The 144,179-nt window shown below is 42.4% G+C and overlaps 2 protein-coding genes across 19 annotated transcripts in view; one reads left to right on the top strand and one right to left on the bottom strand.

Annotated features, from left to right (window-relative positions):
• The first annotated feature begins 10,117 nt into the window (after positions 1–10,117).
• Positions 10,118–116,999, top strand: megf6 (multiple EGF like domains 6). Of its 9 annotated transcripts, XM_060943271.1 has the most exons (29): positions 10,118–10,197; positions 13,338–13,472; positions 14,702–14,811; positions 14,919–15,023; positions 38,199–38,321; positions 51,431–51,553; positions 53,092–53,217; positions 53,395–53,517; positions 54,182–54,304; positions 54,426–54,563; positions 58,210–58,332; positions 60,642–60,764; positions 61,015–61,245; positions 65,838–65,969; positions 71,400–71,528; positions 71,641–71,769; positions 74,812–74,946; positions 82,606–82,734; positions 82,813–82,944; positions 84,808–84,933; positions 88,935–89,066; positions 89,391–89,519; positions 95,825–95,953; positions 97,732–97,860; positions 98,057–98,185; positions 100,619–100,747; positions 102,510–102,638; positions 102,907–103,035; positions 115,249–116,999. In XM_060943271.1, exons 1-29 carry the CDS (start codon positions 10,118–10,120, stop codon positions 115,296–115,298), a joined length of 3,660 nt encoding a protein of 1,219 aa, XP_060799254.1. In that variant the 3' UTR covers positions 115,299–116,999. The 9 variants fall into 9 exon arrangements, with proteins under 9 accessions (XP_060799254.1, XP_060799251.1, XP_060799257.1 ...); XM_060943268.1 differs by having other exon boundaries at positions 10,137–10,197; positions 53,092–53,517; XM_060943274.1 differs by lacking the exon at positions 53,395–53,517 and having other exon boundaries at positions 10,137–10,197.
• Positions 117,000–135,732: 18,733 nt separating this feature from the next.
• The window catches only part of mecom (MDS1 and EVI1 complex locus), a 281,521-nt gene continuing 273,074 nt past the window's right edge, over positions 135,733–144,179 (bottom strand). For all 10 annotated transcript variants that reach the window (XM_060943283.1, XM_060943279.1, XM_060943277.1 and 7 more), the window contains one exon: positions 135,733–137,606. In XM_060943283.1, coding sequence (XP_060799266.1) covers positions 137,478–137,606 — 129 coding nt within the window. In that variant the 3' untranslated portion in view covers positions 135,733–137,477. The remainder of the gene's footprint in view (positions 137,607–144,179) is intronic.

The following is a 144,179-nucleotide window of genomic DNA, read 5'->3' on the forward strand; positions in this document are numbered from 1 at the left end:
AATTTTAAATGAAAAAAAAACCTCTTCAAGAAAATAAATAATGTATTACATGTTTTCTTTAAATTTTTTCTGACTTTGTCATTTTTAACTGAGGAATAAAATTTAAATTCAGCTCATGTTTATTTTCAATCACAAACGCTATAAATAATCGATGAGTGCGAGGAATAAATCATACATCAATTTAAATTAAATGCTTTTAATCTATAACTTGTGTTTTAATAAATTGCTTCAAGTCTGTCAGTTTTGATCAAGTAATAAAAATAATTCCACAAATGTGCGTTTAATTAGGATGCAGTGCTGCAGCACAGCAACTATTGTTCTTCTACGTGTTTCTTCTTCTTCTTCTTCCGTATTCTTCTTCCTCCTACGCAAATTTTGATTTCGAATAACTCAATAACCGTACATCGCACACAGACAAACAATATATCAAAACGTGCGGCTTGATCGGACTCGCTATGCTATTACTTTTCTCTACAGAATACGATTTTTTCGCGACATAGTCGCGAAAAAATCGCCAAAAAAACCCCCATTCATTTCTATGGAATTAATTGAAAAAAAAGCACTTTTTCAACGTTTTTCAATCATCCGCTGCTCTGGCATGCTTTCACCTAGAGACGTGATTCTAACTCTAAAACGTAGGAAAACTTCTCCTCTGTGGATCTGGCATTCAACTTTTCTGCTAGGTTCTACATTTTCGGATCAGTCCCGGCTCAAACGCCATGTGGGTTCCGGGAGAAAATCCGGCTTTTGAATGGGTGTGTTCAGAATTGCGGTGCCAGGTCTTAATTATTTTGACCTTTAAAAGTAGTAAACAGGCACCCTTGTCAGACATAGTGGCTCCCAACTCGTTAGTTGTCAGGGCATGTTACAACATGCCAACTTCAGACACCCTGGCGCCACTGTCCATCACACGCCAACTTCAGACACCCTGGCGCCACTGTCCATCACATTGTGCTGCGTGGACTATATAAGATGCGCACAAACATAGAAGAAAACACAGCACACATCAGACGGGGACTCCATGCAACACCTGCTTCTCATCAGTGAATATTTGGATCCGTTTCTCTCTTTCTTTCTCGGTTTCATTTCTTTCTTGCTTTCTGTCTTTCTATCGCGGACGTGTCAGGATCCAACGTCCATCAATTGTGCCATGTGAGCATTCCGTGCGTCCTTGAATTAAAACCACGGTTTACACGGTTTCTCGTGAGTGGACATCCATTAATTCCTGTTCTAACCGGACAGCCTGGGTAGCTCGCTGTATACCTGAGCCAGTGTCCCTCTTATACAGTCCTTTACCCTGTCCATCACCGGACACCCATTTTTATATGGTCCTTTGAGCCGGATACAGCGTTCTACACAGTCAGGATGTCCACTCATGATGGCAGTGCCCGTCCTCGCCGTGAGCACCACCACCCCAGGCACCTGGATGACTACGTGGTGACCCAGGCTCAGCGACAGCTGCCACAGGACGGCGCACACACCCAGGATGATTCTTCCCACGTGGGAGACAGCAGGCCCCGGGAGCCATCACACACTCCCCCTGCTGGGCAGACTCCCCTGGACACGTCAGCAGCTATCCTCCTCGCCCTTCAGCAGATACGGGAGGACAATCGGCAGCTGCAGCGGGATGTGCAGTATCTGTTGCAACAACACTATGCATCACCTCCACGCACTCCAGCGAGGGACATCCAGGTTCCAGCTGTCACGCCTGGAACCCCCCCAGCAGTCTTATCATCACCACTGCAGCATGACAGAACATACAGCCCTGCTGACTCAACCAGTGGACATCGCCGCGCCCCGGTGGCAGAGCAGTCGTCACCTCTACCTCGGCCACACATCGCAGGAGCTGAGGCAGCGACATCTACACCGCCACATGGAGGAGCTCCCCATCTGCCAACACCACTGATGGCAGAGCTGACAGAGCACCTGAGGAGCATGAATCTGCCACGGGGTCACTCATTTACGTCATCCTCACCCTTTCCTGCCACCCCACAGTACTCAGCGCCATTCAGCCCACGGCGCCCTTCGTTGGCTCAGAGACAGCAGACGTCATCACCGGTGTCGGCCGGTCAGAGGGCAGTGGCACCAGATCATCACAGGCTGTCACCTGTCCCACAGCGACTGACATCTCTTCCCCCTCAGGAGCTGACCTACCGCGGGCCCAAGATGAGAATCCCAGCGTTCACCGAGGACGACCCACGGCAGTTCAACAGGATGCAGCTGGCGCTCGACAACGTCCTACCACCCGACGCGACAGAGCGCTTCAAATATCAGATCCTGCTGGACCACCTGAAGCTAGAGGATGCTGTCCTGGTAGCGGATGCTTACTGCCACAGCAGCCATCCCTACAGTGATACGATGGCAGCCCTCACGAAGCTCTTTGGGCAGCCCCGCAAACTGGCACTCAGGCAGATCAACCAGGTCCTGGCTGAGCCCCCTGTCAGGAGCGGTGACCAGAGAGGCTTCAGGAACTTCGCCCTGAAGGTGCAGTCCTTGGTGGGGATGCTGGATAAGATGGGGACCCAGGAACAGCTTGAGCTACGGTGTGGTTCGCATGTGTCTCGGTTGCTGCCCAAGCTGCCTCACGAGCTGCGTACTGCCTTCAGGCGGTACATCGACCCAGACCGTGTGCCTGTCCCCACACTCCTGGACTTCGCCGCATGGTTACAGCACGAGGTTGGTGTGCAGCTGGACGAGACCAACGACCCGCCAAAGGCAACAGCGAGCCAGGCAGAGCGGCAGCGGAGCACCAGAGGCAAGCAGCCAGCAGCCACACGCTCCACCACGGTCCTGCTGGTAGATCCCCCAGCCAAGTCAGCTCAGCAGCCATCAAAGTCAGCTCCACGCACACCCGCCAAGGTGGAGCCTCCAAAGAAGTACTGCCCCTTCTGCAACAGCACGGAGCACTACTTCAACCAGTGCACTGCGTTCAAGAGTATGTCACTGGAACCGAGGCTCCAGTGGATCAAGACCGGGAAGAAGTGCTGGAGGTGTGGACGCGACCATCAAGCAGCTCAGTGCTACCTCAAGGCACGGTGCCCGAAGTGCAATCGCCTGCACCTCGAGGTACTGCATGAGGTGAATGCACAAAGCAGGCCGGAGACTGCGACACTGTCTTCACCCAGCCAGCCATCCACCTACTACCTCGACCCAGCACGGAGAGGTAGTTGTGTGCTGCTGAAGATGGTGAAGGTGCTCCTTCATTACGGGGGCAAGAAGATGGAGACCTACGCCATCCTCGATGACGGGTCAGAGCGCACCATGCTCCTCCCCCAAGCAGCGCAGCAGCTTGGCCTCAAAGGACAGAGTGAGAATCTGGCCCTCCGCACCATCCGTCATGACATCAGAACGGTGCCGGGGAGGTCAGTGTCCTTCTCTGTGTCATCACTCAGTCAACCGCAGCAGCGGTACAAAATACAGCGGGCCTTCACCTCACCCGAACTGGGACTGTCCCCTCATTCACACCCAGTTGAGGCTCTCCAAAGGACCTACCGCCACCTCAGAGGGCTGCCTCTTCACTCCGTTACTCAGGCCCGTCCGCTGCTCCTCATTGGATCTGACTACCCAGACCTCCTCATCCCCATCGAGCCTGTGCACATAGGCCCACCAGGTGGACCCATTGCCCTGAAGACACGCCTTGGGTGGACACTTCAAGGCCCCGCCAAGGCTGTCAAGCATCGGTCTTCCACCTCAGCGTGCCTGTTCATCAGTGCACCGTCACCATCAGTGGAGTTGCTGCAGAACGTCACCAGGCTGTGGCAGATGGATGTGGTGCCGTACCAAAACGAGAAGATCATCACCCGGTCCAAGCAGGATGCTGCAGCTGTCAAGTTGCTGGAGGAGAAGACCGTCAGAGTGACAGTTGACGGTGTTCAGCGATATGCCACTCCTCTGCTGTGGAAAGCAGGGAGCCCACAGCTCAACGCACCGCTTGAGGCTGTACTGGGCCATCTACGCGGCACAGAGAAGCGGCTGTCACAAGACCCCCTCAAGGCCAAGTCGTACAGCCGTGAGGTGAAGAAGCTGGTGGACGCCGGCTATGTGAGCAGAATCACTCCTGAGGTGGTCCAGGCGGGAGACAGTGCGTGGTACATCCCTCACCACATGGTCACGCACAACGAGAAGGACCGCATCGTGTTCAACTGCTCTTACACATACCAGGGTGGCAACCTGAATGAGCAGCTCCATCCTGGGCCCACACTCGGATCCTCTCTGCTGGGTGTGCTACTCCGCTTCAGGCAACACCCGGTAGCAGTGTCAAGTGACATAAAGGGGATGTTCCACCAAGTCCGTCTCCTACCTGAGGACAAGCCCTTCCTCCGCTTCATCTGGAGAGACCTGGACCGTAGCAGTGCCCCGACTGTCTACGAATGGCAAGTGCTGCCGTTCGGCACAACATGCAGTCCCTGCTGCGCCACGTTCGCCCTCCAGAAACACGTCCTGGATCACAGCAGCACAGAAGACATCCGATACTCCATCGAGCACTGCTTCTATGTGGACAATCTGCTGCAAAGTTTCCCCTCCACATTAGAAGCCAGGCAGCTGATCAGTAACTTGCAGCATCTTCTCCCCTCTGGCGGGTTCGAGCTACGCCAGTGGGCCACCAACGTGCCACCACTCATTCGGCACATGCCACCTGACATGCGGTCCGAGAGCTGTGAACTCTGGCTCTCCCATGACACAGCTGACCCCCAGGAACGGGCTCTTGGCCTGTTGTGGCACTGCATGTCAGACAGTCTCAGCTACCGTCTTCGCTCCACAGACCATGCTGAGCCCACCATGCGGAGCATCTACCGGGTCCTTGCACGTCAGTATGACCCTCTAGGATTGCTCATCCCATACACCACTCGGGCCAAGATTCTTGTCCAGCGCCTGTGGGACAAGAAGAGGGACTGGGATGATCCACAGCTTCCAGAGGATGTTCTACGGTCCTGGCGTGCCTGGGAGAGTGAACTCCAGCACCTCCCCTTCATCACCCTGCCACGATGCTACACCAGACCAGGGACACGGCCCACAACACAGACCATTCACGTGTTCTCAGACGCATCAGAGAGCGCGTATGGATCTGTGGCCTACCTGCGAACAGTGGACGAGTCTGGCGACATCCAAGTGGCCTTCTTGGCAGCCAGATCCCGGGTGGCCCCTGTCAGACAGCAGTCCATCCCCCGACTGGAACTCTGCGCCGCTCATACAGGTGCCCAGTTGGGCTCTGTCCTGCAAAGGGAACTGTCCCTGCCCATCACCAGCATCATCTACTGGACTGATTCATCCACAGTCCTAGATTGGCTTCAGTCCCAGTCCTGCCGCTACAAGGTGTTCGTCGGGACCAGGATCGCGGACATCCAGGAGCTGACGGAGGACAGCACTTGGCGATACGTCCACTCATCAGACAACCCAGCTGATGATATCACCAGGGGGCTGACTCTGTCACAGCTCATCCAGGAGCATCGCTGGAGTCGCGGACCTCCCTTCCTGTGGCAGGACGAGACAGCATGGCCGACTGGTCCAGGCCCCTCACCCACTATCGCTGCTGACGCCACCGAGCTGCGGAAGTCCCAGTTCTGTGGCCACATCACCGTGACCTCTGACCCTGCGTTGCCTGATGCAGGGAACTTCAGTCAATATCCAGAGCTGCTGGAGGCCACAGTCAGAGCGCGTCACGGGGCGGCCACATCCGCCATCACAGCTGAGGACTACAGGCAAGCGGAGATGGCACTCCTCAGGAAGGCACAGAGTGACTCCTTCCCCGAAGACCTCACCCTGCTCTCAGCGGGGAAGCCAGTCTCCACTGACAGCAGGATCCTCACATTGTCCCCGGAGTACGATGCTGAGACACAGCTGATCCGGGTCGGAGGTCGTCTGCGCAGGTGTGACACGGTTGAGGAGGAGACTCTACACCCCATCCTGCTTGACCCTCAGCACCCCATCACACAGCTCATCATCCGAGACTTCGACAGCCACCTGGCGCACCCAGGACCAGAGCGAGTGTTTGCTGAGCTGCGCCGGCGGTACTGGATCGTGCGTGGGAGAGCGGCTGTCAAGAAACATCAGCACAGCTGTCCAGAGTGTCAGAAGTGGCGAGGCACACCAGTGATCCCCAGAATGGCTGACTTGCCACCATCAAGTCTGTGCTTGCACAAGCCAGCCTTCTATTCCACTGGAATGGATTGTTTCGGGCCGTACCTCATCAAAATCGGCCGACGCACTGAGAAACGGTGGGCCATCGTTTTCAAGTGCCTGACAATCCATGCAGTGCATCTAGACCTCCTCACCAGCATGGACACTGATGCTTTCTTGATGGCCCTGCGGCGCTTTATCGCACGCCGAGGGAAGCCACATGAGCTGCTCTCCGACCAAGGCACCAATTTCAGAGGGGGTCAGTCTGAACTGCAGGAGACGTTCAAAGCCCTCAGCCCAGAGCTACAGTCCCACTTAGCCAGTCAACAGATTGACTTCAAGTTCAATCCTCCACATGCCCCGCACTTCGGTGGTTCCTGGGAACGGGAGATCCGTTCCATCAAAGCTGCCCTACACACTACACTCGATGCACAGACAGTCACTGAGGAGGTGTTGAGGACAGTGCTGATCGAGGTGGAAGGCATCATCAACTCCAAGCCCTTGGGTTACACCTCGTCAGACATCGCAGATCCAGATCTCATCACTCCAAACATGCTGCTGATGGGGCGGCACGACCCCTCCATACCACAAGTGGTCTACACCGACTCCGACATCCTGAGCAGGCGCAGGTGGAGACAGTGCCAGGCCCTTGCGGACCAATTCTGGGCTAAGTTCATCAGGAACTACCTGCCCTCTCTTCAAACCCGCTCCAAGTGGCAACGAGACCGGGAGGACCTCATCGTTGACAGCATCGTGATGATTGTCGACCCTCAGCTCCCACGTGCCCTGTGGCCTGTGGGCAAGGTCACTGCTGTCATCCCTGGAGCAGATGGCAGGGTACGTACTGCACAGGTGCAGGTCAAGGACCGGACCTACACACGCCCAGTCTCACGCCTGGTGAGACTCCCTTCACTCCCTCAGGGCCCCTCTGCCTGACATCATGGACACAACTTTGTTCCACAAAGTTGGGGGCGGCTGTTCAGAATTGCGGTGCCAGGTCTTAATTATTTTGACCTTTAAAAGTAGTAAACAGGCACCCTTGTCAGACATAGTGGCTCCCAACTCGTTAGTTGTCAGGGCATGTTACAACATGCCAACTTCAGACACCCTGGCGCCACTGTCCATCACACTGTGCTGCGTGGACTATATAAGATGCGCACAAACATAGAAGAAAACACAGCACACATCAGACGGGGACTCCATGCAACACCTGCTTCTCATCAGTGAATATTTGGATCCGTTTCTCTCTTTCTTTCTCGGTTTCATTTCTTTCTTGCTTTCTGTCTTTCTATCGCGGACGTGTCAGGATCCAACGTCCATCAATTGTGCCATGTGAGCATTCCGTGCGTCCTTGAATTAAAACCACGGTTTACACGGTTTCTCGTGAGTGGACATCCATTAATTCCTGTTCTAACCGGACAGCCTGGGTAGCTCGCTGTATACCTGAGCCAGTGTCCCTCTTATACAGTCCTTTACCCTGTCCATCACCGGACACCCATTTTTATAGGTGTCTATTGCGTTACACACCAGTGGACCTCGTTAAGTCAGAGTGGAGAGAGGTTGAAAAAAAAAGGTCAAACTTTCTCGCTTAAACTGTGTTTTCAGCCACAAATTTCACTCTACAGACATGATTTTCTCAAAAGTAGTAGTAAAACTTGTCCTGATTCACACAATGTGTCTACCTAAACAATAGGATTTACAGTTTTTGAATGAGAAGCCTCAAACTGAGAAGAGGGCAGCCGAATGGCCTCATTGACACCCATTATAAACGTGACAGAAAACTCACTCATTTTTAACTCGGTCTACTGTCGTCATTTTTAACACTACAGACAAAAAATTACATCAGTTTATTCAGGAGACCCTTCTAGCGCTCACTGTGAAAGAATTTTGTGAATAGCTGCTTTCGGTGTCGAGTTATTTGTCATTGTTCGAAGCCTGGTCCGTAGTAAAACACAGCACAAAATTCAAGACCTTGTGTGTCTTAGCTCATTGACACCCATTATAAACGGGACAGAAAAGTCAGTCATTTTTAACACTACAGACAAAAAATTACATCATTTTATTCAGGAGACCCTTCTAGCGCTCACTGTGAAAGAATTTTGTGAATTTCTTTTTTTTGTGAAAAAAAAAACAGCCTCGGTCGGCATGACACTTCACCTTAGCTGCCCACTTTTTTAGGAACACTTCTGTTCGTACATACAAACTACAAACACTCTTCTTAGAGTTTAGAGTTTATTTTATTTTTAAAAGGGACAGTGCACTAATTAAACATTATCCTTGTGGTAAGGACAGATGTCTGTCACAGGTTATAGCAGTACATGCTAATTTCCGCCTGTAGTCACTTTGTTTATACTCTTGAATAGCTCTTCTTCATGACGGCTGCTGTCTCAAGCACACACATAATCATTGCATTGAAACATCATTGCGGGTCACACATTCACGGCCAGCGAACATGCGTGACCGAATTGCTTCGCGCACTGCATCCTCTCACAATTTCCCCCGGGGAATTGTCCGGTCTAGTTATAAATCTTATCAATAAATATGATGATTTACTTTATCCATTGTGTCTTAATACAGTCATTTTCATTTTTTATGAAATCAATGATGAATTATGAAAAATTTTAGTTGTACGATTTCAATATAATACATTTTTGTTCACTTTTTTGCGTCACCTGATGGATCTATTTTTAATCATCTGATGCAAATAAACTGTTGTAGTTTTACTGTAGCTGTTATAATTTCGTACATATATTTATTTTTGTTTGTGTTAAAATATACATTTAAATTGATGTCTATTTGTTTTCATAAATGTTACAAACAAAAATCAATTTGATTTATTGGATGTTTTTGATTGTTTCTTTTTTTATTTATTTTTCAGGCTGTTTTGTGGATTTCTGTGTGCATTTGGCCAAACAACAACAACAACAACAACAACAACAACAACAACAACAACATTCGACTGTTGTTTATATCAGAACAAAAACAATATAGATGACGTCATCACCACTATCATTTTTTGTATTATTATGATTATTTATGATTATTATTATTATCATCATCATTCTTATGATAAGTAGTTGTGTTTGTTATTTTCAGGATTGTTATCACTCACAGAAATGATTCATGGCAGAGTTAGTTTTTATGCATTTACATCTATTTGATTTCATTTAAAAATGTGTATGTTTCAAATGTATGCATCAAAATTAATTATAATCTACATAATTTAATCAATTCTAAAATGTATGAAATGTAATTACTTAATACATATTAATATGGTTTAAATAATCAAAGGTATAAAACAAACATGATTCTGTTATTTAAAATTTATGTGACTGGTTGTAACTAACCTGATTATTATGCAATTCAAACAATATACTTTATGTATTTTAAATAACTACTCTCATTATTCATTTAGAGTAGTTATACTTTATTAATATTAAATACGTAAACCCGAGGATTATGCATTCAAAATATATAATCTTTATTACACTAATGAATATGAATCATGTAAGGTTTATTTGGTAGGTTTGTGTTAAAATTATCTAAAAAAAAAATGAATGGGAATTTGTCATTTAATAAAATTACATGAATCTTAAAAGTTAGGGTTAAATATTTCTGTGAGTGTATTGCTGTTGTTGTTATTATTTTTGTTGTTTCTGTGCTGGTGTGTACTGTGTGTTCCCTCCCACTCTCTGTCCTTCACCTCGACAGGATCAGAACTTCATATGAAACGGAGCCTCCAGAGGGACTGAAACACAACTCGGTGCAGCCGGACCCCACAGAAAAGGAGCAGGACACACTGCAGCGCACGCGCGGGATCAGTGTGTGTGTGTGTGTGTCCCTCTCTCACTCGGACCCTCAGCATGCAGCGGTGTGTGGTGTAATTTTCCCCTGTGAATGGAGCAGAAGTTCCCCGGAGTCGCACTGCAGCCTGCCCGGTGTCTTGTGAGGCTCCTGTTGCTGGAAGAGGAGGTGAGGAGGAGGTGAGAAGGAGGTGAGGATGTCGCTGTGTGGAGCTGCTCTGATGCTGTGTGTGTGTTTTCCGCACATCGCCTCATCGATCCAGCTGCAGCCGGACATGTGAGTAACAACTTCTCCAACCAGAACCTGAACAAAAGTTCATCACCTGTCTGGAGCTGACTGTTTTTTTCCCCTCATGTACTTATTCTGCATTAAATTTATTTATTGTCCTTACTGAATAATAATAATAATAATAATAATAATAATAATAATAATAATAGTCACATCTGGGCAGCTCTTAATGGCTGTAATGATCAGATCTGTCCACTAGATGTCGCTTCGCGTTATAATGATTCTCATTAATTCATGCTGAATAAACATCAAGTACTGAACTGTCCTGAGGAAACTCCTGAGTTTGCTCAGTTACACTTCATAGTTAATTAACATTTTCTTGCTTGTGGTTCAAATCAAACTACAGCAGTTCTTATTTCAGCTGAAACTCATTGTGTTCCTCTTCAGTGCGGTGATGTGATATCGATATCGTGATCAGTAACATCGAGCTTTTCTGAGACATTGAGTATCAGGACATATTTTTATTTATTTAAATGCAATAACAAAATGACCAGAAGCAGCTGATTTTGTACTTGTACTTCTCTTTAAATTTTTCTCCAATCCGACAGTGGTGCTTGAAAGTTTGTGAACCCTTTAGAATTTTCTATATTTCTGCATAAATGACCTAAAACATCATCAGATTTTCACACAAGTCCTAAAAGTAGGTAAAGAGAACCCAGTTAAACAAATGAAACAAAAATATTATACTTGGTCATTTATTTATTGAGGAAAATGATCCAATATGGCAGCACGGTGGTGTAGTGGTTAGCACTGTCGCCTCACAGCAAGAAGGTCCGGGTTCGAGCCCCGTGGCCGGCGAGGGCCTTTCTGTGTGGAGTTTGCATGTTCTCCCCGTGTCCGCATGGGTTTCCTCCGGGTGCTCCGGTTTCCCCCACAGTCCAAAGACATGCAGGTTAGGTTAACTGGTGACTCTAAATTGACCGTAGGAGTGAATGTGAGTGTGAATGGTTGTCTATGTGTCAGCCCTGTGATGACCTGGCGACTTGTCCAGGGTGTACCCCGCCTTTCGCCCGTAGTCAGCTGGGATAGGCTCCAGCTTGCCTGCGACCCTGTAGAACAGGATAAAGCGGCTAGGGATAATGAGATGAGATGAGATGATCCAATATTACATATCTGTGAGTGGCAAAAGTATGTGAACCTCTAGGATTAGCAGTTAATTTGAAGGTGAAATTAGAGTCAGGTGTTTTCAATCAATGGGATGACAATCAGGTGTGAGTGGGCACCCTGTTTTATTTAAAGAACAGGGATCTATCAAAGTCTGATCTTCACAACACATGTTTGTGGAAGTGTATCATGGTACGAACAAAGGAGATTTCTGAGGACCTCAGGAAAAGCGTTGTTTATGCTCATCAGGCTGGAAAAGGTTACAAAACCATCTCTAAAGAGTTTGGACTCCACCAATCCACAGTCAGACAGATTGTGTACAAATGGAGGAAATTCAAGACCATTGTTACCCTCCCCAGGAGTGGTCGACCAACAAAGATCACTCCAAGAGCAAGGCGTGTAATAGTCCGCAAGATCACAAAGGGCCCCAGGATTATGTTTGGAGAAAGGAAAACACTGCATTCCAGCATAAGAACCTTATCCCATCTGTGAAACATGGTGGTGGTAGTATCATGGTTTGGGTCTGTTTTGCTGCATCTGGGCCAGGACGGCTTGCCATCATTGATGGAACAATGAATTCTGAATTATACCAGCGAATTCTAAAGGAAAATGTCAGGACATCTGTCCATGAACTGAATCTCAAGAGAAGGTGGGTCATGCAGCAAGACAACGACCCTAAGCACACAAGTCGTTCTACCAAAGAATGGTTAAAGAAGAATAAAGTGAATGTTTTGGAATGGCCAAGTCAAAGTCCTGACCTTAATCCAGTCGAAATGTTGTGGAAGGACCTGAAGTGAGCAGTTCATGTGAGGAAACCCACCAACATCCCAGAGTTGAAGCTGTTCTGTACGGAGGAACGGGCTAAAATTCCTCCAAGCCAGTGTGCAGGACTGATCAACAGTTACCGCAAACGTTTAGTTGCAGTTATTGCTGCACAAGGGGATCACACCAGATACTGAAAGCAAAGGTTCACATACTTTTGCCACTCACAGATATGTAATATTGGATCATTTTCCTCAATAAATAAATGACCAAGTATAATATTTTTGTCTCATTTGTTTAACTGGGTTCTCTTTATCTACTTTTAGGACTTGTGTGAAAATCTGATGATGTTTTCGGTCATATTTATGCAGAAATATAGAAAATTCTAAAGGGTTCAGAAAACTTTCAAGCACCACTGTATATATGTTATAAATTGAGTTCTGAATATAAATCACTGAACATTTTTTTTTAATGTCACCCGACTGTATTATTTTGCTTGCAGGTGATTAACAAACCTCAGTCCCGTGATACATGTTGTGGATCAGAATACCTCTGAGAATCGTGATTTGATATTTTTGTCATATCGCGCACCTCCAGTTCCTATGATTATTCCTTTATTCCTTCAACTACTTACACGACTGTTTGAGTCTCAAGGAACTGATTAACTGATGAATAAAAATTGTAGTTAAACAGAAAGGAAGGGGAACGCCTGTCAGTATGTGTCCTGTTGCTCATATTGGCACGATTGCAGCCACAAACGGGATCATGATACATGACAAAAGTATGGATTGTGAATAATCAGTACACACCCATGACTAGAGTTTGATTTTGAATGTGAAGATTTATGGCAAGGTTTCTGAACATATCTGAAGTTTTCAGCAGTTGTTCGAATGCTATTCTTTGTTTTTGTGTCTTTGTGTATGTACAGAAGCTTAGAGATAATCGTAATGGGAATTCAAGGTCAACGTGTGAACATTTTATCCTGAATTTATATACATCTGAAATTACAACCTCACTTTCAGTAAGAGCTTTAACCAGGTCAGGGTCATGGGGCATGCGACGGGAATACACACTGGAGGGAATGCTACTCCATCATCGGGCACCGTGCACACACTCGTGCACACACTCGTGCTATGTTTCTGGGAGGTGGGAGGAAACCAGAGAACCCAGACAAGCTGGTTAATTGACAAAGAGTTGATGCGGCAGCTCTTTAGTCTTGTACTCTCTCTCTCTCTCTCTCTCTCTCTCTCTCTCTCTCTCAGGACGAATGTGTGTGAGGAACAGGAAGTACAGATGATGGGTGTATCGCAGCCATGTGTTCAGGCCTTCACACGTATGATGAAGGTCTGGAGACAGGGCTGTTCTCCTCAACGTTGGTGCATGGGCTATGAAAGGAGGTAAGAAACACACACACACACACACACACACACACACTAGGATGCATCAGTTGCCCTCACTTTCATAAAATCTGATGCATGTTTGTTTGGGTGTTCCTTTTCACCAATAAAGACATCCTGTAAAATTTTTTGACCATATTCAAAAGTCTAATGGTGGCACCATGAGGTTCATTTTTTGCCAAAAAAACGCTTATTTTATGTTTTCGCGTGAGGTTTGAATCCCAATGTTGGACTCCATTTATTGATTTCTTGTGCCCCAGAGATCATGTTAAGAACCTTTGCAAGGGATTGAGAAGCATTAATGTGATTCATAATACATGTGTATTGTTTAAAAGTAGCTGAACAATGATTCAATGAACAGCTAAAACTCAAACTGTGCTTGAGAATATATTTAGAATATGGACTAAAAATGTGGATCTAAGATATTTGGTATACTCTATAAGGTGCCATAACCGACTAGTGGCCTAGTGGTAGCGTGTCCGCCTCTCGATCGGGAGATCGTGAGTTCTATTCACGGTCGGGTCATACCAAAGACCATCATAAAAAAAATGGTACCTACCGCCATCTGGCAAGGCACGCTGCAATACAGATGTGCATGGGCAGTTAAACTCTCGCGGTTACCAGAGGACTAGCCCCCCACTGTAACCCTAGCTATGTAATAGGCGAGAGGCCGAGGGCTATGGAAACGGAGATCGGCACCGCCCGATGCGCCACATACAGGTTGGGCCTGGTTAGTACTTGAGTGGGAGACTGCCTAGGAATACCAGGTACTGTAAGGCGTGGGAAGGACTTTGACTTTTGATAAGGTGCCATAATGTTTCATGAAGAGTGATCGAAATTTTGTCATAAAAGTCATAAAATAGCAGCTTTTTCCATAACTTTGAGCTCCTGGTGCCACCATTAAACTTTTGAATTTTGTCAAAATATTTCACCCAGTGTGTTTTCTTACCAAAAGGAACAGAAAAACAAAAATGCATCATGATCGGAGGAACTTTTCATTTTTAGGGGGCAACTGATGCACCCTAACACACACACACACACACACACACACACACACACACACACACACACACACACACACACACACACACACTTATATATCTAGCCTGGGTTTGTCTAAGTGTTATTTGCTTGTTGTTCTCTCTCTCTCACACACACACACATATCCACATAGAGTGGTGTAAAACCTCTACTGTCCATAAACGTCCTGCTCTATTTGTCTCTCTCAGGACAGCCTACTTTACAGCCTACAGGCAGGTGTACAGCATGGAGCTGCAGACCGTTTACAAATGTTGTCCAGGTTGGACACAGAGAAGAGACGAGAACGGATGTTTACACAGTGAGTAAATCTGTCGAGAATGTGAGTGATCGGTTTGGTTTAATGAAGTACAACCTTTTTATACATGTATAATGGCTCATTTAAGCGTGTGTGCGTGCTCGTTATAGGACTGTGTTCTGCAGATACCTGCTTTAATGGAGGCAGGTGTGCACATGCAGGTGATCAGGTGTGCGAGTGTCCTGCCGGATTCCAGGGAAGCCGCTGTCAGTACGGTGAGTTTGGAAACCCGGTTCTCCTCCTCTGGACTGATTCTGTTTCACCATCTGAAAGAGCCGGGAGGTCTGAAGGTCGGTGCAGATGTACAGTAACTGTAGACTAGTATGATCTTCCAACATTTCCCTTTCAAATCTGCAGAGCAATGGCAGATGAGTTCGATATGTTCAATGTATGGGACGTAAATACTCAGTGATGTTCCAATGTAATAAAACTTCATGAGTCAGTCTTCCTCTCAAGCTGATCTGACTTTGTCCCGGTCATCCATCTTGCCCTCAATGCTGAGTAGTTTCCCAGTCCTTGCTGATGAAAAGCATCCACACAGCACAATGCTCCCACCATCATGCTTCACTTCAACTCCAAAAACATGGCCACTTGGAACAAAAAAAGGAAAAAAATTGTGTAATGTGGAGCCATTTTTTTAAACATTAAAGGAGAACTGAAGTCATTTTTAAACTTGCATTATTTCTTAATTAACGTGTTATTCAATTATGTTTTCAGTTTTAGTAGCCTTATATCGTGACTTGTATTGGCAACGAATTGCGATTAAATATTATACTTATCAGCCTATTCGGTTTTTAGCCGTGTTGAATTTAGTTCGTTTGATCCACGGCAGGCGTCGCTTATCCACGTGATCTTCGCGAGACTTGTGTAAGACTTTGAAACGTGAAGTCTCAGCCAGGTGTCAGTGCTGCCATTTTGAAAACTGCTTTCCAAACGAAGTATTGCAGAAAAACGAGTTTAAATGACGATTACTGCCTACTTTTTTCAAACTTTCCTGATTGTTATCAAAACAAACAAAACTTCCGGCTTGATTACATCAGCATTCGAAAGAGGGCGCGCGTGTCTTTTGGCAATGTTGGCAGATGTTGGTCACTTTGATTTCCGCTGTACGTTTTACTTCCGTCCTACGATGTCTCGCACAGGTCTCAACGAATCTCGTTTACGGCCGTTGCTTTGACATACGAACTGATATATTACAGAGCATATTTCAAACACTCATAACTTGCTAAAGCAGTGACAAAATAGTTGTCAGAAATGCATTCCTATATTTAATAAAATGAGAAATAGAATTTTGAGAATAAAAAATTTGCCTTAAATTCTCCTTTAAAGAAGTTTGGTTTTCAGAATATTAACGTTTAATTGGAATGGATTTCCTCAGAGATCCACATGTTCAGTTTTGGTCAACTGATGTTAGTTTAGAAGAAACCATGTCACCAGTGTCAATCTGTATTCTCACATCACTGTATCTCAGACAAGATCGGTGATAAGAGACTTGGCCTTGCTGGTCCCGGTCACCACCACCAGAACCTGCTGGCAAGTCAGCTCATCCTGTGGTGGCCATCTCAGGAGGGGTCGTTATTCAGCCACTTTCCCAGACACTTTGATGAGGGACACTGGAGCCAACAAGACCACTGAATGAGCAGCCTGTATGCAGGACGGTGATGACGGGGTGTCCAGGTGTATAGCTCAGATGATGATGATGATGATGATGAAGTTAGTTTTCCACTGAACATTGCACTTTTTCCAACATCACAATGTTTACTGAGAGTCTCCAGGTTCTTCAGAGTTACTGTGGTCACTGGCCTGCTCCTCTGACTTGTCCTCCTGACATTTGGTTGACAGCCTTCGCGAGGCAGAGTCACGCTTGTGTCATTTCCTTTCCACTTTTTAAAATAATGGATTGAATGATCTTTGAGTGAGGTTGATACCTTTTCAGAACTTTGTCCTGGACTTGTTTTATCCTGTTGCTCCGTAGTCTTCATGGTGCTGTTTGTGTCAGTATGTAACTCCTTCCATGAGCTGGAGCTGATTTTGTATAGTTCAAAAAAAAAGAAGAAGAAGTATTTTTAATTAAAGTAATCCAGATTACACAGAGTTTGTTTCTGCCCAGTGGGGCAATGATGTTGGAAATCTGTTCAGCTTTCAAATTAATGTTACAACTAGACGGCCTTTCGATTTTATAAAATCAGTGAAATTTAGTTCCTTTTGAAATGTGGTCATTGTGATATATGTTTATTTCTGTAACATCTCACAAAATATCAGGCCATTCTGTGGCTGGGAAGTTATTTAATTTGAGGGGATTGGAGCAAATAATGTGCATGAAATCGCTCGCTTTGCACAGTCAAGCAGACAGAGGAAGTCCGTGTGTGCGCATGCGCAGGTTTACCTTTGAGCGTGCACTGACGGTTCCATCATTCTGTCGCTAAACGAACAGCTGATCACACCGAGGTGCTCGCTGAGCGCCGATATTTATTAGTTTGGTCCTGTGTTTCCTTTCCTTCGTATATAACATAATGTCTTTTCTTCTGGCTTTCCGTTACTGTAGTCGGTCTTTCATGTTTCATTTGCACGCTCACGTCCTCCATTTTTCTCTCCTGTTTCAAATTTGTATCCCACAATGCCTTGCGCGAACGGGGAAAGCCCACCACGTGATGTGATGCATGATGTAGTATCTTGAATTGGGTCATGGTGAAGCAGGAAAAAATAGCGGAGAATTTAGGGCCACGTGGAGATAAATTCATTAATTGTTCTATTAAAAAATAAATAAATAAAATTGGAAGTCTGTGATTCGAATTTAGTAGCTTTCAGTCCACTCAACAAAAATAATCAGGTGTCAGGGAAAATTCTTTTTATGACCTACACTTGGAAAATCAGAAAGGCAGTCTACCTTTAAAGTTAAAACTCTGAACGTCGATGTTAAAGATATTTTCTCCCCATTACACACTTAAAAAATTTTTTTTGTCATGGGGCTGTTCACATTGTTTGAGATGTTAAAGGAAAAGGGTCAAAGGTTTTAATAAAACATTAACATAACAAATAATAATGTGCATTCCAGTTTAAGATATCAATATTTTTAAAATAGGGCGGCACGGTGGTGTAGTGGTTAGCGCTGTCGCCTCACAGCAAGAAGGTCCGGGTTCGAGCCCCGTGGCCGGCGAGGGCCTTTCTGTGCGGAGTTTGCATGTTCTCCCCGTGTCCGCGTGGGTTTCCTCCGGGTGCTCCGGTTTCCCCCACAGTCCAAAGACATGCAGGTTAGGTTAACTGGTGACTCTAAATTGACCGTAGGTGTGAATGTGAGTGTGAATGGTTGTCTGTGTCTATGTGTCAGCCCTGTGATGACCTGGCGACTTGTCCAGGGTGTACCCCGCCTTTCGCCCGTAGTCAGCTGGGATAGGCTCCAGCTTGCCTGCGACCCTGTAGAACAGGATAAAGCGGCTAGAGATAATGAGAATGAGATATTTTTAAAATATTTTCTGGTGTGTGTGTGTGTGTGTCGGAAGTGTGAAGATGAAAGGTTTTGTTTTTTGCTTGGGGCTAGTAGCTCTTCCACCATCATCACACTCATCCGTGTGTGTGTGTGTGTGTGTGTGTGTGTGTGTGTGTGTACACACTTGTGTGGGACGTAAGTGTGAACTCTGACAGGAATTTGTCACTGTTTGTTTGTGTGTTTGTTTCAGTCTATTTTTTGGGTTTACTATCAGCTGGTCATTCACTTTCACCAGAGCGGTTTTACATGACAAAGTCACTGTGTGTGTGTGTGTGTGTGTGTGTGTGTGTGTGTGTGTGTGTGTGTGTGTGTGTGAGAGAGAGAGAGATTTCCCAAGGCCAAAAAAAAAGCTTTGCTTTATAATCTCCTTCAAATATTTCTGTTCCTTTCAGTCAGTTGATCTTCCTTGTATGTCTGATGATCAAAACAGGATTATTCTCTCTCTCTCTCTGAGCACATGATCATTTCTCCATCTGGTAAACCAGAACACTTGCATGACATCCAAAACATTCTTAACTAGTCCTTGCTTGTAAACAGGCGTACTTGTGAAGATCAGGAAGAACTCGATGAGCCGAACCTTCTGAGAACCTGTGGAATACGTACTGAACAGTCAACATGAGGTGTTTTTCAGTGTGTTCTAACATGCAGTCTGATCACTTCTGAATTCTCAGCGAGCTGATTGTGAAAACAGATAAACAGTGGACTGAAGTTGGTAAAACGGCTCTTCCTTTTTGAGCTGCTACAACGATTAAGGCCAGATGACTCGCGGGAGAGCAGCACTGTGGGGCTGTGGATGGGACGCAGAATGTTTTCTCACTGTTTCTGTCCGTAGATGTTCCTCCGCGTAACACTGCTGATTAACTCTCACCGAATGACCGAGTCAGCTGCTGTGTATTCAGTAGAGTGGATTAGATTCAACTTCACCTTGCAGGACCAGGTTTATACCAGAGATATAGATCACTTTTGAAGTTTCATTTTTAGAAATGATAAATTAATTGAGCATTTGACGATGTCATGGCACCATCTTCTTGAGTGACTGACAGTGTCACTGCGTCGTCTTCCTGAGGAACTGATGATGTCACAGCTTCTTCTTCTTGAGGAACTGACAGTGTCACTGCTTTACTGTCACAGTCACAGTGTCATCTTCCTGAGGAACCGATGGTGTCATGGAGTCATCTTATTGAGGAATGACGGTGCCATGGCGTCGGCTTCCTAAGGAACTGACGGTGTCATGGCATTGCATTCATGAGGCACTGATGATGTCATGGCATTGTCTTCTTGAGGAAATAACAGTGTCATGGCACCGTATTCCTGAGGAACTGACGAGGTCATGGCATCGTCTTCTTGAGGAACCGATGGTATCATGGCACCTTTGTCTTGAGGAACTGACAGTGTCACTGCGTCATATTCCTGAGGAACCAACGGTGTCATGGAGTCATCTTTTTGAGGAACCGATGGTGTTATGGTGTCATCTTCCTGAGGAACTGATGGTGTCATGGCGTCATGTTCCTGAGCAACTAATAGTGTCATGGCACTGTCTTCTTGAGGAACTGATGCTGTCATGGCATCATCTTCTTGAGGAACCGACGGTGTTATAGTGTCGTTTTCCTGAGGAAATGACAGTATCATGGTGTCGTATTCTTGAGGCACTGACGATGTCATGGCATTGTCTTCTTGAGGAAATAACAGTGTCATGGTGTTGTCTTCCTGAGGAACTGATGGTGTCATGGCGTCATGTTCCTGAGCAACTAATGGTGTCATGGCACTGTCTTCTTGAGGAACTGATGCTGTCATAGCATCGTCTTCTTAAGGAACCGATGGTGTTATGGCATTGTCTTCCTGAGGAAATGAGGGTGTCATGGCGTCGATTCTTGAGGCACTGACAATGTCATGGCATCATCTTCTTGGTGAAATAACAGTGTCACGATGTCGTCTTCCTGAGGAGCTGACAGTGTCACTGTGTCATCTTCCTGAGGAACTGACTGTGTCATGGAGTCGTCTTCTTGAGGAACCAATAGTGTTAAGGCATCGTCTTCCTGAGGAAACGAGGGTGTCATGGCATCATGTTCTTGAGGCATTGACGATGTCATGGCATTGTCTTCTTGAGGAACCAACAGTGTTACAGCATTGTCTTCCTAAGGAAACGACAGTGTCATGGTATGGTATTCTTGAGGAACTGATGTGGCCATTGGATCATCTTCCTGAGGAACTGACAGTGTCATGGCATCGTGTTCTTGAGGAACCAACGGTGTCATGGCACTGTCGTCTTGAGGAACTGATAGTGTCACTGCATCATCTTCCCGAGGAACTGATAGTGTCATGGCATCATGTTCATGAGCAACTGATGGTGCCATGGTACTGTCTTCTTGAGGAACTGATGCGGTCATTGCGTCATCTTCCTGAGGAACTGACAGTGTCATGGCATCTTGTTCTTGAGGAACCAACAGTGTCATGGCACCGTCGTCTTGAGGAACTGACAGTGTCACTGCATCATCTTCCTGAGGAACTGATGGTGTCATGGAGTTGTCTTCTTGAGGAACCAACAGTGTTATGGTGTCGTCTTCCTAAGGAAATGACAGTGTGATGGTATGGTATTCTTGAGGCACTGACGATGTCATGGCGTCATGTCCAAGATGGCGGCACCCTGTATGGCAGTGGCTACTCCAGCTCCCGATAGCGATGTGCATTTTATGTTAAATGTGTTGTCTGTACCGTCACAGTCTTGTACGAGAATAGTCTACAACAGAAGCTTACTACTCGGACTACGAAAGTCCAACTTTTCAAATGACCTTTCCAGAGTTATGATGGCTTTGGAACCCAAAGCACTCGGCGAACTAGGCATTCTACACCGGCAAGACCCAGGGGCCTGCAAGGCAGCGGACTCTCCTCCTGCCACCGGCCGACACTGGAGGCGACGCAAGCGGTGGGAGAGACCTAGCATGCGTCGCAAGCGGTGTGCTAGACCCAGCAAGTGGGGCAGTCGAGCGGGTATCAGCGCCAGGCTAAAAGCTAAACCGTACAGACCCGCACTTCCTTCAATCCTGCTATCCGACATTCGCTCGCTGGAAAACAAAATGGACTATCTCAGACTGGATTTAATTACACAAAGAAAGGTGAGAGACTGCAGTGCCATCATCCTCACTGAGACGTGGGTTAATCACACCGTACCAGACAACGCCATTCAGGTGGACGGACTAACAACGTTCCGGGCGGACAGGAGCCACGCTCTCAGCAGTAAATCTCCGGGAGATGGTGTGTGCATTTTCATTAATAACAACTGGTGTACTAACATCAAAGTTATCTCAAGTCACTGTTCTGAGGACATAGAATTTCTAACAGTTAAATGTCGTCCAGTCTACTTGCCAAGAGAATTCTCAGCCATCAACATTACAGCTGTGTACATTCCTCCCATTGCGAATACAAAAGACGCACTGTCTACATTGTATCAGTCTGTGAGCTCAATGCAGGACTCTAACCCAGACTCTGTCTATATAATCGCTGGCGATTTCAATCAGGCCAATTTGAAGACAGTACTCCCACATTATCACAAATATGTGGACTTTGCAACTAGGGGAGAGAACACTCTTGACCAGGTCTACACAAACATTAAACAGGCATTCAGAGCTGTTCCCCACCCCCACCTGGGAAACTTGGACCATCTCTCCGTTATGCTAATTCCAGCTTACAGACCACTGCTAACCAGGAACAAGCCATCTGTGAAACAGATCAGAACATGGCCAGAGGGGGCTACCTCAGCTCTTCAAGACTGTTTTGACTGCACAGACTGGAATGTTTTTAGGGAGGCTGCCACTACCAACCAGCATGTCAACATAACGGAATACACTGAATCTGTGACAGGATACATATCCAAATGCATGGAAGGTGTGACCATCATCAAACACATCACCATAAGGACCAACGAAAACCCCTGGTTCACCAGGGAGGTACGTGAGCTACTGAGAGTATGGAATACTGCTTTCAAGTCCGGGGACAAAGTAGCTCTTAGAACTGCTAGGGCCAACTTGAACCAGGGCATGAGAGCAGCCAAGCGTGCCTATGGACAGAAAATCCAATCACACTTCACTGACACAAAAGACCCCAGATGCCTATGGCAAGGCATCCAGTCAGTAACTGATTACAGGCCAATACCTCCACCGTGTGAGGACAGCACAGACTTCCTAAACTCACTTAACACCTTCTTCAGCCAGTTTGAAGAAAACAACACCACCACACCAACAAAAACCCCTCACTGCTCGGACAATGTAATACTTCACCTGGACCCTGCTGACGTGCGGAGGACCCTTCAAAAGGTGAACCCCAGGAAAGCTGCTGGTCCTGACAATATACCTGGGTGTGTGCTTAGAGACTGTGCTGACTCACTTACAGATGTTTTCACAGATATCTTCAACACCTCTCTGAGCCAAGCCATCTTACCAGCATGCTTCAAAGCCACCACCATCATACCGCTACCCAAGAAATTCCCAGCCACAACACTGAACAACTACTGGCCCATAGCACTCACTCCCATCATAATGAAGTGCTTTGAAAGGCTGGTCAAGGCCCATATAACATCCAGCCTATCCACCACATTTGACCCATTCCAGTTTGCATACCGTCCCAAACGCTCCACTGATGACGCCATAGCAACAGCACTTCACATCAGTCTGGCTCATCTGGAAAACAAAAACAGTTACATGTGGATGCTGTTCATCGACTTCAGCTCCACCTTCAACACAGTCATCCCACAACAGCTGGTGAATAAACTCAGTGCTATAGGCATCAGCACCCCGCTATGCAACTGGCTACTGGACTTTCTCACCAACAGACCACAGACAGTAAGAGTTGGCAAAAACTCCTCAGAGACCACCATCATGAACACTGGAGTCCCCCAGGGATGTGTGCTGAGTCCTCTGCTGTTCACACTGATGACCCATGACTGTTGTGCCAGACACAACTCAAACCACATCATCAAGTTTGCGGATGACACAACAATGGTGTGCCTCATCAGCAACGATGATGACTCAGCCTACAGAGAGGAGGTACACCAACTCATCAACTAGTGTGACATCAACAATCTACACCTCAATGTCAATAAAACAAAGAAAATAACTGTGGACTTCAGGAAAAATCACATGTCACACACACCCCTCACCATCAATGGCAGTGCTGTGGAATCAGTGAAAAGCACCAAGTTCCTGGGGGTGCACATCACAGATGACCTGACATTGACAACTAACACCACCTCCCTTGTCAAGAAAGCACAGCAATGCCTCCACTTCCTATGCAGGATGAGGAGAGCCGACCTCCCCCCTTCTGCACTCACCACCTTCTACGGGGTGCCATTGAGAGCATCCTCACCAGCAGTCTCTCAGTCTGGTATGGCAGCTGCCCTGTTGCTGATCAGAAGGCCCTACAGAGGGTGGTGAGGACAGCAGAGAAGATCACCAGATCAGCCCAACCATCCATCCAGGACCTATACTCATCCCGCTGTCGCAAAAGAGCCATCAACATCATCAAAGACCCCACCCACCCTGCACACAAACTGTTTACCCTCCTACCATCTGGCAAGTGCTACAGCAGCATGTGTTGCAGAACTACCAGACTCAGCAACAGCTTTTTCCCACAGGCCATCGGACTGCTCAACTCACTCATGAAAACTCCAAGAACATAACCCCCCCCACACACAAAAGACCAGCAAACTGTCAAAACAGTATACTCAATGTCTATACAATGCTCTTTATATGCACATATGCCAATATTCTTTTTTGCACAAGAACATACAAATTTACAATACTTATTTATCTCCATGCTGCTATTCTGCACTTTACACTTTACCATACTGCACCTTGTATTATTGTACCCTTGTACTATTGCACCCCAGTAGCATATCTCAAACTTGACTACATTTCTGGACTACATTTCTGGAACTACAATTCTGGACTACATTACCTCAAACTTGACAACATTTCTGGATCACTGTGAATATTCTGGGAACTGTATGCCTGTCTCTATGTTGTGTTAATTTGCTTATCCGTTGATGTCTGTGTGCACTTTTATGTTTAGTTGTGTGTCAATTTTTTTAATACTGCACATTTGGAGTTTGGGGAAACGCAATTTCAATCCTCTGTGTAATTCTGTTACATGGTCTGATTGGCAATAAAGTTCACTTTGACTTTGTCATCTTCTTGAGGAAATAACAGTGTCATGGCATTGTATTCCCGAGGAACTGACAAAGTCATGGCATCGTATTCCTGAGGAACTGACAAGGTTGTGGCATCGTCTTCCTGAGGAACTGATTGTGTCATGGTGTCGTTCCTGAGTAACGAATGGTGTCATGGCACTGTCTTCTCGAGGAACTGATGATGTCATGGCATCATCTTCCTGAGGAACTGACGGTGTTGTGGCATCGTCTCCTTGAGGAACCGACAGTGTCATGGCACCATCTTCTTGAGGAACTGACAGTGTCACTGTGTCATCTTCCTGAGGAACCGATGATGTCCTGGCATCATATTCTTGTGGAACTGAAGATGTCATGGTGTTGTCTTCCTGAGGAACTGACAATGTCATGGTGTCATCTTCCTGAGGAACTGATGATGTCATGGCATCATCTTCTTGAGGAACCGATGATGTCACGGCGTCATCTTCCTGAAGAACTGACGATGTCACTGCATCATCTTCTTGAGAAACTGAGAGTGTCATGGCATCGTCTTCCTGAAGAACCAATGATATCATGGTATTCCTTCACAATTGGTTTATCATTTATGAAAAGATGTTGTCATAGTACTGATTAATAGCAGTCTGGAGAGGGCATTTATTGTTTGATGTAAAACATTTGTGATTAAATATCAGAATGGCCATGAGTTTGGACTAGTCTGAACCTTTTGCAGTTTTATGACCTACTTAGTTCGTGCTAAACTGCTTTATAAATTACTCTTGGATTAAAACAAACATTATATCTTTATATCATTATATCTTTATTATATCTTAATTTGAATGAACGTTCAGATTCAAACACTTAAAAATTCTGACGATCCTGTCCTGTAGACCTCTCGCTTCACATAGAACGATGTCTGACTGGATACAATCTTCTGCCCAGCACCATGTTGTTTTCACTGGTGGAGGCTGATATCCAGGATCAACGAAGCAGTGAAGAACACAAGATTAAGCCTCGGTCACAAGAGCACGTACGGCCGGTCTACGTGCAAAAAACGCAAGAAACGCACGGAGGGCGTGCATATGACGTGCTGATTTTCGAGCCGTAGACTGGCCGCAGACCGGCCGCAGAGGTTCTTTGTCATGTCAAACAAACTCTACGGGCACTTATGTTTTTTTCAGGTTGCAAGACAAACTTACAGCCAACGTGCGTCTTTCTCCATGAACAAAAAAAACCGCAGCGATTTGGGAAACGCCAAAAATCGCACGGCCAAAAAATCGTACGCCCGGTTGTGACCTAGGCTTTAGCGTATGCTATATTAGCGTGTCGAGTGTGTTGTGTCGTGGTCTTTCCTTTGCAGGGATGCCGTAGTGAAGTGGCTGTGAGTTTGCCGTCGGTTGGCAGATTTGATTAGATTCTGTGAAACCTCAAGGGAAGAGAAATAAATAATGTAGAAGACTCAGAGAGGCTGATGTTGTGATACATCGATTTATGATGTTGATTCAAGAGCTTCATATTCATCCATGTGAAATGTGTTTGGGGCAACACACACACACACACACACACACACACACACACACACGACCTCCTGTTTCCAATCTCGGATGTCATTAGGTTCAGTCTGTTCTGTGTTCATGCCCCTGTTTTGGCCCCCTATTCTGTCTGAAGCTCATTACAAAACTCCTGCTCTGAGACATTGGGAACCATTTTTCACACTGTCACTGGGTTCTCGCATCTACACCTCTCTCTCTCTCTCTCTCTCTCTCAGTGGAATATTCTCTCTGTATTGTATAATCTGAAATATAAATATGTCTGAACGTTCTGTTCACACGTCATTTATGTCACAGTGCCAAATACTATCACCAATATTGAGGGACTTATTTACATGCTTTATACACTTTAACTCTTTTCACCAAGAACAGTGTTAGGAGCTTTTTTTTTTTAAACACAGATGTCGTGTAGCAGAAGAAACACAATGTGCTGAGTCAGTGAACCTAAAACACAAGTCAGCACTTTCTGTTACGCTTCACTTACAAATAAAGACTCAAACACCAGCAGGAGGTATACAGGAAGCCCTCAGGCGCACTCTCTCTCTCTCTCTCTCTCTCTCTCTCTCACACACACACACACACACACACGTAAACATTCTGTGTACAGCTGCACAGATTACACTGACATGCACCATGCAGAGTGATTTCTATTCTCAGGAATCATAATCAGATCCTTGAGAGACTCTTGCTGCACCCCTGCTCCATCTCTGTATGATGCAAGGCGATGATTTTGCCCACTCTGAGAGCACAATATCCCCCGCTGGCAACTCGGCCATAACTCTGGTAAAATCCGACTGAATTGAACGAAATTACAATATGCGTATTACCGACATTTAACAAAGAATCTTGCCAAGTTTTGTGAAATTCCTCCAAAAATTGTGAGAGGAGTTGATTTCAGAAGGTGAGCACCCTTCCTGGGATGGACGGACGGACATCGCCACGACATAATCCTCCTTCGGGCCTTTCAGCCAGCGGGGGATAAAAATTGTGAGGGAAGTTGATTTCAGAAAGCAAGCACGCCTTGATGAAATTGCTAAAGTACAAGTTTGTTAATAATCAAGGACATAACTCTGGTACAATTTGCCCAAATTAAACAAAATTTCAATATGCGTATAACTGTCATTTAACAAAGCCTTTTGCCAAGTTTGGTGAAATTCCTCGACAAATTGTGAGAGGAGTTGATTTCAGAAGAACGTACACCCTCATGAAATTATCAAAGTACAAGTTATTTAATCAACGGTCAAAACTCTGGGAAAATTTTCACGAACGAAATTAGATCACAATATGTGTATTATTGTCATATAACAAGGCCTTTTGCCAAGCTTCGAGAAATTCATCCAAAAATTCTGAGAGGAGTCGGTGTCGGAAGGCAAACACAGCTTCATGAAATTGTGAAAGTAAGAAGTTGTTAATCAAGGGCTGTAACTCTGGTAAAATGCGACCGAATTGAACAAAATAATATGCGTACTACCGACATACAACAAGGCCTTTTACCAGGTTTGGTGAAATTCGTCCAAAAATTGTGAGAGGAGTTTATTTCAGAAGGAAAACACACTCTCGTTAAATTGCCAACGGACGGATGGACATCGCCACGACATAATCCCCCTTCGGGCCTTTCAGCCAGCAGGGGATAAAAATCATGATATTCCTGAAACATATCAGCAGTCGGTTGTGTCTTTGATGTATCAGTAACGCACCACAGTTAATGATTGTGTTATAGTTTTGGTATTAAGAGTTGTCAAAGTGAAGACAGACTGGAGATGAGACAAACTAGAAGGGCGCTCAGGAGAGTCGAGTTCATACCACCACCAAGTCACATATCATTAACATCAAAATCAAATCACTTGACCCTAGGATAATACTAAAGCTGTACACCAAATTTTATCCAAATTCGTTCTCTACTTTTTGAGTTATGTTGGGAACAGACAAAAATATCCTGGATCCGTCTACATATCTGGATCCTAGAATCACATACATATCCGGATTTGCATCAAAATCTAATCAATTGTTCCTTGACCCATGGAGCACCTTTCCACCAAATTTAATCAAAATTCGTTCACTATGTTTTGAGTTATGTTGGTAACAAACAAACAAACAGAGGTGAAAACATAATCTCCAACACAGTTGATGGAGGAAACAAGTATGATACACAAGGAATTAAAAAACAAACGTGGAGTGTATACTGTTATAGAAAAATAATCATTGGTCACAAGTAACACCTAAACTGTTACCTCCCTGGCATTGATTAGTTTCATTTTCATTTGTTTTATTCTTCTTATACCTCAGCGATATGGCAATAATGACATTCTTTAATTTTTTCATTCATTAAAAAGCAAACCGTTGCACTTTTTATTCTTTTATTCCGTCACAGCTTTATAGAATGTTGTGGAACATCTATGAAAGAAGTTCTTTTCTGTTCTCACTTACATTATTGCAGCAATATATAATCGTTCCGCATAACTCACAGATTATCCTGTTACCAAACCAGAAACCATGCAGAAAGAACAAGCTCCTCTATCCTGAAGTCTTTCCCATGGTGGAAAACCTTCTCTTATAAAGTGCTGACACTGGAGACTCCTTCCATCAAGGCCCCTGATAATGAACAGTTGCGAGAGAAATGACATAAACATATGAGAATGAGCGCATTTATTGTATATACAATAAAATATGGTGTCCATCGTGAGCAAGGATGTAATTTGGAGTGAATAATCTTCTTGGATTCATATTTGAATGATGAATGACTTCATAGGGGTATAAATACAGAATTTTTTTCCAATGTACTGAGATTCAGAGCAATATTAATTACAAGTCATGAAAAAATGTACAAAATTTTAATTTTTAGAGTCGTGCTAATCCACTGACGTAGCCCAATAATATTAACTACCAAAATGAATAATAATGCATGCGCAGATAGTGATAATGGCCTTGTCTTTCTTTCTTTCTTTCTTTCTTTCTTTCTTTCTTTCTTTCTTTCTTTCTATTGCACCACTGTGTTTGTTTCATGAGTGCACTCGGCTGGAGTGAAGACCACTTTATTCTCTTCTACAGCAGGTGTGATGAAACTCTTGGGCCATGTGCAAACATTAAGAGAAGATTCATTGCATTCTTAATGTGTATATGCTAAACAGGGAGAATGCTACACATGTGTAAAATCCAGTTGTTGAACCTGCTTACCTAATAAACAGTCCCATCACTGTCTGAAGAACGACCACATTTGCCAGTGGTTTCTGTCTGAGCCATTACGGCGTGTCTCCTGGGTTTAAGGGACAGCGGATATTCCTGAGACAGCCTTCTGTGCACTGTCATAAATGAACTTTCCATGTGAGTTTGCATGAGTATTGGAGAAAAAGGGAATCCAAATGTCAAGAAAACAAAGAGCGAGCGAACCCCGAAGGAGACAGAGTGATTTTTCCAAGAGAATACAATATCTTAACTTTAAATGACTTTAAATAAATATCCACCTACAGACCCAGAAAAGAAACCAGAGGTGATTGTTGGAATTTGTTGGAAAAGCTGTAACCACTAACCCCTCACGCTAACCTTAACTATTCCAGATATTTCATACGAGTTTGAACAGTTTCATATGTGAGGCTGTTTTTTTGTGTGTGTGGTTTGTGCCATTTTGGTATTTAAATGAGCTTGGGATTCTTTTCTTGTGTATCATTTTTACCCTTTTACAATAAGTGCTTTTACAGACAGTGCATCCTAATATACGGCGAATAATCTGTGATAATCTATGTCTCCCAAAAAATTGATTAGTGAATAATGAGCAGATTACAGTGTCTTGCAAAAGTATTCATTCCTCTTTGTGTTTGTCCTCTTTTGTTGCATTACAAGCTGGAATTAAAATGGATTTTTGGAGGGTTAGCACCATTTGATTTACACAACTTGCCTACCACTTTAAAGGTGCAAATTGTTGTTTTATTGTGACACAAACAATAATTAAGATGACCCCCCAAAATCTGGAGTGTGCATAGGTATTCATCCCCTTTCGTATGAAACCACTAAATCAGAGCTGGTCCAACCAGTTCACTTCATAAGTCACATAATTAGCTGATTAAGATCCACCTGTGTGCAATCAAAGTGTCACATGATCTGTCACATGATGTCTGCATAAATCAACCTGTTCTGGAAGGACCCTGACTCTGCAACACTGCCAAGCAAGCAACATAAAAACCAAGGAGCCTCCAAACATGTCAGAGACAAAGTTGCAGAGAAGTATAGATCAGGGTTGGGTTCTAAAAAATATCCCAAACTTTGAATATCCCACAGAGCACCATTAAATCCATTATAGCAAAATGGAAAGAATATGGCACCACTACAAACCTGACAAGAGAAGGCTGCCCACAAAAACTCACAGACCGGGCAAGGAGGGCATTAATCAGAGATGCAACAAAAACACCAAAGATAACACCAAAGGAGCTGCAGAGATCCACAGCGGAGATGGGAGTATCTGTCCATAGGACCACTTTAAGCCGTACACTCCACAGAGTGGGGCTTTATGGAAAAGCGGCCAGAAAAAAGTAATCGCTTAAGAAAACACGTTTGGAGTTTGCCCAACAGCATGTGGCAGACTCCCCAAACACATGAAAGAAGATTCTCTGGTCAAATGGGACTAAAATTGATCTTTTTGGCCATCATGGAAAATGCCATGTGTAACACAAACCCATCACCCTGAGAACACCATTCCTACAGTGAAGCATGGTGGTGGCAGCATCATGCTGTGGGGATATTTTTCATCTGCAGGGACAGGAAAGCTGGTCAGGACTGAAGGATAGATGGATGGCAGAGCATACAGGGCAATTCTGGAGGAAAACCTGTTTGAGTTGGCCAGAAGTTTGAGACTGGAATGAAGGTTCACATTCCAGCAGGACAATGACCCTAAACATACTGCTAAAGTGACACTGGAGTCGTTTAAAGGGAAACTTTTAAATGTCTTGGAATGGCCTAATCAAAGCCCAGACCTCAATCCAATTGAGAATCTGTGGCATGACTTGAAGATTGCTGTACACCAACGCAACCCATCTAACTTGAAGGAGTTGGAGCAGTTTTGCCTTGAGGAATGGGCAAAAATCCCAGTGGCTAGATGTGCTAAGCTAATAGAGACATACCCCAAGAGACTTGCAGCTGTAATTGCAGCAAAAGGTGGCTCTACAAAGTATTGACTTTGGGGGGTGAATACCTATGCACACTCCAGATTTCTGTTTTTCCATCTTAATTATTGTTTGTGTCGCAATAAAACAACAATTTGCACCTTTAAAGCTGTAGGCATGTTGTGTAAATCAAATGGTGCTAACCCTCCAAAAATCCATTTTAATGCCAGCTTGTAATGCAACAAAACAGGACAAACACAAAGGGGGATGAATACTTTTGTAAGGCACTGTCAATGATGTATGGGAAACACAAATCTGTTTTGGAGTGAATCTTTCCCACAAACCTTTGTTAAGCTACTGACCTTCCATACATTTATAATTACATCTAGTGGTCAAATTTGGTAACTACAGCAAATGCCAATTAGACACCCATTGGGGAGGAATTATGCTTCCTCATGGTCATTCATTTATAAACAGAACAGTTAATGATAATTGATACAAATTTCTTACATTATGAACACTTGAACCCTTTGAAGGAATCAAGAGAAAGAAGAATCATATCATGTATGTTTGAAAAGAAAAGCTTGAAAGGTTAATAAGTTAATGTCACCCATTAGTGGTGAGTTTAGACAAATCTTCTCAGTGGTCCTTAAGTTGTGGTTCGTCACTTCCCTGAAAATCCAGTCTCAATATGTAACACCGTTGCCGAGATATGCCCTCACTTCCTGTTTGGTGACTTTGCTATCAAATTTGTTTGCACCTTATGGAAAAACCGTCATACTGAATTTCAAAAATCAGAGAAACAAGTTTTGGTTGGGTTGGTCTCACGATGGTGTGATCCCAATTTTTTACTGATTGGACCATATTTGTTGGAGAAGAATCAATCAATCAATCAATCAATCAATCAATCAATCAATCAATCAATCAATCAGAATAGTTTAAAAAACAATATGGTGGAAATTGTCAATGGTATCCATTGAATCAAAGTTCTTTGACATTGGGTTGTGGAGTTATTATTGTAAATGAATGTCCAAGTGTGCCATACAATTGGAACAGTAATCCGTGCTTGGTCCTCTAATGCCGCTTTTCCACTACAAACGCAGCTGAGTTGGGCTGAGCCGTGCCGTGCTGAGTTGGGCTGAGTCGAGCTGAGCGGGGCTGTTGGAGTTGCATTTCGACTACAACCGCGCTGAACCATGCTGACTGGAAGTGGGTGGACACATTGGGTGGAGTTAGCAAAGGTGGGTGGACGTCACGTGATGTCGTTAAGCGGCGCAAACAGTGACATCAGTGATCTTTTAAGTGGTAGTCTCACGACCCGGATAGTAAACAATAAACATGGAGGACATGGAGTCGTTAGTGTTGCTGGTCTTGGTGCTGTGGCTTGTTGTCACTGACAACGCCAACAGATACTGGCAAGAGCGTATAGATGAGGCGAGGTGCATAAGGCTTCAGAAATTCTCGTAATTCGTAATTCTTCTTCTTCCGGGTTTACGGTGTTTACAGATCCCAGCGTGCTCGCGGGGCGTGTGTGGGCATGTGAGGACACTCCTCACCAATCAGTGCACAGGGGAGTGTCTGCTCACGCCCCCAGCCTCACTCAGCTCGGTTTGGCTCGCTTCAGCCCTACTCCAAAACCGTGCGAGTTTTGGGTGCTAAGCAGGGCTGAAGCGAGCTGAATCATGCTGCTCTGAGGTAGTCGAAACGCGAGCCGTGTCGGGCTGAAGTGAGCTGAAGCGAGCTGAAGTGAGCTGAAAAAGGGTAGTGGAAAAGGGCCATATGCTCCTGAATAATGCAAAAACACACCAGTTCCAATAGTGTTTGAACTTGTGACTGATTATAGACTAATAAAATATATGACCTGTTCCACTCAGATGGAACTCATGAATAATTTCAAACTTCTACACATCAAGCCACAGCATATACGGTAGCTCTTTAAGAATTATTCTCAGTTCTGCAATAACCTCTGGATGTGATGCAGTTTCACTTTGGAATCAAATAAATCAGGTTCTAATCTTTAGTGACTGTCCATTGTATTTTATATTGGAAGGATATGGCAGGCTTGTAATTCATACTAACTCTTCCTTTCCCAAAAGCTGACTTCTTTGAAGTCCTTAAATCCCAGATTGAGAAGCATGTTCAGGCTGTACTACAGTGGAGTCTGGAAAACAAATCAGGGCTCCTTTCTGTTTCTGGTTCATCCTGGGTAACTCATTGCTCAGATTTATTTTGAAACCCAGAATCATTGCATTGATGGAGAAAGAGCAGACTCAGTTAAAAATAAAGGAGCTATGGCCAGGACTTTAGATCTGTTCCTAAAAACATTGGCTCATATCCTTTTTATATGGTCACTTTTATAAGTCAAAGCATCTGTGAATTGTGTTTGTTGTACTACAACCAACACTTTCTTTCTTACAAGATCTTACTGTCTATCTTTTGAGTTGAAACCATTCAAGATGGGTATCAGATTATGACAGGCATATGTCTCCACCCTTGTTTGCGGAATTCATGACCAAGATATCAAGATGCAGCCAAGATTGTAGAGGTAGAGGTAACATCCCATATTATTTGCAGATGATGATGTTTTCTTGGCACCATCTGAACTGACCCTCTGAATGTGAAGCGACTCAGATGAAAAACAGCACCTTGAAGTCCAAGGCCATGGTTCTGTCCTGGAAAAGAATTGGATACTCCTTTTAGATGAAGGTAGAGACCTTGCCCTTGGTGGAGGAGTTATAATACACTATATGGCCAAAAGTATATCCATCTGTGCCCATTCCAAAACCACAGGCATTAACATGGAGTTGGCTCCTGGCTCCACTCTTCTGTGAAGGCTTTCCACTAGATTTTGGGGTGTGGCTGTGGGGATTTGTGTTCATTCAACCACAAGAGTATTCATGATGTCGGGTGTGAAGGTCTAGTACATTCTAATTCATCCCAAAGGTGTTCAGTGGGGTTGAGGTCAGGGCTCTGGGAACTTGAGTTCTTCCACACCAACCTTGGTGAACCATGTCTTCATGGAGCTCACTTTGTGCACAGGGGCATTGCCATGCTGGAACTGTTTTGGATTTTTAGTTCCAGTGAAGGGAAACTGTAATGCCATAACATACACATAAGGCACTGTAGACAATTGTGTGGCAACAGTTTGGGGAAGTAGAACAGTTTGAAACTTCAGCTTCCCTTGTTGGGTTATACTGTAATGAAATCAAGACAGAGTACATCTCCACTACTTTGGATCCAACACCCATCACTTCTCAATCTGGGAAGAAAATTAAACGAGTTGATGACTTCAAGGATCTGGGTTCTTTCAAGGATTTTAAGTTCCATGCGGCATTGGCCTGGAAGGCTTAGAATTCCCTTGACAAAATATGGTGCTTTCATCTTGATAGAAACTTGAAGATGGACCTGTTCAGATCAGTCATCAAGCCCATTCTTTTCTATGGAGCTGAGACCTGGATGTTAACAGTTAAACAACAGCAACAACTCGATGGAACTTACACTGACCTTCTACATCACGTCCAAAACATCCATTGGTCTGCTCAAGCTACTCTAGAAGAGATCTGTTGGGCTCTACAGTCTGTTTCCAGGTTGGCATGGTTGTGTAGTGGTTAGCACTGTTGCTTCACAGCAAGAAGGTTCTGGGTTTGGGCCCAGTGGCCGACAGGGGCCTTTCAGTGTGGAGTTTGCATGTTCTCCCCATGTCTGTGTGGGTTTTCACCGGGTGCTCCGGTTTCCCCCACAGTCCAAAGACATACAGGCTAGGCTCACTGGTGGCTCTAAATTGACTGTAGGTGTGAATGTGAGTGTGAATGGTTGTTTGTCTCTATATGTCAGCCCTGCGATGACCTGGTGACTTGTCCAGGGTGTACCCCACCTCTTGCCCATAGTCAACTGGGATAGGCTCCAGCTTGCCCACGATCCTGCACAGGATAAGCGGTTATGGATAATGGAATGGAAAGTCTGTTTCCCTAGGACTCAGGCAAAGAAACATGCTCTTCGCCAGGGACTGCTTTCGAGCTCAGGGGGAAGCGATATCATGCCTACTACTGTGGAGCCTGAACAACTGCCCAGTTAGGTCAAGGAAGCTCACTTACCTGGTGATTCTGTCAAAGAACACTGGGATTCATGTGCATGATCTCACCACAGCAGTGGCAGACAGAGAGGTGTGGCAAGGGGTTGTTTGAAGAATCTCAGCCGAGGACAAAGGATAATGATTGGGGAAGAACCACATACTCTATGGGTGTGATACTTTTAACCATATAGTGTATTTTGGGATTTGAAAGACAGTGTGATGTTGATGAATCGAGTCAGTGGCAACAGTGTTCATCATTATACCACTCTGTGGTAATGAAACAGGAGCTCAGGTTGTGTTGTAAGTTGCATTTAAACGTAATGTGTTTAAGAATTATGCGTCTTGATGCTGTTCTGAATCCCACAACCTGCTGCATAATGTACATTGACTGAAGCAATTTCGCTGTAACTTACAAATTAAAAACATGTATCATTGCTGTTATGGCGACCCATCCTTGGTTTCTAGGGCTCTGCAGACATGCAGCTCTAAACAGAATGCAAAACGGGTGAAAAACAGACAAAGTCACAACTCAACACAAATCAACTGCATGTTGTTGGCGTACCGGTGTGTAGATTGTGCAGATAATGTGAGGCCTGGAATGCAAAGAAGTTTAGGAGAATATAAACCAGGTGATTTGCAGCATTCTGAATGTTTCAGAATCATTTCAAAATCAGGAAACACTGATAAACCCAAGTTAAACAAAGTTCAGTGCAAAGCACAATAACCAATCAGCCACCTTGCAGTGAAACATGAAAGAAAATAAAGGAGCCAGAATCAGATACCTCTTCTGCATGATGCGAGGACAGAAAGCCAAATCTCAGAACCAACAGAAGAGAAACACCTTGCTGAGTTCTTGCTCAGAGCCAAACACAATGTGCGACATTTGAAACTTAGTTAGTTCGGTAACAAAAACATGGGCCCAAGCCACACATTGGAGCTTTTACTCGGCTAATAAATTGAGCTGAACGTTTCCAAAAAATCTGTCACTCTCAGCTGCTTGGCTGTATGCTAAGATTGTGATCATTGTAATATTTTCCGTATCATCACAATGTACTGCTTCTTTGGCTTTCCATCCTTTCACCCTTTGTGTCAGTTACAGTCACTGGAAGATTAATGGCAGAGTTGTGGAGAAAACACAGATTTGATCAGAGAGAAAGAGGGGGGGTAGGGGTGCAATGACAGCCAGGTGTTGGCTTTGAAACCAGAATGGATGCTTTTTATCTGCAATCTGGAGTATGTGAGTCTATCACTGGTGTCTCATTCTGGTGGTGGAGAGGAGCCATCAAGGAACTAGCATGAAGACTCATTAATGCATAATTAATTTCCTGTTCTTTTCATCGAAAAAAAAAGATGCGGTTTAAGATGGATGCTGTCACGAGTGGCGAGCTGAGCTGAGATGAAGTGAGGACCCAAGAGCAGACTCAGAAAACAGGCAGTGTAAAGAGAAAACTGCTTTAATGAAGTAGATGGCAGAAAGGCAAAGGTACAGTAGGGCTCAGGCAAAAATCGGTAGTCAAAAACACAGAGGAGCAGGTAGACATGATCAGGGACAAAAAACAGGGCAGAAAAATCTTCACAAAAACTGATGAGCACAGGGCCAAGGGAAATCCAGGCAGAGGTAGCAAAAGACACAATCCAAAAGAAAAGGCAGGCAAAAACAGGGACAAAAAACTGGACAGAAAAACTTGACAAAAAAACAAGGAAAATTTCAGGCAAGGGGAATCAAGAAGACACAATACCAATGAGCTGTAGCGGGCAAGGAAAGTCTACAAGAGAGACAGTCTGGCAAATGGAGTAGCTCCAAACAGTTCTTAAAAAGCCCTGGTTGATGGGAGAGGAGTGGTAACAGGTGTGGGAGTGCTGCTTCAGGAAATGGCCTTCAGCAAGGCAGGACTGAATTCCTGTCCTGGAGCCGGCATGGAAGTCCCACAATCTAAGGCATGGATGGACTGGACTGGACTGTGACAGGAAGTATCAACGGTATGCATCTCTACATGTTCACACCTGATGATGATGATGATGTGGAACCTTAGAGATCAAGTGTGGGTGTAGCCTGGGATGCTGTCATGGCGACCCATCCTTGGTTTCTAGGGCTCTGCAGACATGCAGCTGGAAACAGAACGCAAAATGGGTGAAAAACAGACAAAGTCACAACTAAACACAAATCAGCTGCGTGTCGTTGGCGTACCGGTGTGTAGATTGTGCAGATAATGTGAGGCCTGGAATGCAAAGGAGGTTTAGGAGGATATAAACCAGGTGATTTGCAGCATTCTGAATGTTTGTGAACATGTGTGTGTGTGTGTGTGTGATTTGCAAACATTATTACAGAGCCTGTACGGAAGGAAGTGACTTAACAAGATGTAACTAAACAAGCAAGCTGGAAGCTATTTGATCTGTGTGTGTGTGTGTGTGTGTGTGTGTATGTCGGTGTGAGAGGTAGATGAAGGGTTCGAGAACAAACAGATGTACAGCTAGCTCTATTCTTCAGCAGGGGGTTTTCATTAGAGATACCTGTGACGTTTATGTGCAAAATCAGTGTTTGAGAAATTCGTAAAACGCATCTGGGTCCTGTCAGACATCCCAATACGACACAAAGCTGCAATGTGAACTTTGACCTGTATGATAATTAAGGTTCTTGGCTTAGAAAAATAGGTATCTACAACTTAGAACCCTTTCTGATTGGAAAACACCTTGTTGTCGGGTTCTACATCGAACTCCGAGAGAGATCCCATCTTTTCAGAGTTGTAAATATTCTTAAGGTTGTATGTTCAAATCTGAGGACACTTTTGGGCCCTTGAGCAAAGTTCTGGACCCTTATCATCTCATCTCGGTTATGTTTGGACCGGTTGCTGCCTTATTTACTCCCTTTGGTCGCTGCCAAAATAATAAATCTCAATCAGGATCTGAAATTTCCAAAAATTGAGTTTCTTTGTGATTTACTGTACATTTGTGAATCTAAAGCTCTACTGTACAGTGTTGGTAATTCACTGCAATCTCTTTCTCAATCACTCTTCCTCTCTCTGTGTCTCTGTAGATGTGAACGAGTGTGAAAACTCAAACGGAGGATGTGAGGGAACATGCTGCAACACCATCGGCAGTTTCTATTGTAAATGCCCTGATGGCAGCAAACTCGGACTGGATGGCAAAACCTGCCAGGGTAATATCCATACACTATCCATGTTATTATTAACAGAGTACATCATTTAACGATCGGAGGAAGTTAATTCAGGGCTAGCTTTAATCATAAAAACACCAGGAACATGGAACAGTTTGCATTAAGCTGTCTAAAGCGATCATATCTTATCTTCTGGAACATAAATTTACAATTAAATCGCATTTATGGACAGGAAGTGAGGACATTTCTGTTTTCTTTCATTTTCTGAGTCATATTTTGTCATGGACAAGTCACAGGCAGTGGATTAAAAACAACCAAACATTTGTTAACTTGCTACAAGAGTTGATTAACCAGACAAGCAGGCATTTTCCCTGTTTCCCCCCCCCCTTTTATGGTTAATTTCTTTTCGCAGTGTTGCTCAGTCAGTAATCCTTTGCTAAATACACAAGATTAGTGCTTGGATAAAATTTGTTAACATTGAATTTTAGCTCAGTTTCAGTTATGTACGTTATACAGATTTGAATCAATAACCAGAGGTGGACAAAGAACCCAACTTCATTACTTAAGTCAAAGTACAGATCCCACTGGTCAAATGTGACTCCGATACAAATGAAAGTTGTCCAGTCAAATTTTTACTTAAGTTAAAGTACTGAAATACTTGCTTTTAAAAATACGGCAAGTATTAAAAGTACATTTTCTGTCAACACGTTGTATTATTGCCACAACGCTTACAAAACCTAATGCCTCTGAAGCAACCTACTGGATTATTGGTTTAATGTTAAGCTAGCTAGTCAGTGAAGCTCCATCTGACATGCTAGCAAACTCTTTTCAAACTCAAAATCATATTGCGTATCTAACGTTACTAGAAAAGAAACATTTCTACATTGTTTATTTGGTAAGATTATGCTAAAACATATTTCTGAAAGCACTTCAGATAAGTTAACATTATTCATGTTAGCGTAACTCTGTTTTTAAATGCTAACTAACAGTGTCCAAGTTAACTAACTATGTGTTAACGTTAGCTGTGGACAAGGCTACGGCAGCTTGGCGGGAAAATTCATAGAAAGTCATTTGACTAACCAGACTGCATAGCTACGTTTGCAACGTTATCGCTAGCTTTAAAAGCACAGACAACTTCACTGCAAGATTTCTCTTGGAATAAAACATTTATATCCCTCAATATGCTTCCGCAGGTCGGACGGCGAGTTTTTGTAGGCCGTGATGTGGTTCGTTTTCGGCAAACAAAGCAAACATTTAAAATGAAATGAATCTTTAATGCTTTCAGAAAACTGAAACATGGGTTCTAAGTATGGCCATGAGTGCGTGCATTCTCCAGAAGAACCGCCTCCTTCCATTCTGCCATTGACTGATCGTGTTAAATAACGCTGCTGAGAACATCACTGAGCTTGAGTTTATCCAGTCTATGGACGTGACGTGACCCTAGTGATTACTGATAGTCTGTCTCAGTGCCACCTGTGAAAAAACCATCACGTTTTAGAAAAGAAAAGGAAAAACATCCACTTTCAAAGCTGCTTCATAGTAATGAGTAACGAGGACCTTGATAGAAATGTAGTGGAGTGAAAAGTACAATATTTGTCTTTCAAATGTCATGAAGTTAAAGTCATAAGTTTCCAAAAAAAATAATACTTAAGTAAAATACAGATACTCAAAAAGTGTACTTAAGGACAGTACTCAAGTAAATGTACTTCGTTACTGTCCACCTCTGCCAATAACATCTCATATACAAATTCTTAAAGGTTGACATGATACATGGAATCATTTTGCTGTAGAACCTGCATACTAAGCTAACTAGCTAACTTGGTTAATGCTAGCGATGAACACAATCATGGTTGTTGTGGTGTATTTTGTGTAGCGCTAAATAAATCACTCAGAACATGGGGACCGAATTCCCCTCATGCTAGCAGTTAAATAGCGAGCTAGTTATTAAAAATAATAGCTGCCTCGGTCTGTCTTAGTGCACTAGCTTGTATGTTATTCCCCACTGGTTAGCCTCGTCAGTTTGCTTCCTGGGCCATAAAAATTCTGGACTTTGCATGACACCGGAGCCTTTACTTTTTGGCAGGCGAGCTAATTTATGATTTCCACCCCGAGATACAGAAACACATGCCACTATTGTTTCAGAAGTAAGAATTTGCTGACTGAACTTTAGCACATGGTGTTGTTGTGCTGAATGTTGTGTTCTGCAGATCTCGGGGCAGTCAGTGAGAGAGAGAACAGGTAAAAGGGCAGCAGTAGCCTCTTGTCATGCTATAGAAAGGGCGAGAACAGTTACCGTGCTGAATGAATAGCCTACTGTGTGTGTTTGAGGAAATACAGTTCTGGTGGTGTGTGTTTGCTGAGATGAAACAGTGACAGAGAGGAGACTTGAGGGAAAGATAAAAAAGAGAGAGAGTGCAGAGAGAAGATCATAAACGTGTAGTGGCTCTTGGGAGATGTGGTATGTTTTTCCACCCAGGGTCTTATTACCCCTTTCTTTCTGTTGGGGGTTATATGTAGCAGGGCTTGTGTTTAGTCTTGTTCCTGCATCAAAGATCTCGACTCTGTCTCATTTACAAGCGGTCACTTCAACCCCATTCGCACTCACGCTGAAATCTGTGTATTTTCTGTTGTTATGAAGTTATCTTGTCCTGTGTGAGTGGGAGCAAAAAGGTAAAGTCTGGTCTGGTGACCTTGTAACCTTTATAGAAGTCTTTTGCCACGGCTGCAGTGGGAATCATAACCGTCGGATTTACGCGGTTGTAATGTTGTTGGAGGTGATGTAAATGATATTGTGATACTGTGATGGAACTATTCATACCGCCTCGATGTAAAGCAACAGCAGGAAACTCAAACCAACAACAAAGAAAACATCAGCGGATAGAAGCAAAAATCCATCCATCCATCATCTGTAGCCGCTTATCCTGTTCTACAGGGTCATGGGCAAGCTGGAGCCTATCCCAGCTGACTATGGGCGAGAGGTGGGGTACACCCTGGACAAGTCGCCAGGTTATCGCAGGGCTGACACACAGAGACAAACAACCATTCACACCTACGGTCAATTTAGAGCCACCAATTATCCTAACCTGCCTGTCTTTGGACTGTGGGGGGAAACCGGAGCACCCAGAGGAAACCCATACAGACACAGGGAGAACATGCAAACTCCACACAGAAAGGCCCTCGCCAGCCACTGGGCTTGAACCCAGGACCTGCTTGCTGTGAGGCAACAGTGCTAACCACTACACCACCATGCTGCCAGGAGCAAATATCTCATCTCATCTCATTATCTCTAGCCGCTTTATCCTTCTACAGGGTCGCAGGCAAGCTGGAGCCTATCCCAGCTGACTACGGGCGAAAGGCGGGGTACACCCTGGACAAGTCGCCAGGTCAAGGAGCAAATATGTATAATAATAATAATAATAATAATAATAATAATAATACATTTTATTTATAGGTGCCTTTCAAGGCACTCAAGGACACCTTAATAAAATTCAACATACAAAGCCTAAAATACAAAAATAAAAATGTCACGAAGTGCTGAAGTCAGACAGAATAGGCAAGTCTGAAAAGGTATGTCTTAAGGCAGGATTTAAAGGTTGGAAGAGAATCAATATTCCGAATGTCATGAGGAAGAGAGTTCCAGAGGTGAGGGGTGACGCGACTGAAGGCTCTAAACCCCACGGTTTTCAAATGAGCTGGAGGTGCAACGAGATTGATGGAAGAAGAGGATCTCAGAGTACGAAAAGGTGTGCAGATGTGAAGTAAGTCAGAGAGATACAGAGGGGCATGGTTATGAAGTGCCTTCAAAGTGAGAAGCAGAAACTTGGAGTCGATCCAGTGTTGAACAGGAAGCCAGTGAAGCTATGTTCAATAGTGTTTCCTTGAACAAAACAAATGCTCAGAAACAGGAAGAGAGCTTTCAACAGAGATGTGATGCAGCTTGAGTGGTGCCATGTTGCTAACTAGCACATGTCTCAGCTTGGGCTTTTCACAATAATGGACTTATTATATGTTAATTATACGTCATATCTGGTCTCGCCTAGTTTTGTCTCCATAGCATTCCATTAAATACATTCAGGTGGGAAAACACAACATCTGTAACTTTTCCATAATGGAAGACAGAGTGAGAATGAATGTTTGTTCTCACCTCATACATTGATGGATTTTGTCTGTGAAAGAGACTTTCATCGTCAACAGCTGTGTAGTTCTTGATTTCTGCAGCGATGGCTTGCTCAGCTCAGGCAAAGCACTGGATTAGGATTAGAACGTATCTGAATGGCTGGAACAAGCAACAACAACAACAAGTCTGAGAAATGTGAATTCAGTTTACATCTAAAATGTTACTGATCATAACGGCAAGTTAATGTCGAGTTGAAAATGTCTCAGTTCAGCACCAAAAGTGGTTTATAATTCATCCCGCCATATATATATATATATATATATATATATATATATATATAATCTCATTATCCCTAGCCACTTTATCCTGTTCTACAGGGTCGCAGGCAAGCTGGAGCCTATCCCAGTTGACTACGGGCTAAAGGCGGGGTACACCCTGGACAAGTCGCCAGGTCATCACAGGGCTGACATATAGACACAGACAACCATTCACACTCACATTCACACCTACGGTCAATTTAGAGTCACCAGTTAACCTAACCTGCATGTCTTTGGACTGTGGGGGAAACCGGAGCACCCGGAGGAAACCCACGCGGACACGGGGAGAACATGCAAACTCCACACAGAAAGGCCCTCGCCGGCCATGGGGCTCGAACCCGGACCTTCTTGCTGTGAGGCGACAGTGCTAACCACTACACCACCATGCTGCCTCTCAAGGCCGAGTCATTAAAGAAAATTTTGAGTCGAGTCTGAGGCCCTGTCCACACGGCAACGGATTCAGGTGAATCCAATACAATTGTTTATTGTTTCGGCCTGGCGTCCACACGGCACCGGCGTTTTGGGTGCCCCAAAATGCAATCTTTTGAGAACGGGTTCCAGAGTGGAAAGATGTTGCGAAGTCGTCTGGATGAGTAGAACGGATTTGTTTACGATGACGTCACAACCACATGACTGTGAGTGCTTCATGCCGGGTAGAAGTGTAACGAACTCGATGCGAGTTGTCAACAAATCCTATAACTTGGTTCATGAAACGCGCTTACAAAATATTTTCACTGTGAATATTTATTGTGTAATGGTGCAAAGTGAGAGAGAGAGAGAGAGAGAGAGAGAGAATAGCCCTTAGGGCAGAGTCAATCCCGCCAGCAAAAATAGGGAAAAAAAGGAGCGATCTCACCTCTTCAGATGTTGGTTTAAGTCCTACAATACATTCCTCAAAAAGGGCGTAGAAGAACAAATTAATCCATCAACGTGTAGCATTCAATTTATTCTGGACCATTAAAGACGCCGCCTTCCACGTAGAATTATACGTCATCCTCGCCGCCATATTGGATGGGTCAAAGCGGAGAATAAAGATGCCTCATTCATGTGCTGCGTTTAACTGTACCAACAGGTTTACCGTCCAAACGAGATCACATGGGATTACCTTTCACAGGTGAGACTGGAAAAATACTTTTCATTGTATTTGGTCATTATAATGTAATTTTACAAACAGATTTTTCTGACTGTGGCTAATATGAAGTCTCGCGCATAATAGTTTATGCGCATGTGTCCTTACTTCTTCTATTGTTCTGGTGTCTCCGAAGGGACCGTCTTACAGCGCCCCTAGAGGTGTGGCATGTGTATTGCATCGTTTTCAGCAAGCGTTGCGTTGCCATATGGACCTGATATTTTACTGATCGTTGCCCATGTAGACGTGATATTTTTTTTAAATAACATCTCGTTGCCGTTGTTGTGTGGATGTAGCCTGAGTCAAGTCCAAGAACAAGACTCCATCTGCACCATTTGACGGTGGCTGTTGCTGCCTTTATGTGAAAGCGTCTCTGCTGCTGTGTTGGACTAACGTTCCTGCTCGACTGCCCCATTTTAGTTAACAGGCTACAGATAAAAAGCTTGTTCATCGCTCAGCAAGCCCCGCCCACTATCAACAGGGCAAATAACATGAGAGAGGGTTAACACTAGCTAGTTCATCACTCAGCAAGCCCCACCCACTATCAACAGACCAATGAACATAGTGTGTCACTTCCTTCTCTGGGTGGAGTCTTACCAAATGACGATTGAAGTTCGAGGTCGTCCCCGTCATCTCCTCGATAGTTCTTCTACATATGGAACACACAGCAGTGCATTTTTTCCCACTGCACGAGAAGTCTGTATAAGCAAAGCAGACGATCCTAGGGGCTTCTCTCCAGGCATTTTAGCACCATTAACATTAGTTTTTTCCTGAACATGATGTATGAACAGGTGAATGTGCATTCTCTTGCACAAAAATTAATGTAGATATAAATATCTTCTGCCAAATTATTATGGCATGTTACAAAAAATAAATAAAAAATCCAAGTCCTCGTCTCCAGTTTACGAGTCTGAATGCAGTTAATGCACGAGTCCAAGTCATCAGTGCTCAAGTCCAAGTCAAGTCATGAGTCCTTAAAATTAAAGCACGAATTGGACTTGAGTACTACAAGCCTGCCTGATACTGACTCAGATGGAACGATGAGTGACAGTGTGTAAGGAAAAAAACGCTGGTGCTGTTGTCAGAAAATAATTCATGACAGAGTGGTGTGATGATCGCAGCAAAGACGTGTTTTATTATTCCTGATGATTTTTGATTTAGTATTAAAAAACTACATCATGGTTTTAAACCAGTTATAGCTCAATTTAATGTTGTGGAACGTCTGCAAGAGACAAGTTAACTTCTGTTATCACTTACGTTATCGCCATGATAAACAATCGCTAATGCAGTAAGAACTCAGTCATGTAACTGAAAATAAAACAGAGAGCATGGAAAACTTACTGACTGGTAAAAAGAAAGTTATTAGGCATTATTATTCATAATTTCGCTGTGTTTGCTGGAATGCACGTGTGCGCGTATACACACACACACACACACACACACACACACACACACACACACACACACACACAGGAAGCAGGTCTGGTGTGGATGCGTTTTGCAGATGTTCACTAAATCTCAGTGCAGGAATGGACAGGTACATTCCTCCTGAGGAAAAGTGGAAAACTTGTGTTCTGGCACACAAAAGCATGTTCCATGAAGACTAAAAACTCCAAAACATTCCAAATGGATGTTCCAGAATTGTAAAAACTCCAGCACGTTTTTATGAGACTTCCCTATACAGCAGTGATCATTAACGTTGAAAATGTAGCAGTTGGTAGCTGAAGGGATGAAGTGAGTGCAGTGTTTTTATTCGTCAGAGTATGCAAAAGGAACGAGTGAGGGATTTGTAATTAATATCCAAAACCAAAATCCATTCCAGAGACAAATCACACATGAAAAAATTGTGAAATGTTTCACTGTTTTGAAAAATAGCGACATGCAGAAAACGTACCACACTGAAAAGCAAAACCTGAATTGCATCTTTCGTGTGTTGCTTTACTTCTTCAGGTTTTACAGTGGTGCTTGAAAGTTTGTGAACCCTTTAGAATTTTCTATATTGCTGTATAAATATGACCTAAAACATCATCAGATTTTCACACAAGTCCTAAAAGTAGATAAAGAGAACCCAGTTAAACAAATGAGACAAAAATATTATACTTGGTCATTTATTTACTGAGGAAGATGATCCAATATTACATATCTATGAGTGGCAAAAGTATGTGAACCTCTAGGATTAGCAGTTAATTTGAAGGAGAAATTAGAGTCAGGTGTTTTCAATCAGTGGGATGACAATCAGGTATGAGTGGGCACCCTGTTTTATTTAAAGAACAGGGATCTATCAAAGTCTGATCTTCACAACACATATTTGTGGAAGTGTATCATGGCACGAGCAAAGGAGATTTCTGAGGACCTCAGAAAAAGCGTTGTTGATGCTCATCAGGCTGGAAAAGGTTACAAAACCATCTCTAAAGAGTTTGGACTCCACCAATCCACAGTCAGATAGATTGTGTACAAATGGAGGAAATTCAAGACCATTGTTACCCTCCCCAGGAGTGGTCGACCAACAAAAATCACTCCAAGAGCAAGGCGTGTAATAGTCGGCGAGGTCACAAAGGACCCCAGGGTAACTTCTAAGCAACTGAAGGCCTCTCTCACATTGGCTAATGTTACTGTTCATGAGTCCACCATCAGGAGAACACTGAACAGCAATGGTGTGTATGGCAGGGTTGCAAGGAGAAAGCCACTGCTCTCCAAAAAGAACATTGCTGCTCGTCTGCAGTTTGTTAAAGATCATGTGGACAAGCCAGAAGGCTATTGGAAAAATGTTTTGTGGACGGATGAGACCAAAATAGAACTTTTTGGTTTAAATGAGAAGCGTTATGTTTGGAGAAAGGAAAACACTGCATTCCAGCATAAGAACCTTATCCCATCTGTGAAACATGGTGGTGGTAGTATCATGGTTTGGGCCTGTTTTGCTGCATCTGGGCCAGGACGGCTTGCCATCATTGATGGAACAATGAATTCTGAATTATAGCAGTGAATTCTAAAGGAAAATGTCAGGACATCTGTCCATGAACTGAATCTAAAGAGAAGGTGGGTCATGCAGCAAGACAACGACCCTAAGTACACAAGTCGTTCTACCAAAGAATGGTTAAATAAGAATAAAGTTAATGTTGTGGAATGGCCAAGTCAAAGTCCTGACCTTAATCCAATGGAAATGTTGTGGAAGGACCTGAAGCGAGCAGTTCATGTGAGGAAACCCACCAACATCCCAGAGTTGAAGCTGTTCTGTACGGAGGAATGGGCTAAAATTCCTCCAAGCCGGTGTGCAGGACTGATCAACAGTTACCGCAAACGTTTAGTTGCAGTTATTGCTGCACAAGGGGGTCACACCAGATACTGAAAGCAAAGGTTCACATAATTTTGCCACTCACAGATAGTGTATGTAATATTGGATCATTTTCCTCAATAAATAAATGACCAAGTATAATATTTTGTCTCATTTGTTTAACTGGGTTCTCTTTATCTACTCTTAGGACTTGTGTGAAAATCTGATGATGTTTTAGGTCATATTTATGCAGAAATATAGAAAATTCTAAAGGGTTCACAAACTTTCAAGCACCACTGTATGTCTCTGCCACTCAGTGGTGAAAGCATTAGGTTTCAGGTTGTCCATCTGTCTGTCCATCAGAGAGTCTCGTGAGTACGATATCTCGGGAAAGAGTGGTTGAGTGATTATAGGATATATAACAAATTAATCATTATTGTAACCAGCAGATGAACTGGGATTGATCCAAGGTCACAGCAAGGCCAAATGTCTGAAAGGACCAGACCTGTCAGTGGCAGAGGCATCCCTGTAGATGCAGAGTTCGACTCCTTTGTGTCCGAAGTGAATGGAATTACATTTTACTTCCATCACTGTGTTGCAGTTGTGTTACACTGAAATACAATCACTGTCCAATCACAGCACTAATCCGTACTGGTTTTGATTTCCCACAATTTTCCACTGAGTTCAAACAACATAAGATTTCAATTTCAATTGTATTGACAATCTCTTGTTCCAAATTCCAAATTTTATTTGTTAAAAAAATGTAATCAATTAAAAAATAACTTTCTAATCATTCAAAAATACAAATATTTTTAACTGATGACATATTTTTAAATGTTGTAAAATTTCATAATGTTTATTTTCCCGCATCTAAGACATTACATTACAGGACAGGCATTCAGCAGACGCTCTTATCCAGAACGACATACAACACACCCAGAGCAGCCTGGGGAGCAGTTAGGGGCCTTGCTCAAGGGCATTTCAGCCATTCCTGCTGGTCCAGGGTATCAAACCAATGACCTTTTGATCCTAAAGCTGCTTCTTTAACCTTTAGGCCATGGCTTCCTGGCCTAGATGGCCTTCAATTTCCAAATTCATCCATTTTGGCTTTAATTTTGGGTTTTCAAACACAATGACATCATGTTATTAAAACTGTTCAAGAATGTAAAGATATCTGAAGCATAACATCAGAGAGCAATGACGTGAACCAATGGCGTGTGTGTGTGTGTGTGTGTGCGCGCGCGTGCGCGTTTCGTCCTTCCTGTGTCATTTTAATTCTATCTCCTAAAGCAGAAATGGAGATTAAAGTGTTTGTCTCTGTCTTTGGTGTTACACTCCAGTGATCGGGAACAGTGAACTCTTTATCCGAGTCAGATGTGAAAATGTGCTTTACTCAAAACAATTCACTATAAATGAGAACTGTAATGGTTTTATGGATTTGCTAAGTGGGTCTTTGACTGTAATCTCTCTTGTAAATATGCCTCCCTGTAGCGCTTCTTTATTAAGACCAGTATTGTCCACATCTCCCTCAAGAATATCAGACTCCTTTTAATCTCTCAATCGCTCAAGCAGGAATGGCTGGAAGAGTAGATTGGATGAAGGGCCTCTGATCATTCATATTCTGCTTAAATCCTATATTGATAAGAATGTACAGTGGGTACGGAAAGTATTCAGACCCCTTTAAATTTTTCACTCTTTGTTTCGTTGCAGCCATTTGCTAAAATCAAAAAAGTTCATTTTATTTCTCATTAATGTACACTCAGCACCCCATCTTGACAGAAAAAAACCCAGAAATGTAGAAATTTTTGCAAATTTATTAAAAAAGAAAAACTGAAATATCACATGGTCATAAGTATTCAGACCCTTTGCTCAGTATTGAGTAGAAGCACCCTTTTGAGCTAATACAGCCATGAGTCTTCTTGGGAATGATGCAACAAGTTTTTCACACCTGGATTTGGGGATCCTCTGCCATTCTTCCTTGCAGATCTTCTCCAGTTCCGTCCGGTTGGATGGTGAACGTTGGTGGACAGCCATTTTCAGGTCTCTCCAGAGATGCTCAATTGGGTTTAGGTCAGGGCTCTGGCTGGGCCAGTCAAGAATGGTCACAGAGTTGTTCCGAAGCCACTCCTTTGTTATTTTAGCTGTGTGCTTAGGGTCATTGTCTTGTTGGAAGGTGAACCTTCGGCCCAGTCTGAGGTCCTGAGCACTCTGGAAGAGGTTTTCTTCCAGGATATCTCTGTACTTGGTTGCATTCATCTTTCCTTCAATTGCAACCAGTCGTCCTGTCCCTGCAGCTGAAAAACACCCCCATAGCATGATGCTGCCACCACCATGTTTCACTGTTGGGATTGTATTGGGCAGGTGATGAGCAGTGCCTGGTTTTCTCCACACATACCGCTTAGAATTAACGCCAAAAAGTTCAATCTTCGTCTCATCAGACCAGAGAATCTTAGTTCTCATAGTCTGGGAGTCCTTCATGTGTTTTTTTGGCAAACTCTATGTGGGCTTTCATATGTCTTGCACTGAGGAGAGGCTTCCGTTGGGCCACTCTGCCATAAAGCCCCGACTGGTGGAGGGCTGCAGTGATAGTTGACTTTGTGGAACTTTCTCCCATCTCCCTACTGCATCTCTGGAGCTCAGCCACAGTGATCTTTGGGTTCTTCTTTCCCTCTCTCACCAAGGCTCTTCTCCCACGATTGCTCAGTTTGGCTGGACGGCCAGGTCTAGGAAGAGTTCTGGTCTTCCCAAACTTCTTCCATTTAAGGATTATGGAGGCCACTGTGCTCTTAGGAACCTTGAGTGCTGCAGGAATTCTTTTGTAACCTTGGCCAGATCTGTGCCTTGCCACAATTCTGTCTCTGAGCTCGTTGGGCAGTTCCTTCGACCTCATGATTCTCATTTGCTCTGACATGCACTGTGAGCTGTAAGGTCTTATATAGACAGGTGTGTGCCTTTCCTAATCAAGTCCAATCAGTTTAATTAAACACAGCTGGACTCCAATGAAGGAGTAGAACCATCTCAAGGAGGATCAGAAGAAACGGACAGCATGTGAGTTAAATATGAGTGTCACAGCAAAGGGTCTGAATACTTATGACCATGTGATATTTCAGTTTTTCTTTTTTAATAAATTTGCAAAAATTTCTACATTTCTGTTTTTTTTTTCTGTCAAGATGGGGTGCTGAGTGTACATTAATGAGAAATGAAATGAACTTTTTTGATTTTAGCAAATGGCTGCAATGAAACAAAGCGTGAAAAATTTAAAGGGGTCTGAATACTTTCCGTACCCACTGTATTTTGTGTGTTCCTTTGAATGAGGTGAGATTAGATTCAGGTTTTGATCTGAGACTTGGTGAAATGAAAATTGTAAATCGTGTAATAACTGGCTTTGTGTACATGTGTCCGATTGTGAATACACATCTGTCATCAAGAGAAGGGCCAGCAAGTATAAATACACCCCTTGCATAATTTTGAAAAATGCTAAAAAGTGGGCTCGGGGCTGGGGTGTGGCTGATGAGGGGAAATAGTATCAACTCCTCTCAATGATGAGTCTCGATCAGCGTATATTTGAAAATGAGCGCAGTTTCACAGACTCCTACTCAAGGGTGGGGCTGGGGAAGGTGGCCACCCGCCTCTGATTAGAGGGCGTTAACATTCTTTATTTATATACATTTAATGAGATACAGTAGATAAGTACAAAACCGTCAACTCTATGTCGGTATCGGCCTTGAAGGTTTAGGATGATTTTGACCAGTAGGTGGTGTTTTGAGCCCCTTTCGATTCGATTTTGTTCATATGAACACCAGTATTGATGTGTTTCATTACAGTCCAGTCACATCAATTAGTTTACAGCTCAAAAAACACACTTTGGTGAGCAGTACCTCTAATAAATACAGTAGCTTGACTTTTGTGGAATGAACAATACCACCACCAGAGGTAAAGTAAAGTAAAGGCTTGGGCTGATTTCTTTCTAGCCCAGACTGTAAAGTCATGTAGGTTATAGCTGAGATTTCATGTCCATTCAAGCTAATTTATTTAAACCCGATTCCCTGATGTGTAATAAACATGAACAAGGTGGATTACGTTCTCTTTTTTTTTGCTTCCTGTTCAGTATCATGAGCAGTCTTCACTGATATGGACAATAGACTGGCTATTTTGAAATTAAATTTTACAATTGTATGGATATAAAATGAACCAGTTTCAAGAAAAAATACAGGTGTGAATGAGAAACAGCAGTTCCGACACTACAGTGTAAAAAGGTGGTCTGTAAGTATGTGCTGTTAGTGTCAATAATGTAAATGCACGTGTGTGTGTCTGCAGATATAAACGAGTGTGAGGAAATGAACGGTGGCTGTCAACAGAACTGTGTCAATACACTCGGCTCGTACTACTGCGAGTGTGGCGAAGGTTTCCGGATACACACAGATGCTCACACATGCATAGGTAAGAGTTTTATACACTGGGCTACAGAACGCAGTCATGCAATCGGATTCCTCCTGGCCTTGATTTTCTGTTCAGCAATTGTGGATTGATTGCACGGGTGTGTCTGTTACTTTTGTTGATTAGCAGGGAAAAACAAACAAACAGAACAAAAAAAAATCCCTTTCCTGTCTTGACCACGCACACTTTCAGTTTTATCTGAATGCAGATACATTGACTTTTCGTATACATGAGCAAAACTGATAAATAAAGAAACCAACCAACCAAACAGAACAAAAAATCCATATTCCTGTCTTGATCACACCCACTTTCAGTTTAATCTGAATGCAGATACATTGACTTTTCGTATACATGAGCAAAGCAAGCAAACAAACAAATTAACAGAACAAAAAAAAAAAAATCAGTTGCCTGTCTTGACCACGCCCACTTTCAGTTTAATCTGAATAAAGATACACTGACTTTTTGTATACATGAACAAAACTGATAAACAAACAAACAAACAAATAAACAAACAAAAAAATCCATTTCCTGTCTTGATCATGCCCACTTTCAGTTTAATCTGAATACAGATACACTGACTTTTCGTATACATGAGCAAAACTGAGAAACAAACAAACAGAACAAACAATCCGTTTCTTGTCTTGACCACGTCCACTTTCAGTTTAATCTGAATACAGATACACTGACTTCGTGTACATGAGCAAAACTGAGAAACAAACAAACAAATAAACAAACAAACAAACAAACAAACAAACAAACAAACAAACAAACAAACAAACAAACAAACAAACAGCAAAAATCCATTTGTTGTCTTGACCATGCCCACTTTTAGTTTAATTTGAATACAGATACACTGACTTTTTGTATATATGAGCAAAACTGATAAATAAAGAAATAACCAACCAACCAACCAAATAAATAAATCAAAATTTTTTCAAAATTTCCATTTTTTTCATATAATTGAAAACTTACACTCAAATAATAGGATAAATATTTATTTTGAGTAATATGAGAAAATGGGGAGGCACGGTGGTGTAGTGGTTAGCGCTGTCGCCTCACAGCAAGAAGGTCCGGATTCGAGCCCCGTGGCCGGCGAGGGCCTTTCTGTGCGGAGTTTGCATGTTCTCCCCGTGTCCGCGTGGGTTTCCTCCGGGTGCTCCGGTTTCCCCCACAGTCCAAAGACATGCAGGTTAGGTTAACTGGTGACTCTAAATTGACCATAGGTGTGAATGTGAGTGTGAATGGTTGTCTGTGTCTATGTGTCAGCCCTGTGATGACCTGGCGACTTGTCCAGGGTGTACCCCGCCTTTCGCCCGTAGTCAGCTGGGATAGGCTCCAGCTTGCCTGCGACCCTGTAGAAAAGGATAAAGCGGCTAGAGATAATGAGATGAGATGAGAATATGAGAAAATGAAATACTGTATATTTTTGAATGTGAACAAATTATAGTTCTGAGATTTACAGTACATTAATCTGCTTTCATGAATTTTTCTCATGCGTTTGACATTTATTTGTGTGTGTGTGTGTGTGTGTTCCAATGTAGCTGTGAAATCTTGTGCGGTAAAGAATGGAGGTTGTGAGTACAGGTGTGTGGACCTTGGAAATGAGCAATACAGGTGTGAATGTCGTCCGCAGTATCGGCTCAAGAGTGACGGCAAACACTGCGAGTGTAAATACACACACACACACACACACACACACACACACACACACACACACACACACACACACACACACACAGAGAGAAGTGCTGAAAAAATCCTGTACATAACATGTATATGGACCACTGGCCTAATGCATGTGTGTGTGTGCACGCGCATGTATGTGTGTGTGTGTGTACACACAGTGAAGGACCCATGTTTGGAGAGTAATGGTGGATGTGCTCAGTTGTGCAGTAATGATAATGGGATCCCAGAATGCAGCTGTACACTGGGATACACTCTCGCTACAGACCGCAAGAGATGTGACGGTAAACACAAACACACCTGAAAAAGTCCTTTTAAAAAATATCCCATTGAAAATGCCACAGTTTACAAGATTTAGCTTGTAAATGCATTCAGCCGTATAATGAACCATCCTTAGACCTTCAAAGTAATTCTTACAAAGTAATTCTTACAAATAACTCTCTCCTATACATCAGGTTTATGAGCTATAATAACTATAATACTATAATAACTATATATAACTATAATAACTATAAAGAACTATAATAACATCTAATCGAGTTTATTACCGCAGAAACTGTTAAGAATTGCACCAGTTCATGACCTGCTGTAATCTTCTCACGCTACACAGCGTAGTTAGCACTATAGCTAAGTGTGTGTCTGGATTATGGATATGGATTAGGCATAAGACTGCAGTGATGAACGTAAGCATGAGGGATCCTGTGAACACCTCAGTAAAATTATTTAATATGCTGAAGGAAGCAAAGACGGGTTTAAAACGAGGCATTGATTATCTATAATTTCAATTTAGCCTGGTTTTGTTGCTAATTCCATGTTAGCTGAGCATCGATTCCACTTGCTGGAGAAACTCCACAGCAGTTTGTGAGCAGTGCTCTCATTAGCATGAGAACGATAACGTGTTTCCGATTGGCTGATGGTTTTCCATGAATTTGTTTTCTGTCCTCTCAGATGTGGATGAGTGTGTGTACGGACGGACTGGATGCGCTCATCGCTGTGTGAACACTCCGGGCTCCTTCAGGTGTGTGTGTAACCCTGGATTTGAGCTTGGTGTGGATGGAAAGCAATGCTATCGTGAGTAATACACACACACACACACACACACACACACACACAGTTTCAGACACTGTTAGAAACTCCGTTGGATTAGATTAGACTGGCCCAGGTGCTGAAATGCTTTGTGTGTGTGTTTTAGGTATTGAGATGGAGATAGTGAACGGCTGTGAGAAGGATAACGGCGGCTGCGCACACCAGTGTGAACACACCAACATTGGCGCCGTCTGCTCCTGTAACCGCGGCTATGAGCTTGCTGATGACCTCAAGATGTGTATAGGTAGACATCTTTACACACACACACACACACACACACACACACACACACACACACACACACACACACACACACCTTCTAAAAATAATAAATTATTCTCTTATGATTGGCTATGTACCCAAATCCTTTAAACTAGCAGTTATCAAACCCCTGATTAAAAAACCTGACCTTGATCCCTGTCAGCTGTCCAATTATCGGCCAATATCAAACCTCCCCTTTATCTCAAGATCCTTGAAAAAGCTGTGGCACAGCAGTTATGCTCACATTTACATAGGAATAACATCCATGAAATGTATCAGTCAGGATTTAGACCTCATCATAGCACAGAGACAGCACTGGTTAAAGTAGTAAACGACCTACTGTTGGCGTCTGATCAGGGCTGTGTCTCGCTGCTTGTGTTGCTTGACCTTAGTGCAGTATTTGATACCATTGATCATTCCATTCTTCTGGGTAGACTAGAAAATGTTGTGGGAGTTAAGGGAACAGCCCTCTCCTGGCTCAGCTCTTATTTAACTGATCGCTATCAGTATGTTGATATAAATGGTGATTTTTCTAGACATACTGAAGTAAAGTTTGGTGTTCCACAAGGTTCTGTCTTGGGTCCACTGCTTTTTTCTTTATATATGTTACCTCTGGGTGATATTGTTCATAAAAATTTTATTAGTTTCCACTGTTATGCTGATGACACACAGTTGTATGTTTCTGCAAAACCTGATGAGAGACACCAGCTTAATAGAACTGAGGAATGTGTGAAGGACATTAGACACTGGATGCTTATTAACTTCCTTCTGCTTAACTCTGACAAGACTGAAGTACTTGTACTAGGACCACATACAGCTCGAAGCAAGTTTTCTGATTACACAGTAACTCTGGATGGCCTTTCTGTTTCTTCACGTGCAGCAGTAAAAGACCTCGGAGTGATTATTGACCCCAGTCTTTCATTCAAAATTCACATTGATAACATTACCGGATAGCTTTCTTTCATCTCAGAAATATTGCTCAGATAAGAAATTTAATGTCACTATGTGATGCGGAAAAAACTAGTTCATGCTTTCATTATCTTCAGGTTGGATTATTGTAATGCCTTACTGTCTGGATGTTCCAATAAATGCATAAACAAGCTCCAGTTAGTTCAAAATGCAGCAGCAAGAGTCCTTACTAGAACTAGAAAATATGACCACATCACCCCTGTCTTATCCACACTGCATTGGCTCCCAATCAAATTTCATATTGATTATAAAATACTACTATTGACCTTTAAAGCACTGAATGGTCTCGCACCACAGTACCTAAGTGAACTTCTGGTCCTTTATGACCTGCCATGCCTACTTAGATCAAAAGGTGCAGGCTATCTGCTGGTACCTCGTATAGTGAAGGCTACATCAGGGGGCGGAGCCTTTTCTTACAAAGCCCCACAGTTATGGAACAGCCTTCCAAGTAGTGTTCGGGAATCAGACACAGTCTCAGCGTTTAAGTCTCGGCTGAAAACATATCTGTTTAGTCAAGCCTTGTGTTAATGGTGTTTATGAGGTAAAGGAGTAGATCTAGAGGATCCTCAGACTGAGTGTTTTGGTAAACTGGGATGTATGGATGCTGTCAGTCCCCACTCACTTGCTCACTCGAGTTTGTTGACGGTGTAGTGGCTGCTGCTTTATGTCCCGGGGCTCCCTCATGCCTGTGTTACCTTCTGGCTCTGCCCTTTTAGTTATGCTGTCATAGTTAGTTGCCGGAGTCCCTGCTTGTACTCAGTGCAATATGTATACTGCTCCTACTTATTCAGGTGACATTGGGCATACCTAACCACCTGTGTTTTCTCTCCCCCTCCCCCCAAATCTGTCTCTCTGAGTTACATGTTGGTCCTGAGATCGAGATGCTGACCTCTTCTGCTCCTCGGACCTGCCTGATCCATCCTGGTGCCCTGTGTCTGGTTGGAGTTTTATCGCACCGCTCCTGTGGAGGACGGCCCCATGTGGACAGTTGAAAGTCGCACTTGGAAGACGCTCTGGACTCTTACAGTAATGCTTTTATGGCTGAGGACTACAGTTGACTTGCTAACTTTAGGACTGCAGTGGTCATGAACAGTTTTGCACTCAAGTTTCCATCAATGAAGAGTTTATAACATCAACGAAACTGACTTCATGTTAAAACTGTTAATGTTATAGTCAGGCTGTCTGTTGTTGCCCAAATGAGGATGGGTTCCCTTTTGAGTCTGGTTCCTCTCGTGGTTTCTTCCTCATGTCGTCTGAGGGAGTTTTTCCTTGCCACCGTTGCCACAGGCTTGCTCATTGGGGATAGATTAGGGATAAAATTAGCTCATGTTTTAAGTCGTTCAAATTCTGTAAAGCTGCTTTGCGACAATGTTTATTGTTAAAAGCGCTATACAAATAAACTTGACTTGATTTCCAGCTTTTATTCTTCTTTAGGCTGCACTGTTAATGATAAATATACCTGTAAATAAATAAATGCAATAAATGTCCACTGTATTTTATCACAGGACTGGCATGGATTATTTTCCTCTTACAGCACAGCCTGAAGTGGGTTATTCCTTACATCATTACATTAATCACTTCTACACATTCTGTAATGTTTAAATGTTTTAATGTTTACTCATAAAAGTAATGACTCTGTGAATCATACAACACTATTTAAGGCTGTACTGCTTCTTAAGATACACTCATGCAGACGAGCTGTAACTCAGCTGAAATGATTAAAGCGAGACGGCCTTTCGATTTCATAAAATTAGTGAAATTTAGTTCCTTCTGAAATGTGGTCATTGTGATATATGTTTATTTCTGTAATATGTCGCAAAATATCAGGCCATTCTATGGCTGGGAAGTTGTTTAATTTGAGGGGATTGGAGCAGATAATGTGCATGAAATCGCTTGCTTCACGCAGTCAAGCAGACAGAGGAAGTCCGTGTGTGTGTGTGCGCATGCGCAGGTTTACCTTTGAGCGTGCACTGACAGTTCCATCATTCTGTCGCTAAACGAACAGCTGATCACACCGAGGTGCTCGCTGAGCGCCGATATTTATTAGTTTGGTCCTGCGTTTCCTTTCCTTCGTATATAACATAACGTCTTTTCTTCTTGCTTTCCGTTACTGTAGTCGGTCTTTCACGTTTCATTCTCACGCTCACGTCCTCCATTTTTCTCTCCGGTTTCAAATTTGTATCCCACAATACCTTGTGCAAACAGGGAAAGCCCACCACGTCATGCATGACGTAGTATCTTGTATTGGGTCATGGTGAAGCAGGAAAAAATAGCGGAAAATTTAGGGCCATGTGGAGATAAATTCATTAATTGTTCTGTTAAAATAAAACCTAATAAAATTGGAAGTCTGTGATTCGAATTCAGTAGCTTTCAGTCCACTAAACAAATATAATCAGGTGTTGGGGAAAATTCTTTTTATGACCTACACTTGAAAAATCTGAAAGGCAGTACAGCTTTAAGTCTGGAACTGAGAGCGCACAGCGTGGAAGCTCGTGTCCACCAACAAACCCCTTGTTATCGCTCAGTGACCAGCCTCAATTTGATCAATCAGCACCTCAACGTCAGGTTTAAGGTTCAGGACTCAGGCACTTATATAATAATGAAAGAAATTATCACACACATAATCACTCTGTGTGTCTGTGTGTGTGTGTATTTTCCAGACATTGATGAGTGTGAAACTGAAGAGTCATGCTGTTCCCATGACTGTAAGAACTCCCCAGGAGGGTACGAGTGTAGCTGCGGGCCTGGATACACACTCAACTTAGATGGCTGCTTGTGTAACGGTGAGTGTGAAATGTCTTTGCAATGTTTTTTCTCAAGCCTTTATTCCTGATTCTTTATAATTGTGTGTAATATGTGTCTAATTGTGCTTATTTATTGATTTGGATGAGTGTATTGTGATTAATTTTAGCTTTTTGCTTGTGAACAGTGACTTGAATGGTGGACGTAATCGTGTTGTTATTTAACAGAGAAAAACTTTGAGTTATTAAAGCTGCAACATCTGTGGGAGGAGTCTTGAGGAGGAGTTTTCCATCATAGAAAATAAAAGAGAGGCCGCTAAAGAGAACGACTGCAATGTTTCATACAGTAATGAAAGAAAAATGACAACTTTTGGAAAATTGCTGTATTTATAAGCGCAGGAACAGTTCAAGGAAAACAACCCACTTTATTATGGAAATTTATCACAGCACTGGCATGGATTATTTTCCTATAACAGCACAGCCTGAAGTGGGTCATTCCTTACATCGTTACATTAATCACTGATACACGTTCTGTAATATTTAAATGGTGACACTGGAGAATAAATGCCTTTATTGTTTATCAGTAATGTTACTATGGTAACACTTTAATGGAAGTAAAACCCGGTTGGATTGTGATTGTCATTTATTAATTCATTAAAAATAAAATCCTCATGAAGTTTTTAAACTTGATTCCTAGAAATTAATAAAAACAGCAAGAGCTACTGTCTATCTAAAATTTAATACAAATTTTATTTATTAGCTGATCATTAATTAATTAATCTTTTGAATAATTTTGCTTCAAAACTATTTATTACTGAAATTTATTATTTTATTTGTAATTTGCAATAACATCTGCAATAACATTAAAAAAACATTACATAAGGATTTTATTCATTTAAATGATGTTTAAATACGAGCGAAGAAAAATTTCTTCAGTAATTTACAGATCAGTCACTTCATCTATTCATTGCTGAAGTTATGAATATCCAGAATTTTTAGGATTCATATTACATATTGTAACATGCGATTAGATGAGACTGGATGCAAGTGGACACTTTATCACCTTATCAATATCACAAGTCGATGTTGGGGGTCCAAGCACGGGAAGGGAATATTACATCGAGATAATCCTTCATTATAAAAAGAAAACACTTACGGTTCAAAACCAGGAAGCAGGAAATGAGCCACTGGAAAGGAAATGCACAGTAAGTCACGGTACTGACACGATGGCAGGGAATACAGGTACAAACTTTGACTAAATTGAAGGGTTAACACGATACAGGTGAACACAGTCAGGTAACAAGTGCATTGAAAGTACAGTATATGGTAAATGTAAACAAAATTATAAATAAAAAAACAAATGAACTCATGAATTCTGCTTGGAATTTTTACTCTTTATGTATCAGTGTTGTAGTTGAGTCACTAAACCTTGAGTCTGAGTCCAGTCTCGAGTCCGAGTCAAGGCCAAGTCATTAAAGAAAATTTCAAGTCGAGTCCGAGAACAAGACTCCATCTGCGCCATTTGACAGTGGCTGTTGCTGCCTTTATGTGAAAGCGTCTCTGCTACTGTGTTGGACTAACGTTCCTGCTCGACTGCCCCATTTTAGTTAACAAGCTACAGATAAAAAGCTTGTTTATCGCTCAGCAAGCCCCGCCCACTATCAACAGGGCAAATAACACGAGAGAAGGTTAACACTAGCTAGTTCATCGCTCAGCAAGCCCCGCCTACTATCAACAGGGCAATGAACATAGTGTGTCACTTCCTTCTCTGGGTGGAGTCTTACCAAATGACGATTGAAGTTCAAGGTCGTCCCCTCTATAGTTCTTCTGCATATGGAACACACAGCAGTGCATTTTTTTCCCACTGCACGAGAAGTCTGTGTAAGCAAAGAGGACAACACTAGAGGCTTCTCTCCAGGCATTTTAGCGCCGTTAACATTAGTTTGTTCCTGAACATGACGTATGAACAGGTGAATGTGCATTCTCTTGCACAAAAATTAATGTAGATATAAATATCTTGTGTCAAATTATTATGGCATGTTACAAAAAATAAAGAAAAAATCAGAGTCCTTGTCTCTAGTTTACGAGTCCGAATGCAGTTAATGTATGAGTCCTAGTCTGAGTCATCAGTGCTCAAGTCCAAGTCAAGTCACTTGAAATTAGGGCACAAGTTGGACTTGAGTACTACAAGCCTGGTATGTATGTATGTATGTATGTATGTATGTATGTATGTATGTATGTATGTATGTCCATCGGTGTGATTTATTTTTTTTTATATCAGTGATCAGAATTCAAGTTAGAAATTAAAAGTCAGTATTTGTGAACTGATCCAAGTTTGACATTAATTTTAGATGTTAACGAGTGTTCACGCGAGACGTCAGGCTGTAATCACTTCTGCATCAATATGCCAGGATCCTATGAGTGTTTCTGCAGGGAGGGCTTCCGGCTGGACCGCAACCAACACACCTGTATTCGTGAGTCCTGCAGTAAACACGACACTGCAAACACTGCACCCAGGAACGTGATTAGTACATTATTAGATTATTATACGCTCCAGGCTACTTTTACCTGCTCATTTCAAAATGGATAACTAATAAAAATTTAATTATTGATTTATTGTCTGAAATCAGGGGGTAAACCAGATCAACAGCAGTGACTGAAAGTTTAATGTCTTCTGGCTTGCAGTAAATGGTGTGTGTGTGTGTGTGTGTGTGTGTTATGCAGCTCTATATGAGAGCGATCTTGAACTTGAAGAAGAGGACGAGTTAGAGGGCGATGAAGAAGAACTCGAAATGCTTCGTCTTCCTGACCTGCTGTTCCGTCGACCCCCTCAGCTCCTGCAATACACTGCCGCACTACACTCACCTTATCACACCAAACACACACACATGCCAAATTCAGGACACACACGCAGCCGAGAGCAAAGAGGAGAACTCACCATGATTAGCAAGATCAGTAAGAAAGTAACACACACACACACACACACACACAATCACCTGTGATGACGCTGAACTAGAGCAACTTTATTCAGTAAATTTCATGGGATCAGGACACTTCGTCCAATGACCATTTCATCCAATAGTTGAGACATTTCATCCAAAGCCTTTTTCATACCCACTATCAGTAATTTTATACGTGCGACAAGATCGAGATATAAACAAGCTGTAATTCATTTAAGGCACTATCAAAAACACACAGGAAAATAATACAAAACGGCAGGCGATCTTGTAAACGTGAAACTAGCAAAAGTTGGGCGAGGCCATGGGCGTAGCGGACGCGGGGGACATGTCCCCCGCACTTCCTGTATTTGTGCCCTCTGTCACCCGCACTTTTTACAGCCATTACAACCACTCAATTCATTTTTAACACGTGGAAACGCGTTTTTCTGAGCCGCCTCTAAACGCATCATGAGCAGGTGGAGCTCAGGTGGCAAACAAACCCCGCTGTCGTGTGTGATCAGAGATGCTTTAGAAAATATTGTATGAGTATCTTTGGTGTGATTCAGATCTGGGCAGCGCTTCTGTATGTTCAGCAAACCAGCCAAGAGGCTAAAGACTTTAGACAGTTTTTTCCAAACAAACCGTGTAAGTTGAGTAATGCTGTTGAATGTAGATAATGTTTAGCTAAAAGATGACAAATAGATGTCAGTTTAGTTAGTTAAGCTAGCTAACTAACTTAGAGGCGGTAGTAACTAGTTACATTTACTCCGTTACATTTACTTGAGTAACTTTTTGGATAAATTGTACTCTTAAGAGTTGTTTTGTTGCAAAATATAGTGGGGCAAAAAAGTATTTAGTCAGCCACCAATTGTGCAAGTTCTCCCACTTAAAAAGATGAGAGAGGCCTGTAATTTTCATCATAGGTACACTTCAACTATGAGAGACAGAATGGGGGGAAAGAATCCAGGAAATCACATTGTAGGATTTTTAATGAATTAATTGGTAAATTCTTCGGTAAAATAAGTATTTGGTCACCTACAAACAAGCAAGATTTCTGGCTCTCACAGACCTGTAACTTCTTCTTTAAGAGGCTCCTCTGTCCTCCACTCGTTACCTGTATTAATGGCACCTGTTTGAACTCGTTATCAGTATAAAAGACACCTGTCCACAACCTCAAACAGTCACACTCCAAACTCCACTATGGCCAAGACCAAAGAGCTGTCAAAGGACACCAGAAACAAAATTGTAGACCTGCACCAGGCTGGGAAGACTGAATCTGCAATAGGTAAGCAGCTTGGTGTGAAGAAATCAACTGTGGGAGCAATTATTAGAAAATGGAAGACATACAAGACCACTGATAATCTCCCTCGATCTGGGGCTCCACGCAAGATCTCACCCCGTGGGGTCAAAATGATCACAAGCACGGTGAGCAAAAATCCCAGAACGACATGGGGGGACCTAGTGAATGACCTGCAGAGAGCTGGGACCAAAGTAACAAAGGCTACCATCAGTAACACACTACGCCGCCAGAGACTCAAATCCTGCAGTGACAGACGTGTCCCCCTGCTTAAGCCAGTACATGTCCAGGCCCGTCTGAAGTTTGCTAGAGAGCATTTGGATGATCCAGAAGAGGATTGGGAGAATGTCATATGGTCAGATTAAACCAAACTAGAACTTTTTGGTAAAAACTCAACTTGTCATGTTTGGAGGAGAAAGAATGCTGAGTTGCATCCAAAGAACACCATACCTACTGTGAAGCATGGGGGTGGAAACATCATGCTTTGGGGCTGTTTTTCTGCAAAGGGACCAGGACGACTGATCCGTATAAAGGAAAGAATGAATGGGGCCATGTATCGTGAGATTTTGAGTGAAAACCTCCTTCCATCAGCAAGGGCATTGAAGATGAAACGTGGCTGGGTCTTTCAGCATGACAATGATCCCAAACACACCGCCCGGGCAACGAAGGAGTGGCTTCGTAAGAAGCATTTCAAGGTCCTGGAGTGGCCTAGCCAGTCTCCAGATCTCAACCCCATAGAAAATCTTTGGAGGGAGTTGAAAGTCCGTGTTGCCCAGCGACAGCCCCAAAACATCACTGCTCTAGAGGAGATCTGCATGGAGGAATGGGCCAAAATACCAGCAACAGTGTGTGAAAACCTTGTGAAGACTTACAGAAAACGTTTGACTTCTGTCATTGCCAACAAAAGGTATATAACAAAGTATTGAGATGAACTTTTGTTATTGACCAAATACTTATTTTCCACCATAATTTAAAAATAAATTCTTTAAAAATCAGACAGACAATGTGATTTTCTGGATTTTTTTTTCTCATTTTGTCTCTCATAGTTGAGGTATACCTATGATGAAAATTACAGGCCTCTCTCATCTTTTTAAGTGGGAGAACTTGCACAATTGGTGACTGACTACTTTTTTGCCCCACTGTACATTTTACTTTTACTTGAGTAATATTATTCTAAAACTAACAATACTCTTACTTGAGTAACGTTACTATTTTGGCTACTCTAAGGTTACTCATTTCTGGGTAGAAAATAAGAATATAAATGTATTTGTGATCCTTTGACTGTTATTTTTATAAAGATTTAATTTATTTTTGTGGTAGTTAAAGTTTAAAGGACATGAACTTGCTGATTATTATTACTGTATTCCTAATTCTATTTCAAAATGTTGCTTTCCACATATTTGTTTAATCTTTATTGCCACAATAGAAAGAGCAGGGTGAGAGAGGAGACAGTGGACCAGAGGCCAACAGGGATGATTATGCAGGGTCACAGGTGAGAAGAGAATATAACTAGCTACGTCACTACTACTATTCTTAATTCTATTTATACATTTTACTTTGCACATTTACTATCTATATTATTGTAGGAGAAATTGTAACTGGCCAAAGAAATGTACATAGGATAATTATCTGGCTGGAGATGCTCCAGGGTCATTCTATGTCAACTCAACCAGAGTTTGGCAGCTTTAGATTTTAGATTTTGACTTTAGATTTTGATAGTATATCATTTTAAAGAACTAAAGTCGGTTCTCTGGTGCTGTGCTGTTTGTGGTTATGTGGTTCTTTCGCTGCTAAGGAGAGGTGCAACTGAATGTGAGAGGATGATAAATCACTCAATAGACCTCTGAACAATTTGTCCCCCTCACTTCTAAAATGATGGCTACGCCCTGGGGCGAGGCACAAACAGGCTAAATCAGGCAAAGACAAAAACAGAAACTAAGAACAGGAAACAGGATCGGAAACCCAGGGAATCCACACGGGAGAATAATGCTCGGTAATGTGCGCTGACTTGGTGTAATACTTTGCACAGAACGTGCGTTTTCTCAGTCTTTACGTATATCTGCACGCTGATGCCTCTTGATGTGCAGGTGAGCCTCATTAACAGCGCGAGTGCGAGAGTCCGCTCGGCGCGTGCAGTCCGGAGCGCACCTGAGTGGACTCTTGCACGTGTTAATGAGGCTCACCTGCACATAATCAAGAGGCATCAGCGTGCCTATATAAAGACTGAGAAAGCGCACGTTTTCTGGATCATATCTGGATATCATATCTCATATCTCACACTTGCCAAGGATATCTGTCAAGTGCGAGTATAGGTTTTCTATGTAATTTGTTCAAATAAAAACAATCTCTCCCCACAAGCAGCCCCAGACGAATGCACCCGAAGTTGACACTCACTGATTCTCATCATTTCCGGTTTCGTTTTCACGTTGCAAGAACGTGTTTTGCTTCGGTCAAATTCCGTTGAGAATTTCTCCTTTTTTTAAACAAACCTGAAATATAAAATAACTGACAGTGCATATGAAAAAGGCTTTGGATGAAATGTCTTAACTATCGGATGAAATCGCATTGGACGAAATGACCTGTATCCAATTTCACTAAGGTGTATAAGTATTCACCCCTCTTGAACTTCTCCACATTTTGTGGCGTTGGAACATGGAACTGAACCTGAACTTTACTGGGACACAAAAATACGTAACCCATAATACTGAAATAGGGGCAAATATCAGTACAGTTTGCAAAAATTATTTTAAAACAACAAACCTAAAAATTGTGGTTGCATAAATATTCACGCCCAACAATTATCTCCAGTGTAGACAGATACCCTCAGAAGTGACACCATATGTTAAATTGAACTGATGTGTATGCAGTCAAAGTATTAAAAATACTGAAGAGCACCATAAAAAAAACATTATATAAAATAGAAACAGGTAGTTCTGGTTCTGAAATCTGATTGGCTTTCGAGTGGCTGTAAATTCCTCGATATACAGTACATACAAATGTTGATGACATCAGTGTTAATGATGTCATGTTTCAAAGCTATAAATCCATTCTCATATCAAGGGGTGCCTAACAACATCCTTATTCCTGATAAAATGACTGGAATGCATGCCATGTCATGTCTTTTTTCTTTTAATTAATAAGGAGAAAGAAAATAATTCAATTTAACTCCATGACATACTGTGGAATTATTCAAAGCGTGGAGTGGGTGGGGGGGTGAATACTTATGCCAAACACCGTATTTGGCTGAAGATTGACTGGAAGGTGTTCCTGTATGCAGTCTACACATTCGTGTGTGTGTGTGTGTGTGTCAGTGTGTGTGTCCGGCTCATTTGGTGAAGACTGCAGTGTGAGTTGTGAGGACTGCACTAACGGTGGGGTGTGTGCAGAGGACAGCGATGGCTGCGTTTGTCCACCTGGCTGGACCGGCATCACCTGCAACCAGAGTGAGTCCAAGATGTCCAGGGGGGAGCTCCTGGAATATCTCTAGTGTCTTTGTGTTCAGGTTCGGGGGATGAAACATTAATAAATTTGGAAAATTGTCATTGTTTAAAATGTATATTTTTCTGTAAAGCTGCTTTGTGATGATGTCTATTGTTCAAAACACAATACAAATGAACTTACTCGACACATTCGCAGCGTTAAAACCTGGAACTGAAATGAATTTAAAGCTGTACTGCCTTTCAGATTTATCAAGTGTAGGTCATAAAAAAAAGAATTTTCCCTGACACCCAATTATTTTTGTTTAGTGGACTGAAAGCTACTGAATTCGAATCACAGACTTCTAATTTTATTCATTTTTTAAAACCAAACAATTAATGAATTTATCTCCACGTGGCCCTAAATTCTCCGCTATTTTTTCCTGCTTCACCATGATGCAATACAAGATACTACGTCATGCATGACTTGGTAAGCTTTCCCCGTTCATGCAAGGCATTGTGGGATACAAATTTGAAACAGGAGAGAAAAATGGAGGACGTGAGTGTGCGAATGAAACGTGAAAGACCGACTACAGTAACGGAAAGCGAGAAGAAAAGACGTTATGTTCTATACGAAGGAAAGGAAACGCAGGACCAAACTAATAAATATCGGCGCTCAGCGAGCACCTCGGTGTGATCAGCTGTTCGTTTAGCGACGGAATGATGGAACTGTCAGTGCCAAAGTTAAACCTGCGCATGCGCACACACACGGACTTCCTCTGTCTGCTTGACTGCGCGAAGCGAGCGATTTCATGCACATTATTTGCTCGGGAATCCCCTCAAATTAAATAACTTCCCAGCCATAGAATGGCCTGATATTTTGTGAGATATTACAGAAATAAACATGTATCACAATGACCACATTTCAGAGGGAACTAAATTTCACCGATTTTATGAAATCGGAAGGCCGTCTAGATTTTTATAAAGATTACCGTCAAATTTTTAGCGAGCAAATGAAGTACATAACGCGAGCTTGGTTTCTTGCTCTATTTTGCCCCCTAGTGGAATAACAAAGATTAACTCTTTTTAAATACAATTTTTGTTTTAATTATTAAATCATTTTCATTTTGAAGACAAATTCTAAATTGCTCCAGTGGTTCAGGTTACCACATATTTGATGCCCTGGGTTTAGGCTTTCCAAAAACCAACCAACCAACCAACAAACAAACACACACACACACACACACACACACACACACACACACACACACACACACACAAACAAAAAACTTGCTTCGATGGAAAACTTGGGTCCGTTTCCCAGCAGGTAACCTTGATTAAAATCCAGAATCAAAATCACAACCAGACTAAAAGAGAAAAGTAAAAAAAAAGAATCAGAGGAACTAAGCCCTGTGATGACCTGGCGACTTGTCCAGGGTGTACCCCGCCTTTCGCCCGTAGTCAGCTGGGATAGGCTCCAGCTTGCCTGCGACCCTGTAGAAGGATAAAGCGGCTAGAGATAATGAGATGAGATGAGATGAGATGAGATGAGATGAGGAACTAAATCAGGAACCATGGTGTGTCATGACCGGACCAGGATTAGAGTCAGGGACATAAACCAGACCAGATAAAGATACTGACTCAACATCATGGACAAAAAGACTGGAGAAGTTCTCAGGCTGAAGCAGGAACTGAGCCAGGAATGAAACAGCAGATGACTGGAATCTGTCTTTCAGCTTACGCTCCTCTGTGACTGTAAGCTTCCTGACCGTTTCCTCTTCTAACGGTGGGTCAGCCTCAGCGTGGACAGTGCCTTAAACTATCACTGTTCTTCTGTCTTAAAGCTCCTTTTACTTGGTTTTGCTCCAGACCTGCTTGATGAACATTGAATTTTCACCAGTACTGATTGTGTGATGTTATACCTTTGAAGGTATTTTGGATAGAGTTGGAATGGTGAAGAAATTAAAACCTAACTGTACGAAGTTTATCAGTGCAAACAAACTACTGTCAGAAAGTTAATCTGGAGAACTTTTCAAATGCAGCTGCTAACAGGATTCATCTTCAGATGTAACCGTTGAGCTCAATCAAGCGTGAAGGAACCAGTTCACTTCATACTTACTACTCGTACCCTGTTCAAGATATCCAGCTGATATTAATCCATGATCTTAGCTCGCTACATTAGGTATTGCAGCTATAAACAGTTGTTCCCTCATCAGCATTGTAATTTTATCTCTCTCTTGGTCTTGGAGTGAATAAGAAGGAAAAAATATATATGTGTTTGTCACATAGCCTAACTGAGGGACTGGAACACAGCTCTGTGTATGTATTGAAGTCAATCAGAAGTCCATTCATTCTTATGGGAACCTCCAGGATCGGCAATGTGTTTGTGAAACTCCTCCTTCTGTGTGTATAAAAAAAAAAAAAATCAGTCTGGAATTTCACTGGAGGATGTTGAAAAACTTGAACTTTTGCGACACTGGCAGGAAGTTAGCATTCAAAAAATGAATTAGCTAACAGGCGATTTCCTTCAGTTCCTTCAGTCGGTTGATTATGTTGGTCGTCGTGTAACTGTATCATTAAAAAGGAACTAATTTTGCTTGTTTAGTTGAGTGCTTTGTGAATTTTACTTTGCTAAAAACATGGTTAGCATTCAGGTGACCACACTGAGACCGCAGTTAAACAAAACTATGGCCCTGTCCACACGGCAACGGATTCAGGTGAATCTGATAAAATTGTTTATCGTTTCGGCCTGGCGTCCACACGGCACCGGCGTTTTGGGTGCTCCAAAACGAAATCTTTTGAGAACGGGTTCCAGAGTGGAAAAATCTGGCAACGGCACTGTTGCGAAGTCGTCTGGATGAGTAGAACGGATTTGTTTACGATGACATCACAACCACATGACAATCCCGCCAGCAAAAATAGGGGAAAAAAAAGGAGCGATCTCACCTCTTCAGATGTTGGTTTAAGTCCGACAATACATTCCTCAAAAAGGGCGTAGAAGAACAAAGTAATCCATCAACGTGTAGCATTCAATTTATTCCGGACCATTAAAGAATTCTGGAGGATCTCAGAATGTTGGCGTACCGGCTTCCATCTACCCCCGTTCATTCCTCTTTCCGCGTCTCCATTCAAAAAACGAGCAGGTGATTTAAAGGGACTATATCCATAGGACAGGGAGTGAGAAGGTGTGCGCGTGTGACAGTGACAGGGAAGAACCTAGGCTCATGCTTGCCCTGAATTTCTCTTAAAGTGAAGGCAGAAGAACGTTCAGCGCCTGGCCAGGCTTTCTATGTATTAATTTACATAGATGTTTTAATATGAAATATAAATAAGTGTCTTAGACAATAGATACTATTTTACGCTACTGACTAATAATCAAAACTTTATGTGGCTGATGCTACAGAAGAAGGGGTTTTTGCGCATGCGTCTACTTCTTCTATTGTTCTGGTGTCTCCGATGGGACCGTCTTACAGCGCACGTAGAGGTGTGGCATGTGTATTGCATCGTTTTCAGCAAGCGTTGCGTTGCCATATGAACCTGAAATTTTACTGATCCGTTGCCCATGTGGACGCGATATTTAAAAAAAAAAATCTCGTTGCCGTTGTCGTGTGGATGCAGCCTAAGACAGTTCACGAAACATGTTTCGAAGAGAGAATTTGCACATATTCCAAATGACCTGATGGTGAAAATGGACAAAAACACAAGTGTTGCCAGGCAAAACAAACCTCGTCCAGCAGTGTGGCCTATTCTGTGACCTTCAGTTTGACATTTCAAGGTCACTCAAGGCCAACATTCATGGTGCTAAATGAAAGCCCATATGGGACTACCTATATGTTAATAATGGTAATATTTCTCAATCATCAGCTGTCAGGTTAGAGTCCTATGAAAATCCATGACCTTGAGTTTGACATTTCAAAGGTCAAAGGTCATGGTGGCAACTGAAAGCCCATATGGGACTTCTTATATGTTGATAATGGTAAACATCTGTCTGTCATTCACCATTTTAAGTCATGAGCCTCTGAAAACCCATGACCTTGAGTTTGACCTTTCAAGGTCAAAGGTCATGGTGCCAAATGAGAGCCCTATGACTTTCTATATATGTCAATAATATTAAGTATCTCTCTATCTTGAACCGTTTCCCAGCTATGAATCTCTGAAAATCTGCGTATGACCTTTCAAGGTCACTCAAGGTCAAAGGTCATGGTACCAAATGAAAGCCCATATATGACTTCCTATATGTCGATCTTGAACTGTTTCCTAGTTATGAGCCTCTGAAAACCCGTGACCTTGACTCCTGACATTTGACCCCCAACTGCTAAGAAAACTATGAGAGATACCCTGTCAAGTACTGTAGCATATAAATGGAAGCAGAATTGAAAGATGAACATTTTGGATTTTGTTTGAAGTAAATATGATGAATATGAAGGAAGATATCGTGAAAAAAACCCAAAAAAACAATTTTGACCTTTTTGGTGACTGTGACCTGGACCGGATGACCCTCAAAATGTTGGAGGTTCTATATGAGATCAATGCCCGTCTATCCTGAAAGTTTCATGAAGATTGGTCCAGCTGTTTTCCCGTAATGTTGCTAACGAAAACAACACCTCGCCCCCTGGTGGGCTCCATCTTGGGTGAGGTAAAAATGGCATCTCATCCATGGCTACATGTGACATGGTAGCATTTCGATCCATCTGCCAAGAAAGAAATGCATTTCCCTGTGCTGACCCCTAGAGGGCATGTTGCGGAGAGTTCTACAGAATTCCAGACACCGAACAAAACGAGGTGTGTCAAAGTTGAAGCTACATCAGACACATGGTGGTGGGAAGAAGAGTCATCACCAACTTCTGACCAATCAGATTCGTCAGTTGATTAGCGCTGAGGTGTAACAACGGTTATTAATATCTCATTTCTTGTGAGTTGTTCTGAAACGGTTCTTCTGACTACTATCTGAAAGAAATGTAGAATAAAATGTAGAACTGGCTCTAATCCAGTGCTCCACACACACACAGAGTTATGGACTGATCATATTTCTCTCTGCGGTACCTGTGGTGCGTTCATGCATTGGTGGTTCCTTCGCTAATTCATTCTGAAGTGCAGAGTCTGGAATGTGGGTTACTCCGTTTATCAAATCCAGATGGGGAGGCATGTACCCCAACCAACACACACACTCTGACATGTTCAGACGTATAAATTCTTCGAGAATAAAACTAAATGAATCACATTTTCTTCTTCTTTCTGTCCTTTCAATACAGTAGATCACCAGTGTTTGGTCAGACAACATGGTTTGTCTTTGATTTTGTGGAAATTTCAACAATCTGAATATTTCTTCAGCAACAGGACAGCTTACATTTAAAGCAACATGATATTCAGAGACTGATTGTGAAGAATTTTGAGTCTACAACTAGATTTAAATGTTGCCTGTCTGTCCGTCCGTCTGTCCGTCCGTCTGTCTCGCAGCGTGTGTGGAGGGGACGTATGGTGTGGGCTGTAACAGTGTGTGTGCATGTCAGAACGGTGGACGCTGTGATCCAGTGAGCGGGAAGTGTCTCTGCCCTCCTGGAGTCCAAGGCCTGCACTGTGAAGATGGTACACACAGACACACACACACACCACTCAATGCCATCTTCAGTTCTTTAACACAGATACTTTAAAAGTATAAAATGTTTTGCTCTGATGATGTGTGTGTCTTATCCTCCAGGATGTCCTCAGGGCTTTTTCGGGAAGTTCTGCCGTAGAAGATGTAACTGCCCCAATAATGGACGCTGTCACCGCGTGTATGGAGGGTGTTTCTGTGCAGCTGGACGATATGGAAAATTTTGCCATCTGTGTAAGTTTTTATCCAGATCTGACAAACAATTTTTACATTTCTTTGTTTTTTAATAAAAAATTCTGCCCAATAAAACAAAGAAATTAAAAATTTTACTTTCATTCCATGTATGACCAACGCAGGGAAAAAATATTAACGAAAGATGACAGAATTTTCACTTCATTCTTATTACATTCTTATGATTTTTGTCTCGTTATCCCCAGCCCAAACGAAGTTTGGTGGGGGATATAGAAATGGGTTCTGTCTGCCCGTCCGGCTGTACGTCTGTCTGATCACGTTTTCGTTTCCGGGCCATATCTTTAAAACTACTGAAGATATCTTCATGAAACTTTGTATACATATCAAACAACATGTGAACTGGTGCCTTTTGCTCTTTTGGATTTTTGAAAAAAAAAAGAAGTATTTTTCAAAATTTTACATAAAAAATAGATTTTGACTTAGTTTCTAAGAGTGATGTTCGTTTCTGGAGCATATATCCAAAACTATTCATGATACGGATTTGAAACTTGGTATACATGTTAACAAGGTGATGCAGATGTGCCTGTTCATACTAAGAAATTTGAAATTTTTTAATTTTTCATGTTTCCATGGAAACAATTTCAGACACAGTCTCTCAGGTTAGTCTTTGGGGTAGGTTTTGTTTCCAGATCAGAACTTGAAAACTATGAGTGGTATGGTCTTGAAAGTTGGTATATGTGTTGATTAAGTAATGTATATGCGCCTTTTGAGACTAAGAAATGTGAGAAATTTTAATTTTAGCTCGCCTGGACCAAAGGTCCGGTGGGCTTATTATGCCATGGGCTGCTGAGGTCAGTGTAAAGAGGTAGGGTTGGTTTCCTGCAGCACAACTTGAAAAATGTGACAAATAGTATCTTGAAACTTGGTATATAGTTGGTATATGGGGGGGGGGGGTATAGATGACTCTGTCTTCTTGTTCTTAAATAGATGAACTCAGCTGTGTGAAAAAGAATTCACAAAGCTAAGGAATCGCTGCATGGTCAGGGAAAGGAGAGGAAACCATTCGAGGAAGTTGAATGGATTTACAGCAGTGCTTGAAAGTTTGTAAACCCTTTAGAATTTTCTAAGTTTCTGCATCAATAAGATCATCATCAGATTTTCACACAAGTCCTAAAAGTAGCTAAATGAGAGAAAGATATTATACTCATTCATTTATTTATTGAGGAAAATGATCCAGTGTTACATATCACTTAGTGGCAAAAGTATGCGAACCCTGAGGATTAGGACTGAATTTGAAGGTGAAATTAGAGTCAGATGTTTTCAGTAAGGGCGGCACGGTGGTGTAGTGGTTAGCACTGTCGCCTCACAGCAGGAAGGTCCTGGGTTTGAGTCCAGTATCCGACGGGGGCCTTTCTGTGTGGAGTTTGCATGTTCTCCCAGTGTCTGTGTGGGTTTTCTCCGGGTGCTCTGGTTTCCCCCACAGTTCAAAGATGGGCAGGTTAGGCTAATTGGTGGCTCTAAATTGACCGTAGGTGTGAATGTGAATGGTTGTTTGTCTCTATGTGTTGGCCCTGCGATAACCTGGCAACTTGTCCAGTGTGTACCCTGCCTCTCGCCCATAGTCAGCTGGGATAGGCTCCAGCTTGCCTGCAACCCTGCACAGGCTACGCGGTTATGGATAATGGATGGATGGATATTTTCAGTCAGTGGGAGACAAGCCGATGAGCGTTTGCCCTGTTTTATTTAAAGAACAGAACTCTATCAAAATTTGATCTTCACAACACACGTTTGTGGAAGTGTATCATGGCACGACAAAAGGAGATTTCTGAAAACCTCAGAAAGAGTTACTGATGCTCATCAGGCTGGAAAATGTCACAAAACCATTCAAGAGTTTGGACTCCACCAATCCACAGTCAGACAGATGGAAGAAATTCAGGATCACTGTTACCCTCCTCAGGAGTGGACCAACAAACATCACTCCAAGAGCAAGGCGTGTACTAATAGTCCACGAGGTCACCAAGGAAGAATAACTTCTAAACAACTAAATACTTCTCTCAAATTGGCTAATGTTAATGTTCATAAGTCCACCATGAGGAAAACACTGAACAACAATGGTGTGCATGGCAGGGTTGCAAGGAGAAAGCTACTGCTCTCCAAAAAGAACATTGCTACCTGACTACAGTTTGCAAAAGATCATGAGGACAAGCCAGAAGGCTACTGGAAAATATTTGTGGATGGACTATTTGTTTAAATGACAAGTGTGATGTTTGGAGAAAGGAAGGAATACACTGCATTCCAGCATAAGAACCTTATCCCGTCTGTGAAACATGGTGGTGGTAGTATCATGGTTTGGGGCTAGTTTTGCTGCATCTGGGCCAGGACGGCTTGATGGAACAATAAATACTGAATTATTCCAGAGAATTCTAAAGGAAAATGTCAGCACATCTGTCTGTGAACTGAATCACAAGATAAAGTGGACCCGAAACACACACACACACACACACACACACACACACACACACACACACACACACACACACACCGTTCAACCAAAGATTGTTAAAGAAGAAGAACGTTAATGTTTTGGAAGGAACACATCAAAGTCCTGACTTTAATCCAGTAGAAATGTTGTTTGAGCAGCTCATGTGAGGAAAAACACCAACATCCCAGAGCTGAAGATGTTTCATACAGAGGAACGGGATAAAACTCCTCTAAGCTGATGTTCAGGACGGACAAGGGTTCACATACTTTTGCCACTTATTGATATGTATTATTGGATCATTTCCCTGAATAAATAAATAACCAAGGATAATATGTTTATCTCATGGGTTTATTTGGTTTGTCTTTATCTACTTTTAGGACGTGTGTGAAAATCTGATGATGTTTTAGGTCAGAAATATGGAAATTATGATTGAATTTCAACATAAATATTCTTTAAAAAATTCTAAAGGGGTCACAAACTTTTAACCACAACTTGCTCAAGTAGTGAGCACGTACCATAGAGGAAGATGTATAGATCTACGTCATGGCCAACCCCCAAAACCCAGGAATGAAACTCTGTCTCTTATGTCTTGCTGTATGAAGCGTGTCCTAGGTGGACGTACGGCGGTGGATGTTCACATGACTGCGACTGTGTTCAGGAGAATTCACTCAGATGTGACGCCCAAAATGGGATGTGCACCTGCAAACCTGGATACCATGGTGACCGCTGCCAGGCAGGTGAGTTGGGGTATGTTGTGGGTCAAAATCTTGAAATAATAATAAAAAAAAAGCTAATGTGAAAGCAGTAAATGCAGGAAGTTGGAACAAGACATTCCATAGTGTTTTATTCCCCTGATACTGCAGCCATGAAAAGTCCCACAAAGCAGGATGGCTCTGAAATTGCTGTCCTCTGATGCCCTCTAGTGGCAGCTAACATCAGTGCAGCACCTCAGGGTTCTGGTTCAGCTTCAAATTTCCCAGAAATCATCAATGCCCTGGATATCTTTATCACTCTCTACTGTGTATTAAATCTTACTGATAGGTCCGACAGTGGTGTGTGCGTGTGCATTAAAGGGTTTCCTTCCCATCACATTGTGGAAAGTTGTTTTCGTTCCACTGAAAGACAGAGTAACTTCAGAAGAAATAAAACGAGGCCTGTTTAAGCCATAACTTTCTCTCTGTACAGTAATAACACAGGAAACACGAACACTTCACCAGGCCTGAGTTCAGAAAAAAACAGAGCCTTTCGCCATACCAAAGCTTTCTCGCTTTATTGGAAATATGAGATATACACGTTCTACTTCTACATAAAGGAGCAGTTTGTAGTGTTTACGTGAAATCGTGTCATTTCCGAAGTATTTTCGAATGACTGTAACTCACAAAAAGGCCATGTAGGGGATAAATGCTTGTGTACACGTATCTGCTCCAAATAATCTAAGGCAAGGAAAAACACACTGTTATTGAAAAACAAAACATATCATTATTAGCCGGGTTTCCTTTACATTGTTGCGTAAAATAGAACAGATTAAAAAAAAAAAAGTCGACAAAACACAATGGTGATGCGATGTGATGGGATGCGATTAAAGCTGGCTTTCTCGTCTCGCGATATCTCTTACAGAGCGCTCTGTTTTTCCACAAAGGTAGCCTTTCCATTTGCTCTTCATGTTATGTCATGTGACTTAAATGCGAAAAATGGTGTTTACATTTCAATTTTGCAAAATATTGCTTTTTCGAATCGTCTGAAAATCCACCTCATGTGAGCGTAAAAACATTAGAATTTTGTTCACGTTTCCGTTACTCGTTTTTTTATTTCACAGTGTCAAACAGTGCATTAAGCAGGTTAATGGAAACACGGCGACTGATAAAACGAAGCTTTCTGTAAGTTGGCACAAGCTACTTCGGGTAAAATCGTGCGCTCTGATTGGTTCCTTGTCGTGCAGCATTTACCCGTAATGCCCGTGGGTGATTACAGAGTTTCTTTCCAAGGCGCTGGCTTTCGATGTTGCAAAAAACAAACACAAAACGACACAAAAAAAGATGAACTGGAAATGAAAAACGGAATCAAAAATGGCTGAAACACAAAAGACAAACAAGTCACTGAGGTATTCAAGAAACGAGCAAGGATGAGCATTCAGAAACTGCTAACTGCTAACGGAAATTCAGTTTTGAAACCGTGAAAGCAGTGTCACGCCTCATTATAATGACCGTCTATTTTAATCATAGAAATAAAAAAAGCCATATAATAACTACTTATTAATCTCGCTTGCTCGGTCTTTACAGAAAAATATCAGACCTCTGTCTTTTTGTATGGACCGAGCTGATCTGTACTGTCAAGACTTCAGTCTGATATTTTCCTTTAAAGACCGAGCAAGCAAGATTAATCAGTAGTTATTATTTCACATTTATGGAAGGAGTCTCCAGTGTCAGTGCTTTGCATTCAGGGGATTTTCCGGTTTCTTGGTAACATGATGAGCTGTATTATTATTATTATTTTGCCTGTTATGTCCAGCCAAACTGAATACAACCTATAAGACAAAAAAGTCCAATGGGCTCAACTTTCAGGGTTTTATTAAATAATTGGTTAAATAACAAAAGGAAAAATAAGAGAAAAATGAGTAATGATATTAAACACAAGGCGCCAGCCATCCAGCTACAAAAAATCTCCCCCACTGTCCAGGGCTGAGGAAGTTTTAAAAGACAGGCTCCACCCCTCCACAATCAGTCTCACCTGGAATTCATAAAGACAAAGAACACATGCTTCCAAGCAGCTCAAAACAGCCTGGGAAATAGTGCCACCATGAGGGAGAAGAGGGACACAACATGCCATCACACCACCGTGGTGACTCCAGTGTTCATCATCAAACATCAGGGAAAAAAAAATCAGACTTTTCATGGTCCTTTACACAAACGTCCTATGAACAGAGATGAATGAGGTCAAACAAAGTGGTGCTTGAAAGTTTGTGAACCCTTTAGAATTTTCTAGATTTCTGCATAAATATGACCTAAAACATTATCAGATGTTCACACAAGTCCTAAAAGTAGATAAAGAGAACCCAGTTAAACAAATGAGACAAAAATATTATACTTGGTCATTTATTTATTGAGGAAAATGATCCAATATTACATATCTGTGAGTGGCAAAAGTACGTGAACCTTTGCTTTCAGTATCTGGTGTGACCCCCTTGTGCAGCAATAACTGCAACTAAACATTTCCAGTAACTGTTGATCAGTCCTGCACACCGGCTTGGAGGAGTTTTAGCCCATTCCTCCATACAGAACAGCTTCAACTCTGGGATGTTGGTGGGTTTCCTCACATGAACTTGGCCATTCCAAAACATTAACTTTATTCTTCTTTAACCATTCTTTGGTAGAATGACTTGTGTGCTTAGGGTCGTTGTCTTGCTGCATGACCCACCTTCTCTTGAGATTCAGTTCATGGACAAATATCCTGATATTTTCCTTTAGAATTCGCTGGTATAATTCAGAATTCATTGTTCTATCAATGATGGCAAGCCGTCCTGGCCCAGATGCAGCAAAACAGGCCCAAACCATGATACTACCACCACCATGTTTCACAGATGGGATAAGGTCCTTATGTTGGAATGCAATGTTTTTCTTTCTCCAAACATAATGCAGCCTGGGAAATAAACCAAAAAGTTCTATTTTGGTCTCATCCATCCACAAAACATTTTTCCAATAGCCTTCTGGCTTGTCCATGCAATCTTTAGCAAACTGCAGACGAGCAGCAGTGTTCTTTTTGGAGAGCAGTGGCTTTCTCCTTGCAACCCTGCCATACACACCATTGTTGTTGAGTGTTCTCCTGATGGTGGACTCATGAACAGTAACATTAGCCAATGTGAGAGAGGCCCTCAGTTGATTAGAAGTTACACTGGGGTCCTTTGTGACCTCGCCGACTATTACACGCCTTACTCTTGGAGTGATCTTTGTTGGTTGACCACTCCTGGGGAGGGGAACAATGGTCTTGAATTTCCTCCATTTGTACACAATCTGTCTGACTGTGGATTGGTGGAGTCCAAACTCTTTAATGATGGTTTTGTAACCTTTTCCAGCCTGATGAGCATCAACAACGCTTTTTCTGAGGTCCTCAGAAATCTCCTTTGATCATGCCATGATACACTTCCACAAACATGTGTTGTGAAGATCAGGCTTTGATAGATCCCTGTTCTTTAAATAAAACAGGGTGCCCACTCACACCTGATTGTCATCCCATTGATTGAAAACACCTGACTCTAATTTCACCTTCAAATTAACTGCTAATCCTAGACATTCACATACTTTTGCCATTCACAGATATGTAACATTGGATCATTTTCCTCAATAAATAAATGACCAAGTATAATATTTTTGTCTCATTTGTTTAAACTGGGTTCTCTTTGTGTACTTTTAGGACTTGTGTGAAAATCTGATGATGTTTTAGGTCATATTTATGCAGAAATATAGAAAATTCTAAAGGGTTCACAAACTTTCAAGCACCACTGTAATTACAAAACAAAAACAAGGAACAACTGTTTATCGCTGCTGCAACATCAGTGATCGCAGGAACAGACTCGTCTCTCAGACGTTCCACACTTTACAAGTCGCGATAAATCGCTAAAAATACAACGAGGCCTACTTAGTAAATGAAACAGTGTAAGAGTTGACAAATTGGTGAAATATAAGAGGAATAAAACACCTTGGGAAGAAATGGTTGTGGTTTGTAGCAGCAGCTCTGCTGCATCACACCACCCTGATGTTGATTATTTTCCTGTACCTGCACACTGCCAAGGGGTTTATTTCCTCAGCTTTTAAGGCTATATGTGCCACAAATGAAAAGAATGGGTGTGTATTATGGTCATAAGGGGCATGTCAGTCAATGCGTTGATGCTCAAAATATCCTGAAAAAGACAATATTCCTCCTAAGCTAATAAATAAATATTCCACGAATACTTCTGTTTCACTTGCAAACTGTTATCTAGTTGGTTCAAGGAGATCTAACTGCAGACACACAGTGCTTACGACACACCTCCTACATGACACGCCCACTTCGGTTCAAAACATATTTTGCGAAATTGATCCCTTGCGAGACACAATCCTTGGTCGATCCTCTGATTCATATGGAATCTCCCGATTCCAGAAGATGTCAGAATTCCCGGGATATGATTTGTTTGTACAAAGTTATTGTGAATTAAAACATCAAACAGGCCTTGGGAAATATTAATCCAGGCTCTGAATGCTAATCCTGGAGATGCTGCGTGCTGCACATTTTTCTGACGCCAGCCAACCAGCTCACCTCATAAAGGGATTAATAACAGGCTTCCTGGTTAAAACTGTGCATGTGATCACCAAAGACTGAAATGAAGAAACTTGGAGAGAGAAAGAGGGAGAGAGCGAGAGAGAGCTGAGGAGTGCGGAGGAGAAAATGGAGTGCAAATGGAATCGCTACTGTCATGTCTGCTGGAGTTGTTACACCCTGAAGCCCACAAGTGTAATAACCAGAAACCTCGAAAGGGCCATTGAGGTTATTCTGCCCCAGCAATAAGCTGCACTCACCCGGAACACGGTGCTGGCACGGAGAAGCTTGAATTGTGGGAAAGAATTTTTGAATGGATGAAGAATGAGACTCGATTTTTATCAGAGTTATTGTCAGAAATCTCTGAGAGCTGAGAACTTTTTTGAAAGTTTACACTGATCACTCCAAGCTTGTGATCTTCATCAAATGCCAAGAACATATCTAATGACAACCTGACAACCTTCAGCCAGAGAAGAGAGATGGAGCTTTCGATGGAGTGGAATCGTGTTTTCATAGCAATAACCCTGAAGTGCCAGAGGATCAGAGGTTACCGGTTTCAGTTTCTCTCTTCATCGGATCCTGAAGACTTTTCTTATGCCTTGGTCTCACACAGCCGGAATCACTTCACGGTAGACAATTTTGGGCCTTCCGGGGGTCAACTGGCATGTGTTCTTGGCCATTCTGTCAGAATATGCGAGAGCCATGGAGCTACCTTGACAACCGTCGGGGTGTGGCTTCCATCCCTGTAAAGTTTGGTTGTGTTGAAAATCATAGGTGGACAAAGTACCCAACTTCATTACTTAAGTCAAAGTACAGATCCCACTGGTCAAATGTTACTCCGATACAAGTGAAAGTTGTCCAGTCAAATTTTTACTAAAGTTAAAGTACTGAAGTACTTGCTTTTAAAAATACTTAAGTATGAAAAGTACATTTTCTGTCAACGCATTGTTGTATTATTGCCACAACGCTTACAAAACCTAATGCCTCTGAAGCAACCGACTGGACTTACTGACTAACTTGTAGAACCTGTAGAATAAACGCTTGGTAGAACGTTACAAAATGAAACACAACTGAACTGAAAAAGAGGCATTGTCATTTTTTAAAAAAAATTGTAACACTCCTTCCCGCCCCCACAAAGCAGCATGGTAGTGTTCTGACCCAGCTCTGGCAGTGTGTGCACACATGCATGTGTAGGTTAATCAGGAAGACCGTGGAATAGCTGTAAATGCAGCTTGCTCAGAAAATAAAAAGGACAATCCAACCTGATTAAAACCCAGGTCCACACCTCGAGCTTAATAACTGCCCAACAGCAGCACTGCTTTAAGCAAGACAAAAAAATGCAAGACCATCATCTGACATCAAAACAAAAAATGCCAGCAATTTGTTGTGACTGACTAGTACAATACTGTCCATCTCACAGGTCTCACGTGCCTGCATGTGTATGTATTCATGCGCATAATGGATCTGCCTGTGGAATCATGGTGGTTTAATGTTAAGCTAGCTAGTCAGTGAAGCGCCACCTGACATGCTAGCAAAATCTTTTCAAACTTGAAATCATATTGGGTAACAAACACTACTAGAAAAGAAAGATTTCTACATTCTGTTTGTTTGGCAAGATTATGCTAAAACATTTCTGAAAGCACTTCAGATAAGTTAACATTATTCATGTTAGCCTAACTCCAGTTTTACATGCTAACTAACAATGTCCAAGTTAACTAGCTATGTGTTATCGTTAGCCGTGGACAAGGCGATGGCAACTTGGTGGGCAAATTCATAGAAATCATTTTGACTAACCAGACTGTCTAGCTATTGCAATGTTACTACTAGCTCTAAAAGCACAGACAACTTCATTGCAAGCTTTCTCTTGGAATAAAACGTTTACAAACCTCAATATGCTTCCGCAGGTCAGACGGCAAGTTTTTGTAAGCCGTGATGTGCTCCGTTTTCGGCAAACAAAGCAAACATTTAAAATGAAACGAATCTTTAATCCTTTCAGAAAACTGAAGCATGGGTTCTAGGTATAGAACCATAGGTGTGCGTGCATTCTCCAGAAGAACCGCCTCCTTCCATTCTGCCATCAACGGATCGTGTTAAATAACGCTGCTGAGAAATCACTGAGCTTGATTTTATCCAGTCTATGGACGTGACGTGACCCTAGTGATTACTGATAGTCTGTCTCAGTGTCACCTGCGAAAAAATCAATCACGTTTTAGAAAAGAAAAGAAAAAAACATCCACTTTCAAAGCTGCTTCATAGTAACGAGGGCCTTGATAGAAATGTAGTGGAGTGAAAAGTACAATATTTGTCTTTCAAATGTCGTGAAGTTAAAGTCATAAGTTGCCAAAAAAATAATACTCAAGTAAAGTACAGATACTCAAAAAGTGTACTTAAGTACAGTACTCAAGTAAATGTACTTCATTACTGTCCACCTCTGTTGAAAATTAACGTGGGTCAAGCACAGGATGAATTCATCTGTTGCAACCATCAGGACATTCATGAGCATCCTTGAGGCATACGTGAGGCTTACGTGGGTTACTGTAGCATTCCATTGCAACCATCGAGCTCAAAATATTTACAGAAGAACGCTTTGCAGAAAGTGAAAAGTTTGCTGAGCGGGTGTGGCTTATTTCATCTTGCTGTGGCTATGCCGTACTGCAGCCGCAAAAACCGTACACACCGCTGTTGTTACCATAAGGCCATACGTTGCTATGCGTTGCTGGTTTTACTGGCGTCTTCCGTGGCTTCATTTGCATATTTACGCCACCTGAATTTATGTGAAAGATCACCTACAAAACCTGCCAGAATGGCCATGGTAGCCTCAGCCACGGTTCTCATGGACCAGCCTTATCTGCTACAGAAGCAACATGTTCCAAAGCACTGATACTGGAGACTCCTTCTGTTAATGCTAAACGTCTCCTTGCAGAAAACTTCACCACATCAATGATGATCTGTTTTTCATCATGATACACCAGTCTGAGATAATGAGCAGCGCCAGTGCCACAGAAGACCTTGTATACATCCTTATTCTGAAAAACGATAATAAATTCGAGCGAGAGTGTGATTATAAGGCTTTGATGTGAAGCTGCATGTTTGCGTTCCTCTCCCAGCATGCCCTGTGGGATCATATGGACCAGGGTGTGTGTTGCGCTGTACTTGCCCTTCCAACAGCAGCTGTGATCCTGTGACAGGAGAATGCGTGTGTCCTCCAGGATACACAGGACACGACTGCTCTGCAGGTCAGTGTGTGCGATGTATGTATGTACATATTGAGATCTATAATAAACATACAACATGCTGTCATGTCATGTGTGTAGTGTGTGCTGCTGGATTTTGGGGTGCCGCCTGTGCCAATGTATGCCAGTGCACTAACAGCACGGTACCATGTGAGGCCAGCAGTGGGCGCTGCACGTGCAGTCCTGGATACACGGGCGAGCAGTGTGAACAGCGTGAGTGTTTCCTTCCACACTCCAGGTCCAGATGTTTCAGAATTAATTCAGAGTCAATAATCCATTCTTTAAAATGAAGAAACTGCGCCTGTTGCTGCTTCCCAGTGACGTCCAGTGTCACCTTAATGAGAAATGCACATGAAGCTTTATTTTCAGAAGGTTAATAACCAGCTTAGTGCCTGTTAATCTTACACTGGGCCTTGTATCTTTCCGGGCTTGGGACCGACACTAAGTACGCACTGTCTTGTACAACCCCAGTGGCTGGGGATTTGACCGAATCTGCATGTCTTTGGACTGTGGGGGAAACCCAGACAGACAAGGGGACAACATGCAAACTGCAGACAGAGAGGACCCCATTAGCCATGAGATTCAAACCTGGAAACTTCTTGCTGTGAGGTGACAGTGCTAACCACTACACCACTGTGCATCTGTTTGAAGCAGAGTGCACAGATGAGGAGGAGAGAGAGCTGGACACACTAAAGGACTAAAGTGCTGCTGCATCGCTCTGTTTAGATAGAGATAATACGAGTGCAAATGCTGCATTCCAGTTACCTTGTAAATCGGAGCTGGGAATGACATCACACCCGAGTTGACCGTGTTCCAGTACAACAAGTCAGAAAACCAAGATGGACACCAGTATTAGGCGTTGTTAGCCATACCAGTTATGTGTATAACAGCACATTACATGGTATTTTCCGCATACAAACACCATACCAACATGTCCACAGAGAGACTGATTCAAGACAAAAATAAGACACAAGCGCTCATAAACAGTATTTCATACTGTTGATATGCACAGCAGCCATCTTGGATTTTGAGATCAGGATTGGTGAAGGTTCTTCTGATTTTCCAAGTTGGAAATCTGACTTCTGGTGCTGTTCCAGTTGAAATGACCAACTGAGGACTTGGAAATTCTGACTTCCCAGTTCAAATGGAATGCACTAAATCCCATGGCACCAGTATGAGAAGGGTGTCGAATGGAAATCGTGAACTAATATTGATGAAAGATGTTTAAACTAAAAAAAAAAAAAAAATCAATGCAGGAATCAGTACAGGGTTAGTCAAAATTATGTGAACACTTAAATGGTGGAAACCAATCGGATCTGTCATGGAAGTTCATCAATGGCGTACTGCTGCACCATCTGTAAGTAGACATCTGACATCACTGTTGAGGTTTCAAAAAAGTAGGGCCCAATTACGCTAGCAGCGGTCATGGCGCATCACACATTCAGGAGAAAAATAATGTATTAGTGTTCACATAATTTTGACTAACCCTGTACTTTCACTGATATCGAGAATGAAATAACAGATTTTTGAGTGGGCGGCACGGTGGTGTAGTGGTTAGCGCTGTCGCCTCACAGCAAGAAGGTCCGGGTTTGAGCCCTGTGGCCGGCGAGGGCCTTTCTGTGCGGAGTTTGCATGTTCTCCCCGTGTCCGCGTGGGTTTCCTCCGGGTGCTCCGGTTTCCCCCACAGTCCAAAGACATGCAGGTTAGGTTAACTGGTGACTCTAAATTGAGCGTAGGTGTGAATGTGAGTGTGAATGGTTGTCTGTGTCTATGTGTCAGCCCTGCGATGACCTGGCGACTTGTCCAGGGTGTACCCCGCCTTTCGCCCGTAGTCAGCTGGGATAGGCTCCAGCTTGCCTGCGACCCTGTAGAACAGGATAAAGCGGCTAGAGATAATGAGATGAGATGAGATTTTTGAGTAGTAATACTGTCAATGCTGCCACCTTGTGGACATTCTCTTGTACTGCAGGAAGCCACCATGATGCAAGTGCAGCTTACACTCAGGTTTTAAGTATTAAAAAGCGTTTTCTCATGAACATGTTTGTGTGAAAACTTTCCCATGATGCTTTGTGGCAGGGTGTCCCGAGGGCCGGTATGGTCTGCAGTGTGAAGGAGTTTGCGAGTGTGTCAACGGAGTGTGTGATCATGTCAGTGGAGCCTGTAAATGCACACCAGGCTGGAATGGGACACACTGTGAAAAAGGTGAGTCAGTGTGTGTGTGTATATATATATATATATATATATATATATATATATATATATATATATAAAATGTGCACACACACCACCTTGTAACTGCAGATTTAACTCGGATAGCAATAAAGATGTTAAAATTTCACTGTGATTCAGAAAATGGAGAAAAGCTCAAATTGTGTAGCGATGTTGTGTTTTCCGGAATGTTCTCCAGGTCAATGTCTGGATCCCAAACACTCATGTTGGAATGAATGAATGGTTGCTAAGAAAACATAAAAGAATCCGTGTTTTGGGATGATGAAAAGATACTTCATAAAAAAAAAAACCTCAGCTAATCTGAGACGCAAAACGAACAACACCGTACGAGTGAGATCATATCATCAGGAATGGAATTATTGGCACCTCTGGGAAAGATGGGAAGTGCTCATCCAGGGCTAATATACTTCCTGCATGCTCAAGTTTCCTTTTTGAAAACCAGCTATGCTTGCGGTGCATTATGGGAACACAGCTATCAAAACTACAAATGTAAATATCAACTGGAACATACTGCATATTTGAAAAAAAAAAAATGTCAGTACAGTTTCCTGTGGCCTCAGTTGCTCCGCCCACAGGATTCAGAGCACCTGATAAGTTTTGTACACTTTTCTGGCTACGACCTTCAGAATCACAGAGGCTCGTGTGTCATATCCTGAAGGTCTGACGCTAGGGGTTAGATCAAAAATGAATTCAGGACATTGTTATGTTTTGGTGATTTGATCCCACACGGCTGAATGCTTCTTTAGGCTACAATGCGAGCAATAAAAAGTGAACATGTTCGTCGATTAGTCTGTGCAACCCCGAGTGTACGCACTTCTTTCGATCACAGTTAACGTTCAGTTGGACGTATGAGGCTGCAGCCCAAACAAACTCACACCCGAGTTTTTGCTGAAGCGTCGAAGTGAAACGTCATGTCACTGAAATTAGTCTGCGTGTTAAAATCAGTATTGTTGGTTAATTTTATTGATGAAACACATCATTATTAGGGAACTACCATCCAATTCAATGTGTGATTGACGCACACACACTTTCAGGAACAACAGAAAAGTGTAGCGAGGACATTAGTAGATGAGTGTGTGCAGACTCGGGCACGGATTGTGCAGGCGCGGTGTAATTACACCCAAATGAGTGTCTGTCTGTGGGAACACACACACACACACACACACACACACACACACACACACACACACACACACACACACACTTTCACTTTGATGTGGGAGGATGTAAAGCACATGTGGAAAGTGAGATCACTGAATAAACGCTGACGAGTCCAATTTAGAAGCTGAACGTGCAGTAGTTAAGAAGACATGGAGCGAGAGAGAGAGAGAGAGAGAGAGAGAGAGAGAGGGTTAGTGTTCGATGGGATTAGATGCAACAGTAATAGAGAGCAAAAGAGTCAGAGAAACACACACACACGCAAACTATCAGAGCGATACAGAGAGGAAGATAAAGAACTAATGTACAGGACATCCATGTGAAATATGAGATGCTTTTCTGCTCATCACGGATGTAGAGAGTGGTTCTTTAAGCTATTGTAGCCTTTCTGGTCGTTCTGCTCGGACCCGCGTTTCCTCCTGCAGAACTGCTGATCGATGGATGATTTTTGTTTTTCGCTCCATTCTGTGTAAACTGTGTAAACTACACCCATAATTCTTTATAGAGGTGTATGTGTGGAGAGAGAGAGAAGTTTGTAAAGTTTATACTTGTGTGTGTGTGTGGGTAAGAGAAATTGCCTAAGGCAAGTCTCATTAAGTTAAACTATAAAGGATAAGTGCATCCATGTTTTTACAGCAGGGGTAGGATGTGTGTGTGCGTGCGTGTGCGTGTGCGCGTCTTTGCACTTTTTCCAAGTAGTTTATGGATCGTCTGAGAAGCTTTATAAAGACCTCTCTCTCTCTCTCTCTCTCTCTCTCTCTCTCTCTCTCATCCACTCCAGTTCTGAGATTCCTGTCTTTCCCATGACTCTTCATTCTCTTCAACTTTTCCACAACTTCTGATCACATGGCTAATTGCAGCGGAGTTGAACCAGAAAGTATCTGAGATCGCACTCGTTTCACTCGAAACACTTCTGAGAATGTGGCTGAACCTTCAGGATAAACACCCAGAGTCATGTTCCATCTTTGGCTTTGCGTTGGAAGTTCATGTCACATCAGGCGAAAATCATCATCATCATCAATGTTCCTTAAGTCATTATGATGTTTCATTGAGTTTCCCATGCAGACTTAGCTATTGCTTCGCTGAGTTAGAGTTTAGGATGAACCCAGAGGTGCTAACACTTATGCGTTTGCTTTGATGCTTGTTAGTAAGGTTGGTAGTAATAACACTGTTTAAGTAACCGGTCCAGAAACACAACAACTCCACTCTCTCTGCCATCATTATCGACTTTCTATGAACACAGTTGCAAAGATTTCATCGAATTTCTGCCTGTAGCATGTAATGCTCTCAATAAAAACATACATCAGTCGTCATCATCATCATCATCATCATCAATGTTCCCCATCTGCTGCTACAGCAGGTTGGGTGCCCAGGATCTCATGCAATAAGGGCAGGAACCTCTGTTTGTTCTGCATCTCCCTCTGTAGTTGGACTCGGGCAAGTTCAGTTAATTTTTCATAGGTTGTCCAGATGTTACGAGTGTACGGCTTGTTGTTTGAACGGAACAGTATTTGTTTTTGCAGTGCACAATTAGAAAGTCTTGTAAAATGAGCAATATACTTCAGGTGTTGAGTAAGGTACCGTAGAAAGTACAGGTTGCTTTCCTAACAGGATATCCATCCATCCATCCATCCATTATCTGTAGCCGCTTATCCTGTGCAGGGTCGCAGGCAAGCTGGAGCCTATCCCAGCTGACTATGGGCGAAAGGCGGGGTACACCCTGGACAAGTCGCCAGGTCATCACAGGGCTGACACATAGACACAGACAACCATTCACACTCACATTCACACCTACGGCCAATTTAGAGTCACCAGTTAACCTAACCTGCATGTCTTTGGACTGTGGGGGAAACCGGAGCACCCGGAGGAAACCCACGCGGACACGGGGAGAACATGCAAACTCCGCACAGAAAGGCCTTCATCGGCTGCTGGGCTCGAACCCAGAACCTTCTTGCTGTGAGGCGACAGCGCTAACCACTACACCACCTTACAGGTTATTTAGCCATAAATCGTTTTATCAATTTTTTCCTTAAAACATGATTATTTCCATAAAAATCAGAATTGTTTATTGTTTAAACAGCATGTTTAGATGACAGATTAAATGCGGCAAAGTGTCCTTTCGTCCTTACGGCTCACCTAATGTCAATAGATAAGAAAATGATGCCAGCTGTGAAGCATGGTGGTGGCAGCATCTTGTAAAGTCGTGAAAAATTGAGCTTGAATCTGGTTAGCCGAGGTGTATAAAGACTTTTATGTTCATATCTATCTATCTATCTATCTATCTATCTATCTATCTATCTATCTATCTATCTATCTATCTATCTATCTATCTATCTATCTATCTATCTATTTTTTCTGTTCCTCCCTTTTGTGGACAGAATAACCCTGAATTAATCAAACAGATTTTCATACCATGTTACACACACTTTCTCAGACTCTCTCTCTCTTTCTCTCTCTCTCTCTCTCTTTCTTATTCACACAATCTGTAGAGCTTTTCCAACACTCCTTCCCCTGAACCTGAGACATCTGATAAAGGTTAACGCCGCTGTGCCAACGCAAACAGCAGTCTTTGTTTTTGTCTGTGGGAGGATAAGAGCTCTGGAGTTGAGACACACACACACACACACACACACACACACACACACACACACACACACACACACACACACAAAAGCATTGCAGACATGCCTAATGACAACAGTCTAATTACTATCTTTAGTCTGGAGACAAAACTTATCTCTCACATTCACTACAGCTCACTGATACACACTATGTCTTCTCAGTCACCCCAGACGTGTGTGTGTGTGTGTGTGTAGTGTGCGTGCAGGGCCGGTATGGACCGAACTGTTCCCGTGTGTGTGTGTGTCCTGGATATCAGCAGCTCTGTCATCATGTCACAGGCAGATGCACCTGCCCATCTGGTTACTACGGCAACCACTGTCAACTCAGTAAGCCAGCAGTGCTTATCTCTCCAAGACTGCATCACACACACACACACACACACACACACACGATATAATGCCAAATTAAAAACCACTGAGACTATTTCTGATATTATGTCAGCAGTTTTGTGCATGGACTAGACCTGTTGTCACAGTAACCAGGAAAGCTTTAAGGCTAGGTAGCTAACACCACTTGCTAAAATATATGGACTGTTTTGTTGCACTATACTATTTAGTGCAGTAGTATGTAGTTTTTGGATTTGAGGAAAACTTTTTGAGGAAATCCTTCTTTATTATCTCATCAAAATATCTTCTGGATTTTTCCATCAGAGTGTCGAGAAGGCACGTACGGTCCTGAGTGCAAAAAGAGATGCCGGTGTGTTAACAGGGGACGGTGTGACTTCAAGACTGGAACATGCCTCTGCCCTCCGGGTTATTTGGGAGCCAGCTGCAGCATCAGTAAGAACTCATCACTGAATAAATATAAATATAGTATGGAATGAACTAATTATTACTCGAGTGGTCAGGTACGAAGCTTATGGGACCACCATTAGTGGGCCGTGAAGTGCCATCTAGTGGGCCGCAAATATTTTTCAAGTTTGAAGCCAAATACTAAATAATTCAGGATGTCGTAGTGTCCCAAATCCGGTAGCTGCTTTGACGTACAGTACCGTTCAAAAGTTTGGGGTCGCTTTGAAATGTCCTTATTTTTGAAAGAAAAGCACTGTTCTTTTCAATGAAGATCACTTTAAACTAATCAGAAATCCACTCTATACATTGCTAATGTGGTAAATGACTATTCTAGCTGCAAATGTCTGGTTTTTGGTGCAATATCTCCATAGGTGTATCGAGGCCCATTTCCAGCAACTCTCACTCCAGTGTTCTAATGGTACAATGTGTTTGCTCATTGCCTCAGAAGGCTAATGGATGATTAGAAAACCCTTGTACAATCATGTTAGCACAGCTGAAAACAGTTGAGCTCTTTAGAGAAGCTATAAAACTGACCTTCCTTTGAGCAGATTGAGTTTCTGGAGCATCACATTTGTGGGGTCGATTAAATGCTCAAAATGGCCAGAAAAACGTCTTGACTATATTTTCTATTCATTTTACAACTTATGGTGGTAAATAAAAGTGTGACTTTTCATGGAAAACACAAAATTGTCTGGGTGACCCCAAACTTTTGAACGGTAGTGTATAGGGGAGAGCGGGGTAAGATGAGCCAGGGGGTAAGATGAGCCACCCCCTGTTTCTAAGAAACAGTACACAAATGTGACCATGTGACCACATTCAAAGGGGGGCGGGACCATTTACTTACACTTGTGGAGAGGAGCACCACATGTCAAACTAGGTGAGGGAGATATTTATAAAAATGTGTTTTTGTGCTTTCTAAGTCAATTCCATGTTTGTCCACAGTGAAGATGATTTAGAGAAGACAAAAGTAGAATAATATTTAGACACATTAGGGTTAAGTTAGTGGCTTTCTAAGCTATGATATGAATGCTAATAAAAATAATTTTGATTAGCCTAATCCCCTTTATTAGCATTTTTCTACAAAATGGTGGCCACGGGGTAAGATGAGCCATTAGATGTGGGGCAAGTTGAGCCACTGGCTCAACTTACCCCATTGGTGGCTGAGCTTACCCAATATGGATGACACTTAAGTTTTCACATTTACTGGTCATATATGACAACAACATATATATATATATATATATATATCACATCACACACACATCACATTATCTCTAGCCGCTTTATCCTTCTACAGGGTCGCAGGCAAGCTGGAGCCTATCCCAGCTGACTACGGGCGAAAGGCGGGGTACACCCTGGACAAGTCGCCAGGTCATCACAGGGCTGACACATAGACACAGACAACCATTCACACTCACATTCACACCTACGGTCAATTTAGAGTCACCAGTTAACCTAACCTGCATGTCTTTGGACTGTGGGGGAAACCGGAGCACCCGGAGGAAACCCACGCGGACACGGGGAGAACATGCAAACTCCGCACAGAAAGGCCCTCGCCGGCCCCGGGGCTCGAACCCAGGACCTTCTTGCTGTGAGGCGACAGCGCTAACCACTACACCACCGTGCCGCCCTATATATATATATATATATATATATATATATATGACATCAGATGAGGAAGACCAGTTGTTAGATGTGGGGGATTATGTTGTGGCAAAATTCACAGGGAAGAAGAAAGTGCATTTCTTCATTGGCCAGATAATCAAATTGGATGTCTTTGAAATAGAGGCAAGATTTCTCAAAAGAAGCCGGTCATGCCATGGCTCTGCAAGAAAGCCGACCTTTGTCTTCAAAGAGAAAGATGAGGCTGTCCTGTCAAGACAGGATATTGTGAAAAAATTGCCCCGCCCCTTTACTGTTGGGGGGACAGCACGGAGGGAGAGGCAAATGGTGTTCCCTTGCAATTTGAACGCTTGGAACATTGAATAACGATGAAATTATTATGGATGGAATGATTGCTGCATGTTTTAACCTACTGAAAGAAATAAGATTTTTTGGCATTGTTCTACTGTTTTAGTAATTTCTATAATATAGTATATCTCTCATTCCCTCTCTAACCATCCCTCTTTCTATCTACCTATGCATATCTCTCTCTCTATCCATCTATCTATCCCTCCCTATCCCATCTCGTTCTATCTCCTCTCTCTTCATCTCCCCTTCTCTATGCAACGGCCCTATCCCCCACTTGATTGACTTGACTTGATTCACTGATTGCATTTCTAATAATAAAAGTTGTTTACTTTGTTAACCTAACATGTTTTGTGTTGGCTCAATTTACCCCACACAGTGGCTCATCTTACCCCGTGCATGGGGTAAGTTGAGCCACTTGACATTTTTTTTTCAAGAGGTAATATCACTCTAACCATAAGAGCTTATCAATTATTTTTTGCTCAGATAGTAACAGTACACTTTGAAATTTGGTATGGTGTGTAGACTGGAAGCAAAAATGGCTTTAACATGTAGTTATGATGAAAAATGTAAAAAGTGGCTCATCTTACCCCGCTCTCCCCTACCTTTCAAATGGAATAAATAAATTTGTGCGTAAATTAAGAATGTCTTTATTATTGTCACATTCCTCCTTTGCATTCCCCCCCATACGTGCATGCGCGCGCACACACACACACACACACACACACACACACACACACAGAGCATGCACACGCAGTGGACAGAATAAATAAATAAATACGTTTGTGTGTAAATGATATGGATCTGTGATGCCTGCTGGAAGAGAAGAGCAGGGAGGATTGAGAATCAAACAGCTGTGGTTTGTTTACACCTGATACTAAAACTTGTCGTGTCCTAGCAAGCATCGCATACAAAGACACGTACAAAGCCCAGAAATGCCTCCTTACCCGGGCAAAAACGATACAGGATTTATCTTGTAGTGTCCTGATCTCCAGATCTTTAACCCAGCCACATACGGTATAAAAAGTTGTTCTCCTCCATGCTCTTCCAGGTTTTCATCTGTGTGTCCGTGTAGAACGATGTCTGCAGCACCAGGTAGTTTGAGATGTCGGGGAACTCAACAGATGGATCATTTTCCAACTCATAATGAATGAATAAATGAATGAATGAATAACTTTATTTAAAGATGATAAGTTGATCAGCGGGGCGGCACGGTGGTGTAGTGGTTAGCGCTGTCGCCTCACAGCAAGAAGGTCCTGGGTTCGAGCCCCGGGGCCGGCGAGGGCCTTTCTGTGCGGAGTTTGCATGTTCTCCCTGTGTCCGCGTGGGTTTCCTCCGGGTGCTCCGGTTTCCCCCACAGTCCAAAGACATGCAGGTTAGGTTAACTGGTGACTCTAAATTGACCGTAGGTGTGAATGTGAGTGTGAATGGTTGTCTGTGTCTATGTGTCAGCCCTGTGATGACCTGGCGACTTGTCCAGGGTGTACCCCGCCTTTCGCCGGTAGTCAGCTGGGATAGGCTCCAGCTTGCCTGCGACCCTGTAGAAGGATAAAGCGGCTAGAGATAATGAGATGAGATGAGAAGTTGATCAGCAGAGCTGGTGGGGTTGTGCATGTACAGATACAAATAATTATAAATATAAAAGCTTGTAAATTTTTCTTTCATAGGAAAAATCCTTCTTTGTTAGCGTGTAATCCCATTGAATGGTTTTTATATCCACTACTTTTGAGTGTACTTCCCGGTTTTAATAACTTGCTTGTTTGCTGAACACAAACATGGCAATAAGTTCTTGTGTTAATGGACCAGACTCCACTTTTGGATCATTAAATCCTTTTGACTGAGAATGCCCTGCATGTGTTTATGTTTAGCTTCTGGCACATTCATACAGTTTTAAATACAGTAGCTACAATTACAAACCTTTTGTTTTTATTGTATTTATTTAATTCCTGGGCTCCCATCTGTAACAAGGAGTGATGTCGCATCCCATTAATACACTTTACAATAGATTATTAGATTCTAATAGAATAGATGAGCCAAAATAATTGGGGATCTTTTTAATGGGCCCCGACTCGTTACAAGTATGAATAGGTGGGCCTCGAAGCAGAAAAGGTTGAGAACTCCTGGTCGACAGTATACAGTATGGCCAAAAATATGTGCACCCCGACCATCATGCTACTCATATCTGGTTCCTCCTCAAACTGTTGCCACAAAGTCTGATTTACACAATTGTATACGATGTCTTTGTACGCTCTAGCCTTATAAGTTCCCTTCACTGGAGTAACTAAGAGGCCCAAACCTGTTCCAGCATGAAGATGACGATGCTCCTGTACACAAAGCAAGCTCCATAAAGACATGGTGCGTGAAGGTTGGAGTGAAGAACTCGAGTGTCCTGCACAAAGCCCTGACTGAACTCAACCCCACTGAACACCTTTGGGATCAACTGGAACTGGAGCCTCCTCAATATCCCAACATCAGGGTCTGATCTCACTATTGAGCACAAATCTCCACAGCCACGCCCCAGAATCTTGTGGAAAGCCTTGAAGAAGAGTGGAGCTTATTATGACTGCTGGAATGGGAAGTTCAACATGGGTGAGATAGTCAAGTGTCCACAAACTTTTGGCCCTATAGTGTTAGCTAGTAGAGTCAAGTCATTGAGTTACAGTTGGCATCCCAAGAATGCTCGAATATTCCCTGGATGGGATTTCCAGCCCTTCATGGAGCACCATGCACACACACACATTTACACCAAGGGGTAGTTTGGTGTATCGTTATGGTTTGGAGACCTTGGAGGACCCACATAGAAAGAACATGAGAAATTCCACACAAGCTCATGAGTTCAGGATCAAACCAGGGACCCTGGAGCTGTATTTCTACTCCTCCCCCCAGTGACCATTCAACAAATGAACTGCTTTAGTTTCTTGCTTCCTGGACTCAAAAATTGCCCCATCCATCGTATCTCATCTCATATAATCTCATATCATCTCAGTGTACACTCAAAATAGTTTGCACAATTGGATAAATGTAACTTATATATGAAACTGTATGTTTTTGGCAATTGATATTTGTTCTTCTTGTCCAAGCAGAGACAACATTGACGCTCCCATGTTCCAGGATGTTGGGTTTAAACTCAGTTGCTGTAACTCAGAACTCAGAAAAATCCAACGGAACAGTCAGTCAAATCAACTCGGAACTCAGTCCAAGTCGAGAACTCATCAGCATCCACCTTGCCTGAGCTCTCAGACATAAAAACACCTGATTGTCACAGCAATATTGTCCATTCCATTATCTGTAGCTGCTTATCCTGTGCAGGGTCACAGGCAAGCTGGAGCCTATCACAGCTGACCATGGGCGAGAGGCGGGGTACACCCTGGACAAGTCGCCAGGTCATCGCAGAGCTGACACACAGAGACACACAACCATTCACACTCACAGTCACACCTATGGTCAATTTAGAGCCACCAATTAGCCTAAGGGTAGTGTCTCACTGGGCTGCGACAGCCCACGACTAGTTGGAGACATAACAATTGCGATAAAATATGCGAATAGCGACAATTTTCACTTGGAATCACACTGAATTGATATTCGCATATTTTATTGCAATTGTTGTGTCTCCAACTAGTCGCAGGCTGTCGCAGCCCAGCTTTCCCTCGGCAGGCAGGGAAGTAGAGGAAGCCTCATGGAAACTGACTTGAGAAGGGTTCGCCACGGCTTTGTGACACCAGCGACGCATTTGCGGCTATTTTGAGAGAAGTTTTGTCGCATGAATTTTTTGAACATGTTCAAAATTTCAGCAACGAAGGAGTGACACTTTGCGACTCATGCGAGGAAATTGAGAAGCCCCACGAATGTTTCAAGACACTTTTGAAACTCTCTCGCGAATGACATTCACAATTTGTCACAAGCTGTCGCAGCCCAGTGAGATACTGGCTTAACCTGCATGTCTTTGGACTGTGGGGGAAACCGGAGCACCCAGAGGAAACCCACGCAGGCACAGGGAGAACATGCAAACTCCACACAGAAAGGCCCCTGTCGGGCACTGGGCTTGAACTCAGAACCTTCTTGCTGTGAGGTGACATTGCTAACCACTACACCACCATGCCACCCACAACAATATTGTGGCACACAGATTTCCTTTTGCACCGTTTTCTACTTGAAATATCTTGTTGTGAAAAGATGTTTAGATTTGTAATGCGATTTTCACCGAAACGTCCAGACAATTTTCATGTTTCAGAAACAAGAAATAAGCACACAACCCAGGTCCAAGTCTTCAGGTCTTCTGGTATTCTCAATAAAACACACGTGTGCTTTGCTTTCCTTTCTTTCAGGTTGTCCACCAGGGAGCTACGGTAAAGACTGTGCTAAAACATGTGTGTGTGGTGAAGGAGGACAGTGCCACCCGGTGACTGGGAGGTGTAACTGCACATCAGGGAGAACAGGTCATTCCTGCCAAGAAGGTACATACCAAACGGCTGTGCATGATTCGTAACCCAATTCTGCTGCTCGTTCTGTTAGTTTCCGCCTTTTCCTTTTAACATCTCACGTCCCTGACCTCACGCCAGTCACAGAAACCAAACACAGAATCACACAAAGAGCAGGATTATTTCACAGAATAATAATCCCTAAACTCTCTCATTTATACCTCTTTTTAAACCCTCCCTAGCTCCTTCACATCTCTGAGTCACAGTGTTTATTCTGGTTCACAAATTCTCTCTGTTTCCTGGATGTGAGGAAAATGATACAGGAGCCCAATTTCCAGACGATCAGATCGCTAACTGTCTGCACTTATCACTCGTTCCAGCACAGTAATGAATCGGGACTTTCCAAGACTCAGCGTTTCAGCTCGCTGTACCACACGTTTGCCTTTTTGCTTTAAGTTAGCATGTATCGCTGATGCCTCTTAAGTAGGCCGTTCTCCATGTTCCGTGTCGACAGATTTGGCGTGGAATCAAATAAACAAACAGGAAAATCAAAGCAAATCTCGGACTGTTGTCCTTTTGCTAAATTACCCACAGAAACATGATTGCTCTTTTCTTTCGCTGCCAAGTCATTGCTTCGGTGCCTTCCTGCTAATGATCTCGGGCTTAAGTAAACGCAAAAAACGCACATGCGTCCACACGTGTGTGTGTGTGTCCACAACTAGCAGCGTGTTCAGTCTTCGTAATTGCAGTCATTTGGAAATTTAAAATAAAAGGCCATACTTGTGCTGATGTAGTGAGGAAGGAAAACAAGGGCGACACTTAGCAATAGCTCTCTGATTAGACTCTGGACTTTCATACAACGGCGTCTATTGATGCACCAGAATCGACGTGCACGCAACACTGTGGCTCCGTCCCAAACGCGAGTGTTTATGTCGAGATAAATTGTTAAGAATTGATCCAAATTTTAGAGCTTATATAAAAAATTGTAACATGTATTTTCGATCATTATTATTTTCAAGCGAGGGTCAAAATTCTGAGACCACAAATGAAAAAAAAAGCTTCTATTTTGTATGTTTTTTAATTGAATACAATTTTTTTTTAGTACAAATCGTCAGCAATAAACTTGAAAAGTAGAATTTGCATGATGAATTTCAGAATTTTTTAGTATTTGGTTCTTTTAGTCATGTAGGATTGCCAGTGATGACTTTTTTATCGTAAATTGAATCTATTTATCATTACATTTAATGTTGTGGAACGTTTACGTAAGAAGTTCGTTTGTGTTATCGCGAACGTTATCGCAGCTATAAACAGTCGTTCCCTCACCAGCCTTTCTTTTCTCTTGCTACTGAAGTCAATAAGACAAATAAACCCAAAAAACAAACAAACTAACAAGCAAACAAAAATGCAGCTTGTTACCAAGAAACTGGAACGTTCTCTATCCTGAAGACTTTAATGTGGCGGAAAACATACTGACTGTTAGAAATCCCTCACACTGGAGACTCTTTCCAGAAATGTTCAATAAGCATCTCCTTCTACACCATGTGAATGTTTACCTTTTTTAAATTTTTTGCTTGTTTGTTTATTATCAGGCTTGGATTATGTTGCGCATCTACCATACAGGTCCGTCTGAATGAATCGTTGCAATAGAAACGTGAACATATTCGAATGAGCGCATTAATAATAATAATAATAATAATAATAATAATAATAATAAACTCCAATCCGAGCTGCTGATGTTGTAAGAAATTAATCAACACCAATCAGACTTTGAAAAATCGGATTTTGAAATTTATTGCTGTCTCTTTTGCATGCAGTGTGTCCTAGGGGGCGCTATGGAGCTCAGTGTCGTGGTGTGTGTGCGTGTGTGAACGGAGGTGTGTGTGACCCTGTTGACGGAACCTGCAGATGTGGACTCGGCAGCAGCGGCGCTCGCTGTGAGGAAGGTAAACAAACAGAGGAACCATGTGGCAGGTCACGGAGTAAATGAGCAGTTGGAGCCAGACGCAATTAACTCGAGTGTATCAGGAGTGTGTTACAGGACACGTTGTCTGTCTCCAAGTGTAATTACACACTCGATTCCATAACAGAGTCTTAATACTATGTGTGTGTGTGTGTGTGTGTGTGTGTGTGTGTGTGTAGTGTGTCTCTCAGGCTGGTATGGAGCTAACTGCGAACAGGAGTGTGTGTGTCAGAATAACGGCACATGTGACCGAATTACAGGCTCCTGCTCCTGTGCACACGGATACTACGGCCCTGCCTGCCAACACCGTGAGTGTGTGTGTGTGTGTGTGTGTGTGTGTGTCTGAGACAGCTTAAGTAGCTACAGTGGGGCAAAAAAGTATTTAGTCAGTCACCAATTGTACAAGTTCTCCCACTTAAAAAGATGAGAGAGGCCTGTAATTTTCATCATAGGTACACTTCAACTATGAGAGACAGAATGGGGGGAAAGAATCCAGGAAATCACATTGTAGGATTTTTAAAGAATTTATTTGCAAATTATGGTGGAAAATAAGTATTTGGTCAATAACAAAAGTTCATCTCAATACTTTGTTATATACCCTTTGTTGGCAATGACAGAGGTCAAACGTTTTCTGTAAGTCTTCACAAGGTTTTCACACACTGTTGCTGGTATTTTGGCCCATTCCTCCATGCAGATCTCCTCTAGAGCAGTGATGTTTTGGGGCTGTCGCTGGGCAACACGGACTTTCAACTCCCTCCAAAGATTTTCTATGGGGTTGAGATCTGGAGACTGGCTAGGCCACTCCAGGACCTTGAAATGCTTCTTACGAAGCCACTCCTTCGTTGTCCGGGCGGTGTGTTTGGGATCATTGTCATGCTGAAAGACCCAGCCACGTTTCATCTTCAATGCCCTTGCTGATGGAAGGAGGTTTTCACTCAAAATCTCACGATACATGGCCCCATTCATTCTTTCCTTTACACGGATCAGTCGTCCTGGTCCCTTTGCAGAAAAACAGCCCCAAAGCGTGATGTTTCCACCCCCATGCTTCACAGTAGGTATGGTGTTCTTTGGATGCAACTCAGCATTCTTTCTCCTCCAAACATGACAAGTTGAGTTTTTACCAAAAAGTTCTATTTTGGTTTCATCTGACCATATGACATTCTCCCAATCCTCTTCTGGATCATCCAAATGCTCTCTAGCAAACTTCAGACGGGCCTGGACATGTACTGGCTTAAGCAGGGGGACACGTCTGTCACTGCAGGATTTGAGTCTCTGGCGGCGTAGTGTGTTACTGATGGTAGCCTTTGTTACTTTGGTCCCAGCTCTCTGCAGGTCATTCACTAGGTCCCCCCGTGTGGTTCTGGGATTTTTGCTCACCGTGCTTGTGATCATTTTGACCCCACGGGGTGAGATCTTGCGTGGAGCCCCAGATCGAGGGAGATTATCAGTGGTCTTGCATGTCTTCCATTTTCTAATAATTGCTCCCACAGTTGATTTCTTCACACCAAGCTGCTTACCTATTGCACATTCAGTCTTCCCAGCCTGGTGCAGGTCTACAATTTTGTTTCTGGTGTCCTTTGACAGCTCTTTGGTCTTGGCCGTAGTGGAGTTTGGAGTGTGACTGTTTGAGGTTGTGGACAGGTGTCTTTTATACTGATAACAAGTTCAAACAGGTGCCATTAATACAGGTAACGAGTGGAGGACAGAGGAGCCTCTTAAAGAAGAAGTTACAGGTCTGTGAGAGCCAGAAATCCTGCTTGTTTGTAGGTGACCAAATACTTATTTTACCGAGGAATTTACCAATTAATTCATTAAAAATCCTACAATGTGATTTCCTGGATTCTTTCCCCCCATTCTGTCTCTCATAGTTGAAGTGTACCTATGATGAAAATTACAGGCCTCTCTCATCTTTTTAAGTGGGAGAACTTGCACAATTGGTGGCTGACTAAATACTTTTTTGCCCCACTGTAGCTTGCTGTCTAAAGTGAGCAAAACGAGCAGGACGTTTAAACTAAAACTCCACCTGAAACACATTACCTGCTGTATGTCTCATCTCATCTCATCTCATTATCTCTAGCCGCTTTATCCTTCTACAGGGTCGCAGGCAAGCTGGAGCCTATCCCAGCTGACTACGGGCGAAAGGCGGGGTACACCCTGGACAAGTCGCCAGGTCATCACAGGGCTGACACATAGACACAGACAACCATTCACACTCACATTCACACCTACGGTCAATTTAGAGTCACCAGTTAACCTAACCTGCATGTCTTTGGACTGTGGGGGAAACCGGAGCACCCGGAGGAAACCCACGCGGACACGGGGAGAACATGCAAACTCCGCACAGAAGGGCCCTCGCCGGCCACGGGGCTCGAACCCGGACCTTCTTGCTGTGAGGCGACAGCGCTAACCACTACACCACCGTGCCGCCCCCTGCTGTATGTTTATATATTAAAATATTTGTGATGTGTTGAACGATTTCATGCTGAGTGTGAAACTGAAGCTGAGCTGTCTGAGCAGAGTGGATGACTAAACGATTAAAGCGTGAATATGCGAAGATGGCGTTGGTTATGAAGATTACGACGCAAGTTGGTGAAGAGTTTTTCAGATCCTGTGCTCTGACCAAAGCTTCCAATCAAGCTGAAATGTGTAAAGATTATTGTGTGTTCTCCTGACAGTCAGTGAAGATAGAGGTTCGAGGCATGATATCAGGCATGCTATCTCTTTTCTTTTTTTTTTCCCAGAATGCCCTGCTGGATTTTATGGCGAGTTCTGCTCACATCACTGTAACTGCACACACACTCAGACATGCCATCACGTGACAGGAGAGTGTGTGTGTCCTCCAGGTTTCACCGGCGAGCGCTGTGACAAACGTAAGTGACTCGCGTTTACACTGCTGATGATAATGATGATGGAACATCTCATCTCATCTCATCTCATCTCATCTCATAATCTCTAGCCGCTTTATCCTGTTCTACAGGGTCGCAGGCAAGCTGGAGCCTATCCCAGCTGACTACGGGCGAAAGGCGGGGTATACCCTGGACAAGTCGCCAGGTCATCACAGGGCTGACACATAGACACAGACAACCATTCACACTCACATTCACACCTACGGTCAATTTAGAGTCACCAGTTAACCTAACCTGCATGTCTTTAGACTGTGGGGGAAACCGGAGCACCCGGAGGAAACCCACGCGGACATGGGGAGAACATGCAAACTCCACACAGAAAGGCCCTCGCCGGCCCCGGGGCTCGAACCCGGACCTTCTTGCTGTGAGGCGACAGCGCTAACCACTACACCACCATGCCGCCATGATGGAATATTATTTTCTGAATTAATTTTACAAGACTTTATTAAGTCTTAATTACAGGAAGTAAGCACTAATTAACAACTTTATGATGTCTGATAATGATTTGCAAATTGAGTTTATGTCAGTCACCTCACAATAAGAAGGTCCGGGTTCGAGCCCCGTGGCCGGCGACGGCCTTTCTGTGTGGAGTTTGCATGTTCTCCCCGTGTCCGCGTGGGTTTCCTCCGGGTGCTCCGGTTTCCCCCACAGTCCAAAGACATGCAGGTTAGGTTAACTGGTGACTCTAAATTGAGCGTAGGTGTGAATGTGAGTGTGAATGGTTGTCTGTGTCTATGTGTCAGCCCTGTGATGACCTGGCGACTTGTCCAGGGTGTACCCCGCCTTTCGCCCGTAGTCAGCTGGGATAGGCTCCAGCTTGCCTGCGACCCTGTAGAACAGGATAAAGCGGCTAGAGATAATGAGATTAGATGAGTTGATGTCAAAGTCTTAATTTATGAAGCAGCGAACGCTTTACAAAATAGAATTAATCTGATTTCAACTCACAATATGAATAAACATGAAAAATATACTATACTATAATATACTTAAAATTATTATAATAATAATATAATATTCAAAGTGTAAACAGATTACTTTTATTCATGGTTTAGATTTTAATTAATGTATTAACGTCGGTAAACTCTGTCTAATTATCAATTAGCTGACTGTAATTTATTTCACAAAGGACAGTGAGCTATTGGCTGTGAGCAATTACGTATCATTAATTATCATAATAATAGTGTAAATTAATAATGACTGAGCTGAATATAAACCTTATTTCTTGCCCTTTAGGTCCCTTTTACGAGACACAAAGAGCAATAAATACATTTATAAATACAAAACAGAGAGAAGAGACTATTATTAAGACTTAAAATTGCTTAATAATAATAATAATAATAATAATAATAATAATAATAATAAGTCATAGTAGTAGTTGATTAATAGATGTATTATTTAACTGTATAATAACATTTACTTCTCTATTATGTTTATTAGTGCACTCTAATTTGAAAGCATTACAATTTTTCAATATATTTATTTAATTCTGAGCACGAATCTTCATACCTGTGTGTATCTCACACTCATATTTCACCTCACAGCTCAGTGAAACTGTTCTGAAGTGTAAACCTGACTCTAACGGTATTGAGACAAATTAAGAACATATCAGGTTATTTATTTATTTATTTATTTATTTTACATGGGTTTGTGTAAATGTCGTGAATCATGTTTCTGTTTTTTTTTTAAATCCTGATTATAAATTATATGTATGTGTGTGTGTTTACAGGTTGTGCAGTAGGCAGGTTTGGTGTGGCTTGTGTACACCAGTGTAAGTGTGTTGATGGTGTCTCTTGTGATCCAGTCACAGGCCAGTGCCTTTGTCCCCCAGGAAGGACAGGGGAGTACTGTGATAAAGGTACACACACACACACTTCAAGCTTTACTTCTTCTATTGACAATTATTAACCAAATTAAATTATTAATTTTATTAATAATTAAATGATTGTGCTGAGTTCTGAGCTCCTGACCTGATGAGTTAGAACACTGTGTATGATGCATTATGATGCTTTATAACATGAAATGAATGTATTCATTCGGTGTTCATTATAAATGAATTAGAAGTACTACGTCTTCTCTCATTCTTTCTTATATGCAACCTTAATCTCTCTCTCTCTCTCTCTCAGAGTGTGTGAGTGGGTCGTTTGGTCCTCAGTGTTCTCTACAGTGTCACTGTGCTCATGGAGGGCAGTGTGACCAGCGAAACGGACGCTGTGTGTGTTCATTCCCCTGGACTGGCCCAACTTGTCAAGATGGTAAGAGTGTCTGTCTGTCTGTCTGTCTGTCTGTCTATCTATCTATCTTAATAAAGTTTGATATTTGAAGTTCGGGGTAAATTCATTTGTACCATATCATTAATTAGCTGCATTAATAATTATTCCAGTGGAAGGTCCTCACAAGATCAGTAAGACAAATGTGTGTGTGTGTGTGTGTGTGTGTGTGTGTGTGTGTGTGTGTGTGTGTGTGTGAAAACAATACATCAAAAATATAATTTGGCAAATGGATAATGATTCACACTGTAGGTTAAAAACATATGGAGCTGAGGTTGAAAATTCATGAGGAAAAAAAAATTCGACGAATCTCTGAGATTATAAAGTCATAAGTCTGCAAGAAAAAAACTCAGAAATTCAGAGATTAAAAAATAACAAATAAAAAGTTAAAATCAACAACAACAACAACCCCTCACATATATTCTCTGAGATACCAATCGCATGCGTCCTGGCTGCATTGCATTCTGGGAAATGTAGTTGAAAATCTATTCACACTTTATTCATTTATATTGCACAATCGAGGAGGAAAGACTGTTTCCTATAACTCTCAGCTCAACCGTGAAATCTGTAGCCCTCATACACCTACAATGGCCCTAATATGCTGCTGTACTATGTACATATCAGGATAAAAATTTCTTGCCAATAGAATCATATATTAAAAAGCCAATAAAAATAAAGATTCAATGAAACTTTTATTAAACACACACACACACACACACACACACACACACACACACACACACACACACACACACACAAAACTGTCCTGTAAGTAGAAATGAAGTGATTCAGTGTTCTAAAAAGTGCTGATGTAATATTTTCAAAAAAGGTGTCTAATGATGTTGTTTATTGTGAGATCAGTGACTGGGAGAGGGCGAGACGCTTTTCCATACCTTTTTCCATCCAACACTTCATATTTCTACCATTCTATATTACTGTCCATCAATTGATGCGGGGCAGAAAGCTGAAACTGGTCCAAGAATGTGTGTGTGTTTTCTGTATATGTGAGAAAGAGACCTATGACAGGCCTCTAAGCTGTTGAGACTCTTCTGTCTTTCTCCATTTTGCTCAGTCTTCTCTGACAGTTATATTAAGTGAACCACAGCAGGGCGCAACACTTGCATATGTGTGTGTGTGTGTGTGTGTGTGTGTGTGTGTGTGTGTGTGTGTGTGTGTGTGTGTGAGTGTGTGCGCGCGCGCCCACTTTACATACCCCCTAGTCCCCCTGAAACCTTCCACATTTGCTTCTCATTTTCAGGTCACATGCCTTTTTCTCTATGCTGCTACTTTCTTGTCTTTCCTCCTCCTTCTCCTTTTTAAGGCTTTTTGAGTCTCTTTTTTTTCCTTTCCTCACTTCTCTTGCTTTGTTCTACCACAGCATCAAGCAAATACTCCATTCACTTTCCAACCAAATGTCTGTCCAGAATAACTGTATATTCTTTTGGGTCAAAGTTTTAACCAAGGAAAGACAACTTGTTTCCTCCAAACTCAGTGATAATGGATGTACAGTGATTGATTTTTGGCAATAAACATTATTGCACTATGAGAACAAAGGTCTTATCACGAATAAGATGTACTAGAAACTCCAAAGGCTTGCCAAAGCTGTTCCTTTGGAGTTTTATCAAACATCCATAAACAAGACACTTACTTTGCTGAACCTGATGTGTTCTGTTTATACCTCGTGACCTCTGGGATGATGAGACTCACCTGTAGAACTTCTTGTGCATGCCAAGACCTTCAGCAAATTCATAAAACGGCCTTATGACATTGTATTAATTGATATAAACACCATAGTAATTGGGGTGGCACGGTGGTGTAGTGGTTAGTGCTGTCGCCTCACAGCAAGAAGGTCCTGGGTTCGAGCCCCGGGGCTGGCGAGGGCCTTTCTGTGTGGAGTTTGCATGTTCTCCCCGTGTCCGCGTGGGTTTCCTCCGGGTGCTCCGGTTTCCCCCACAGTCCAAAGACATGCAGGCTAGGTTAACTGGTGACTCTAAATTGACAGTAGGTGTGAATGTGAGTGTGAATGGTTGTCTGTGTCTATGTGTCAGCCCTGTGATGATCTGGCGACTTGTCCAGGGTGTACCCCGCCTTTCGCCCGTAGTCAGCTGGGATAGGCTCCAGCTTGCCTGCGACCCTGTAGAAGGATAAAGCGGCTAGAGATAATGAGATGAGACCATAGTAATTGAGCTAGCCATGCAACAGCTTGTGACTTTGGTCACATCTCCGGTTATCCTGCATCTCTTCAGGTTACAGTGAGTACTTTTTGGAGTCAGTTGGAACTCTGAGGTTGAGTTGTGTTCCCATGTTACCTTGTTAGCCTTGTTATCTATCCCTCCTGTGAATATGTGCAACTAGTGTAGCTGAGTGGTTTTCCCTCACCATACCATGCGCTCCATCATTTAGCTTGTGTAGTTAGCTGCACTCTGGTAACAAGCATACAGTGCCCAGAGTCAGATTTCTCTCAATTTCCCCGAGCCTCCCCTGGTGCTCCAGCACAGTCCTGGAACCCCTTCAGTCCAGATTCCTTGCACCACTGGGAGGCTCCAAACAAGCCCTAAAAATGATGGTGGGCAGGATGCTGATGTGTTGCTTGAAGCACCATGTGCACTCTTAGGCATTTCTGTGACAGAAGTCACAAAGGACTTCACTCTGCTGTGGTGTGAAGACTATATAGACAGCATTAAAGGAGGTTTCGGATTTGGCTTCCTGTCATTGACACTTGAACCTGCTGGTTCACCAAAAAAAGCCTGATGTTCAGATGTATGCTGTCCTGATAAGGTCTTATGACATTGTCTTGGATGTAACATAAACAGGCAGTTCATTAAACATTGTCCTGCTTGCATGGTTTGATTGCTACAATCCACCACGATCAACCCCTCAGTGGCAAACCTGATCAAAACCTTTCTGGCAGGGGGATACCAAGGCCACGATGCAGGGTGTCTGTCTGAAAATCTGTTGTGGATTGTGGCAAGTGTAATTGGCAGTCTGTGCTGCTGAACACATGCATATTAACCCCACAAAACCTACCATATGTGACATGGTCACTCGTTGAAACCCTGGAGTAAAGAGTGTAGATCTCCAATACTTATGAGTTCAAAGGCTCATGAAATACAGGGGCTGCAGTCAGCACCAAACCATTTCTAGGCTCAAGGCCTTGTCACTTTTAGACCCCATCAATTTGCCCCTCTGTTCCAAGAAGTTTGATGAAAGGCATGATCAAAAGAGTACATACTGTGATACAGAACAAAGGGGTTCTACTCAACATTGTTCCAAGTTCACAGTAAGGATAGTCATTTATATTCTGTGGATTTGAAAGGTCTGAACTGATTCTTAAAAGCCCTCCCATTATTAGATCAGAATCAGAATCACTTTATTAATCCCCAGAGGGAAATTCAAATTTGCAACCAAGCTCCTGAATCAAGGAAGAAGTAAACATGTCTAAAAATAGAAGATAAAATAGTCTTTAAAAGAGAATAAATAAAATAAAATAAATTTAAATAAGTTCAATAACTTAAGTAAAAGCAAAATGAAGTGATTTTATATACAATGATTCCTATATACATATATTGCACCTGAGTTAAGGATACATGGTAAGAAGTGTACCACAGTTATACAGTGGCATTGTACAGCTTGACAGCAACAGGTAGGAATGATTTCCTGTGTCTCTCAGTTGAGCAGCGTGGAAGAATCAGCCGTTTACTGAATGTGCTCCTGTGGCTGATCAGCTCCTCATGTAGAGGGTGGGAAGGACAGTCTAAGATTGTTTTTATTTTGGACAGTGTCCTCTTCTCCAACACCACTGTTAGAGAGTCCAGTTCCATGCCTACAACATGGCCGGCCTTCCTGTTGATCTTATTGAGTCTGTTATTGTCCTTCACCTTCAAGCCGCTGCCCCAGCAGACGACAGCATACAGGATGGCGCTGGCCACCACAGACTCATAGAACATCCGCAGCATCGTTCGGCAGATGTTGAAGGACCTTAGCCGTCTCAGAAAATAGAGACAGCTCTGGCCCTTTTTGTATACAGTGTCCACATTTTTGGACCAGTCCAGTTTATTGTCCAAGTACACCACCAGGTACTTATATTCCTCCACCATGTCCACACTGACCCCTTGGATGTTAACAAGGTTCACCGGAGCCCTGATTCTCTTCAGATCAACCACCAATTCTTTTGTTTTTGTCACGTTGAGCTGTAGGTGGTTCTTCCTGCTCCACATGACAAAGTTGTCCACCACCATCCTGTACTCGCTCTCATCACCACCGGTAATACGTCCAACCAGTGCAGAGTCATCAGAAAATTTCTGGAGGTGGCAGGTCTCCATGCAGTAGTTGAAATCGGTGGTGTAGAGAGTGAAAAGGAAAGGAGAAAGGACAGTCCCTTGTGGAGCCCCGGTATTGCTAATCACTCTGTCCGATACACAGCCCTGCAAGCGCATGTACTGTGGTCTGCCAGTCAAATAATCTACAATCCAGGACACCAGTGGGGCATCCACCTGCATCGCTGTCAACTTCTCACCCAGCAGAGCCGGCCGGATGGTGTCAAAAGCACTGGAGAAATAAAAAATACATGCTCCTCACAGTGTTGGCTGGCTTGTCCAGGTGTCTGTAGACTTTGTTGAGCAGGTAGACGATTGCGTCCTCTACTCCAAGACGGGATTGGTAGGTGAACTGAAGGGGGTCAAGAAGTGGTTGGACCATAGGCTGGATCTGCTCCAGGATGAGTCTCTCCAGGGTCTTCATAATGTGTGACGTCAATGCCACGGGCCTGTAGTCTTTGACGTTGCTGGGACGCGGCTTCTTCAGTACAGGGACAAGGCATGACATCTTCCACAGCACAGGGACCCTTTTGAAGACCCAGGCTCATGTTGAAGACATGCTGAAATACTCCACTTAGCTGGAGGGCACAGGTCTTCAGGGCCCTGGGGCTAACACCATCTGGGCCTGCTGATTTTCCTGCATGGAATCTCTTCAGCTGTCTTCTCACTTGCTCCTCGCTGATAATCAGTGTGGGGGTGACGGGTGGGGGAGGGACAAAGGTGTTTCTTGGGGGGGTGCTCAGCCAGGGGGTCTGTTGAGGAGGTGTGAGCGAAGTCATGAAATGGGGATGAGGTTGGGCAGGAAGAGGTGGGGGAGGGGAGAGAATGTAAAGTGTGTGGTTGTAGCCATCCCGCAGAAGAGTGGTGGTGGTGGGTTGGGGTCATGCCATCAAATCTGTTAAAGTAGATATTCAACTCATTCGCCCTTTCCACATTGCCATCCACCCCTTCACTGTTGGTTGGCTTGAAACCAGTGATGGTCTTCATTCCACTCCACACCTCTCTCATGTTGTTCTGTTGGAGTTTCCACTCCAATTTCCTCCTGTACTTATCCTTGGCCTCCCTGATCGTTGCTCTCAGTTCACGCTGTACTCCTCGCACCTCCTCCTTGTTGCCGGCTCTGAAAGCCCTCTTCTTCTCATTTAAGAGGGCTTTGATGTCCTTCATTACCCATGGCTTGTTGTTGGGGTAACAGCTGACAGTCCTAGCTGGGACAATGGTGTCCACACAGAAGTTGATGTATCCCGTGATGCACTCTGTGAGCCCATCAATGTTGTCTCTGTGGGGCTCACACAGTGTCTGCCAGTCTGTTACCTCGAAACATCCCTGCAGTGTCTCGTTGGCCTTGTCTGTCCATCTCCTCACTATCTTTGATGTGGTGGGCAGTCTCTTCACCAGAGGCACATAGCAGGGGGAGAGGTGAATCAGGTTGTGGTCTGACCTGCCCAGTGGGGGGAGGGGGGAAGAGCTGTAAGCCTCTTTAACATTAGCATACAGCAGGTCTATTGTTCTTCCCTCTCTGGTAGGACAGTTCACAAATTGGGTGAAAGTGGAAAGTGTTTTGTCCAAATTAACATGATTAAAGTCACCTGAGATAGCAATGAATGCACTCGGGTGTTGAGTCTGTAGCTGGGCTATTGCAGAGTGAATTGTATCACAAGCAATGTGCGGGTTTGCAGAGGGGGGAACATAAACAGCCACCATGATAACACTGGAAAACTCCCTGGGCAGATAATATGGACAAAGTCCGACAGCACACAGTTCAACATCCGGGCTGCAGATGCGCTCCTTCACGGTGATGTGAGCTGGGTTATACCACCGGTTGTTCACAAGAATGGCAAGCCCTCCCCCTTTGTGCTTACCGCTCCTGGCGCAGTCTCTGTCCGCACGCACCATGTGGAAGCCCTTGATTGTAGCATTGTCATCAGGAACATCCCAGTGCAGCCATGTCTCCACAAAGCACATTAAACTGCACTCCCGGTACTCCGTCTGACTCTGGGCCAGTGCCATCAGCTCGTCCACTTTATTCCCGAGGGACCTCACGTTCCCCATGATGATAGAGGGGAGACACGGGTTATAACATATTTCAATAAGCTTCCATTGTCTCAAAGCCACCCTCTTCCTCCGTAGCTTATTATTTCCTCTGCATCCTCTGTGTGTTTTCTACCAAATTTCCACAGGGATCTCTTCTGGTCTTGTCACTAGAGCACCATGGCTTCAGTTCGATCAGCTGATCCCTGGTGTAAACAATGCGTGCGGCATGGAGTTGTTACGTGGCTGCGCTGAAAAAAAGTTTTGCGACTGTGAGCAAAAACACCCAAACTCTTGCAACCCTCATAGTGGCTTGATTACAGTGTTATGGTAATGGTAAAAAACAAACAAACAAAAAAAAACAAGATAAGTTGAAAAAAATAGAGAAAAAGGATCAGGAGCATTTGTTGCAGGCTGCACACGAGCTGGCACATGCACACTTATAGACGTTGACATGTTAGTCAGTGGATGCACAATATTTACAATATTTTCATGTTCCCAAATAGCAGATGCATTTTTTGAGGTGTATCTTCCAAATACAGGCATTCCAACATCCTACCCTTCAGCATCTCTTTGGTACCATGAGTCTTTTCATGACACATACAGGCAGTCCTGTCATCTGTGATGGCCTGAGAAAACTGCTGGATTTGGATGACTGGCTTGTATGTGGTCCACCTAGGAGCAGAAATTACCACATATTCCAGTCACACTGAGGCAGGTTGCTATGTGGAAAAGTATTTCCTTTGGAATTAAGGAAATGTTTAGAAGTAGGTTATCAGCCTGTAATAATCAAATACCATAGACAAAGATGCATTCTCATCACAGATTGAGAGCCACAAGCCCTAACTTGCTGAAAGTATGAGGCTTCTCTTATGAATGGTGACACTTGAAAGCAGTGCTACATCAGATAGTCACCATGGATGACTCCCTCATAGGAAAAGTGTGACGATAAGCTGAGGACAAGTATTGTGCTACAGAGGCACAGGAGGTGTGTGGAACCCCAGTGTGAGAATAGAACACATCAGCCAGCTGCCTCTGTGGGTGGTCCATCTAGCCCTCAAATTGTTCTCGCCAGTTCTGAAACACTGCCGCATTCTGGTCCATTTGAACAACATTGAGATGGTCAGAGACTACAATCACCAGGGTGGCATGAGGCCAGTAAACTCAAAAACTCCTTATGTCAGCCCACACATGGTGACCAAATCACTCGACAGGATGGAAAAATGTTGCAGCAAAAGTGCTGTCATGGCAGCGCATAAGCCCAAGATAATGGTGTCTGCACCTAGAAGTGTTGCCCCAGGTCTGTGGTTCTCAACGGTGGTTCTCCTAAGCAGAGCTCAACAGCCTGCTAGACAAGCAGACACACTGAATCATGACTGGCCCCAATGTCTACTGTACTCATTTTCACCAGTGCCAATAATGATGTCAGTTGTACAGAATTCAGCCATCAAACCATAGAGTCTTGTTTGGAGCCCATTGAGCCCTTGGTTTCCAATGCTGCTTGTATGAGTATCCAGAATGCCTTAGCAGCTTCCACCCTGAATAGATTTGCTGTCCCAAATTACTAGACTTCCTACAGAGACTGCTGGATGACAGAAAGTCCCCATTTATCATTCACATTGAAGGCATATCTGTCGTGTAGCCACTGAACTGTATCACAGGTGGTTGGTAGTGGTTTTTTAAAAAAAAATTAAACATATTTGGGGTCCGAGTTTGCCCCAAGAGCATTGAGGCTCATCTAAGGGGGCTTACTCTGAGTAACATTTTACATTGATATATAGAACAAACAAAAATGACAAGACAGTCATAGTAGTGGTACTGAAAGTGTTTTCTTAGGGGATCATAAATTTATCATAGCCTCTGAAAGCAAATTTGTCCCACCCTGCTACCCTGCTGCAAAAACCAAGTGTGGGATCATACCCATGTAGTGGTATGCCTTAAGATCCCACCAGGATCCTGAACTGACTCTGAAGCCTTTTTGCTTGTGATTCCTTCAACAAAAAGAGTCAGACAACTCCATCTTTTGATGAGAAACCTGATCATTCCTTGCGGTACCCAAAAACCAACCTACAGTACTATTTAGACTGGTGTTAAATTTGGATAATCTAACTGATAAAACAGTACATCTGTAACAGGAGAAAGTTACAGGGAGCTTTCTTGTCCTCACAGAGTGGCCCACATGTTGGTGCACGTCATGACCATGGCCTACAGGCAGGCAGGACACCTGACCCCTACTATAAGATGTTACTCTACGAGGAGTGTCTCATCCTCATGGGCATTACCTAGAAGCATGTCTTTCCAGGATGTCTGCACTGTGGGCATCTGGGAGTCACCATGTATCTTGCCTAGGTTCGATAGCATTAACATTGCTCCTCCGAGTGGAGTGACTGTGAAGGTTGTGTCTGAACACCTTCCCACCCAGTCCTAAGGTGGTTCAGTTCCTCATTACACGGGTTATCCAAGTAATTCTCACCACTTGCTAGTTATATAATTTTCAGGGCTCCAAGTCATTTAGAACCAGTGTCCAGTCATGGAACTGGGAACTTGGAGTGAAGGTTCCAGGGAAAAATGGCTGTATGAGAAAGGTGTATATGTCAAATAGGGCAGCACGGTGGTGTAGTGGTTAGCACTGTCATCTCACAGCAAGAAGGGCCTGTGTTTGAGCCCAACGGCCGACGGGGGCCTTTCTGTGTGGAGTTTGCATGTTCTCCCCGTGTAGGTGGAATTGGGATTAATTAAATTATAAATTATGTAATAATTGATCATTTAATTAATCAATTTATAATTAAAGATCAGTCTCATAAAATCTTAAATTATTAATCTTAATATTCACCGTGAATGGTTACATTCAAGATTAATGGTAGCTCTGCATTAGATGGGAAACCCAGTTGTATACAAAAGCTAAATTTGAAGGAAAAAGGAGTTCTAAATAGTTGACCTTGTGAATAAACAACAGGAACAAGTAAAATGTAATTCAATTTGATTAGCTTTTATTTGTCTACTACTCACTAATAAGAATCTCACAAAATACATTCAATGTCGGGCAAAGGTAATAACAAGGCACAAGAATGGAACAATTACACCTGAGCCATAGGTTTGGGGCAGGAGAGAGGGGGAGAGAGAGAGAAAGAGAGAGATAGGAAAAGAAAATCCCTTGTGTGTGCGTGTGTGTGTGTGTGTGACTAGGGAAAGCCGATGTGTGCGTGTGTGTAGGTGTGTGTGTGTGTATCTGTGGGCAGATGCTAACGACTAGCCACTCTAGCAATGCTTAAGCAAAATGGCGGTCAATGCCTAGATGTCGTAAACTAGGTGACGTATCACAGGTAGCTCAATGAGGGAGGTACCAAAATGGCGTCGGGGAATATGGCGCCTGCAGGCCTAGTCGAGAACACAAGCCTACCAGCTAGCGTATCACCCTGAGGTAGCTAGCAATGAGTTGCTAATGAGAATCTGGCCACGTTACAGCTGGATCCAAACACTGTGCTTAACAACAATTTCCAACAGACTATCTAGGCAAAGAACTCAACGCGAGGGGGAGAGAGAGAGAGAGAGAGAGAGAGAGAGGGGAAGAGTAATAAGTGTTGGATAGAGAGGACTAGGCCTTGTAGCGGTCCAGCCTCAGGGCTTAAAATAACAAACTTGTCACTGCGCTGCTAATCAGATAGGGAAGCTAGCAATGGAGTTAAGGAAAGACATAAACATGCAAGATACCCTGTTTAACAAGTTCAAAGAAAAACAGAACCAAAACAAACAATAAAAAAAACACCTTCCGTGTCTGAGCAGGTATGCTAAACAGCTCAAAGCTTAAACATGACCCTAACAACCATCTGGATAAGCTACAAATTACTAAAATTTTCCCAAGTGCCTACTCAATGCGATGGAAGTTCGTTCTCCGATGTCCGCGCTGAGGGTCGCGGTCCGAGGAGAGGAGGTTAGCGGCGAGTTGCGTCCAACCGCGGCTAAACGAAGCAGGGAGATGGAGGCCTAGCTGGTCCACGGTGCTTCGGGAGAAACCTCTGGTGATGCGTCGACGAGAAAAAGGCTGAGAGGAGCGAAGCTGTCCGCAAATGCCTCTTAGCGTGGAAAACTACTTAACTGTAGTTAAACTTTGCAAAGGTTTAGAATCAAAACCACTATATCACTGAAACCTAGCGGGTCGTTCAAAAGTTCGGCCGAAACTAATTTGAACAGGCTGTTCTCAGACAATAGCGGTTAGTCTCAACACTGTAGCGAGCGTGCCTACAGTCCTTCCGACCACTCCAGTAGTCAGAACATGAGAGAGTGAATCGAGGTGCTCTCGATACAGTTAAAGCAGTTCCACTTTACGTCACATCCGGGTGGAGCGCGCAAGGAATTGTGGGATCGTTATGGGGCGCTGGCAAGTTACCAACATTCCCCCGTGTCTGCATGGGTTTCCTCCGGGTGCTCTGGTTTCCCCCACAGTTCAAAGACATGGGGTGGCCTTGGGCTGAGGTTCCTTTGAGCAAAGCACCTAACCCCCAACTGCTCCCTGGGCACTGTAGTATAGCTGCCCACTGCTCTGGGTATGTGTGTGTGCTCATTGCTCACATATGTGTGCATGTGTGTTTTCACTGCTTCAGATGGGCTAAATGCAGAGGATGAATTTCACTGTGTATGTGTGATAAATAAAAGTTCTTCTTCTTCTTCTTCTACTAAATAGGGTGATACTGATTCTCACCACAGTGCTCATAGTACCATAGGTACATGTGGCAACAAGGGAACTTCGGTATTAGAGCTAATGGTGTTTTTCCTGGAATTTCTGAAAGAATGACTTTGGCAGTGTTCTCCAAACCTACACTTATTGGCCACTTTATTAGGAACACCCATCCACATGCAGTTCTCTAATCAGCCAATCCCTTGACAGCAGCACAGTGCATAAAAACATGCCGATACAAATCAAGAGCTTCAGTTAATGTTCACTTCAAACATCAGAATGGGGAAAAATTGTGATCTCAAAGTGTGACAGTTCTGTGGGTGGAAACAAACGCCTTGTTGATAAGAGAGCTCAGAGGAAAATGGTGAGATTGGTTCGAGCTGCGGGCGGCACGGTGGTGTAGTGGTTAGCGCTGTCGCCTCACAGCAAGAAGGTCCTGGGTTCGAGCCCCGGGGCCGGCGAGGGCCTTTCTGTGTGGAGTTTGCATGTTCTCCCCGTGTCCGCGTGGGTTTCCTCCGGGTGCTCCGGTTTCCCCCACAGTCCAAAGACATGCAGGTTAGGTTAACTGGTGACTCTAAATTGACCGTAGGTGTGAATGTGAGTGTGAATGGTTGTCTGTGTCTATGTGTCAGCCCTGTGATGACCTGGCGACTTGTCCAGGGTGTACCCCGCCTTTCGCCCGTAGTCAGCTGGGATAGGCTCCAGCTTGCCTGCGACCCTGTAGAAGGATAAAGCGGCTAGAGATAATGAGATGAGATGAGGTTCGAGCTGCCAGGAAGGATATACTCATATAATCACTCTTTACAACCATGGTGAGCAGAAAAGCATCTCAGCATGCAACAGCAGAAGAACACATTGGGTTCCACTCCTGCAGCCAAGAACAGGGATCTTAGAACCAAGAACAAGTTCCTATTAAAGTGGCTGGTGAGTGTACGTTTCAAATGAACAATTACTGACTGCACAAAAAAGCTGCCCTGTTATATGTGGGCTTCAGGTCAATGAAGTTCAGTCCTCAGGAACAGTACAGTCTGTTCCTCACTGTACTGTTCTAATATCCTGAAATCTCAGGTTCTCACTTTATTAGTTGCTACCACCAACGTACTGTTTATGTCTTATGACAGATTTTAATACAGGCATTCATATTCTCTCTCTCTCTCTCTCTTTCTTTTTTCTCAGAGTTTAGCTTGGCTGCCTCTCTCCCACCAAAGAGACGGAGAGGCCTGTAACACAGCGCTCTTCTACGGCTGCTGGAAACACACACACACCCGCCCACACACACACACACACACACACACACACACACACACACACACACACACACACAAAAGAGCTATTTATATGTGACAAGTTCTTTTAAAAATTTTTGTGTTTAACCACACACGCACATGCACACACACACGCGTGTGCGCATACACACGCTTAGTGCACATTAATGGACACTGTATATGTATATATGTGTGTGTGTGTGTGTGTGTTTCTTCTGTGGTGTATGACTCTGCAACCACTCAGTTAATCAGTTGCGCGTATGAATTTTGTGAAATCATGTGTGATCTTTAGCCGCTCACTAAGTTCTGACCAGGAAAATAATCTATGCGCGTTTTATATGAGCACACGTGTGTGAGAGTGTGTGTGCATACATTTTGAGTGATCCTATTCTTTTTAACTCGTAGGAATCAAAACATGCATCAGCCCTCAAAGCCACAAGAACCATGCAGTTTTAGATTTTACAAGCCACACAAATGCCTTTCATTTCACGACATTGAAACACGATATGGGGAAGCCATCGGCTAATGGTTAGAGAAGCAGCTTTGGGAGCAAAAGGTTGCCGGTTTGATTCCCTGGACCAGCAGAAATGGCTGAAGTGCCCTTGAGCAAAGCACCTAACCCCTACCTGCTCCCCAGGCTGCTTTGGGTATGCTGTACCTCACTCTGGATAAGAGCGTCTGCTAAATGCCATTGATGTAATGTAATATAGCGCAAAAAGATTCATCTGAATTGATCAAAGTGTAATACACATGCAAAACACTCACACTGTCACAAAAAAAAGGTTTCTCTTCTCTGAGGTACAAACTACATTCATACCTGTTCAAAGGGACACCGGTGGTTCTGTCACAGTGCTCCTTGAACTAAAAGCACAGAAGACTTACGCTTGAGAGAACTTTTCTAGCTTAATATACAGAATGTGGAACCAAAGGTTCGAAATTAAGGAGGATTTTGTTGGGTCAAGCTCAAGCCTGAGTGCACTTTTCAGAAATTAATTTCACCCATGTTTAATTAGTTATCAGAATTAACGCACACGTGGCCCGGTATACTTCTCAAACAATAAAGCAAACGAAGTGCTAATGGACTTTTCCGATAAACAAGTAAAAACAATTCTTGGTGATGGAAAAGCGATCATTGTTTTTGTTATCATGTACAGCATTGTAGAAAATGTGTGTGTGTCTGTGTGATTGAAGATAAATGAACAGTATTATATATCAGAAACGTGTATTTTTGTTTCAAATGATGATTGTGTCTGAGTCCAGTTGAGCAGCAGTGAATGGGTTTCAGGCTCTTTATGTATTTCCTGTGATGTGATTCCTGTGACAAGTGCGACTGATATCCAGTTACTCGGCACGTTGTCTGAGTGACGTTGTGTAAATTGTTAAAAGTGAGCTGTCCGGTTCAGTCTGATTGCTGTAAACGAAGCCTCTGAAGATCAGTGATCCACCGACGCTTACACGCCAAACATCTCTAATCCGTAGCCTACAAATGGCCTGTCCTCGTACCGTACTTTCAACAACACCGTGTAAAAAACGAGCCGCAAAAGACGGACGTACTTTGTCTCCTGTAATACTTGTGTTTACTTTTATTTATCATGAAATACAAATACTGTCTCATTGATCAAACCTCTCAGTGAATGAAATGGTGCTACAGTGAAGAATTGTTCTGAGGTTTGAATTAAATACTGTTTTTTTTTCTCTAGAAGACAGCATGTGTCTGTTCTTGAGTGAGTGGATTTATTCATATTCAGTCTTTTTCCAACAAATCTTGAGATACAGTGCTGTTATGAGTGCAAGTAGTTAGACTTGAGACACAGTTGGTGTTTTGGTGGTTTTGTGTATCTCAGATGGCAATTGTCAAACTCCAAAATGCTGACAATGCTGCTGGCGTATCCCTCCATCCTGCGGGCCTTCAAAGGACCATTACATCCCTTCAAACGGCCTATACTCGGATGGGACTAACTGTCAATGTCTCGAAGACTCTGACCCTGCAGTCTTCACTGATCCACAATAAGCCCCCAATGGCCATCACAATTGATAATGCAGTACTGGAGAACACAAGCTCTTTCATGTACCTTGGTAGCATTCTCTCTGATGATGTCTAATTGAATGAAGAGATCACCTCCCATATCAGGCACACTTCTTCAGCATTTGGCTGCCTCCATAAGTGTGTCTTCATGAACCACAATCTCTGCATCCACACGAAGGTTGCGGTCTATCATACAGTTTGCATCACGACCCTTCTCTACGGATGTGAAGCATGGACATTGTACAGGAAGCAAATCAAGTCCCTCAAAGCCTTCCATATGTGTTGCCTCCAATGCATCCTCAGAGTGACTTGGGAGGACAGGATCCCCCACATGCAGATCCTCATCAAGGCTAACTCTACAAGCACAGAGTCCATGATCCTCCATCATGTTCTCCAATGGACCAGACAAGTCATCTGAATGGCCCCCAACTGAATGCCCTGGATGGTCCTCTATGGAGAACTCACAGAAGAGACCCGCTCCCGTGGAAGACCCAAGAAGCGTTGGAAGGACTTCTTGAAGTGGTCCCTGCAGTTGTCCAACGTCCCTCCTGCCGACCTTAAGATCCTCGCCAAGGACTGCGAGAACTGGAAGCAGACTGTGTCCCAGGGAGTCCGCCACTTCAAGGAAGAACAGACCAGGCTGAGGGAGGAGAAACAGGCCCAGCTATGCCTTTGGCAATTCCTTCCCTCTGCTCCCGCGCCTGGTCCCTTTGCTTGTTGTCGTTGTCACAAGATCTGTCAGTCCAGGATTGGGCTTCTCTCTCTCATGAGCGGGCACATGAGAGACAGTGACAGACACAACAACCCCAACAGCAACAGCAGCATGACCTGGGAAGGCAAAGAAGACAGCGAAGAGGAGGACCTTGTCATCATTGAATATCGATGGACAGCCATAGGCAAGTAAGTATCTCAGATGATCATCAGGACACGTGAATGGAATTTGAAATGAAAGATTTACAACCCATCATTATCAGACCTGTTATACTCAAGTAGTCTCAGCTCAGCCATGCAACTGGGCCAACACTCGATGTCAACACTGGTCCAAGGTAATTTTGTCCATTAGGCCAAAGTTGAGCCACCACCTTTAAATCCACCTGAGCAATATCAAGCCATCAGAAATTTCACTGTGGGTTTTTCCATTGGTCCAATGATGTCATTGAGCTACTTTGGGCCAGTGTTAGCAAACCTGTGTTGGTATAAAGATGGCCAACATCGCCACCCATAACTGATGTTTCACCAACGTCAGTTTCACGGTTTAGTTTTTACAGTTATTAATTTGTTTGACTGGGCACTTGACTTGAATCGGTTTCATCCGAACCTCAGTAACTCAAAAACAAGATGTCCATGAACATTCTCATTCATCCAGGTCATAGGTACCTCACGGAAATTGAATCGAACGCATCTGGCCTTGGTTTTAAGTCTTTGAAGACATTTCACCTCTCATCCAAGATGATGAGAGGTGAAACGTCTTCAAAGACTTAAAACCAAGTCCAGTTGCGTTCGATTCAATTTCCTTGAGGTCAAAAAACAAGTTAACCTCTAAACAAGAGCTCTGATAAGTATCCAAAATGTTATTATCCACAATTAAGTAAATGCCGAGGATTTAAAGAGTTGAATTGTAAAATAAACCCGCACTGAGCAGATCTGTGGTGTTTATTTTACGGTTAAAGGCTACATGGCTACAAAAGAGGTTAAGAACCCTTGGAAGGTATGAGTTGGATTGGATGTAAAATTCATAGGAAAGTGGCGCAAATTAGACTGAAACTGTCTGACTCACACATCTAGGAAAATGCTGTGTGTGTGTGTGAGAGAGAGAGAGAGATAGAGAGAGAGATCGGGCAATGCTAAGGCCAGAGAGTGGGATGAAACAGAAGAGGTCACCTGCCTATACCTGTCATCCACTGACTCACCTGAATGGAACAGCCTCTTTGTGTGTGTGTGTGTGTGTGTGAGAGAGAGAGAGAAAGAAAGAGAGAGAGAGCACATGCTCTGATCCTAGACTTGTCCCTGAAGCATTTCTCAAGTGCAGCAGACCCAGACTGATGGATGGGGGGCTTCTTTGCCCGGCCCCGTGTTGTGACAGACGACAGATGTTCTCCAATAATGTTTATCAGGCTAAAGCCTTCAGCCAGGGACGACACACACCTGTTTCTAGATGAGAAGGGGCCTCGAGACCATCCACACACACACACACACACACACACACACACACACACACACACACACACACACACACACACACACACACACCTGACACCAGTCAAACAGGCCTCCAAGGGCCATCCATCCAGCAAACACTGGGTGGCCGCAGTGCTACACACCGTGACTTTAATCTGCCCAACATGACACACACACGTACACACACTCCCTTGGCACAAGTGTCCGTCAAACCGTGTCCCAGAAATAAATAGCTAATTCCGGCTCTTGTGGACGTATTCAAAGCCATGAAATCTTCCCTCGCTGCATTCTTGACACTGAGTGTACTCTAACACCAAACAGCTTCCATGATGGGTTTCCTTTAACCGTCCTGACCACGTGCTGCCAGTCAGCAACCACCGACAACCATAAAATGTATATTTAACTGCTGAGTGAGTCCTGCTGCTGGTTTTATATCGTGTGCAGCTTTAAAAAAGTTGTCTCGTTTGAGTGTCCTCTGAGGCCTGGAAGCACTGGGAGGAATCAGAAGGTTTTCATTTAACCCAAAATGTCATTTTCTTTTCTACTGAAGAATTTACACCAACATGTGCTTTTGATGCTTTTGTATATATTCTCTTTATATACGTCCACACACAGGCTCTGGGATTTTACTGTTTGTGCTCCGTGTTCCAATTAAATAGTTCCCTAGTGTCCTTGTTTAAAAATGCAGAAACACATTAGACGGTTAAACACCCGTTTTCTCATCTGGGTGAGCTCGCTAAGGCGTTTAACGCAACAGAATTTCAGCAATGTTTGAAGTTTATTACCAGTCACGCTGCATGAGATGATCCAGTAAAATCTCGACCAGACTGTGTGGTAATGACAGACCTGTGATTCGACAGAATTACCACACTGGCTGTTTTCACCGTCCACCATTTTGCGAGGTAATAAGGAGATATTTTCCGTCTGTTAGCATGCTTGGTAGATTTTCAAATTACTTAATATTAATTAATGTACACAAGTCAGTAGTTGAAATTAAAATATGCTGTTGAATAATTATTGGTGAATTTTAGATGAGTGTCGTAGAAATACCGAGGGTTTTTAAAAATCATTAAATGGCACGATATTGTCCTTTGGTGAGGACGTTCTATGACCTTCGTTCTCAACTTACGGTCAGAGAAACCTTTCACAGTGTGAGCTTCTTTACTCTGAGAGCAAAATTTAATTTGCTTTTCTTCATTAATGAACTGATGCCATATATCATAACTTTATATTTACGGTTATTTAGCACAAAAGTCTTTTAGCACAAATCCAAAGTCTTTTAGCGCAAGATCCAAGAACACTTAATCTTTTTTATGAATGCTGACTGATCATGTTTAAAGATGTTTGATGGATGTTTTTAGGAAAGTTGCCGAGTTTCTGATCGCAAACGAGCGATTGTATTTCCCCGCTCCGCCCCGCCATCTTGAAACTGCCATGTTTGATGGAGCCCATACATTAGTCACCAATCCTCCTTCCAAATTATTTATTAACACAGCACGTCCCCTGACCCAGTACACCACTACAGCCAACTTCCAGGTTTGTTTTGTCTTTATTAAAGCGCTGAGCTTAAATTATATCATATTTACTATTTACAATTTGCCAATTTGATAAAGAATGAAAAGTCAAGCGAAATTTACAAGATGATAAGAGTTTCAAGAAAGCTTTTTGTTTGTTCTTTATTTTAATTTTTTTTTACAAAAAAAAAACAGGTCGAGAGAAAGGAAAACTACGTACAGCTATTTCAATTATTTTATTAAGCTATTTACAGTTTAGGTAATTGCTGTGACTTCTAAATGCAAGAAAGTCCCAAAGCAATCATAATAAACCCCTTCCTATATCAAGATGAGTATTTTTTTCGATTATTGTGACCATAATCCAGAGTTGTGCTAAAAGACTTTACATTTGTGCTAAAAGACTTTTCTGCTAAATAACCAGATACCTATATATACAGTACTGTGCAAAAGTTTTCACCCCTTATTTTTTTTTTCAAACAAACTTTGTTATAGATTTCTACTTTATGACGTCTACATTATCGATTCGGTACAAAAACATTTTAGAGTCCAAACATTCGTTTTCCAGCACAAAATTAAATGTTACAGGAAAAAAAAGTTTGTATCTGAGCAGCATGTTACATAAGAGAGCACTTTTCAGATTAAAAAAGAAAACGTTATGAAGGCTGCTGGGTTTTGGTGCAAAATGAAGAAGCGAGTGTGACAGTCAAAGTGTCCAGAAGAACTGCGGCTGGTTCTGGAAGATGTTCAGTAAAACCTACAGCTCATTTCCGCATAAAGCTGCACTCATTGGACCTCAGACTACTATTTTATTTTTAAAGCAAAGGGTCGTCTCACACCAAATATTGACTTTGTTTCATCTATCATGGCTCACTGATTACTGTTTATAGTATTTTTTTAATATTGAAACATTTCATTATTTTTTAAGGGATTTTTGGTCCACAGCATTTCTTTCCATGTCACTAAGACTTTTACACAGAGTAATATATATATATATATATATATATATATATATATATATATATATATATATATATATATATATATATTTCACTGTAGTTATTGAATAATTGAAAATAGTCATAAATAAAATGCTTTACAGTGAATGTACCTGAAACAATATTAAGTTGGTGGTATGTATGTATGTATAAATAAATAAATAAAAACAAAGTAATTAAAATAATAAAAAAACCCTCACCAATGGCAGTTTTACAAGATATTCAGAAATAAATATTTGTTGAAAACGTCCTGAGGAGTTATACTTAAATGTTGATAACCTGCCAAAGTCTTACAATTAAAAGTGGAGTTCAGTGACATATGAAAAAGCTGATCATTTTAATGTATTAAAAATGTAAAAATGAAACATTTCTAAGTGGTGAAGTGAAGCAGGCCACTGCAGATGAACTCACCAAAAAAGATCTGACTTGATTCTTGATATTGTTTTTTTTTTAAAATATTGTCAAATTTGATCGTATGCTTTCAACTGAAATGTGAATAAAAATGCAAATAAAATGCACAGGAGCTGCTGTGATGTGTGTTTCGCATGCAGTCAGATTGATCATGAGTAATTTGAAGTCTTGAATAAAAATCTAAGGAATATGTAATTACGTAAGCATACGAGAACACAGCCTGCAAATAATAATAATAATAATAATAATAATAATAATAAGCCTGGAGTTCAGAAATGAAGCTCAGACGTACTGAAACACGGCTCATTTAAACCCAACAGTTGCTTTTGCATTTTTCCTTCTTGGATTGACCTCAAGTACGATGGAAAGTTCTACATGAAGTGATCCATTGAAGGTCAGAACTATTCATTCTAACGTGACATAAATGCAGCATTTGCCATGATAATGTTAAATATGATACAATAATGCTAAACGACTGAGCTTCATGAGCGCATAGTGACAGAACTACAACACAGATCCCAGGTGCTTTCCAAGGGAAGTTCTGTGCTAAATATATCTCCCTGTCTCACACACAGATACCATATAATGCACATAATCAGGCATACGTGGAGCAATCTGTTCCGCGTTTCACACTGCGTGAAGTGTTAGCAGAGCGTCTCTATCTCATTATGTCGTCATTACACAGGAGAGAATTAGCCGTGTAGCCGTGTCTCCTGCTTCCTTTCCTGCATGTTTCCTCGCTCCCAGAAGACCTTTGAACAGCCCCTGGTAAAGATGCCCATCGTGATAAAGTTTTTCAAAAAAGCCAAGGGAGAGAAACTGTCTTTGAGAGAGAAAATGACAGAGTGCTGTCTGGCTAGAAAAACAAACACACACTGGAAATGCTAAGGCTGTGGTGGGATACAGATGTGTATCTGCTAATTCTCTCACACTGGGGATCGTGTAAAGAGACATAAATGTGTTTGCTTGTCTTTTATTCTTGTCCTACTTGTGTTTAGGGTATAATCTCTTGGACCCATGAGGAATTCGGGTGTGTTAATGTGTTGGAAAGCCCCCGTGTATCGTCGATAACATCAGTGAAAATGGACAAGAGGGCATTGAAAGAGATTGGGAGTCTGAGGAAATGACCACTAGGGGGAGCTGAGAGCAGTTTACAGCCAAGTTCTGACTCAGACCCAGTGGAGGTTCTCACATATCATTATTATTTTGGATCAAAAGAATGATCTTGAAGAATCAACAAGGGATTAGATCTATATCCAAGAAAAGTTTATAAATAGAATAAAACATGCATTAAAATGAAGGTATAAAAATAACACACACACACACACACACACACACACACACACACACACACACACACACACACATATATATACAACTAAATGTACATATAAATAGAACTAAAGTACTTGCAAGCTAACAGTTTTGACATCTCCAGGCCACTCATTTTTTTTTTTGGGGGGGGGGGGGGGGGGTGTAAAAATATAACTGCAGGTGGTACGGTGGTGTAGTGGTTAGCGTTGTCGCCTCACAGCAAGAAGGCCTGGGTTCGAGCCCTGTGGTCAGCAAGGGCCTTTCTGTGTGGAGTTTGCATGTTGTCCGTGTGGGTTTCCTCCAGGTGCTCCGGTTTCCCCCAAAGACATGCAGGTTAGGTTAACTGGTGACTCTAAATTGACCGTAGGTGTGAATGGTTGTCTATGTGTCAGCCCTGTGATGACCTGACGACTTGTCCAGGGTGTACCCCGCCTTTCTCCCGTAGTCAGCTGGGATAGGCTCCAGCTTGCCTGCGACCCTGTAGAACAGGATAAAGCGGCTAGAGATAATGAGATGAGAAATATAACTGCACCATTTTCAGTTGGTTCTAACACTAACACGCCAAAAACATTTCCTTATACAGACCCGTTGCAACAAGGTAGGCAGACTTGGCAATTGCCTAGGGCCCCAGCCCTCGAAGGGCCCCCGCTGCCGAACGACTGGTTATGTATTCAATAGCAATGACAACTTTTTGAGGGCGGCAGCGCAGCGCCTAATGACACTTGTTGAAATACCCTAGTTCCAAGGGGGGCCCCCTAATGCACAACAGCGCCTCCCTACATGCTTTGGCCGAAAAGTGCAATGACAGTCTGTTGTCAACCCCTCAATGCCCATCTCCGTCCAGTCAAGTGGTTGCAGAGCTCCGCGGCAAAAAAAACCAAAATCAAATATGAAGCGAAATTACCCCTCAGGGAGCCAGAAGAGAAAGAAGAAAAGGGAAGAGGAAGACAGAAAAAAACAAGACACTGGTAAGTGAGAATGTACACACTCATTAATACCAAGCGGGTCGACAAGCAAATTTGGTAGCTAGCTTACGTTAATGGTAGTTATCTTGCAGACAGTGTTTATAACAGTGATGTAAACATTGTCATGCACAACAGGCTTACAAACTTGCAAGGACTGGCTAAAAATTCTAATATGTGCCACACAAATAGGTGAAAGACTGTCAACTTCTCCCAGATTAACTGATTGTGTTTATCAAAATGTCATAGTCAGAGTTAGTTTCAGCGAGCTGCATGGCTTTCATCAGAAGTAGCTAGTGTGTCGTGAGCATGAATGGAGTAGGACAGGGGATGGCTCACAAGAAAGCTCTTTTTTACATAAATAGCCTATTTATGTAAAAAAGTGGCACTGATGTCAACTGAATGTGATGTCCGCAGGTCTTTGGACATGGAGGGTATTGTGGCTGCCTTTGCTGAAGCCAAAGTCCGCAAGCAGCAGTTTTAGACATTTTGCCCATGATTCTAGTTGTGTATTCTTAAATTTTTTTATGTTTTTCTATACCTTTTGCACTTTTCTGTGTGTGCTGGTTCTTATTAAGATTCTTATTCATGTTTGTAATCATTTAATCACCATTTGAAATTATTTCTACTTGTGTATATACTGTAAATATTTAGTGTTGTGTTATTTGTACATTTTATATTACTTTGTCTTATTTTCATATTTGATTTATATATATATATATATATATATATATATATATATATATATATATATATATATATATATATATATATATATAATGTGTGTGTGTATATTTTGTCTATTCTTGTGTTTAATTGGGTTTGATAATTATTTATAATAATGTAAAGAGTTCATTTATTAAGTAAAAATCGTAAGAATGATTACAATATGTGTGATGTTTATTTATTAAGTCTTCAGTGGGTAGGCGGCCATAAGGCCTTTCGTCGAGGGGGGGATAATTATGGGCCCCAGATCCCCCTTTGCCTAGGGCCCCCAAATAGCTTGAAACGGGCCTGTCCTTATATCACCTGAAACACGACCCTGAGGCTAAAAAGTTTGAAATTAGAGATCTGAAAAGACATTTCAACCACCTGAGTGATGATTATCTTTAAACTCAACAGGTTTCTGGTGTCATAGCTGAGGAGTCATGAGCTAGCAACTTAGCTTGAATTATCTTAGCACTTAGCACTTACCTTACTCTGAATATTAGCTAGCTAGCTAGTCAGGCATGACCTTTTCCCATTTCAGTTTCATCAACGAGCAGAAGCACGAAAGCAGACAAATTAACTCGGGGTAATGTCGTAGCATCACTGTCTTTTTGTGTTTTGAGTCCATTTTATCCTCTTGTGTATTTCTGTTTTTGCATTTTTCTGCTCCAGATAAATACAAATGCTTTACGATTGCCATTTCTTCGTGATGTTCTGACCTTAGTCACCTCATTTAATGATGCAATTGTCATTTCTATTCTGTCTCCACAAGTGCCCTGATGCATAAACCTTTTCATCAAATCATAGAAAAGTGTGCTTTTTTAAAAAATCTATATTTAAAAAAAATACCGGGCCCCCTAGTGGCCCGGAGCCCCTAAATGACCACTTATACCACCTTATACAGCTTATAGCAAGAAACAACCCTGTAGATAGTGTAGATTTGGAAATCCCTAAAACTGCTGCTGTAATCATAATGGCTGTCCTGTGAAAATCCGTTCATCCCACAGAAAGTAGTACTGTTTTATTTAATAGTATACACTTGTAGAAGAGTAAAAATGTCTAATCCCACTATCTGATGTTACGTAAAAGAGGATGGGTTGCATTTAGAGTCTGGTTCCTCTGATGATTTTCTCCTCATGAGTTCTCAGGGAGTTTTTCCTTGCCACTGCATGGATCTAAATCTGTATCCGGATTTCTGTAAAGCTGCTTTGTGACAATAAGGGATTATACAAATACAGATCGAATTGCACTGATTATTCAGGTCTCTTTAAGTAAGTAAACATCTCGATCACACAAACACACACGTCTATTAGATATACAGTATACAAGCTTTCAAACTGTGGCTTTGGAACATATTTTTACATCCTGTGCTCATACAGTGGAAGCAATTCTGGGAAATTTATAGGATTGAAAGGATAAAGGGGAAGACCACATGTACAAAACAATAAAGAAAGAAACAATCCGAAATTAAAAACTGGTGTACACACAAGTACCACAGAAAAAAAAGGATCATTTAAGGGAATAGCAGCTTAATTAAAGATCAACACATTTCTCTGCTAAGTAACCAATTCACTGGATCTTACAGGAACTCTGACTGATCTTGTCATATTAAAACCATATGCACAGCGGGATCTGCAGCCATCAATAACGCTAATTACCCGTTTCCCGGAGGAATGCAGCATTTTTCCAAGATTCCCTGCTCACTAGCTGACACCAGGCCACTTGAGCTTTGTCACTAAATCTGCGTGTGGAACGGAAAACGAGAGCCTGGTGTTCCAGTAGTGGAAGAAGAATTACAGGAAAAACTTTGCTAGGTGACTTCTGAGTGCGTCTGTGTTTGGTGCCATCTGGCGAGACTGAGTAAAAACCAAAAATATATCCTGCCAAATTTAAACAATGCATTCTCTATGCTCGTTTGTTCAAAGCAGTAAACTTTATGTGATCTGTAACACTGTCGATGAAGCCCATATCTACATTTCATTCTCATGGTGCTTGTAATTGTTTATAAATGGGAAATGATTCTTTGGGAAGCCTTTATTAACTCTAATTGTGGCTCATAAAACTCGAATAATAATAATAGCAACAATAACAGTACTGTACGATAAATTATTCTTTGAGAACTCATAATCATGTAATAATGCAAATGTAAATACTCGTGATAATGTTGCGTGGTGTTCTGCACAAACGTCCATCCATCCATCCATCCATCCATCCATCCATTATCCAAAACCGCTTATGCGGCACAGGGCTGTGGGAGCCTATCCCAGGCGATAGGCGGGGTACACCCTGGACAAGTCACCAGGTCATCGCAGGGCTGACTCATAGAGACAAACAACCATTCACACTCACATTCACACCTACAGTCAATTTAGAGCCACCAATTAGCCTAACCTGCATGTCTTTGGACTGTGGGGGAAATCGGAGCACCTGGAGGAAACCCACACAGACATGGGGAGAACATGCAAACTCCACACAGAAAGGCCCCTGTCGGCCGCTGGCCTCGAACCCAGAACCTTCTTGCTGTGAGGTGACAGTGCTAACCAAAACACCACCGTGCCACCCAGGAAACAGACTGTAGATCCCAACAGATCTCTTCTACAGTGGCTTGAGCAGACCAATGGATGTTTTGGACATGATGTAGAAGGTTAGTGTAAGTTCTATCGAGTTGTTGCTGTTGTTTAACTGTTAACATCCAGGTCTCAGCTCCATAGAAAAGAATGGGTTTGATGACTGATCTGAACAGGTCCATCTTCAAGTTTCTATCAAGATGAAAGCACCATATTTTGTCAAGGGAGTTCCAAACCTTCCAGGCCAGTGCCTTATGGAGCTTAAAATCCTTGAATGAGCCCAGATCCTTGAAGTCATCAACTTGTTTAATTTTCTTCCCAGATTGAGAAGTGATGGGTGTTGGATCCAAAGTAATGGAGATTTACTCTGTCTTGAATTCATTACAATATAACCCAACAAGGGAAGCTGAAGTTTCAAACTGTTCTACTTCTGCAAACTGTTGCCACACAATTATCTACAGTGCCTTATGTGTAAGTTGTCGCATTACGGTTTCCCTTCACTGGAACTAAAAATCCAAACCAGTTCCAGCAAGGCACTGCCCCTGGAGGAACCCCTCACAGACACGGGGAGAACATGCAAACTCCACACAGAAAGGCCCCCACTGACCACGAACCCGGAACCTTCTTGCTGTGAGGCAACAGTGCGAACCACTCCACCACTGTGCCACCCTGCACAAACTTTAGAACTATTAATTGCTCTACAGCAACTCAAATCACCACTCTTTACAACTGTGGTGAGCTGAAAAGTATCTCAGAATGCAGATGAGCTACAACAGTAGTTCATGTTTGACCAGAACCAGGAGCTCCATTGGACAAAAGATCTCAGAAACTGCTTTTAAATTGGGTCAAAATTTGGCACCAACGTCATGAATCCATGGCTGCATCTGAATACACATACTTCCATACTATTAGTAGGCAAAGAGTAGTACAGTACGCTGAGTGGCTGAATACTGTCCTCAGTACGCATTTAATAGTAGTCGAATTGTACTGTAAATAGACCATGCTATTCAACATGGCACCATCCCATAATTCAGCTGGATCCTCACAATAACTGAAGAAGCAGAATTCCACCTGGGGAAACAGAAAGAAGATGGTGGACCAAAGTGAAGCCAGTTGTTGCAGCAGTGTACAAATGTAGGTATCAGGAATAGTTTAAACATAATTTTTGAAAAATTTTCACAACATACTCCATGGATATCTGTGAACATCCAGGTCAGAGGACAGGTGAAATTATGGAGGAATTTGTCCACATTGTGTCCTTCGTACTCACTTGCATACTCACAGAGCGGTGGGGTCGTAGGTAGGCACTTCACTGACGTTGGTATTCAGATGCAGCTCGTGGACTCAACTTGCCTTGTGTGAACAGTTCAGGGGTGGGTTTCCCAAAAGCCTCTTAACACTAAGAGCGTCTTAACTAGGAGAGAAAGGGTTCATTATGATGCTTGCTCAACCATTTAATGATGATCTTTGTGCTATGATGCTTTTGGGAAACCCACCCCAGACTGGTGGAGGTGGTGTGATGCTGTGGAGAATGTTTTCTTGGCATACATTAAGTACGCAAATCCACTATGGTTTGAATGTACGAGCTGATCTGAGGATTGTTTACAGCCTAAATTTCCCCAATTTATCGTGGATACTTCCAGCATCATGATTCACCAAGTCATACAGTCATCTCAAACTGGTTCCATGAACATGACCGGGAGTTCAGTGGCCTCCTCAGTCACCAGATCTGAATCCAGCAAAACACATACAGAACGTGATGGAACGGGATTCCCATTCCCATCCACTTTGTGAAAGACTGATATCCTCCAAGAATTATTCACACAACAGCACCAACTTAACCTTGTGTGTGTTGTTGTCATTTTCACAAACACTCAATGATGACATTTTAAAGATGTATAATGTTTTAATTGAATCATCCATCCATTATCTGTAACTGCGTATCCTGTGCAGGATCATGGGCAAGCTGGATCCTATCCCAGCTGACTACGGGCGAAAGGCGGGGTACACCCTGGACAAGTCGCCAGGTCATCACAGGGCTGACACATAGACACAGACAACCATTCACACTCACATTCACACCTACGCTCAATTTAGAGTCACCAGTTAACCTAACCTGCATGTCTTTGGACTGTGGGGGAAACCGGAGCACCCAGAGGAAACCCACGCGGACACGGGGAGAACATGCAAACTCCGCACAGAAAGGCCCTCGCCGGCCACTGGGCTCAAACTCAGAACCTTCTTGCTGTGAGGCAACAGTGCTAACCACTACACCACTGTGCCGCCCTGTATTATACAGTAAATGGAAAATTTGAGGCTTCAGAATCTTTACATTATTCCAAGTTTGGGATTCATGTTGACATCAATGTGAAACAAATATTTATTATTATTATTATTATTATTATTATTATTATTATTATTATTTGCTGTCGCTTCTTATGCACTTCTTTACACTTCCCTTTTTGCGACAGGTTTACAAATAAACAGGTTTATAAATATCAATTGACTGGAAAACCCTGGATGAAAGCTGAGTGCTTTTTAACTGCATGTATAAAAATCCACAGGGTTCAAGGTCACAGAAACAGACTGCTATTCGGAGTCAAGAGAAACCGGTGAAGGTTAATACACAGTGACAGATTAAAAACCTGCATGTTTGTAGATTTACTGCACGTTTATGAAGGAACCCTGAATGAAAACCTCACAGATTGGACCCTTCCTGAACATCTCACATGGCTGAGGGACTGAAACAAACAACAACAAAAAATATGTGAACAAAAGAAAGTACACTGAAACACGTTAAATATGTTTACTGTCAAATATTTGTGAAGTGTTTCACTTCTTTATCCTAAATGTAGATAGACAAAGTGTGTGTTATCCAATTAAAGCACAAGTTACACAACAGGACAGACGACAGAAGGGTTGAGTGTTGAGTTGGAGTTCAGTGATGTGATGAAAAAAAAAATGGAAATGCAAGTGTAGTCCCTGACAAAAGAGTTTATTCAAGTGCGCTTCTAGTATACTTCCTTTAAACTAAAAATAAGAGAGTATGCTTTGTTTACTTTTTATTTACTTATCAGAGATATACTTAATAAAGTTATACATAAGTATACTTGGCTTATACTGAAAAGTATATAAAAAGTTCTAAGTCTTAAGCTTATACTAAAACTTTTGATCAAGATATACTTAACAAAAGTGTAATAAAGTATTAAAATATTTGTGCCTTATGTTTAAGTGGACTTGCCCTGTCGTAAATTTTGATTTTTAAAGAAAATGAATATGTTCTTAATCCTGATTATCTGTTGTTATTTTGTAAATTCTTACCTTTATAACTTCATTGTAACTTAAGGTACAAAACACTTAAGTTGTCTACTGGTAGTGTGCATGAGGTAAGGGTTCGGGCTAGAAAACTAATAGTATACCTAGAAGGGTAATTGCGGTATACTTCAAAACTAAAAAGTGGACTAGATATATATAACCAGTAACTAATAGTATATTTCCAGTATGCTATAAAGTATACTTTTATAAACTAAAAAGTGGACTAGAAGTGTGTAACGAGTAAACCAATAGTATATTTCCAGTATACTACAAAGTATACTACAGAGTAAACTAAAAAGTGGGCTAGAAGTATAAAACAAGTAAACTCATAGTATATTTCCAGTATACTATGAAGTATGCGTTTGTAAACTAAAGAGTGAACTACAAGTATAGAACTAGTAAACTATTAGTATATAAGTTTACTTGTGGTATACTTGCAGTACAAAATAAAAAATACTAGCTGTATACTCAGAGTTTACTTCTCTTAGACTTAAAGTATACGTTTTATAAACTAAAAGTGGCCAATTTAGTCCCAAGAAGTGTTAGATTATTTTACTTACAAGTATACTGTAAGTACATTGATATCAGTCTACTTGGTACATAAAAGTATACTTAAGGAAATATACTTTAACTTTACTTAAGTATACTTAACAAAATGAACTTGAAGTATACTTCTTTTTGATCAGGGGTTTTATTTTTATATATATTTTTAAAATGAAAAGCAAGTATTTTACACTGAAAAAGAGAAAGCAAATATTTGAAAAGCTCAAACATTAAAACATGTTGAGTGAGTTATAAATAAAAATCAATTTCATTTAAAAAAAATCACAAAAATGTATATATTTAAGAAAAGAGTATTATTGCGACATCATTTGTTATGACATGGATGTGAGATCGTCATCTCCAGCCCCAGTGTTTGAACATTTCTCTTTTACGAGTTTGGTGTTTAAAGGAAACATGCTATAAAGTTAGAAATCACAAATACAGCTAGATTTCTGTGTGTGTGTGATCTGATGGGTTCAGTGTGTGAGACAGTTTGTCTCTGGTCATTTCCACTGAGACCTCGTGATGATAAAACACTCAACCCTGATAGTTTCACCCTCAAGTGATTGATAGATGTCAGCAGTAGCGGCTGTGACTGAACTCCTGGGTTACAGAATGGGACGAGACGGCGAGAGGAACAGGTTCTGCAGCTGGGTGGAGGTGGAGGTGGGCGGGTTAATCCTGGCATGAGCTGGAAACAAAATTGGTGCCAAGTTAATCAGGAGAAGCGCGATGGTGGTAGCACTAACCACTCCCAGGAGCCATGATGGATGTGCCAACTACAGTCATGGTGCCATGTTTGTGTGGCAAGGGGCAATGGTGTGTGTGTGTGTTTTCTGTCCCCATGCCAGAAGCTGTATTATGGTAGTTGGAGAGGAGAGGATTCCCATGTGATGCCCTGGTAGAACAATGACTCCCTATGGACACACACACACACACACACACACACACACACACACACACACACACACACACACACACACACACTTCTCTTGGGGCAGGTTGTGATGAATCCGAGCTTGTTGTGGCAATCAGCTGATAATACACTGATTATAATGTGCAATTTGTAGAACACACACACACACACACACACACACACACACACACACACACACACACACACACACACACACAGCTGGTCAGTAATGGTGCATGTTTGCTCAATGCCTTACACCTCAGGCCATGTACTGTGGACTGTGTGCAAACACACACACACACACACACACACACACACACACACACACACACACACACACAGCTCTAGCCAACCTCATCAAAGTGGGACGACCTGCCATGACCTCATCACAGTCACCTGACCCATGATGACCTCATCAAAGCTCGCTGCCCCATCGCACCCAGGACCCGGCGGCTTACGCTGACCAAAAAATTCTGGCCCATCAATTACCAACGAGTGTGACACCACTTTTACTGCGTGACCATGGGCCAAAACACACACACACACACACACACACACACACACACACACACACACACACACACACACACACACACACACACACGCATGCACACGCACACGTTAAATTTCACAATTCAATTCCGCAAAGCTCAACACAAATCACGGCACTTTGTGTCAGCTTGCTGTGTTGTGATTTAGATGAAGTGGAGTGCAATGTGTGTGCGTGTGTGTGTGAGTGTGTGTGTGAGAGAGAGAAAATAGCATATTTCCCAAATCCACTTTCAGCTAAAGTGGCTTTAAATAACAGCACTTTTCATTTTAAGCACTTTTTATGACAAAAAAAATCATCCATTTTCCAAAATGTTCTTAATCTCCCACAGCTGCAGTGAGTGAGTGAGCGTGTATATTTGTGTGTGTGTGTGTGTGTGTGTGTGTGCACGACTCCCAGACACAACTTCACCCAGCTGCACTGGGCCTCATTTAGCTTCGATGAAATGATTCATGAAAGTCACATTTTTGCATATTTTTTTTCGATGCCTCACAAACAGCTCTGAGGCTCTGATTAGAAATAAATGATTTCAATAAAGATGAATAAAAATCTCATCATTCATTTTAATATAATTCATGATTATGTGTGCGTGTTTTCTGTGGACATACCACGCACATACACACACACAGCAAGTTTCTGAAGAAATATTTTGTGCATCAAAATAATCTTTAGATTTAACTTTTTTTAAATTATTTATTTGTTTATTTGTCTAAAAGTGAATTCTCCTGCAGTCTCAAAGCAGTTTGGTTTGTTCCAGGATTCTCCCGTCTCTGCAGTCAAAATGTCCATTTTTTTAAAATGTATTTATAGTCATCTAAAAAGTAAAGGTTTATTTAATATTTTAATTTACTTAAAATGAAAAAAATGTCATTTTGAACATTGATTTTTTTTTTTGCATTTTAAATAAGGGAGCGTGTTTCTCATGAAAAATAAAATACATTAAAATACATCAAGGCTGTGTGGAATTATTATTATTATTATTATTATTATTATTATTGACACACAAGCATTAAATGCTTAATTTATATAATGATAATTCTTATTTATATATGTTGAGATGCCAAGACCTTTACACACACACACACACACACACACACACACACACACACACACTTTCCAGTGGGGTTATTCTTGCGCCATGTGAGTTCAGAGTTACTGTCTTTTGAACCCCAACATCTCACACACAGGGTGTTTAATACATGTGTGTGTGTGTGTGAGTGAGAGAGAGATGTCAGGAAGTCTCAATAAGAGTTTGAGTGATGAACTGGGTCATCACATCTCTCCACCTCATCCATCATTCGCCTTGAACAAACGAGTGAAGCACACATATCTCTCTCTCTCTCTCTCTCTCTCTCTCTCTCTCTCTTTTTGGCAGTGGGACAGTTGGTCTGTGTGGGAACAGCAACCTGTCTTCAGACTTGTTTCTGGCTGCTAGTGTGTGTGTGTGTTAATTTGGCATGCACAGAATTTCTGACATTTCTACCAAGTTCAAATCATTTTAGAGGATTATCTCATCTCATCTCTATCTCTAGCCGCTTTATCCTGTTCTACAGGGTCGCAGGCAAGCTGGAGCCTATCCCAGCTGACTACGGGCGAAAGGCGGGGTACACCCTGGACAAGTCGCCAGGTCATCACAGGGCTGACACATAGACACAGACAACCATTCACACTCACATTCACACCTACGCTCAATTTAGAGTCACCAGTTAACCTAACCTGCATGTCTTTGGACTGTGGAGGAAACCGGAGCACCCGGAGGAAACCCACGCGGACACGGGGAGAACATGCAAACTCCGCACAGAAAGGCCCTCGCCAGCCACGGGGCTCGAACCCGGACCTTCTTGCTGTGAGGCGACAGCGCTAACCACTACACCACCGTGCTGCCTAGAGGATTATCCTACAGATCAAAACAATGCTAACTTTTATAGTTCAGTCACTTTATTTTGCTATGCCTGCCTGTCTGCCTTTCTTTCTTTCTCAGTTTCTTGTTGCAAGAACACAAGCGACACATAAATAAACTTCCAGTAATCAGCCACAGATGAACCTCATCACATGTTACCTGCTGGTTCTACCTGACTCCGCCCACAGCTGATGCTCGACCACGCCCCTGCTGCCACACTTTGATTTATGATTTTGTTGGATTTGTGGACTTGTGCGAATATGAATTTGTACAGTTTCTGCTGTTGTACGCTTGTGCGTTCGCCTGATTTGTGTCATTTTACGTGCTTTCATCTGAATGATGTCATCAGAAACCTGGACCTCCACCTCCATGCTGAACCAATCACAATTTCAAGTTTAAATCTTGATAAATTCACCCTCGAGAGGTTAAACAGGTGAATAAAGGAGACCAGAGAGTAAAGAAAATGGGAACAGAGAGTGAGACAGAGAGCGTGAGACACGTCTACACTGGAGTCCTTTATTTCTTAGTTGCTCCTCCCACATTTACTCAGATGAAATGCATTACAGTTACATTGTAGAAAGCATCAGAACAAAAGTACCTCGACTTGCCAAATACGTTTCAAAATGGATTTATAAACAATGACAACAAACAAAACAGATCTGGTCCTTCGACATGTGAAGACAAACAAATAAAGTCTGTTTTTTTTTTTGAACTCATAGAATTTGGCACGACGACTCGATAGGGACCCAAACATCACACAAGCTTCACACAACTGTAGAAAAATGTTACAATTCTAAGCCAGACCAGTCATGCGTTTTTTTATGAAGAAATATCTTGTTTTTTATGCTCTCCTTTATTTTGTTTTAAATATTTTACACTTGAATTAATAAACGTGTCATCAAAAACAAAAAAACAAAAATTACTCTAAGTAATAACTATATCATCGACCAGTTTCATTAGAAGTATAAGACGTGATGAAGGTTTAATACTATCTGGCACGCAGACATAACTTGTGTTCTCCCACTTCACCACAAGGGGAGCTCAAGAGCAGTGCTATTCAGTAAACAAACTACGGAAATAAATACACCTTTCAACATACACAGTAATAACGTCAACGAGAATAGAAGAAAGACAAAAAACCCCCATAAATCCATGGAACAAACAAACAATGAACTCGTGATTGTCTAGAAATGAAAGATATGAGAATGGAATAGCTAGCGACGAGCACGCAGGCTGCGTAGTGGTAACGTCGGTCTGTTAAAGAACAACACTACGGTAGAAGCTCCTTCTACAAACTTCAGTACTTTTTTTAACAGGTTTTCTATGTTTAGAAAAACAAACTAGATTTATTTTTACAACCTCTCTCCAAAGAAAAAAAACGAAAAAGAAAACACGTCTCGGCTATCATTGGACAGCACTGAGAGACTGGGCGGAGTCCAGGTTAAAGTTAAATATGCAGTGCTTTTATTGACAGAGTCGAGGACAGTCCCTACACCCACTGTCCTCGTTATGTCTTTTTTTTCGTATTTTTATTTATTTAATTTTGTAAGAGCGCCCCCATGTGGCCTGTTACGATTCCATTTTTTACTATATATACGTGTATATTACAATTAATTTACACATCAGTCAATGTTATAACCTGCCCTTTTAAAAAGGTTGAAGATTATTCTGCTCGATAGGGAATGTCGTCTGTAACAGTGTGTGTGTGTGTGTGTGTGTGTGTGTGTGTAAGTTCTTGTTCTTTTTTCATACAGAAGACTCTTAAGGTCCCCTGAAGCAACTCAGTGGGAAAAAAAAATCACAATATTGGAAGATCATCGTGTTCCACATTAATGAACCTTTCCTCCTGTCGATGAGCTGCCGTTGCTGTGCAAAACATAGAAACTGGACAGAATAAATACAATTTTTATTACGACTATCTGCATCGCTTTCATCATCATCATCATCATCATCATCATTGAGATATCTGTCTTCTATTGTAAATCATCATTAAAAAATCATTCATTGGAATAAAATCAATCTAATGTGTTTTGTCAGATTATGGAATGACTAGTGTTACTGGATACCGTGTGTGTGTGTGTGTGTGTGTGTGTGTGTGTGTGTGTTCACTCCAAGGACCCTGACATTAGTGTTTTCAGAAGAACAAAGCGCTCTACTCAGCAGTGTTTGGGCTGTGCATGATGGAGGCCGAGTTTGGTCCGAGTGCCTGTGGTTGGGGTAAGAGGTCACAGAGGGGTTACATCATACGTGACTGAGGGACTGGAGGGCGTTGGACTCGGCCGTGCGTCCGAGTGTGTGCCATACAGAGGCGGTGTGAGAGGACGGGGGCAGAGGGTCTTTATCTGCTAGAGACAACATCATGGCATAAGCCTAGAGAGAGAGAGAGAGAGAGAGAGATCAGTACAACAGTATGATATGAGTAGTAACACTGAAGCTTATTTGATATATATATATAAAATCAAAGAAAAGAGCATTTACTGGGAAATACAATACTCGTATTTTTCATATGGGCTCCATCTGGGACATGGAGAACCAAAACCGTGACAAAAAATCTCTCTGTGTCACTCGTAAGGAAATCGATGAATTGTTTTGATAAATTTGGGCACGTCTGGTTTGTGAATGTGTCGATATAATAAAAAGAAAATCACATGTTAGTTTGGGCGGCACGGTGGTGTAGTGGTTAGCGCTGTCGCCTCACAGCAAGAAGGTCCGGGTTCGAGCCCCGGGGCCGGCGAGGGCCTTTCTGTGCGGAGTTTGCATGTTCTCCCCGTGTCCGCGTGGGTTTCCTCCGGGTGCTCCGGTTTCCCCCACAGTCCAAAGACATGCAGGTTAGGTTAACTGGTGACTCTAAATTGACCGTAGGTGTGAATGTGAGTGTGAATGGTTGTCTGTGTCTATGTGTCAGCCCTGTGATGACCTGGCGACTTGTCCAGGGCGTACCCCGCCTTTCACCCGTAGTCAGCTGGGATAGGCTCCAGCTTGCCTGCGACCCTGTAGAACAGGATAAAGCGGCTAGAGATAATGAGATGAGACATGTTAGCTTCATGATATGACGTTTATCTTCTCATGTTGAAATTTTCAGATGAAATATATCACAGATCTGAGTGACATATTTAAATAACACTGGCTGGCGTTGACTGGTATATCAGATATATTCCATTCAGCTAGCATGATATTGAACGAGTCGAAGTTGAATATAAAGCCAGCCAATATTATTATTATTATTATTATTTATTATACACACACAATCCTTTTGGGTGTTCAACACGTCTTTCTCTTTCAAAATTCTCTCAAAAGCTTCTGTATTTAACGAAGCAAAAATTGTGGCCATGTTTGTTTACGGATTGTCACCGTCGCTCGCTAGCGTGGAAGTTTTACGTCTCCGACATGCGACATCGTCATGTTGTCTTGACAACCATGCAGTATCGTAAACCATATTCAACGCTCATTCTCCATTGGGTAGAGTGATGTAATACATGTAGGATAAGCGATACGCTCACAATCTCGCATGCTGTCAAACCGAATGAATGGAACCCGCTAGAAGGGAATAGAACAGGTGTTTTTATTCCATTGAAAAAGTGTCCTGTATGGATATTTCACTCCAATGACGTCACTCCCACACTGACTGGATGCGTGTTGTCAAAATGGCGAACCGGTTCAAAATGAAAATTCTTTTGATTAACTTTGTGGATGTGTCGATATAATATAATATAATCTCATCTCATTATCTCTAGCCGCTTTATCCTTCTACAGGGTCGCAGGCAAGCTGGAGCCTATCCCAGCTGACTACGGGCGAAAGGCAGGGTACACCCTGGACAAGTCACCAGGTCATCACAGGGCTGATACATAGACACAGACAACCATTCACACTCACACCTACGCTCAATTTAGAGTCACCAGTTAACCTAACCTGCATGTCTTTGGACTGTGGGGGAAACCGGAGCACCCGGAGGAAACCCACGCGGACACGGGGAGAACATGCAAACTCCACACAGAAAGGCCCTCGCCGGCCCCGGGGCTCGAACCCAGGACCTTCTTGCTGTGAGGCGACAGCGCTAACCACTACACCACCGTGCCGCCCCAATATAATATAATATAATATAATATAATATAATATAATATAAAGAACATTACACAGTGGTGCAAATATATGAATTTATTTAACTCGTTTGCTTCGTTCACTCATGATATATACATTCACCACTCGAAGATAAACCTCATATCTTCACACAAACATCTATCTATCTATCTATCTATCTATCTATCTATCTATCTATCTATCTATCTATCTATCTATCTAGAGAGAGCTGTTCCTCTTTATGAGCTAATGTCATACAATAATGAATATTTAACTAGTTCAGTGAATTACTCCAGAAGAAAAATAAAAAATGTTCATTATCTTTTTCTGACAAAACGTCTACTGGACAAAATTTCCAGTTCAGGTCACAGGGCAGAGTTTCCGTGTTTCTATCCTCACATCACACATAAAGCCGATGGTACGTGTCTGTTTGTGTGTTTAACGGTGAAGTGACTGCATGTTGTAAGCAGCAGGAGTCAGGCCTTTACACACCGGCAGTGTTCTTTATTAATTTGCACGTTGCTATATTTTTTCAAACTGTGAATATTATACAGTGGAAAAGTGACTTCCCCGGCTGTAGGATGATTGCTATCCGTCCACAATTTACAAAAAAATCGCTACTCTTCCGACAGGATTGATCGGATATCGATCAAACTCACGCGTTCCCCAGGTGGTTGTGCATAAAACAGCCTCACTGAGGCCCTTTTTCCCCCTGATCTTTCACACCACAAAAAACGCATCAGCAATCACATTGCGAAGAACGGCCTCGAATGTCGTGGCGAGTCTTTGCTATACGCGGCGTCTCTCCGGTCCTGGAGCTGAGCGGCGATATTTCACTCGTGAACACAACACCGTGAGCTGCTTTCTTTCTTGTTGCCCAGCGTCCCGTCATCTCTCAGCTTCAGCCCTTCAACCCTCGTTTGTCGTCGTCTCCATTCATTCACTATTCCATAACTCCATCATATTCACTCAGGACTGACAGTGGAACCAGCGTGTGGAATATTACAGAATTCGCACTGAACTCAGCGTGCGTACTCTGCATGTGAAAATCTCACACAATCCTCATCACAATTTCCTGTCGCATGTGATGTGTAAAAGTTAATGTTTTTAACGAATACATCGCTGAACCTACAAGCTACTCTCTGTTCCTGCTGCTTTTCTTTTTACACCTGGATATGTTTTGTATTTGTGTATCGATGCATATACAGTATCTCAGATTAGGACCTTTTCCTTAACCCTCAACTGCATTAATTATTAACTATAAATTTGAAAAAAAAATTAATGTCAATTTATTCCTTAATATGGTTTCAATAAGGAAATTTTTTAAATTTCTTTTGAAAATATAAATAAAGGGGGATAGCTGGTAAATTGTTGCCATAAAGCAACAACGTGCATTGGTGGAAAGTGCTGTAAAATCTCATTTTTCCTTCAAAATTTTCATTGTACTCACTGAACTTCATAACTAGATATTTACCCTGCTAAAAGAATATAAATCCAGCTGTAACTCAGAGACACACTTCCAATTCCCATGTTATTTACGATGTCTTATAAAAATACAAAATGTCTAAAGTTACAAAGACAAATTCATTCATTCACTCATTACATCTAAACTTGTTTCTAATCTTTACTCACTACAGATTGTGTTTTTTTTCCCCTCAAAGGACTTTTTTTTCCTCTAAACACTGAACAATACTTCACTTTCGACAGCCCTCAGGTGACGACCGTGTTGGCCGAAAAGGGAAGTGCTTGCGGCGTTTCCTGGTTGTGTAACCTGACGATTGTTTCGGAGCAAAATGAAAAGGTCCCTCTTTTCACAAATAAACAGTAAAACATTCGTTTTGTGGTCCTGCCTTTTCGAAAAATGAGAAATTAATTGTCGCCATATGGCAACACCATGCAGTCAAGGGTTCAGCAAAGCATTCCATGAAGTATTAATAACATAAACATACTCGCTTATTGCTGTCCTCTACTCAACTGTTACTTTGCTCAATAAAAGTCCTGTGCAAAAGTCTTAGCCACCCTGTTTTTTTTTCAAACAAACTTTGTTATAGATTTCTATTTTATGACTTTGACATTGGCGGCACGGTGGTGTAGTGGTTAGCGCTGTCGCCTCACAGCAAGAAGATCTGGGTTCGAGCCCCGTGGCCGGCGAGGGCCTTTCTGTGTGGAGTTTGCATGTTCTCCCCGTGTCCGCGTGGGTTTCCTCCGGGTGCTCCGGTTTCCCCCACAGTCCAAAGACATGCAGGTTAGGTTAACTGGTGACTCTAAATTGAGTGTAGGTGTGAATGTGAGTGTGAATGGTTGTCTGTGTCTATGTGTCAGCCCTGTGATGACCTGGCGACTTGTCCAGGGTGTACCCCGCCTTTCGCCCGTAGTCAGCTGGGATAGGCTCCAGCTTGCCTGCGACCCTGTAGAACAGGATAAAGCGGCTAGAGATAATGAGATGAGATGAGACTTTGACATTATCGAGTCGGTACAAAAATGTTTTAGAGTCCAAACGTTCATGTTTGTTTTTTTTTCCCCAAGCACAAAATTAAATCTAAGTTCATATCTGAGCAGCGTATTCCATAAGAGAGCACTTTTCAGATTAAAAAAGAAAGCATAATGAAGGCTGCTGGGTTTTGGTGCAAAATGAAGATGCGAGTGCGACAGTCAAAGTGTCCAGAAGAACTGGGGCTGGTTCTGTAAGATGTTCAGTAAAACCTGCAGCTCATTTCCGCATCAAACTGCACTCACTGGACCTCAGACTACTATTTTATTTTAAACCAAAGAATCGTCTCACACCAAATATCGACTTTGTTTCATTTATTATGGCTGACTGATTACTGTTTATAGTGTTTTTTTTAAATGTTGAAACATTTCATTTAATTATTTTTTAAGCGATTTTTGGTCCACAGCATTTGTTTACATGTGCCTAAGACTTTTACACACTACTGTATAATTTGCAAATAACATTTGAAATCATAGCAATGTGTCAAAATACAGATGTTCAAAGCTATTCCATGGGCTTCATTAATATTGCACTGCTTATTTTGCTCTTTGCGGATCTCTTTCAACTCTGGGAATCGACTCCGTCAGTTCATATCACTTGGAATTGAAAACTGTAACTCGGCAAATCCGACGCTCGCTGGCTGTGCTGTGAAAAATCTTCATGCAGATGCTCATCTAAGTTTCCAAATCTGTCATTGCTTAACTCTTGAATATTTTCTATCATTAATACTCTCGTTAAAAAGCTTAGAATTTCTGCTTTCCAAAGAAATGTATCTGGTTAAGATCTGTTCAGTACTTTGGGAGTAATGGCAGGTTGAATTCGATACAACAGAGTAAAAACTCTGCTCGGGAAACTGTCGGTGCTTTTCTTTTTGAGTCACGGGAAAGCAGTCTCTCTCTCTCTCTCTCTCTTCTGATCGGTTTCCGACTGGATTACTCGTGAATATCAGTCAGATAACTTTTATAGGGACGTTCTCTCGCTCTCACTGTTTCTGATGAAGGATTCAGCAAAATTTTCCATCTGCTAGTTTTGATGTTATGATTCACGGGAGACTTTGAAGCGAGTTTTCAGAGCTTTACCTACTTATTTTTTTCAAATCAAACTGATTCCTGTAAATAAATAACTATTTTAGAATATAACTGTAGTTGTTTTGGTGAAAAATATTGAGATCTTAGTGGTCGGAATGAGATTTAAAAAAAAACAGAAGTCAGAAACGCGAGTGTCAATTTCAGTTCAGTTAATGTGAATTGTTTATTGGATGTGGATCAGACAGTTTTTTCAAGGTTTGCCTTGAAAGCTGTGAATATTAATCGAAATAATCATTTATATTCTTTCATATAAACACTAGTAGGCTCTACTTTTGAGAAATACAAAGGCCTACAGAGCACAAAGAGGAGATTAGAAATAACGTTTTATGACTTTTTTATTTTGATAGAGAATGGTAGATGTGAGACATTCAGTGCTTATTTATGCAGATTTTATAATTAACATTGATTTCTCCTTCTCTGTGATGCATAAATGAGAGTAAAGATCAGCTTTATATTGCACAAATAAAGTCATTTGGTGAAACTTTGAAGAAGAGAGTGTACCGATTTAACATTTTTTACCTAATTAGCATAACTAATACTAATTAAATACTAATTTGCATAATGTGTTTTTACTAATTTTTTTTAACGTTGTATTCAGTATACAACCATCTATGTGCCAGAGAATTTCCATGTAAATATCTTGAAAAATAGAAAAGTTATTAAGAAAAAACATTTGATCTCATTGGTTACTGAGGCCCATTTTGGACCATGTGATCCTCAGACAGAATATTACGGCAGTTTTCAAAAAATTAAGCCGTTTCCTCAATCTTTGATTTGTAATATCTCAAGAAGAGATAAACATATTTTAATTCTGTAAAAAGTATGTTGTTCTGCATTCAATTCTGAATTCAACGAGAGCTGTTTCAAGCAATTTGGATTGAATTTGGAGTTCCTTTTTTAAATAACTTTGGGCAATTATCAGTTGTCAAAATTCATATCTTTTTTTAATTGGTATCAGTTACAATGTTTGCTATTGGTCCAGCCATAATATACACATCTATATACAATACGTGCAAACTCTCTCTCACACACACACACACACACACACACACACACACACACACACACACACACACACATATGAGGGAGCGAGTGCTTTAGGGGTTTGCAGTAATTACACTTTAATCATCTAATAATGACATCATTCATTATTAATCAGCTAATTAGTAACCTGCAAAAAAAAAATAACGAGTGCAGATGTTATGGTGCCGTCACGCTGTAATGATCCTGGGGCTCCGTACTGACGTTGACGGATTTCAGATGCAGTAAAAGCAGCAGTTATGGAT

The sequence above is a fragment of the Neoarius graeffei genome, chromosome 16 (genome assembly GCF_027579695.1).
Source record: "Neoarius graeffei isolate fNeoGra1 chromosome 16, fNeoGra1.pri, whole genome shotgun sequence".
NCBI classification, from domain to species: Eukaryota; Metazoa; Chordata; class Actinopteri; order Siluriformes; family Ariidae; genus Neoarius; species Neoarius graeffei.

Bases quoted from the DNA above. Each gene is read 5' to 3' on its own strand.
- megf6 (XM_060943268.1), top strand. From the start codon at position 10,142: ATGCTGTGTGTGTGTTTTCCGCACATCGCCTCATCGATCCAGCTGCAG. The intron at 82,735-82,812 runs GTCAGTGTGTGC...TCATGTGTGTAG, and splicing joins AGGACACGACTGCTCTGCAG to TGTGTGCTGCTGGATTTTGG. The intron at 84,934-88,934 runs GTGAGTCAGTGT...GTGTGTGTGTAG, and splicing joins TGGGACACACTGTGAAAAAG to TGTGCGTGCAGGGCCGGTAT.